General features: G+C 58.0%; 6 protein-coding genes and 1 long non-coding RNA gene across 10 annotated transcripts; 4 read left to right on the top strand and 3 right to left on the bottom strand.

The window, feature by feature from the left end:
• The first annotated feature begins 5,185 nt into the window (after window positions 1-5,185).
• GSE1 (Gse1 coiled-coil protein) lies at window positions 5,186-67,324 on the top strand. Its single transcript, XM_069027208.1, has 16 exons — window positions 5,186-5,250; window positions 51,306-51,524; window positions 54,781-54,980; window positions 56,378-56,559; window positions 56,691-56,888; window positions 57,086-57,277; window positions 57,561-57,865; window positions 58,207-58,531; window positions 60,176-60,756; window positions 61,326-61,438; window positions 61,879-62,149; window positions 62,270-62,377; window positions 62,485-62,853; window positions 64,467-64,748; window positions 65,143-65,246; window positions 66,390-67,324. The coding sequence occupies exons 1-16, from the start codon at window positions 5,211-5,213 to the stop codon at window positions 66,522-66,524; spliced, it is 3,624 nt and encodes a 1,207-aa protein (XP_068883309.1). The 5' UTR covers window positions 5,186-5,210; the 3' UTR covers window positions 66,525-67,324.
• Window positions 67,325-69,423: 2,099 nt separating this feature from the next.
• On the bottom strand, window positions 69,424-73,563 carry GINS2 (GINS complex subunit 2). The gene is made up of 5 exons (XM_069026712.1): window positions 73,396-73,563; window positions 72,461-72,575; window positions 71,673-71,772; window positions 70,487-70,613; window positions 69,424-70,033 (listed from the first exon to the last, which is right to left on the bottom strand). The coding sequence occupies exons 1-5, from the start codon at window positions 73,483-73,485 to the stop codon at window positions 69,908-69,910; spliced, it is 558 nt and encodes a 185-aa protein (XP_068882813.1). The 5' UTR covers window positions 73,486-73,563; the 3' UTR covers window positions 69,424-69,907.
• Window positions 73,564-75,459: 1,896 nt separating this feature from the next.
• On the bottom strand, window positions 75,460-78,842 carry LOC138117011 (uncharacterized). Of its 3 annotated transcripts, none has more exons than XR_011154449.1 (3): window positions 78,674-78,842; window positions 77,205-77,293; window positions 75,460-75,856 (listed from the first exon to the last, which is right to left on the bottom strand). It is a non-coding gene; the product is annotated as an uncharacterized lncRNA (long non-coding RNA). The 3 variants fall into 3 exon arrangements; XR_011154450.1 differs by having other exon boundaries at window positions 77,205-77,328; XR_011154448.1 differs by lacking the exon at window positions 78,674-78,842 and having other exon boundaries at window positions 77,205-77,750.
• Window positions 78,843-85,530: 6,688 nt separating this feature from the next.
• On the bottom strand, window positions 85,531-93,121 carry EMC8 (ER membrane protein complex subunit 8). The gene is made up of 5 exons (XM_069026931.1): window positions 92,840-93,121; window positions 88,677-88,753; window positions 87,176-87,245; window positions 86,621-86,715; window positions 85,531-86,369 (listed from the first exon to the last, which is right to left on the bottom strand). The coding sequence occupies exons 1-5, from the start codon at window positions 93,035-93,037 to the stop codon at window positions 86,210-86,212; spliced, it is 600 nt and encodes a 199-aa protein (XP_068883032.1). The 5' UTR covers window positions 93,038-93,121; the 3' UTR covers window positions 85,531-86,209.
• Window positions 93,122-94,989: 1,868 nt separating this feature from the next.
• On the top strand, window positions 94,990-99,563 carry COX4I1 (cytochrome c oxidase subunit 4I1). Its single transcript, XM_069027019.1, has 5 exons — window positions 94,990-95,091; window positions 95,836-95,915; window positions 96,830-96,997; window positions 98,320-98,451; window positions 99,298-99,563. Exons 2-5 carry the CDS (start codon window positions 95,837-95,839, stop codon window positions 99,432-99,434), a joined length of 516 nt encoding a protein of 171 aa, XP_068883120.1. The 5' UTR covers window positions 94,990-95,091; window position 95,836; the 3' UTR covers window positions 99,435-99,563.
• Window positions 99,564-100,335: 772 nt separating this feature from the next.
• LOC138116919 (dual specificity protein phosphatase 22-A-like) lies at window positions 100,336-113,306 on the top strand. Of its 2 annotated transcripts, XM_069026751.1 has the most exons (8): window positions 100,336-100,379; window positions 100,507-100,582; window positions 101,881-101,914; window positions 102,398-102,480; window positions 104,775-104,824; window positions 107,698-107,772; window positions 108,146-108,317; window positions 112,019-113,306. In XM_069026751.1, the coding sequence occupies exons 2-8, from the start codon at window positions 100,562-100,564 to the stop codon at window positions 112,223-112,225; spliced, it is 642 nt and encodes a 213-aa protein (XP_068882852.1). In that variant the 5' UTR covers window positions 100,336-100,379; window positions 100,507-100,561; the 3' UTR covers window positions 112,226-113,306. The 2 variants fall into 2 exon arrangements, with proteins under 2 accessions (XP_068882852.1, XP_068882851.1); XM_069026750.1 differs by lacking the exons at window positions 100,336-100,379; window positions 100,507-100,582; window positions 101,881-101,914; window positions 102,398-102,480; window positions 104,775-104,824 and adding an exon at window positions 106,399-106,811.
• Window positions 113,307-116,005: 2,699 nt separating this feature from the next.
• On the top strand, window positions 116,006-124,871 carry IRF8 (interferon regulatory factor 8). The gene is made up of 9 exons (XM_069026976.1): window positions 116,006-116,062; window positions 117,712-117,886; window positions 118,990-119,173; window positions 120,129-120,217; window positions 120,622-120,733; window positions 121,015-121,062; window positions 121,719-122,105; window positions 122,680-122,795; window positions 123,694-124,871. Exons 2-9 carry the CDS (start codon window positions 117,713-117,715, stop codon window positions 123,862-123,864), a joined length of 1,281 nt encoding a protein of 426 aa, XP_068883077.1. The 5' UTR covers window positions 116,006-116,062; window position 117,712; the 3' UTR covers window positions 123,865-124,871.
• Window positions 124,872-135,914: the final 11,043 nt, after the last annotated feature.

Here is a 135,914-nt window from a genome sequence, read left to right on the forward strand (position 1 = left end):
TGTCATGCCATGGGGCCATCCCTGCCAGCTCTGGTTGGAGCCTTTTCCCTGTGGTTTTGTCACTTGTGGAGCTGGCCTGCGTGTCAGCTCCATTTTTCCTGCGTTAATAACATCACATAGCGATGCCACATTGCTGTCACCCCCTGCACACCTACCCTTGACCTGGATGTGCTTGAGGCTGTGCCCTGTGTCCCTGATCCCCGTTGTGGATGTCCTGGGAACTGTTTCAGGCTTGTCCATCTGCAGGGTCCTTTGATGCGTGTCACGAGCGGGCCGGCCTCAGCTCAGCGCCATTCAGCAGGCACAGATCCTGGTCCCCTCTCTCCAGCCCTGGAAAGATGTGGGATGAGCATCTCCCAGAGCCAGGAGGAGCCAAGCTTCATCCCAGTGAGATGTGGGGGATCGGCCAGCCCTCCCCTCAAATTTCAGCGCTTGGTGACAGAGCACCCTTCCCTCTCAGCTTCTTCCCAAGCACCTCAGGGTGCTGCTTAGCAAATTAGCACCCAAATCAACCCGCTCGCCTCTAATTGGGGGTGAGTCTTTGAGGACGTGGCTGGGGAGGAGGCCCCCCCTCTGAGGGGCTGCCGCCATGCTTTATCTGGGTGGACAGATCCCTTCTAATTGAGCAGATATTCCGTGTTCGCAAACAGATGGCTCCTTTGCATCAATTATTCCTTATCTGTGTAACCGGGGATGATTTGCTGACAGATAGCGCTGGGTGAAGTTAAAGCAAGGAGGCGGCCGGTGCTCCCTGCGGAGCCTGGGGGTCCCAGGGGACACGGGTGGTGAGGGGAGGTCGGATCCTGGCTGCCCTTGGGCAGGTGGGACCCATCTCTGGTGCCTTTGCATCTCAGCATTGCTTGGCAGGAAAATAGAAGGGATGGGAGCTGCTGGTGCTGCGGGGCTGCTGGGTGGGTTGGGGTGTGGGTCAGAGTCTGGGGGGGCTCCCTGGGGAGCAGGAGGGTGCCAGCCTTGGCCCAGCTGTCAAAATCCACCTTCTCCACCAAGACCCCGGCCTGGTGCTTCCCAGCTGCGTCTTGCCCAATGCTGCTGCGACACGTGATGGGGAGTGATTAATGCTAATTAATGATTAGTTGCTCCGGGTATCAAAGTGCACCCCAGCCTTTTCTCATGCCCACAGGTAGGGGATTGCTGCCTGCTGCTGCCGGTGGCATTGTCCTGGGAGGAGGAGCAGCGGCATGGCCTCCCCCCTGAGACATCCCTGCCACCTCCAGGGATCCCACACCAAGCTGTCAGGGCTGGGGACTGATCCCTGGGCTTATCCCCTGCCTGCTGTGAAAGTCGTCTTCTGTTAATCATTGGGAAGGAGAAGAGCATCCCGCCATCACCGGGGCAGCCGGTGGCACCCCGCCAGTTGGAGCTGGGACGTGGTGGCACCCGAGGACTCACAGGATGTGCCAAGCGCTCGCGGTTGTGAGGCGCTGCCATAAGAATTCCATAAATTAAACCTTTCCAGGAAGAAAATGGTAAATTTATACGTCCACTCGTGTGCGTAGCTCGTTGAGTCTAAGGGCTTCCCAGCAAGGCATCCACCGACCATCCATCTCCATATTTATAGGAGTAATCCCGAGAAATAACAGGATCAACATAAAATCCTTACTGTGGCCCTAATGTCCCCAAATCAGGTGCACGGTGTCCCCGATGGATGTCACCTGTGGCAGGGAGAGGTCACCTGCATCCCACCATGCCCAGGGTGGGCGCAGCATCCTGCGAACCTGGGTTGTCCGTGTGTCTTTCCCAGAGTGGCACAACAGTTCTGGGATGAGCGTGGTGTCACTGGCTGTTGCTTTATTAAAGCTAAACAGGAGCGGTGACAGCCCAGGCTGTGTGCCCAGGCAGGAGGGTGACAGCTACAACAAACCCAGGGCCACAGCAGCGCCCGGGGGTCGAGGAGGGGGACTGTCCCCAAGCAAGGTGCAGCGGGAATGCCATCCCCATCCCAGCAGCACGTTTCCCTCGCCCGCCTGGCAGGGAAGGCGATGGGGGGGTTGTTGATCTCGAGTAAACACTGCCCGGTTGAGTAATCGGGAGCTGCCTAACCGGCCAGCTGCCGCCGGCGGGCGAGGGGACGCCGCTTTGATTCATGTCCTCACCCCCCTGCAGCCTTTCTTGTCTGGCTGTGCTGGGAGCCATCGGCCGGATCCAGCTGTAGCCCCGCGGCGGGGCTGGCGTGCGGCTCCCGCGCTGGCCACGTGCACCGGCCGGCAGGAAAACAAAAGCATCTTGTGTCTGTGCGCCCCGAACCCCCCTGTGCCCCCCACCCGCGCCGGCGCTGCTCTGACAGGGAGAGGCAACGGCGCTGAGTGTCTGTCCTGCTTCTCTTCCAGGCGTCCTCTTCGTCCCTGGAGACAGCCGTCACCAAGCCTGTGGCCGGTGAGCCCCGACACCGGGTGGCCAGCGCTGGGGAGAGCCCGGGAACGGGCAGCACTGCCCCGGACATCGGCCAGCGGACGCCTTTGGATGTGGAGGGTGCGGACGCTGGAGCCACAAGTAGGTGATGGTGGGGGATACCAGAGGGTACAAGGCTGCCATTCCCAAAGGATGCCCCGTCCCACTGTGGGGTGACCATCAGCCCAATGTGCTGCTTGGGGCTCCCGGTGAAGGCTCACGCCCAGCGGCTTGGGGTTGGGATCCAACACCCGCAGCCCCGCTGGGAAGATGACCCCGATAGCTCCACGGTGCCTGCCCGCCATCCCCGGGGCCGTGAGTCAGGCTGTGGGCGCCGGGGAGAGCCACGGTGTTGGGCTGGCTGTGCTGGGGAACCGGGAGACCCCCGGGGCTGGGATGGACCGCGGCTCCAGGGACTCGGCCGCCCCGTCCGTCAGGAGCAGCAGCATTTTTAGGAGAGGTATCATGCGTGCTTCCCGCCTGCCGCCTCCCTGGACCGGCCTGTTTGCCAGCCCTTCCCGGCGGGCGCGCCGGGCCGTGTTGTGCTGGGCCACGCCAGGCTCCTTTGATCCCGTAACAGCCGCCGATGCCGGTTCCTGGCGTTGGGCTGGGAAGAGCCGGGAACCGCAAGGTGCAGCGGGCAGGAAGCCGGGGCAGGCAGGGAGAGCCAGGGGGCAGCCTGAGGGGCCAGGGGGCTGCTTGGTGGTGATTTGTAACCCCTCACATTCCCTAAGAAGGCCACTCCCCAGGATTGCAGTAGTCCATGTCACCCATCAATCAGCCCCACGGGGATCTGGCCGTGGTTTGGGGACCCTGCAAGGCGCTGTGTCCCCCGGGGGGGCCGGGATGCATTTACAAGCTGCTCACAGCCCAGCCGGCAGTGGCGTGGAGGCAAGCTGGGAGCCATGGCCTGGAACGGGCCTGCTGGAGTCAGCCCGGGATTTATTACCCTGCCAGTGGCTGCCGGGCAAAGGTGACAGTGACTAATGGCTTGTTACACGCCTGCCACATCTCATCTGCGCACCGCGTCCGGCTGCTGCGCTCCCAGCCCTGCTGTGCAGGCAGCCTGCGCTGTGTCCCTTCCTGGGGGGGACAAAGGGGTGACCCCCCCTTTGCCCCTGCAGGGGCCTCGGCCAGAGAGAGTGACAATGACAGCTGGACAGCTTGGCATGGAGACCCACACTGTCAGCAGTCCCTATGGCCAGGCAGAGCCAGGCTGACATCCCCGGGAGCACCTCCATATCTTGGGGGTGGTGACACATCCCAGGCTGTCCTGGTGAGCCTCGTGTCACACACAGGACTTCCCGGTGCACAAAACCCCTTTGTGGTTGCCAAACCATGAGCCACTGCTCTGCCAGCACGGTGACAATCCCATGCCAGGGTGGCTGGGCTGGGATGCCGAGGGGATCCTGTGTGCTTGTCCGGATGGATGCTGACGGAACCACAAATGCATTCACCAGGAAAATTAAAAAATTAACAGGCATTGGCTCGCTCTAGATTAGTAAAGGCAGGAGATAAAAGCGGCTCTTTATACCTTGTGAGAATTGCTGATAAGGGCATTTGTTCCTCTGTATTCTTTAAAAAGAATGCAATAAAAATTTAAAATAGAACGGGAAAAGGGAGTTGGAGGGGGGGGGGAAGCACGAGGAGGGTGGGGGGGAAGCATGAGGAGGGCTGGGGGGGGTGGCGGGCAGCAGCGGCACCGCGGCAGCACCGGCGTGGTGGGCACTAGGGCCTGTTGCCCAAGATACAGGACGAGGAGGAGGATGGAGGGGATGCAGAGGTGAGGGTGAGATGGGAAAGGGTTTGGGGCTGTGTGTGTGGTGGTGTGGCAGTTTGTTTGGGGACAGCTGAGTGTCCCTGTCATGGCCTTCATCTCCTCCTGCAGACATGCCAGCTCACAGCTGGCAGTGCCAGGATGAGATTCCTCACTGAAGCCTCCATCTGGCCCGGGGGAGGTGGGGGTCTGGCCTGTCCGAGGCAGCCGAGCCTGTCCGGTGCGTGGAGCCAACCGGCGTGGCCGGTGAATGATGGGCAACTTCCTCTTGTGTGAGTGGGCTGAGCCCCACCCCACTCATGTCACTGGTGTCCCCAAGCCCAGGTGATGGTGGCATGGCACAGGGCTGACCACCACCATCCCCACCTGGGAGGACAGTGCCGTTCTCATTCCCACACCTGGTGCAGGGGGTGCCTGGGGCACTGGGGTGCCCCGAGGGGAATACCCCTTATCTCTGCAGGGTCTGGGCTCAGGACCACCCTGGGTGCTCACTGTGCTGGGCCAGGCTGGCACCCCTGAGCCTCCCAGGGTGTCTTGGAGCAGTTTTGGGGTGGGGGTCAAAGGCCTGGATCCCACCACAACCTCTGGCCCCCATCAGTGCCTGGCACAGGCATCCCCTCATCTCTACATTTGGGGAGAGGTCGCCTGTGGGGTCATCAGGAGTGACACTCCCCTCACCCTAATTCTTGGCATTGCTGCGGAGGGAGGGAGACCCCGCGGGACCCCCCGCATTGGGGGAACCCCCATCCCAGGTGAATTGGGGGGGTGACCCCGGCTGGGAGGGGTCCCGCTCCCTGCCCAGCATCCCCGTTTTCGGAGCCCCCCGTGCCTCGCTGCCGGTGCCCGTCGCCCCCGCCCCCGCCGCCCTGCCCTGCCCGGCCCGGCCCCCGGTGAGTCACGCTCCAGCCGTGCGGCTCCCGGGGCGGCGGGCGGGCGCCGAGGGAAGCAGGAAGCGGCGGGGGAAGGCTCGGCACGGCTCGGGTCGGCACGGCTCCGCTCCGCTCCGCTCCCTCCAGCGCTGCCCATGGAGGAGCGCAGCCCCCGCTGGACGGCGCGGCCCGCGGGTGAGTGACCCCCCCACGGGAACCCCCCAGCAGCGCCGTGGGGAGGGGGCAGCGAGGTCCCCCCCGGGTGGGGGTGGTGCTGGAGGGGTGGGATGGGGTTGGTGTGATCCCGCCGCTCGCAGACCCCCCCCAGCCCATTTGCTGGGGGGTCCGGCGTGGGGGATGGAGGTCACCCTGGGGTCGGGGGACCCTGCGGTGTGGGGGACAGAGGTCACCCTGGGGCTGAGAGAGACTGTGGAGTGGGGGATGGAGGTCACCCTGGGGTTGGGGGAGCTCATGATATAGGGGGTGGAGGTTGCCCTGGGATTTGGGGGCACTGTTGTTTGGTGAATGGAGGTCACCCTGGACTAGGGGGACCCCGTGGTATAAGGGGCAGTGGTCGCCTTGTGTTTGGAGGAACCCATGGTGTGGGGGATGGAGGTCACCCTGGACTGGGGAACCCTGTTGTGAGGGGAACAGAGGTCACCCTGGGTCTGGAGGAACCCATGCTGTGGGAGAGCAAGGTCACCCTGGGGCTGAGAGACCCCATGGTTGCCCTGGGGCTGGGGGTCCCTGTGATGTGGGGGATGGAGGTCACCTTGGATTTGGGGATCCACTGTGTGCGGACTGACATCGCCCCAGAGTTGGGGGACCCCATGACACAGAGGGTGGTGGTCACCCTGAGCTTCAGGGGACACTGTTGTTTGGGGGATGGAGGTCACCCTGAGGCAGGGGGACCCTGTGGCCTGGAAGATGGAGGTCGTCTTGGCTTGGAGGACCCTATTGTGTGGGGAGTGGAGGTCGCCCTGATGGAGAAGCACCCAATCATGGGGGGGACAGAGGTTACCCTGAGCTTCAGGTGCCCTGTGGTGTTGTGGACAGAGGTCACCCTGGCCTTGGGGGACTCCCTGGGTTGGACAATGGAGGTTGCCTTGGAGCTGGGGATCCAGCTGGGGAGTGTTGTAGGGAGATGAGACCCTCTGGGTGCTGTGGCCTCAGGGTCTGGTGCCAGCTGAGGTGCTCAGTCCCTGTGACCCACATTCCAGAAAGACCCTTGGGGTCATTTCCCATAGCTGGCATGGCACTTGGTGGCCCTAACTTTGACCCTTCTCCTTGCCTTGCTGCCTGTCCCTCTCTCGATGCGGGCACACAGGGTGCTGCATGGGGCCGTGCCTCAGTTTACCCACCCGCTGCTGCCGTATATCCATATTTCTGGACACCCAGGGCAGCCAGAGCTGGGGAGGGACCATGTTGCTGATTGAACCTAAAGCGGGGAGCCCGGGCACCGCACCCTGTGCTGGGGTGATGCCACGGCCCCAGCGTCTCTCCTGCCTCCACCTTCATTGCCCTGCTCCATCCTGGCTCTTCCAGCCCTGCCTGTGCCACCTGCCATGCCCTTCGCCCTGGGGCTGCCGGCTCACAGTGCCCTGCTAGCGCCCGCTTTGCATGGTGACACGGGTGCCAGTCCCCAATGGGTGGCATCTGTCAATCGAGTGCCCCATCGGTGGCATCTGTCCCCAAGCCCTGGGCAAGTGCCCACTGCCAGCCCTTGGAGCAGCAGGGCGAGTGCCCCGCTCTCTTCGTCCTCATCCCCATCCTCCTCCCGTGGCCGAGGGCGCGGAGCTGTGTGGTGGGCGCCGCGTGGGTGCCTGCTGGGCCACCAGCGGGATCCAGATCCAGGGAGGGAGTTAATGGAGGGAAAAGGCAGCGGGAAGCCAGCGCCTCTTCCTGCAAGGGTGCGCGTGCGCCGGCGAGCACCGGGGTGAGCCCGTGTGGTTTGTGGGTGTGAGCGAGGGGAGCGTGCGCCCGGCTGCGTGTGCGCTTGGCAGCCTGTGTGTGTAACCTGCCGGGGAGCTGGCGGCTGTGACGGGGCCAGCGGCCTGGCACGGCTGGCCAGCTAAGGCCAGTGGGTCCCACGGGGCTGGGGGGGTCGGTGTGCGGGGGGAGCTGGCTGTGAGCACACGTGTGAGCGTGCGGGAGTGTTGCACAACCGCAGGGTGTCAAGCGCTGCGTGCCGAGTGCTCGCCGGGGGCACACGGGGTGCGTGTCCCTGCACGTCCCGCTGGGCCTGCGCTGCTGTGCGTGCACATGGACGAGGGTGAGGGTGAGGGTGAGCGTGTTGGCTGCCGGGCAGGGAGCTGCAGCGAGGAGATGGTGGCTTTGGCGGGGGGCCAGGCTGCCGGGGGGCGCAGGGGGGGTGCCGAAGGACGCAGGACAGTTTATTCCTTCCTAGCATGCTGGTGGCTGGGACAGGGGAACAGGGTGGGGGGCAGCTTGAGGAGGGGGTGTTAGTTTTAATCGCTGCTCCTCTGTTTGTTCCTCTGGCCCCCAGCCCTCTCTCTGACCCTGGCGTCTGGCCTGTGGGAGGTTGAGGCCTGGAGGGGCTGTTCCTGGGGGGTTTGTGCCTGTGCCAGCCGTGTGGGAGGTGGTGGTGGTGCTCTCCCCCACACCAAGGCACGGTGCCATGGGTCACACCTCCGTCCCAGAGCCCTGGCACTGCTGCCAGCTCCGGGTGTAAGGCCTGGCCTTACCGTGGGCAGCAGCAGATGGCCTCTGCCATCGTGGCCCAATGGGGACACCCAACCCAGACCCCATGTGCTGGCAGTGCTGGGGTGCATCACCCACCTGTGGGGTGCTGGGTGCCCCCGAGGAGCTGTGGGGCAGCCCTGCCAAAGCCCCGGGAAGGAGCAGCCGGGACAGAGCTTGGCCTGTGGTGGCTGCCTGGGCAGGCTGCCAGGGGGATTGCCCTTGAACTGGCCCTTGCCACACCTCGTGCCTCATGCCCTGGCCGCCCCGGCTGCCCCACTTCCCCCCACGTCCCCCCACCCCGGCACCCCGCTGCCCGCTGGCGGTTGCACCGCGGGGCAGGGTGGGAGGAAGCGCCCCAGAGCTCCCGCACCCCTAACGGCGGCCGCCTTATCTCGGGCCCTTCTGGGCCCCCCCACCCTTATCTGCCACGGCCGTTGGCCCTGGCTGGGCTCACAGCCCCCCCTCGGCCCCCCCCAGCCCCCGCAGGGTCAGCCCTTGGGGGCGGCCGCTTGGCAGCCTGCCCCCTCGATCCTTTTTGAAGTTTCAAATCCATTTAAGTCAAGAGGAGGGAAAGTTACTGCCTCTAAAGCCCCTTGCGTTGAGCAGTAAATCCTCTTTGCTGGGCCAGCACCGCCTCCGAGCACCCGCGGGACCGGGGGGTGACTCCCGGGGGAGGGGGTACAGCCTGAATATGTGTGTGTGTCCCCAGCACCCTGCAGGCGGGTGCTTTGTGGCTGGGAGGGAGCGGGGACCCCAAAAGCATGAGGTTGGGGTTCCTTTGAAACCCCCCAGCTGAGCAGGCAGGAGCATCACTGCTGGTTGCTCACCATTTGCTGGCCACCTCCTTGCTCACCCTGATTTGGCCCAGAAAGGGGGTTCCCCTCGTGGCATCAATGCCCTGGTGTCCCCAGCGGTGTGGCACAGCACCCCCACTGCTGCCGTGCACCCACTTTGAGGCCGATGGAGCGGGAGCTGGATGTGCTGCCAGCACACCGGCGTGTTTTATTTGATTTCCCTTCTCCTGAGCTGGCAATATTTAAATATTAATGCCTGCCTCTAATTGCTGGGTCAGAGGAGCGGGGCGGCGCGGGAACGGGTGCAGGGGCGGCTGATTTTGTTGTCTCGGGGAGTGTTTGCCGAGGAAAAATGTTTGTGCACACACACACACATAATTTTACTCCCTTGGGATTTTCTTGGCCTTGGGAGTGATGCGGGGGGGGGGGAGGCTGAGCCGTGATGCCACCGGGCCATCATTTTGCAGCAGGGCACCCACCCCCCGCCTCCGGGGGCCCTTCTCTGGCGCCCGCGGAGGGATTGTTAATGGCAGGGGAGGGGGGTGTTTTATTTTCTCTCCGGGCAGCGCGGCGTCAGATGCTTGCGTGCTCGCTTCCTGTAATAAAGCGACCGCCGGCGCGCTTGTCACCTGCTCTCTGTTGTGCTGCCAAGCGCAGACATGCCGCTTCTTGCTGCGGGCCCTGGCGTGCTCCCCACCGCCGCCGCCGCCGCTGCCGTGCCCGCTCCGGGGCTCGCCCCGTGCCAGCGCGGCGGTAGCAGGTGTTTGGGGAGGGTGCGACGGTGCCTGTTGCCGCACGCCCCGTGCGGGCGGGGGCCGTTTAACTGTTCCTCACCGCGGCCGTGCCCCCTTGGATGCCCTCCCTGCTTGGCACTGGGGTGTCCCGCTCCCCTGCGAGCGTTGGCGCTGCTGTTCCCCGGCGTTTGGGGTGCGCCGTGGCAGAGCCAGCCCAGCTGCAGGCAGGTGGCTCCGGTTGTCCCCAGCTGTGCCGCGCAGTTGGATCGGGGAGGTCCGTGCAAGCGTGTGCCACGCAGGGGCTGTGCAAGCTGCTTGGCACTGCTCTTGCACACCGTGCTGTGCCATACCGTGCCGTGCAGCTGGCTCGGACACCAGGGCACTGCCCGCTGCGCCGTGCTGTCCCTTTGCACTCACGGCCCTGGTGCCAGCACCTTCCCAGTGCTGTTAGGGGAATTTTCGCCATTGGGAAATCCCTCTGCTCCCCCTTGGATCCCTCACTGGTTTGCCAACCCCTGCAGCCGTTGTTCCTTGGCTGTGCAATCTCCTTCCTCCTGCCCGCATGGCACATGAGCCGTCCTGGTTAACTGGTGTTTGCCGGGTCCTGCTCCTGTTAACCCCAGCCAGGGGAGTTCTGTACCCTTGAACCTGGCAGGGAGGCTCCTTGGAAGGGGCTAACACGGGGTCTGCTCCCCCGCGGGCAGCCTGGAGCGTGGTAGATGTGGGGTTTAGGGATGAATTACACCCAAATATCCCCCGTGGAGGAGGCAGGCTGGGTTTTCCTCCTTCTCACCCGCATCCTGCCCCGCTCCAGCCCCAGCTCCCAGCACTGCCTTTGTTTCCGCTGTATAACAAGATGATGGGTTAGGGTCAAGCTGCGGGTTCATAACTTGTTGGAAGACTTTGCCGAACAATAAAGGTGTCTGGCTTTATATCTGCTCGTATTTTATCCGCGCCACGGCCTTTCCCCTGCGCCAGCCGGGATTTACGGCGGGGGATATTTGAACGTGTCGAGGCGAGCTGGGGAAGCCGAGGCCGACCCCCTCCCCACGCCTTTGCATTCAGTGCCTGGGCGCTGAAATATTTACCTTCCAGCTCCTCTGACAGTTCAAGCCGTCTCGTGAAGCAAAGGTTATTGAACTGCGAATGTTATGACATTACATTTTTGTGTCTGCACTTTCTAGATGCGTGATGCAGCCTGAATGATAAGTGATCTCGGGGTTAAGGGTGGGGTTTTTTTTTCCTTTCTGTTCCTTTCCCTCCCTCCCTGCTCTCCTCCCTGAGCTGTCAGCTCTGCTGAGGCTTGATAACGCTCCCTTTTATTGCCCTGCCTTTGCATTCCTGCTGCTGGGCTCCCTGCGGTGAAGGTGGGTGCTGGGAAGGCGGGAGAGGGACATTTCCAGCACAGAAGCTGGCTGCACTGGTGTGTGCCTCAGTTTCCCTAACCCTTGTGCCGTAAGTGGTAACCTATGCCAGCAGCCTGGTTGGTACTCCCCAGTGTAGGGAAATGCTGCATCCTGTATCCCACCAGGACCATAGAATCACAGGATAGTTTGAGCTGGAAGTGACCTCAAAGCTCATTTCATTCCAACCCCCTGCCATAGACAGCGACACCTTCCACTAGGCCAGGTTGCTCCAAGGCTTGTCCAACCTGGCCTTGCCCTGCCATGGGGCAGGAGGTGATGCCCGGTGTCACTGGTGCCAGTCTGTGCCGTGGTGCCCATCTCGCAGCCCCATTAGTGGGATTTTGGGGGTGCTGAGGTGATGCTCTCTGGTACCCCGTCTGTCAGGGCTCTGAGCATCTCTTCAGCTGTCCGCACTTGAGATGCAGCATCCTGGGTGCCCAAGTGGCCGGGGGGACACGTGGGGAGGGGGACAAGTGACAGCAGGCCTGGGCTGTCCCGTACACACTAGAGGGCAGCAATAAACTGGATCAGTGGGCTGTGTTCTGTCCCTGGGGGTGTTGAGGGGTCTGACCCCCCAAATTTGCCCTGGCACAGTGGGTTTGCAACGGGGGCATGCTTATTTTTCAGGGGTGCTTAAACAAACCCATTGCAGCAGGGTGAGGGCCCTCCAACCACTCGGACTCGTGGTGTCACCTCATCCCAGGAGCAAATTAATTAAGTCGTTCCATAAATTTGGCTGTGTTCACTGCTGGTGAATCACATCTGCACCCCCCTTTCTCCCCTGGCTTTTCTCTGGGCTCCCCCTCCCTGCAGGAGTCAAGATCTCACCCCACAGTGCCTGGAGATTTCCATGGGCTCGGAGCTGGCTGAGCATCCCGAGCATCCCGGGTCGGGGCGGCCGCCAGCGCTAACAGAATCCAGCTGTGCTGGCGGGCGGGCAGGGGGGGCTGCGGGGAAAAGGGGGGAAAAAAAAAGAGGTCAGGGCCCGGGAAATTAAATGTTCATAAATGTAGGCCTGAGCGCTTAAAAAGTAGGGCAGTGCCATTAAATCTCATTAAAGTTTAATACCTATCAGTGCCACTTCAGGCAGCCCTTGGACATTGCTTTAATTTGATGGGTGTTAAGGGAGAATTATCAAATAATTGTGCTGGCTGGGGACTTGCTTTTATCATGTTACATGGAAAGCTCTCCCGGCTTTGTGCCGCACATCAAAACAGCGGCGGGTAGGTATTGTTCTGGGGAGGGGATGGGGGCGGCTGCAGGGGGGGTCCCTGCTGTCCCCATGGCCCTCAGCAGTGGCAGGAGGGATGAGGGACACCGGATCAGGTTGTTACAGGGATTAGTTGCCCCAGCAATCAGGTTTTTCTGCCCAAATTTAACCCATCTGCCCCCAGCAGGGGTGTGCTGCCCCAGGCTGGCATCCCTGGGGGTGGCATGGGGACAGGGAGCATCTTGCCATTGTCCCCATGGGTTCTGCTGTCATCCCTGTGGGCCCTGCCAGTGTTCCCATGGGTCCTGCCACCATTCCCATGGGTCTTATTGGTGTCCCCATGGGTCCTACCATCAATCCTGTGGGTCCTGTCATCATCCCCACAGCTCCTGCCATTGTCCCCATGGGTCCTGCCAGTTTCTCCATCACTCCTCCTGGTTTTCCCATGGGTCGTGCTGGTGTCCCCATGTCCCAGCAGGGCTGTGCCACCCTTCCTGCACTCGCTGCCCCAGGATGCCAGTGTGGGGATGTGGGTACTGCTAATTAAGAGTAATTTTTGGAGAGGCTGTGGGGTCTGTGGGGAATTGCAGATGGGAGGAGCTGGGGATGGCTGGCTCTGTGCGGAGGCGAGGACATGGGCCCATGCATTTTTTATAGGGTGCACCCGGGGTTATTTTTATTTCTTTCTATTTCCTTCCTCCTCCCCTCGCTGTAAAAGTCCCTGTTGATAAAGAATTAGTGCCAGGTCGTTAGTCCTGGTTTTTATGAGATAAACCCGGGCGCAAGGTGCTGTCGTGTAAACGCCGGGGCCAGGGGAGCGCGGGGACGGGGAGAGCGGAGCTGCTGCCATGAATTATTCAGCAGCGCCTGATTTCACATTATTCTCACTGATACTTTTACAACCTGTCAGTAAATAAAAAGATTCTACATTATTTATAGAAATGGGCCCGAATTGGGTAGGAGAATTTACTGTTGCTATTATTAGGAGCTGCTCAGCACCGCGTTAATGAGAGCCGGGTGATGGCAAACGCTGCTTCCCGCGGGCACGGTGTCCCTGTGTCCTCCTGGGTGCCACCTTGCTCCCCAAGGATCACTGTGTCCCCCGTCTCTCCCTGCTGGGCCTCCATGCATTTGGGCTGCTTGAAGGGGAATGTCTCCTTCCTAAGGGATGTCATCTTCCCTGGGATGTCTTCTTCCTGGTGGCGCATCCCTGCGGATGACACCTGCCCTGGGACGTCCATGACAGGGATGTCACCTTCCAGGAGATGACATCTTCCCAGGGATGTCTCCTTCCTGGGGACATCTTCCCAAATATGTCTGCTTCTTGGGAACATCTTCTTCCCCGGGACTGTGTCTTCCTGGAGACATCTTCTCAGGCACATCTCCTTCCTGAGTATCACATCTTCCCGGGGACATCCTCTTCCCGACACTTTTCCAGAGACACCTCCCTGTGGATGACACCTTCCCAGGGACATCCTTGTGGGGGATGTCTCCTTCCAGGAGATGCTATCTTCCCAGAGCCATCTTCTTCCCAGGGACAACTCCCTATGGATGACACCTTCCCAGTGATGTCTCCTTGCTGGGGAAATCTCCTTCCAGGGATGTCTTCTTCCTGAGCACATCTCCTTCCCAAGCACAGACATCTGCTTCCTGGGGACATCTCCTTCCCAGGGACCACATTTCCTCAGAGACATCCTCTACCTGGGGATGTGTCCTTTCCTGGGACATCGTATCCCCAGGGACATCTCCTTACCAAAGACATCTGCTTCTTGGGGACATTGGCTTGGGAATGTTTCCTCCCTGGGGACCACGTCTTCAGGAACATCTCCTTCCTGGTGACCACATCTTCCCAGGGATGTCTCCTTCCTAGGGGCCAGCCCTGGGACACAGATCTCTGCAGGAGGAGGATGCTTTCCAGTCACGATGCAGTTGCATTTCTGTCCCCATCCAGTGAATTTTTCCCACCATGCCCGTGCCCTCCTGGCTCTGCATCCCACCCTGTTGCAGGAACTGGAAAGGCTCCATTTCCAGCCTGTCCCCCCCTTCCCATCATTTGCCTGTCGCTGGAACGGGAGCCATCCCACCCACGCACCCGCCAGCCCCCCGGATCCCATCTGGGCTTCCCGCATCCCTGATGTGACAGCTCCAGGGAGGTGGAAAAGCATCACACGGGGTTGGGAAGCCCCGAGGAGGGAGGTGCTGGGCTGTGGGTAAACCAAGGCACGGCGGCAATGGAAAAACCAGGAGGAAACCCAAGCTGTAATGGTTTGTCTGCGGTGTCCTAAGGTGGCTGCTCCCAGCCTGCCGGTGACAGGTTTATTGGCAGGCAGGCCGGGCTGGAAGGATTGTGGGCTATTTACAGTGTTGGGGCCGTGACTTTGCGAGCAGACAGTTAACATAAATTCACATGATGGATCAGTTATCACTTCATTGAACTGGTGGCGGATCCATTGAAGGCTGTGCAGTAACATACTGTTTCCTGGCTCTGCGCAGCGCTGGGATACATTAAATACACTTTATTTATAGCTTACCATTGCTGCACTGTGGGCAGGAGAATGCAGCTTTTGCAACTATCATCTAATTTTATGATGAGCATTAAAGCAAGGCCTATAATTTGCACCTTTTTATTCATTAGACACTGGTGCAGCCATAAGTCAAGAATGCCCAGGGATTTAGATGCTGATCCAGAAGATAAACTATTGACAAGCCAGATGTATTTTTACATTAGTGTGCCTTTACAATAGTTTATGTTGAGAGTGGAATATAAATTGCATTATTAAATACGAACCACTCTTGTAACCGCTGCTCTTCCTGCGTCTGTGCAGGCAGGGTGGGATTCGGAACCGCAGAGCACGGAGGCTTTGCCTAATGGCTCCAGGTTGGGGGGGGATTGTTATTTTGGCTTATTTTACCCGTGGATGTGCTGATGCATCAGAGCAGGGGTCTCTGTCAGCACTGTCTCTAGGAGGAGGCATCCTGAGGGATGAAGAGATGTGGGATGTCAGAGCAAAGCCATCCCAACCACGTGCCCCCAGCAGGGACCTCAGCTCGGCCGCTGCCACCCGGCCAGCATCGAGTTAAATCCTTTTGTTTCTGAGGCAATACAGTTTATATTATGAGCATGAATAAAAGATGGTTGTGCTAGGGGTAGCTGTCAGGATCTTCGCCGCCTATAAAGGCTTCTACTGTAGCTTGACAGTAAAAGACTGTGTTTGGGGACTGATGTGGTTTCTCAAAGGAGCTAAATAAATAAGGGACGCTTATTTTTACACCAGTAAAGGCTGCTGGAAATTTAAAGCCCTGTTTATCTCGCTGAAATCACGGTGTTTATTGTTATCTCGTGGAGGGGGAATTTGCATGTTCGCTAATAATTAACCCAACCCAGCGCTTCTCCCTCTCTTACGTGCGGTGGCCCCGCCGTTATCTGGGGGGAGGAAACGCTTGCAAATCAAATGCAAATATTGACCCTGCCTGGGCCAGGCGCAGTGGTGGCTGGGTGCTCCCTGTACCCATCCCACAGCCGCTGCGGGGGCAGGAGGGCAGGATGGAGGGGCTGGGTGCTGGTGTGGGGGATGAGAGGGCTGATGGGAGCCATCCCCATGGCCACCCCATGCTTATTTCTGCCCTATTCCCACTGACATCCCATCCACACTGATGCCTATCCATATTTCCACCCCGTTCCCATCACCTGTCCCCATTGCCACCCTGTCACCATTACCACTCCATCCTTACTTCCATCCTATTGCCACGGCCCCATTGTCACCCTCTTTGCCACCCCATTCCCACTGTCACCATGTTGCCACCCCATCCTTCTTTTCATCTCATACTTGTCCATGGCCACCCCATCTTCATTGCTACCCAGTACCCATCACCATCCTGTCCCCATTACTTTCCCCAAGCCACCCTGTCCCCATTGCTACCCCATCCATATTTCCACTCCATCTCCATGGCCCCCCCTTCCCCATTGCCACTTCACCCTTATTTCCACCCTGGTCTCATGGTCACCCTGGTTCCATGATCACACCATCCCCATCGCCACCTTATCCCTATTGTCACCTTGTCCCCATTGCCACCCTGTCCTTATTTCCACCCTATTTCCTTTGCCACCCCATCCCCATTGCCACCCCATCCCCACCCCGTGGCCACCCCTTTGTGGCAGGTGCTAACAGGCGTCCCGTCCCGGTTGCCGGTCCCCGCGCCACCAGATGCTGCCGCTCCGTGTCACACCATCATGTCGCTAGCGGAGTGTAACGGGGAGAGCAGTCGGTGCCTTTGTTTCTCCTGCTCTCCGCACAGCTGTCACTTCCAGTGATCAGTAGAAAAATCATCACCCCACCGGATCATACATATGGAACGGTGTCTGTGCGGAATATTTATTGTAACATGTGTCGGGGCTGCGCCGGTCACGAGCCCCGGGCTGGGCTCGCGCCATGCCAGCCCCGGAAGGATGCTCCAATCCCCCTGACTCTGCCCGCTGGGGAGGTGTGGGTGTCCCCCCGGCGGTGTCCCCACAGTGGTTGGGGGACTCGGGGCTAATTGCTCTTGGTGGCCTCCGGCTGTGCAGCATCCTCTGCCTCATGGGGGACTGGGAAAGTGCTCCTTCTCCCAGCCTGTCCCCACCTTGTTCCCAAAGGATGGCTTCAAGCTGGGGGAGCAGCTGAGGTGTGGGGGTGTGCAGAGCTGCAGCTGGTAAAGCTGCAGGGGAACAGAAGCCCGGGGGCTGCCCCTTGCTGAGGTCACCTATGGCGTGGCCTCTGGGGTCTCCAAGGGCAGGAGGTGAATGCGCACGGGCGCCTTGGCCCCGTCAGTGTCTCCAGGAGCTCTCTCCCATCTCGGGAGCTGTCAGCTCGGCACCTTTCATGTATGATGGGTAAACAGCGTGGCGCGCCTGCCGGGGAAGGCTGTTGGATCCCTGCTGGTGCTAAAGCGGTGTCTGGCAGGGACGGGGAACGTGCCGTCGCCTGCGCGAGGCACGGCGGACGTGACGCCCCGCTGAGGCTCCGTGCGGCTTTCCTGGTGGAGAGCAGAGCCCGAGCCGCCCCGGTGTCAGGGTGAGGCTGTGCTGATGGGATCCCTGGTATTCCCTGCAGGTGTGCCACTCCCATCACCAAAAACCAGTTCCCACATCCCCATCCCGTGCGCTGGTGGCTGATGGGGACACAGAGCCCCCCGTGCCCCCTCTCCGTGCGTTCTCCCTCTCCAGGGTGGACAGATGCCGCGCGGGCAGGACGGGGTCACCGGGTCTCCCCAGCACATGGCTGGGGGAAGGTGTTGCCAGCGCCTTTTGGCACCCGCTGCCACACGAGCGCGCTCCTCTGACAGCTTTATCAAGCCTCCAGACTTCCCAATTCCATTGTTCCTGACATCTGTTTCGGTAAGTGATTAATTGCAATTAGTGAACGGTTTGAAAGCCTGTGGAAGAATATTCAGCAGAAAACTCGTCAAGATTAATGAGTGGTGGCAGTTGTCAGAAGGGCTGCTGCCTCGCCGGGATGCGGCGGCGGCGGGGAGGTGCGGGAGGCTGGGCGAGCGGGGTGCCCCCCTCTCCGCGCCCGTGTCCCCCCCCACCGTGTCCCCCCCTCCCGGAGAATAACACGGGCTGATTTTTCATCCGAACGCATGAATTATCCACTAATGCGCTATTAATAAAGCGCTGTGGAGTTTCACCGAGATTAGGTCCTAAATCATGCAGAATGAATTTTAATCAGTCCGAAAGACACCGGTGCTAGCCACTCCCGGGGACCTGCGGGAAACCAGCCTGGATCCAGCCGGGATCTGCTGCCGGAGCAGCCGCGCCTGCACCTTTGCCCCCGTGTCATGCCGTGCTACGTGCGGGTGGTGGCAGAGCCAGGCGCCTTTGTGCGCTGCTGGCAGGGCAGGGGGGTTGCAGGGTATGAGCTCTGTGGGCACAGCCGGATCTCCAAATCCTTGCCAACGGGAACAGGGGGATGGCAACCTGTGAAGTGGCACCCGGCCGGGGTGCCCGGAGCGTCAGGAGGGAGCAGGGATCCTCTGTGTCGCTGTGCCATGCCCAGATTCCCAAAGGCCTCACATTTTGGGGGTGTCACTCCTGCAGCGAGATTCCCAGGCCTCTGCAATGTGCCTTTGCTCCCCGGTTGTGCCCCCAGCTCGGTGCAAGGGGCCACCCCGAGGTGCCGGGGGCTTGTGGGGGTGCCGAGGCCGGGGGGTGACACACCCACAGCCCCGGGGGGGAAGGGAGGGTGCGACATCTGCTCCTGCAAATTGTTTGCCTTGCCGAGGTCAGGGCGGCTCGACAGCCCCAGGTCCTGCGAGCAGATGGCTCCGGCATGTTCCCGGCCGCGCTCCGCTGTGCCGCACCCATGAAATTCCCCATTAACTGGCTGTGACCGGAGGCTGGAGGGGGGAGGAAGCATCCCTCACTCCTCTGCGCTCAGCCTGGGAGCACACACAGCCTGTGTGTGTCCCCAAGGGCAGCAGGGACTTGTTCCCTCCGCCGGGGAGGGGGATGTGCCCCATGCTTTGCACGGCCTCACTAATCCAAGGGGGCTACTCATCATCCAGGCCCATCGTGCAGGGGGTGCACCCACGTGCTGGTGGGGAGGGAGTCCTCATCCCCATCCTCATCCCCATCCCCATCCCTGCCTGCCAGCCTGTCCCCATCCCATTGCTTTGATTTATTGCTCTTTTGGCGGAGGGCAGGGGTGGCGGGGGTCGGCAGGGGCCGGCAGGGGTCGGGAGGTCGCGCCGTCGGCCGCCCTTTGTTGGTGTCCGGCACAATGACCCGGCGCAGGCTGTTTGCTCGGCGCGCTGGGTAATTACCGTGCCGGGGAGGATGAGGAGGTCAGGGCCGATGGAGCCGCCGTGACCCGCCACCGTCGAGCCCTGTGTGGCAGCGGCTTGTCCTTCCCCTGTCACCATCTGCTCGGAGGCGGCCGCTCGGAGCGGCGGGGCTGCGGCGCTCAGACGGACGGACAGATGGTGGTGGGTTTGAAGAGGTAGAGTGTGTACTTTGTTCTGGAGAGCTTGGAGGAAAAAAAAAAAAACATTAGAAGGAGAAAAAGACAGGGAGAGGAGAAGGAGGGGACGTCCTCCTGTGTCCTCACCGCCTGCCACCGTGCCACATGTTGTAGTGGAGATTGTCACCGTGCCACGGATGGGGCTGTGAGTGCTGGCACCGCAGCGTGCTGCAATTGGAATGACAGGGAGGTGGCATGGGTGGTCACTGCCCCTCTGAGTGTCCCCTGTGCCACCACCCCACAGGATGTGGGGGTCCCTGTGGTGCTGTCAGGCTTGCCCTTATCCCCGCTGCGTCTCTCCAGGGCCTGACCCCAGTGTGCTGCCCGCTGGCACTGCACGTCCCCACCTGCCAGCGGTGCCAGCCAGGCCAGGGCTGATGCAAGCGGCATTCCCGGGCAAGCCCGGCCACTTCCCAACCGGCTGGGGCAGCCGGACCGGGGAGGGGGGAGGCGCGGGCGTGGGGTCCCTGCAGCGGTGCTGCGGACGCCGGGCACAGGCAGGGCGACGCGGCGTCTGCCCGGGGCGCTCCTGACCCGCCGGACCCGCTCGGGGAGCGGCGGCGTGGGTTGGCGGCTTTGGCTCCTGTGCAAGAGGTGGGGCTGGCCTCCCCTGCCGCCTCGCCGCCGCCTTTTCCAGCGGCGCCGGCCCTCCGTGTCCCGGCATCGCCTCCGCGCAGCGGGCCGCGCTCGACGCCCATGCAACGGTGCCACGGCGGAGCCTGCCCGGCGCCCGCGGGCAGGGCGGGGGTGCTGGCACCGCGTCCTGGCACCCGGGTGGCTTTGCTGGAGCGCGCCGGTGTTGTGCCATACGGGGGGAATTTGGCGCAAGCAGCTGGCGCTTGAGGCCACGGTGCACAGGCCGATGTCCTGGAGCGGGGATGTGAGTGGGCTCCCTGAGGAGGGATTCCCACGGAAGTCAGAGGCTCCGGGTTTGGGACCCTGCCCGCTGCCCGCCACCGTTGCAATTCTGGCTTTGCTGCCTTTTAATTACCGCCCGCGCCAGGCCTGGCCCCGCGTTCCACTTCATTACGCGATTGCGATCGGGGCCGCTCCTCCCTCCCGGCCGGCTCCGGTGGATAATTAGGTGTGTTTTCTCCCGCGTGCAGACAGACACTTAATACAGCTTTAATCACCTGCTCCAGTGGCTCCCACCCACCGCCCTGTGCCCGCTGCTGCCGCTGCTGCTGCTGCCCGCAGCCCGCCCAGCTGGGTAATGACAGGCTGCGGGTCCCCAGTGGAACGCCCGCTGATAACCCCCGGTGCAAAGGGCCGGTGCAGGTGCCCAGTGCAAACAAACACCCCCTGCAAGTGCCCAGTGAACGTGCCCACTGCGTCAGCCCTGTGCCAACGCCTCGTGAACACCCCTAGTGCAAATCATGGAGTTGTGGAATGGTTTGGGTTGGAAGAGACCTTAAAGATCACCTTGTTTCAACCTCCTGCTCCTGCAGGGACACCTTACGCTAGACCACGTTGCTCTAAGCCCTCTCCAGCCTGGCCTTGAACACTTCCAGGGATGGGGAATGCCCAGTGCCAACGCCCAGTGCCCATCCCTGATGCAAATGCGCCATGCAAACACCTTGTGCAAATGATCAGTGCAAACGCCTGGTGGACATCCCCAGCGCAAATGCCCCGTTCCAATGCCCAATGCCCATCCCTGGTGCTGATGCCCGGTGCATACACCACCCAGGCGGGGACCTGGCGTGTTCTGGGGCGCCGTGGCGCTGGCAGGAGGCACTGCCCAGCTCCCGGCCGGCTTCTCTGGAGCAGGCGGCCGCCGGCTCCTCGCAGGTGTACGCACAGACTCCGCGGCGCCCGAGCTTCTGTGCGGCGGGCGCGTGCCAGCACACTGCTGTGCCTTGCGAAGGTAGCAGCCATCTGCACTGTGATAAAAAGCCCTGAGGATGATAAATAGACAAGTAGCACTTTTATTGGATTGCCGTTCCGAAGCAGCCACTTTGGGTTTGGCACGGCGCTAACGACAGACTCGCCGCACGCTGTGCCCAGCCGCCCCGGCCGGGGGAAAGGGGCTGCCCGGCGGCGATGCCAGCGCCCGCCCGGGCACCAGTGCTCAGCCTGGAGTGCTCCCCCTGCCTCTTCTGCCCTTGGTTTTCAGGTGTGACACAGATCTGGGTGACCCAGGATGTGGCGGATGGGAGGGCAGTGTGGCTGGCTGTGGGGCAGGAGCGGGGCTGTCCAGCTGGCACAGCTCAGCACAGCATGGCACGGTGTCCCAGCTGCTGCGCTGGCCTCAGCATCACCTGCACAAAGCAGCTTGTTTGTCAATAATGGAGCAGGGAAAATTGCACCCGAAATGCCTCTCGGCTCTGCTTTGTGCTGCCTTAATGTGTCCACCCCAGAGGTGCCGGCTTGGCGGCGGCACAAAGGCTGCTGGAAGGGAGGGGAGGAAGGGATGGGGAGCTCAGAGAGGTTCCAGGGGCGATTTACTCCCCACTGCTCTGCACAGACCCCCAGTGCCAGGGTGAGGGGGCAGAGACAGGCTCTGACCCACGTGGTTGGCACCGTCATGTCCCCACAGCTTGGCCATGCCTGATGCCAGGGATGTCATCCCAGTGGGATTGATGTGAGTCTTGGGGGCAGTTTTGGGGGGGCAGCATTGCCCAAAACTCCTGCTGCTGGGAGCGGGGTCCTACCAAACATCCCCATCTCACCGTGCTGGGACATTGCTCTGGCCTCGAGGATGCGTTTTCCAATGAATTCCATGTGAATCGTGGCTGCACTCACCATCCCACACTGCCTGTCCCACTAGAGCCCCGACATGGAGGTGACACCGGATTTTGGGGTGGCGTGGGAAAAGCAGTGACCCCCTGCTTGCTGGTTTGGCTTGGGAGACACTGGCAGCATCCTTGTCCCTGTCTGTGTCCACCTGTGGAGGCAGCTTCTGCAGTGGGAGGGGGCAGCTGGGGACAGCATTTCAGGGGTGAGACAGGACAGACTGGGGACACCGGTTTAGGGATGCTGCAGGACACGACAGCTTGGGGACACTGTTTCAGGGCACAGTCCCCATGCTACAGGGATGACAAGGGGAGGCTGGGCTGGCAGCGCAGGGGCTGGGGGTGCTGACGGGGGGTGTCTGTCCCCACACCCTGCCAGCCCCCCACCTGCAGCTCAGGGGCCGCACGCAGCTGCCTGCCCGGGCGTGCATCCCAGGAATTTGGGAATGCGGGGGGGCCGCCTGCCTCCGTGCCCTCTGACCCCCCGGATGATACAAGCCCTCTTCTGTTTCTCCTCAGCCCGCCGGCGGGGTCAGCCTGACGGCTGGCGATGGCTCCCTCGCCGCGATAAAACAGCTCGTCTGTCACGACACAATAGATCCGTCAGGCTGCTGGCACGGCCCAGGGGACATGGCCCCGGGGCTGGGTGCGTGCTGGGGTGCGCCTGAGAGGCCGCCTCAGCCATGCTGGGGCTCCTCGGGGTGCTCAGGGTCTCAGCAGGGGGGTAGGGCCAGGGACAGGACCCAGGTGTCCCGGCTGATACCCCTGCCAGCCCCTGCTCTGCCGCAGGGAGATACAGCCCCGTGTCCTGGCCCCCTGCCATGCCCGCTGCCCTCACTCCTCGCCATCCAAAAATACCTCGGGAGGCCCCAGCACGCGGTGCCCCTCATGCAGGGGGACGTTCCCGAGGGAACTGCTCACCTTCACCTATCCCAGTCCCACTTTCCTCCTGACTTCAGCGTCTTTTTTATCCAATTTTGCATCAGCTGCTCAATAATTTCTGGCATCTCACTATCCGGGATGCTGATGGGTGTGGACTGGGTGCTGCATCCCCCTGCAGCACCACCTCCTGGCATGGGTGCAGGACCCCCCCGGGACCCCCAGCCCCGACTGGGGTGGTTTTTGAGAACTCAAAAGCATCTCCAATTAGGAGCAGCGGTGCCGTGGCGAGGTGGCGAGGCACTGGGGCTGTCACTGTGCCGCCTTAATTAGCAGCGCCAGGGCAGGGGTCAGCACAGCTCGGCGGTCTTGACAAGGCTGCTATCAAGTGCAAGGAGGGAGGAGGAGGGAAGGGAGGGAAAAGCAAAACTCCCCAACTCAGGACCAGCCTGGGCGGCGGGGAGGGGGAGGATGAGCGCGCCGGAGCCACGCAGGCAGAGTTAGAAGGGAATAAAATGGTCGCTGTCACCCACCAGTGGCTCAGCACCGGGGCTGTGCCTCCCGCTGCCGGGCTGTGGGACCGGTCCTGGGCCCCCCCAGCAGCCTGAGCGCCGGCCTGGGGAGGGGGGCACAGGACCCCTGCCATGCTGGAGATGAAGAGCTGGTCGTCTTTGCTGCAGAGCCTCAGTAAGTGACGGGAGTGGCGAGGCTGGGGGCTGTGGGACGCTCCTCCTGTGGGGCACCCCCTCCTGTGGGGCACCCCTCCTGTGGGGACACCCCACTGCGAGGTCCCCACAAGCCTCCCACTGCCTGGTCCCACCGTGAAAGGGGAAGTGGGTGGGTGGCATGGCCGGGGCGAGGGTCCCGCACCCCGCGGCCCCGCGTGCCGCCCCGTCCCCTCTCCGGCGTCCCCGGCCGCGGGGTCAGCGCCCGGCCGCGGCCAGGCTTAACCTCTGCCCTTACCCTCCCGACCTCCAGCCCTGTTAAAAAGGGTTTAAATGCAAAGTTATTTGATAGCTAATCCCAGCTATCCTGGGGGCAGCCCCGGGCTTTGACGCTGGGAATCGCCCCGAGCCGGGACCCTCAGGTGGCACCGCCGGCACAGCCGGGGTTGCACCGGGGCTGGAGGTCGGGCAAACGCGCCGATTAAAGTCCGGCGGGTGAAAAGAGCTTAAACAAATCCCAAATCCCTCAGATGCCAGATGAGGCTGGTCGAAATTTGCTCGGGAGCCACTGTGGGGAGGGGGAGAAATGCTGAAACTGGCGGGAGCACTGGGGAGGCTGGAGCTGTGTGGGTGCTGGGAGGGCTTGGGGCTGGGCAGGGGGCTTGGTTGGTGTTGTGGGGGCCAGGTCAGTGTTGGGGGACCCTGTGTGACTTCCTGCCCTATATCCCTGTGCTGCTGGGCCAGGAGGGACCAGCATCAGGGAACCCCCCCCCCCGTTTCACCATCACCTCCCCAGTTTAGCACATCTCTCCTCCAAAATGCTGTTTGTGGGGTGCCAAGGGGAGACACAGGTGGGTGTCCCCAATGCTGAGCAGTCACCCAACCAAACTGTTTGCTTGGGAGCAAAAAATCCCCATTTTCCCCCTTCCAGGTGTCATGACATGGAGGTGCTCGCTTATCCCCAGGCCTGTGCCACTAAACAGGTCACAAGTCCCTGGCCTGCTGTGTCCCCTTGCTTTCTCCAAGGGAAAACGTCTCCTTGGGGTGCCAGGCTGCAGCCTCACCCCTAAGTCCAGCAGGATGTAGGGACTGAAGAGTCTGTGGGTAGCCAGATCCCGCCCTCCCGTTGTGATGCCCTTAGGGAAACTGAGGCAGGCACAGCCAGGAGGTGCTGGTGTGGTGGGACCTGCGATCTGGGGTGCAATGGGGGCTGTGGGTGGGAGGCAGCCAAAGGAGGAGGAGCCGGGGGACAATTCCCAGTGACAGCTGTTGGGGCTGGGGTGGCCGGATGGGCTCTGTCCCCTCGGTCCTTACCTGTCGCCCTTGGCAATGAGTCCCCAAAGAACCATCCAGGCCAGCTGAACCCCAGCCCAGGGATGGAGGTCACAGATGCTGCGAGGAGCCACGCAGACCCCCCCAGCCCTCCCTTAATTGGGGAGGATGGATGGGCTGTGGGAAGGGCTGGGGACCCCTTTGCTCCCTGCCCAGTGGTTATGGGATGCCCTGTGCCCCCGTGCCAGCCTCTCCATTGTCACCTTGCAGGCTCCATCATCGTGCCCATTCCATTGTGGTGCACCCTCCTTCACACCCCCTTGTGAGCACCGCTGACAACCCCAAACCAGGCAGCTGGTGGCACGGTGGGCTCTGTGCAGGGACCATCGGCCTCTCCAGCTCTGTCACACCCCACATCCCATATCCCTGCCCACCAAGGGTTAACCCTGCAGAGGCAGGATGCCTGCAAGCCCTCGTGCCAGTTCAGAAATGAATGTTGCCTTTAATATACCATCCTTCAATCCTTATCTCTCCTAATTTATTGGACATAACTGGTTGCGCTGATGGATTCGTGGCTTAGACCTTGGCTTCTAAATTTCAGCATTAATAATCTGCCCCTTCATTCTGCTCTCCAGATGTCTTTCATTTATCTGCTTATTCAGTAGGGGTGCAACCTCGCGTCCTCCATGCCAGTGCTAATGCGGCCCGGTGACAATAAATTTGGACTTGCAATAACGTGGCCAGATGAATGAATTGACCTCTTGGTGACTGTCACTCCCAGCCTCCCCCCTCGTTAGGGACTGCTGGGGACAAGGGGGGCCCCTAACAACGGATGCTGATGTCAACCCCCTCCTCCTCGCTTTTTTTTCCCCAAATTTGGGACAATTTTTAGGGAAGTAGATGAAGGGACTGCTTAATCTTTAATCAGTTCTGGAGCAGGGCGAGGGCAGCCATCCCTGGGGAAATCCTAAAAACAGGGAGCCCTAATAAGGCCCCCCAGGGGCTGTGACCCCTTGCCCAGGTGGGGATGTGTCAGTGCTGCCGGGCTGAACCTGAACCGGGCAGGTTGCACACCTGAGAGCGTGCGGAGGAATGTGTTTGCTTAATTAATTGGCGGCGGGAGCGCGCCGGGGGTGTAAATCTAACGTGGGCCTTGGCAGCCTGCAGTGCTGCGCACACAAGACTAGACTTTAAATAAGGGTGCAATTATTGTTTGAATAATTGACGAACAACGGGCGCGCATCGGCGCTCAGCCTAATGGGCTTTGATCGCTCGCCAGGGCCGCCCGGCGCGCCGGCATCCCGCCCATGAAAGATGTGAGGGGTCCAGCTAGGGGTGCCAGGGGGTCAGCGGGGGAAATCAGGGTGCTGCTCCCCTCCAGGTGGGTTTTGTGGCATAGATGTGGGAAGTGGGGTGTTATTCCCCCCCGCCCCGGCCGACAGCGCGGCGCCGCGGGGTCGGCCGGGGAGGAGGAAGAGGACCCTGCACGTAGCAATTGATTTAAATCATTTTAGAGAGGACCTATGGAAAATAAAAAGCCTTTAATCACATTTGTATCCATTTCCAGCCTCGGTAAATCAATTTGGATTGAGCTGGGTGCCACGGTTACAGCTGATTAGCGCGCGGCGGATGGGGTCAAATTAATGCTAGCTGGGTTCGCGTAATGGGGTCACCGTCGTGAGCATCCCTCCTCTGGGGGGCTGGGGTGGGGAGGAACGTTTTGGTCCTGTCCATACCACGGGCAGCTTTTCCAGCAAGGAAGTGCCAGATGTGAGCTCCATGCTGCTCCGTGCCTCAGTTTCCCCTTGCACCAGCATTAACCATTGCGGAGGAGCCAATGAACAACGCTGGGGATATTTAGGGGGATGTTGGGGTTGTCCCACCTTCATCCCCCGATCCCACTGTGCATCACCCACGTGTCAGAGCCACTCACGTGTCCTCCCCGCTGCCCCACGGAGGAGCCATAAACAGGTCCCTGCACCCCGGTGCCGGTTAATTTGTTTTCAATAGGTTCCAATCAATTAAACGTGGTCCTGGCGAAGGGAAAAGTGCCCCGGTAATTGGTGAGAATAAATCACTCGGCGCGCGGCCCCGGCAGAGCCGCGGTGGTGCCTGGGAGCCTGGGCTGCAGCCGTGTGGCACTGTGGGGATGGGGATGCTGGGGATGGAACCCGCTTAGCCTGGCCAGCATTCCTGTGGGGCTGGCATGGGATCCGCTGGGAATGGCGTGCCTGGAAGCTCCCAGCTTGCTTCCTTCGCCTTCTCCCTGCCTGCCCTGCCAGCTCCTTGCACGCGATGTGTGCCTGCACCCTGGGGCGAGGGCGATGCCTCCCTGCCCGTCCCCACAGTGGGGAGCATCCCCCCATCCCTTCTCCTGCCTCCCCCAGCCCTGCCCCAACCCGGGCTGTAATTACCGCACGCTGTGCTTTGATTGCTCCATTCCAATTAATTAAACCCGGCGGTGACCCAAATTATGATCCCTTGTCTTGTCAAGCGCCGTATTTTTAACCTTAACTGGCTGGGCTGTGTTTAGATTTCCAATCCGGGCAGAAATGTCACCCGGGGAGAGTGACTGGCATTGAACCCAGCCTTCCTGTGACGAACCCCGTAATTAGAAACCCTCGTGTCCCCGAGACGGGTCTTTAAAGCTGTCAGAAGCCAAGATCCAGCCATTTGATACAAGACTATCATTAGCTGCGCCCAACCTATTAGCTGCAGGTAAATAACAGGCTGTACCGGAGCCGGGGAACAGGCGGGCTGGGGAATTGGATGGTTCTTAATTAGGAGAAGCGGTGCGAGGGATGCTTTCCCCTCTAATTGCCTTCGTTAGCAGCCTGGGTATGTGTCCCTGTGCCTGGATCCTCTTTCCTGGCGCGGTGACGGCTCCTGCAGCCCCATCTTCCCATCGTGGTGCCCATGCCACCCACTGGCGCAGCCATGGGATGGGCACCGTGATGGGAAGGCAGGGGCGTGAAGCCATTTCCCAGGGTTGGATAGGGATTGATGGTCTCCAGTCCAAGCGGAGGATAAATCTGGGCTTGCCGCCGCTTTCCGAGGGCTTGTCTGGGTGACATATTCGGTTGGTTTGAATGTCTGGATGGAAAATCAATCACCGGGGCTGTTTCCGTCCCCCCTCTCGTGCTATGTTTTAATTTGCCAGGCTGCGGGGTCCGTACTCCGAGGATCCATCTATATTTGTGTCAAGTGCCGGTGTCTTTGTCTCCCCGGTGCAGAATCGTCCTTCCCAGCTCATCACACTCTGCCCTGGTCATGCTTTTGGGGTGCACGTGGGCACTTGGGGTGTCTCCAACACTCCTGGGGTTTTTCCCGGTGTGGAACTGCCCTCCTTCACCAGATAAAGGGGCACGGAGTGTGGGGAAACTGAGGCAATGCAGTCTGCTCCAGGCTCTGCTTTGCCTGCTGGATGGATGAGGATCCCCATCCTGCTCTGCCCCCCCCGACAGCAGGAGGACCCCCCATATCCAGCATATGGGGGGGTCAGGAGACACCCGGCAGTGCCGCGGCAGCAGAGCCGCCCGCCTGGCCCTCGCCGGCCTGCCCCCGCCTGATCCCGCTCCTGCAGACGCTCTCCCTGACACCGGCTGACAAGAGCCATTTCCAAGATGGATTGATTCAATTTAGCACCGATTTTTTGCCGGGGCCGGTGACGTACGGCTCCCCAGCCGGCGCTGGGCAGCACGTGACTCCCCAGCGCCCGCCGTCATTAGAGCAGCTCAGCACCGGCTGCTGCAGCCTAATCAGCCCCGGCCGGCGCGGGAGGGGGCCGCATCCTGCCCTGGCACCGCATCCTGCCGTGCCGCGGCTCCGCGAGGCTGCCCGCCCCCGGCATTCCCACCAGGATGCGGCCCTGGAAATGTGGGGGTGGTGGGCTACCCAGGATCGTGGCAGCTGGTACCCAGGGTGGTACCCAGGGATGCTGGTGTTGATACCCAGGGATGCTGGCAGTGGTACCCAGGGATGCTGGTATCGATACCCAGGGATGCTGGCAGCAGTACCCAGAGATGCTTGCAGTAATACCCAAGGGTGCTGGCAGTGGTACCCAGGGATGCTGGCAGCACCACCCAGGGATGTTGATGCTGATACCCAGGGATGCTGGCAGTGATATCCAGAGATGCGGGTGGTGGTACCCAGGGATGCTGGCGGTGATACTCAGTGGTGCCAGAGCCGCTGGTGAGGCTGCGCGGGGGTGATTTTGTTTGTTCCCTCGTTTTCTGGGTTTTTCTCCAGGCTTGATGAGTATGTCTGGTTCTTTCTCGCTGTCTGTCTTCTCCTCTCTCCTTCTTTGGAGGCAAATGGCTGACTGATTGCTTTTCATCTCCCGCTCTGAGGAGCTGTAAGAGCTACTTTATACAAACATCAATTACAGGCACGTAATAAATTAAGGCTCCCTTACACCGAACCCATTAGAGTCCACTCTCATATCAAAGCGCTCCCATCACACACGGATTGGGGTGGAGTGGGGGGGAGGAGGGAGAGGGAGGAAAATGTCTTATTAGCCGGCAGATTGTTAGCAGAACACTGATTTAATTGTGTCCCCGCGCCCGAGCGCGGGAGGAGGACGGGGGGTGCAGAGGGGGGGCACCCGGGGCCTGCCAAAAAAGAAATGCCCAGGGATTGTTCCCTTCCCCGAGGTGCTGGGGGGCCACCTCCCTCCCAGGCTTGTTCCCGTGCCAGCTCCGGCTGCCAGCGATTCTCCTGGTAACGGCCGAGGGGGCCGCGTTTCGGAGGTGCCCCCCACCCCGGCGGGCACCGCGCCGAGGAGCAAAGCCCAGGGGTGGGTGCCCACCCTCCTCCTACCCCCACAACCTTTGGGGTGCCACCTCCAGCGCCTTGGCCTGGCTGGGTGATGCTGAGGGCTGCTGGGGTGGGGGGAGCGTGCCAGCTGCCTGGTGTCCCTGTGTGCCAGAGTCCTGCCGTGGCACAGTGGGCATTGGGGCTGGGAGCTCTGGGCTGGGAACTCGCCCAAATGCCTCCCTGCATTTGGATGGTGCGTCGGCGTGTGGAGGTGGAAAAACAGGGGAGATGGGGGGCAGGCAGGAGGCAGGGAGCAAACTTCCCTGTAGGACAAAGGCGACTGCATCCGCCAGCAGCTCCCGCTGCCTCTGCCTGCGAATAAATAGCCTCCAGGCTGTCAGTCTGGCACTACCCCGGGGCTGGAGGCTCTTGGAGAGGAACGGAGCCCGGGAACAGCAGGCATGGCTGGAGCGCTGCCCGCCGGGGCTGTGCAGGCGCTGGCACGCCGCGCTGGCATGCTCTGCCCGGCCGGGGCTGCCTCCCAGCCCAGCCCAGCCCAGCCCAATGTGGTGGCCCAGGGCCTCGCCACACATCCCTCGGGATGGGCACAGCTCCCTGGGAAGCCAGGATGGGGACTGTCATGGGTGCATGGGGGTGCTGAGGTGTGCATGGGGTGGAGTTGTGGGGTTGTACATGGATGTGTGACACATGTCAGGGCACCGAGGTTGCCTGTCCTCCTGCAGAGGTGATGCACGTGCACATCCTGTGCTGTGAAGGGGGTGTTGTGCACAGGGTGTGAGTGCACACACATGAATCCATCCCTCTCTGCTGAGGGGTGTTGTGCACACATGTGAGTGCACACACACATGAATCCATCCCTCTCTGCTGAGGGGTGTTGTGCACAGGGTGTGAGTGCACACACACATGAATCCATCCCTCTCTGCTGAGGGGTGTTGTGCACAGGGTGTGAGTGCACACACACATGAATCCATCCCTCTCTGCTGAGGGGTGTTGTGCACACGTGTTTGTGCTCACGCACACCCATCGCTCTCCTCTGAGACTGTGCATGGTGCACACACACAAACGCACCCCCAAGCTCCTCTCGGCACGCTCCATCCCAGGTGTGCTTCCCCCTTCCTGCACACTCCTGGGTGCGGCCTGGGGGTCTTGCTCGCCCCCCTCCCTTCCAGGGCAGGTTTTATCTCCCGGCCTGCTCCCTGCCTGCCGTTCCCTCACTGCCCTCCGAGCCTGACATTTACATATTAATATTTTCCAGGGAGGCAATGCGTTGCGGTGCAAGTGTCTGCATTGTGGTTGCACATAATGTAAAGTGAGATAAAGCGCCCGGCTCCGCTATGAATAACTGCAAATGAAAACCCATGTGGCCATAAAAGCCTTCACATTTGCCCTGTCAGCATGTGGTACATCGGCTAAACAACTGATTTAGCTTTTCTTTTTTTTTTCCAAGGTTTATCACCACTTACAGAGGACATGCTCTTTGTGTACTGCCTGTCGCTTTCTGCTCAGCTTCCTTGTCACTTCCCCTCGGCGTCCTCCCAGCCGGGCCCCGAAACGATGCTCTGCTCCTCTAAACCGCCCTGACAGCCCCTATTAGCTTCTGGCCGAGTACAGCTTGGCGCTGCTGGGGCTATTTATCTCGCCGGCACAGAGGGCTGTTATCTATCACCCTCGCTCCGTACGGCCCCGCTCCTTCGCTTCTGCTGATGGCAGGGATTTGGGATGGGGTCCTGGTGGGGCCTGGGGGGAGCGAGGGGACCTGGTAGCGCTTATCCCTCCTCCCAAAGGGGCTGGATCAAGCCACCAGGCTTGGCTTTTTCAGCCATGGTGGCTCCTCAACCTGGTGCTGCCAGGCCCTGACCCCCTCTGTGCCAAGGGGATGCAGCCAAAACCGCTCGGGATAACCTGGAGAATTATTCCTGCTCCTACGCGGCGTGGCTGCTGCCATCCCCACGGCGGTGGCCCCGGGCAGGGGTGATGTCCCTGCGGGACCGCTGGCTCCCGAAGGTGCCGGCTTGGGTGCCAGACCTGAAATACCGGGTGGGGAGGGAGCAGGCGGGGTGGTGACGCCGGGGAGCGGGACGAGCAGCTCCGTGCGGTGCCTGCGGCAAGGGGGGAGGACGGCGGTCCCCGTTCCGTGCCCGTGGAGCTGCCTGGCCCTCGGCCAAGGGCGCTGGCACCCAGCCGGCCCCCGGCACTGCCGGTAACCAGAGCTGCCTCCCCTCGCTGTTATTTCAGCAGGTGGGGGCAGATCGGTTTACAAGGCTGGGGAGATGCCTATCAGTCCCCTCCCGCCACTTCGTCCCCACGCCACCTCCGCCACGTCCCCGTTAGCAGGGCTGGACATCACCCGTGATGGCAATTGCCAGCACCAATGGTCGCCTCGCCTGGGCACGCTGCTCTTTGGGGACCCCAGCACTGGCTGGTGCTGGCAGAGGGACTGCAGTGTCACCAGCATGGTGAGCTTTGCCCCTGGCTGCCCTGCGCCACCACCTCGGCTCATCCCCTTGAGTCACGCCGGACGTCATGGCAGGCGCCAGCGAGGTGTTGTCCTGCAGGGCCAGCCCGGGCTGGCGAAAGCTCTGCGTCACCCCACACTCTGCCCGGGGTGCCAGCGTCCCTAAGTACCGGGCAGGGGCTGGGGGGGCCCTGTCCCCCTGTCAGGGCTTGCATCAGAGCACGAAGGGGGTGTTGCACAAGTGTTTTCTGTCTCAACCTGCCCCCAGCCAGTGCTTGGGAAGGGCTGTGGGGGGCCGTGGGTGGGAAGCGGGGGGCCAGGGGGGTTGTTTACAGCCACGGAGCTTGTTTCCTTCCACCTGCCTCGGGGGAAGCAGTTAGCGATTTGTTAGTCAAACCAGATGAGCCTTCCCGGAGCGGCTTCCTGCCAGGCTCAGCACGGCCCGGCTGCCCTGCCAGCGGGGTCCCCCGTGTCCCCCAGCTCTGCCGTGCCCCCCGCCGCAGCCAGAGCCACACGGTGGGTGGGATGTGGGGAGGCTCAGCAGCTCCCAGGCATCGCCCCTTGGTGCGGGCACCCCCGGAGCAGCCTGCGTGGGAACGTGACTGGAAAACCGGGGTGGTGCTTGCTTTGGGGCCTCTCCCCAGATACCTCCAGGGAGGTTGTGCTGGGCATGGCAGAGCCCGTGGTGGCTTGGCGGGGTGGTGAGGTGGAGGGATGCTCTCCAGGGAGATGTTTGGGTGCTTGGGCGATGGGTGGGTGCTGCGTGATGCACTGAGCAGCACTGTGACAAGTGCCAGGTTTGTCACGGCCCATGCACTGACCCCCTGTGCCTCATCCCTGGTGGGCCACGTGTCGTGCGTCGTGTCCCACGTGCCGTGTCACTTGCGGGCACGGTGTGCTGAGCCCCACACGCGACCACGCGGCGCGTGTCAAGCGTCGCGCGCTGAAAACGCTGCGGCGCGCGTCCTGCATCGCGCGCTGAGCACCAGGCGCTGGCCCCCGTGCACCGCACGCCAAGCACCACGCGTCCTACACACCTGTGTGACGTGCCAGGCCCCCTGCACCGAGCACTCTGTGCATCAGGAGCCCCCTGCAGCGAGCCCCATGGTCGGGCACCGTGCCCTGAGCCCCACGTGCCCTGCACCGTGTGCCCGCACCGCGTGCCGCGCACGGCGCATCCCGCACGCATCCAGCGCCGCTGCCCCGACCCTGCGGGACCGGGGCCCACGCAGAGAGCGGGAAGTGCCAGCCCTCGCCCCCTCGCTCACTGAGTGGCGCCGGGTGATAAATAAGGAAGTTAACACCCAACCCGGGCTGCTAATTAGCTTTTAACCTGTACTAGCAGTTAACTACAAAAGGCAGTCATTTGTTCCGGGGAGCTGGTAGCGTAGAAAGAGCGAAACATGGCCAATTTTGTTCAGGATGAATTAAGACTTGCAAATGTAAAATGAGTTCATCTATTTAATTAAGTAGCGGCAATATGGATGTTAAATTAAGTTAATGGCAGGCATGCCAAAACAAGGTTATACAAATCTTGTCCTGGCGGGGTGGGTTCCGGATCCGGCCCTTGGATGTGGGGTGCTGGGGTTCTCGGGGGGGGCCCTGGGGAGAGCTGGTGGCCCTGGGGACACCCCGCTGGCCTCCTCAAGGATGGAGGGAGAGGGAGGTGGAGGTGGAGGGAAGGAAAAACAAGGCAGGAGGAAAGGAAAAGCGTGTCTCACCCAGTGCCGCAATCTTATCAGGGCTGAACTTTACTCTCCCGCTAAAGATATAGGATACTTTAGGGACATCGGAAAGAAATAATAACCCTCTGATTTGTAGCTCTTGGGCTCTGGCAGCCGAGGGGGAAGGAAGACTGTCTTCTGCCATTACCATTTTTTGTATGAACTATTCCCCAAAGAAATCAAACCCTTGTACAAGCCCTCCCGTGCGGCAGCCCCTGCTCCGGCGCTGACCCGAGCCGTACGGATTATCACCGCGCATCGCAGCCGGAGACAGGAACATTCATTAAAATTTGAAACACAAATGGAAAATTGCTACTTGAAGCCTCCTTGCCAGAGAGCCAGCCGCTTGATCAGAGACCTCATTAATGTATCTAATGTGTAAGGAACAATTAGACTTTTCAAAGACATCCTTTTCCCAGCCAGGGGGAAAAAAAACCACCAGAAGCAGCTTGAAACCCCCCCCAGTCCAAAGCAAACCCAAACCTGCCCTGAGGAATTGGGGTGCACAACCCCAGAGGGAGCCTACGAGCCGCCGGAGAGTCTCGGCTCCATCCTGGCACCCGAAATGCCCATTTCTCCTTAAGTTAGATGGGGAGGAAAGTGGGCTGATTAAAAAGCTGATTTCTTTTCCCAGCGACCGGCGGGGTTTTGCCATCCTCCCGTAATTAGCCGGTTACACGGCCGTATGTTTTATTTATGAGCCGAGGGTGGAGGGAAGGGGAAGCGGAGGAACGACCGTGCCCTATATATCTGCAAATAAAACACTTCATTTCCCTCCTGGGGAATGTCACCTCGAGAAACCATCGCTTTCCTGCTCACTGCCCCGTCCAAATCGCAGGCTGTAAATGGCTTTGTGGGCCTGGCTGGCGCTCAGATGGGTTTAAAATATGGATTTATGTCTTTATTCTGCATAGTCAAAGGTCAACAAGAGCAGGAAATCATCGCTGAGCTGCTTATTTACGATGGGAGGCGACCGTTCGCTCCTCTTGATCCTGTGTCCCCTCTGATAGATGCTTCCAGGGGGCCGGGCTGCAGGGAATGTGGTGGAGCCTGTGCCTCAGTTTCCCTAGAGCGGGCATCCCTTGGGGTTGGGCATCCCACGGCGGGGGGGGGGGGACACTGCAGGCTGGATGTCCCCAGCACGGCCGCATCCCACTCCGTGGGGACACCCATGGGGAGGCTGAGCATCCCCAGGGAGGGGTGTCCCGGTGGCGATCCGGGGATGCCCGTGCGGCGTGGCCGGGCCGTGGCGGCGGCGTGGGCAGGGCCGGCCCCGCGAGCTGCGCTCTCATGCTTTGCTAATCCCGCCTGGCACCTGCCCCAGCTCCCGGCGGCTTCGCGCGAGCAAAGGAACCAATTAATCCTCCCGGCGCTCGGGGAAGTGGGTCAGGCTCGTCAGGCTCTCCCGCTAACGAGGGGCGAGGCGCGGCGTGGCCCAGCCCGGCTGCTGGCTGGCTGGCTGGCCGGGCGGGTGTCTCGGCCGGTGCCCGGCGTCCCGGCTCCCCGCGGGGTGGTAAGTGGGTAAACTGAGGCAGGGTGGTCGCCCGCAGAGCGGGGACAACCCAGGAGGGTGGCGGATAATTCGGTTGGGCCGATGTCGCAAAGGACCGGGGTTTCCCAACGGGGTTGCCCGGCCGCTGCGCCTCGGTTTCCCCATCCCGGCCAAGCAACGGGTGCTCCTGGTTTGGGGTGTTGGGGTTTTGGGAGGCAGGGCGGGGAGCGCAGGCAGGGCGCCCCTTTGAAGTGGAGCACAACTTCCAGGAGTGAAGCAATTCTCGTTTGCATAATGAATAAATGGAGCGGAGCGGGGGGGGGGTGGGGATGGGGGGGGTGGTGGTGGGGAAGGGGGGTGAAACCCCAAAACCGGAGCTGGCAGGCAGGTCTGCCCTCTCTCCCCTCCTTGGCCTCCCCTCCCTGCCTGCCCGCTCCCCCAGCCGCCTGTAATTACAGGTTTATTGCCTGCACAGCTATTGTGTAATGACATGTTTGCAAATTAATTTTTACGGCTCCTGCCGTGGGGTGGGGGGGAGCAGGGGAGGGGTCCCCCGGTGCTTGCCTGAACCCAGCAAATCCAGCCCCTCTGCCAGCGAGATGGGAACTGGCTGGGAATTGGGTGACGTGGTGACTCCAAAGCTTTCCCAGCGCGGGGTGGGGGGGTCCCCGTTGCACCCACACTGGGGCGGAGCATTGGGTTTGGGACACCCCCAGGTGTGTCACCCCATAAATGACATTATAGAGTGCACCAGTGAGGTGTGGGGGGGGGTTTGGCCGGGGTGGGGGGACACGGTGGAGCAGCACCCCATGGGTGGGAGCAGCAGCTTCCAGCACCCCACGGAGCACGGTGACACAGGGGAGCTGCCTGGGAGGGAGCGGGACGCGAGCGACGATGACTCAGGGGACGGGCCAGAAATACTCTCAGCGCCGATCTTGACAGATGTAGGTTAGGAAGGAAGAGAAGACATAATAATAATCCCCCGACCTGGAATCGGGAAAGCAATATTTAATGGGGGAGGGGGGGAGGAGGGTGCAGTTTTCACCAGCTCTGTCTGTGCCAAGTGGGTTTTTGGGGAGCACGGCTGGCAGGGTGGGAGTGCGGGGATACCTGTGTGTGTGCACAAGTGGCGTTTGCAGCCAGAGGACCTCTCACAAACCCCCTCCAACATCCATGCCCAGCCGTGGGGGCTGGATAGGTTTGGGGTGACGCTGTGACCCCCGTTTCCCCCTCGTGCCCACGCTCTAGTGGAGGTAGGGCAGGCAGTGGTTTCCTGGGAACGGCTGGATGGATTTGGGGTTGTCCTGTGACCCCCATGCTCCCCCATCCCCACACCCAGTGCAGGCAGTGCTCTCCTGGGAATGGCTGGCTGGATTTGGGGTGACACCGTGACCCCCATGCCCGTCTCTCCCCACGCTCTGGAGCAGGCGGGGGCCACCTGGGAATGGCCGGATGGGTTTGGGGTGACACTGCGACCTGCGTGCCCCCTTTCCCCAGGCTGCGGTGCAGGCAGGGGCAGGCAGCGGGCGCCTGGGAATGGCCTCTGTATCTTTAAGCTGTTTGAAGGGCTGGTCATTATCATACAGGATGTGGCTTCTCTTGCAGGGGCGAGATATCACACGTCGCCCTCGTGAACTTTGGTGTTAAAACCAGTTTGGGAAGAGAAGGACGGAGCTGGGCGGGGGGTGCGGGGGGAAGGAGGGAGGGGGGGGGGGTGAGGCGCGCGCGGAACACTCAGGGGCGCGCTCCCGTGAGAAGCGCGCTCCCGCTGGAAGCGCGTGCCCGCGGAAGCGCGCCCGTGCGTGCCCGGAGCTGGCGACGCTCCCCCCGCCCCCCCTCCCGTCCCCTCCTTTCTCCACCCCGCCTTGGCTGATCGTTTGCTTAAAGCAAATTAAGCCGGGCCCTCGTTACTATGGTGCAGCCAGGATCTCCAGCCTCCCTCGCGCTCCCGTAATAGCATTTATTAGCCCTATTTGCCTGCAAGCATGTCTTCCCGGATCTGCTAATGCATCAGCGGAGAGGGGATGGGGGAGATCCTATCGGGCGGCTCATTACAGCCCCCGACGACCAGCGAGGCCGGCAACGGGGGATTTAGAGGCTCAGAGGGGATTTGGGGGGGCAGCAGGAGCTCACCCCCAGCCCCCCGCGCCAGGGTTGGGGCAGGCGGCTTTGCTCGCCTGCCTTTTGTGAAGCAGCAGGCAGCTCCCGGCAGGCAGGAAAGTTGGGTTATTTATTGTTTTATTTCCTAATTTTCCCTCCTGAAGCGACTGGGGGGACTTGGGTTCCTATTTTTATTTTACATATATCTCTTCACCCCCCCCCCCCCCCCTCCGGCGCCCCCCTCCGCCCGCCGCATCGGCAGCTGTTTGAAAACAGAAAAAGGCAAGAAAGAAAAATTTAAAATTATTCCGTCTGTAGGCGAGGAGGAGGAGCGGGAGGTGAGGGGGAAGGAGGCTGCTCCCCGGGGCGCCCCGGGGGTTCACCCCCTCCCCCGAAAGCGCCGGGGCCAAAGGCTGGAGCCCGGGGGACGCGGGCGGTGGGCGGAGGGTGCTGGGGCGAGCAGCTGCCGGCCGCCCTCCTGCCCGCTCCCCGTCATTAGGGGAGACAAATCTGCTGTCAAGGAGCCAGATTTCCAATTTACCGATAATGATTCTTGCATGAAAATTGATCGAGGGGCAAGTCTGCCGCCTCTCGCCCGCCCGCCTTGGCGCAGCCCGCCGAGACGAGGCTTTCCGGCCGCACGGACGGACGGACGGACACCGGCTCGCTACCCCCGCGTGGGTCACCCGCCCCACGCCCCCAGCACCCTCCGCAGGGTGGGGGGGAACCCCACTGCGCTGATTAGGGGGTGCGTTCCCCGCCGCCGAGGGTCCCACCGCCTCTTCATCCTCCTCCTCCTCCTCCTCCTCGTCGTCGCTGGCTTTTTGTGTGCCTGCGGTTGGCAGCTGGGGGCTCAGCGGCAGGAAAACCCCCGGGAAGGCGTCACGCGTGGCAGCCAGGCTCCTGCCCTGGCCCCGCCGGTGACAGCCGCCACCGCCACCCTCCGCCGGCGCCCTGCGCTCGCTGCTATTTCAATTTTTATTTTTCCTCCTCCCCCCACGCACTTGATTCCCCCCGCTCCTCCTCCTCCTCCTCCTTCTCCTCCTCCTCCTCCTTCTCCTCCTCCCAGCTCCACCGTATTTTTTCGCCTCTGGTTTATTTTTCCAACCCCCTCCGTGTGGCTTGGTGCTAATTTTTGGGGTTTTTTTTCTTTTTTTTCTTTTTTCTGTTTTTTTTTTTTTTTTTCCTTGCTTCCTGACACATCCTCCTCACGTTGGCTCTTTTATTTTTATTTTTAATTTTTTTTTTCCTGGCTGCAATGGAACTGTAACATAAATCATGTTTGGGTTGAAACCACCTCTCTATTACTTACCAGGTAAGGCACCGAGCGATGCTGCCGCCAGCCCTCCGCACTCCCTCTCCCCCCACTCCGGGGTCTCCCCGCGGGGTCCCCCCCAACCCGGGGACTCCCCTTTGTCCGCCCCAGCCAGCGGCAGCCAAGGGCGATTTGGGGGTGAAGTTACTTTCTTCCAGCACCTTATAGAGGTTTTGGGGCTGGGGGAAGGGGGGAGAGAGGGGATCAGAGAGCCCTGGCACGGCACTGCAGTGTTTCGGGGTGCTTGGATTCCCCCTCTCTTCTCCTGCTGCCACTCCCTCACCCTGGGGGTTTCTTCCGCTCCCCGAGGAGCCAGGGGCGTTCTGGCCGAGGTGGGATGGGGAGAAATGCTGGATGCGCTGCGTTTTGGGGTGGGGGTCCCCGCTGGCAGCCCAGTCATTACGAGGGCACGGGGATTTGGGGCACCAAAGTTTGCTGTGCCACCCCAGCCGGCAGCTCCGGCCCCCGCGGCAGCCAGCGACGGAGGAGGATTCCCCTCGGGGGGGTTTGGGGAGCATCCGTGGGGCTGGGGCGCGAGCTTGGGGGGTGCATCCAGGGTGTGTGCTCAGGGTGAGTGTTTTGGGGGGGCTTTGGGGTGCTTAAGGGTGGGAGCTGGAGGTACTCTGGGGGCGCAGGCTCAGGGTACGTGTTTGGGGTGCGTACCCGGGGTGCAGACTCGGCACACTCAGGCTGTGAGCTCAGGGTGTGATCTCGGGGTTCACACTCGGGGTGCAGCCTTGGGCTGGGAGCCCGGCCGTGAACTTGAGGCGCTTTCGGGTGCAGGCTCGGGGTGCAGGCTCAGGGCGCTCTCCCAGAGTTGGGGGGCGGTGGCAGGGCCCCTCTCCGGGGGTCGGTGGCCACGCGTGGCCGTCCCTCCGCGGATGGTTGTTTGTTTCAGGAAATGGCTTTGGCATGTGGCCGTTCTTACCGGTGCGAGCGGCTCTCCCAGCGCGCCTGCGCCAGAGTGCACGAAGGCGAGCCGGGAAGGGCGGCCAAGGGGCACCGGGGTCGAATTGGGGGTCCCCCCCTCTCTGGGAGGGGTTGCGCTGTGACATCCCCTTCCAGTGCTGTGCCATGGTGGGGACATGGGTGACCTGCTTTCCTGTGCCGCCCTGAGCGCTCCCACCCTGCTCCGACCCTGCGCCCTCCTCCGTGCCGGCTGTGGGGGTCCCGCTCCCCCTGTTCCCCCCAAACGCCATCGCCTCGCCCGCTCCTCGCTTTTCTCCGCTGCCTGCAGCAGCCCCGGGCGGTTCCTGCCCAGCCTCGGAGCCGTCCCTTGCGGTGGGGAGCCCTCCGAGGGCTGCAGGTGCAGGGAGACGGGTTTGGGGTTGGCTTTTTTCCCCCCTTAAATTCCATATTTAGCACGCGCCGGTCGAGCCGGGGTTCCCGGCGGCAGCTCCTGTTGCGTGAAACTTCTGGTTTTGCCGTTGTGGCTGATGCGCTAATTCCTGCGCCCTGGAAAACCCTGCCCCGGCCGGCTCCCCAACCGCCTGGGAGGAGGGGGAGTAATAAAATTGGAGGAGAAAAGCAAGACGGAGAGGAACATGGAAGTGTCAGGCTGCGAGATTTAAAGCAATTAGGGGGAATGATGCTGGAGGCGCTGGCACGCAGCGGGATCCCTGGCGGCAGCTGCCGGGCGTTGGGAGATGCCGGTGGGCCAGGTCGGGTGGGAGCAGATGGAGACGGGAACCTTCCCCCCACCCTGGGCTCGCGGGGGTTTCATCAGCGCGGGGCTGGTGGCGGTGACTCAGCGGCGCGAGTCCTGCTGGGGACTGTCACCGCCTCAGGGACTGCCTGGCCGTGGCCCGTGTCACACGCTCCTCCTCGGTGGCTTGTTCCCCGAGCTTGGCTGGCCCGGGATCCAGCCGGCTCCTCTGTGTCCCCTCGGTCCCTCTGGTCACCAATGCTCCTGTCCCCTCTGGTCACTGATGCTCCTGTTCCCTGTATCCCTCTGGTCACCAATGCTGCTGTCCCCTGTATCCCTCTGGTCACTGATGCTTCTGTCTCTCTTGTCACCAATGTTGCTGTCCCCTTTTATGCCTCTGGTCACCTCACCAATGCTCCTGTCACCTCTGTCTCACTGGTCACCGATGCTTCTGTCCCCTTTTATCCCTGTGGTCACCAAAGCCTCTGTCCCCTCTTATCCCTCTGGTCATGAGGCTGGATTTGTGCCATGGGGCTCAGCCGGCTGCAAGGGGACACCGGCCACTATGGGGACCTCCCACCAAGCATCACTGAGAGCTAGAGGACCGGGAAGGGACCCCATTCCCTGCTGGTCCATATGGGAACCATGCTGAGGCTGATCTTCCCCGAGATAACGTGGGCGCGTTTGTCACCCTATGGCCCGTGTCAGCATTCCTCGGGGACACCACCCTCCTTTGGGGACAGCAGCACCCCTTGGGGACACAGAGCATCCCCGCAGGGCCTGGCTGTTTGCTCCAGCAGGCACAAGGGTGGCACCGGGATACACCCGGCCTTTTGGGGACCCCCCCTCCCATGGGTGTCCCCAAATCCGGCAAATCCCCCAGGTGCCGGAGTGGTCCTGGGGCTCCCCAGCGAGTGCCTGCTGTGCCGGGGAGGATGGCGGTGGGTGCCGGCAGCGGATGCTGCTGACTCAGGACCTTCCCAAATGGTTCCTATTTTTATGCCGGGGCCGGGAATATTTAGCCCCTGGATCAAAGCAGATGGAAGGAGCTGGGTGATGCTGCGTAAACACCCGCTCGGCGGGTGCCGCTGGCGCGGGGTGTGAGTCACCGGCGGCTCTCGGCAGCGCTGGGCGGGCACAGTCACCCCCAGGCTGGGTTTGGGGTGCTCGGGGCTCTGCCCCACTCTTGGCATCCCCCTGGCTGGGTCTGGGGTTTGGGGATACCCTTCCTTATCCTCGCCATGTGTGGGGTCGAGGGGTGCACGAGGAGGTGTTCGTGGGGTGCTAAGGGGGGGCTGGGTCATGCCGGAGGGTTCCAAGCCGTTTTGGGGTGCTGGGAAGTCCTCCTGCCTTTCTCCCTTGCCCACCCCACCATCTTCCTCCTCCTCCTCCTCCTCTCGCCAGTCCTAAATTCGGTCGCCATGGCAACCATGTCAACCACTTTCCAGCTTCCCTGTGATGGTTTGAGGAGGGGAGGGGTGGAAGAGGGAAGCCAGGGGAAGGAGGGGACTGGGGGCATTGCTCGGAGCTCAGGGGGATACTTCCCAGATGGTTTTTTCCTGCTGGATCCTGTCTGGCGAGTGGGGCCCGTGCCAGCCCACCTCGTGCCAAGGGGTCAGGGGGTCCTGGCCTGGGGAGGGGGCTCCATCACAGCCCCCCAGCTCTGAGTGGGTGGGTGGGCACCCCCAAAATCCGGTGCCTTTCTGCAGCCATCCTGCTCGTGCCAGGGCCCCGCAGGCACCGGGGACATCAGTAGCTGGGAGGGGGTGAATTATTCCCAGACACCCCCTTTTTTCATCCCTCCTTCCTTTCTCACCCCCCCCCCCCCCCCATAATCTCTTTATTCCCAGGCTAAACCTGGTTCCTGAAGGTTTTACAGGCAGATTTGCCTGTAGCTATGTAGGACAGGGTGCAAAGCCGGCTGTCTGTGTGGGTGGGTGGGTTACACCAGCACTGGCATCACCCCACGGCAGGTGGGCACCCGGCTGCCCCCCGGGAACGGCTGTGCCAGCACGGAGCTACCGGGGGAGAAGTGGAATTACCCCGGTCAGATTTCGGCTGGCGATTCGGGGCCGCCCTGCCACCATCCCCCTCTCCTGGCACCGCCTCACCCCGATCCCCGGGGGTACAGCGGGCACCGCTCACCTCCAAACCTCCCAACGCATCGCGGGGTTTTGAGGGGGAGCAGGTGCTGCCTTTCTTTCTGGCGTGTCCCCCCCTTTTCCCTCGCCTTGGCACCGGCTGTCGGCACCTGCCGGGATGCTCCTTGGCACGGCACCGCGGCACGTGCGTGGGCACCGCCGGCGGCAGCCGCGCTCGAGGCACCGGCGGTGGCAGCCGGGGGTGGCAGGGAGGTGGGGGGGCGGGGGAGAACGGGGCCAGCTCTGCCCCGAGCCTGGCAGCGGGAGCATCCCCTCCCTCTAATTTTATGACTGATTTTTAACTTTTATTTCCCAAACGCTGTGCTTAATTAAACCCAGGCGCCTCTCGCCGCGAGCCCGACGTGGGGGATTTATGACTCCAAACATCGACCCCCGCCGAAAAACCCCGCTCTGACAGATTATTCCCCCCGGATTCAAAGTGGGGGTGATGCTCTGAACACCCCCTCCCTATCCCTTGCAAGATGCTTTGAGGGGGGAAGCCGGCTGTGCTTCAGCATCCCCAAGCTTCCTCCTTCCCCCCCTTCTTTTAATAATAATGCTTTAAAGATGTTTGACATCTGTAACAAACAGCTGGCATCCTGTTATGGAAGAATGTCCTTTTATTTCCGAGCAGGTTGAACTGTCATTAATAGTATAATTAGGTGATTATCGGCGTACAGCAGAAAACTGCTTAATTGCACAGCCAGCTTTCCGAGGATCCCAGCTCCTTTATTGCTGGATTTGTTTTAGCCGCCTGAATTTTTTCGCACTGTTTTGTTGGGTTCGGTTGTTGGTTGTTTTGTTGTTTTTTGGGTGGTTTTTTTTTTTTTTTTTGCCACGTTGATGATTATTATTTTTTAATGCATATGACAGCTGGGGGAATGTGGCAGCACCGGGGGGGGGGGGGACACACACGCCAGCGCTGGCACTGGTCCCCATGTGTGTGTCCCCCCCCCCCCCCCCCTCCTTCCAGGTCCCCAGGGGGTTTAGTTTTAACCCCGTGTGTGCTGGAGTTGGGGGAACGGGCTTACGGGGGGGGTTTGCTGGGTGCAGCACCCGTGGATGGGAGCTGAGAGTCATTTGAGGGAATAAAGGAGGTGCCTTTGTTGGGGAGCAGAGCCGTGGCACCTGCATGGAGGGCACCCCTCACCCTGGGGAGCCTTCACCCACCCCTCCCTGCTGGGACCCTCCTTTTGGGGGCTCCTTGGCAAACAAACGTGGTTCCCCGCGCTGCCGCCGTGGTGTCGCTCCGTCCCCGTCCCCACCCTCATCCCCGTCCCCGGGATGTGTGGGTTTGGGGGCAGAGCAGCTTTTTTGGCGCCTGCCAGACAATAGCGCTTTGTATCTCCCCCCGGTGCCGCCAAACACACTTGTTAGCGCCGCAGCTTTGTGCTGTAAATTTCCATGGAGTAATTACGTCTTAATTTATGATAATCCCGGGCGGGCGGTGGAGGGGGGACAAGCGCCAGTCAAGTTTGGAAGTTGCCCGCCGGGGCCCGGGGGTCCCCCGTGGCTCCTGCCGACCGTGAACTCCTCGCTCGACCATGAACTTCTCCATCCCGGTGGGTGGGGAGAGCATCCCCGAGCATCCCCGGGCCGGGAACGGGGCTGTTCCCGGGGGCGACAGCGAGTTGAGGCCACGTGGGGCTGGGAATTGGTGTCAGTTTGCAGGGCCGGAGTGTCCCCAGCGCCGTGGCTGGTGTGTCCCATCCCACCGCCCATCCAGGAGCTCGGGATCATCCTGGGGTCATCCTGGGGTGAGGCCGGGATGCTGTGTGCGTGTCCCTCCCGGCAAGGAGGGAATCTCTCCCTTCCCCGAGCCCCTGGCACCGCTCCGGCGTGGGGCCGGACCCTTCCCCCTTCCCGGCGCTGAATGGCTCATCCCGCCTTTGTCTGGAGGGCTTATTACCGGCAAAATAGAGGCTCTTTTCCCTCGGCCTTCCCAGCGGGCAAATTAGAAGCTTTGGCAATTTGTGAGGAGGAGGAGGATGGGGAGGGGACGAAGGCTCTCGTCACCCGGAGGGCGACCACAATGCCAGGCAGGGCACTGGCATCTCCAGCATGGGTGTGGGAAAGGGAGAGAGGGGCTCCCCGTGTCCCCTGCAAAGCCACCACAGTGGGAATCCCGTGGGATTTGGGGGAGCCTCCCTCCACAGGGAGGTTTGGGGGGTGCACGCCTGGTGTTGCTGAGCATTGGTGTGGAGCTAGGAGGGTGCTGGCATCCTGGCATCCCACTGCCCTTGCCAGCGGGGCCTGTGGGCACCCTGTCCCCTGCTCCGGGGTGGGATTTATCCCCGGAGAGCGGTGAGAGCCAGGGGCTGCGCCCGCTGCACCTGCAGCCGGGTCCCCGTTGGGAGGCAGCGTGCACCCACTGACATTTGCCAAGCGTAAAAATTCAATTAATTCCAGCAGGCAGATTAAATATAAGTGAATTTTAATAATTTGCTCGAAAGGCTGAGGATTACCGTAGGCGAAAAGGGAAGATGCTGCTCGTGGGGGCACGGGCCGGCCTTCCCAGCACCGGCACATGGGATCACCGCTATTAATCACCCTAAATCCCGGCGTGGGAAGAGAAGAGGATCCTGCTCCCCTTGCTGGGGTTTTGGTTGATCTTCCCTGCGATGAGGAACTTGCTGGATCTGTCCCACCAGTGCTGGCAGCGTGTCCCCATCCCCAGCAGAGTCTGGTTCCAGGGACATCTCTGCTCCTCCAAGCCCTCCTCATTTTTTTGAGGGGCTTCATGAGAAGGGAAACACCCATCAAGGTGGCCCTGGTGACACTTCAGGTGCTCCCAGGCCTGGAGGAATCCAAGGTCTTCCCAAGACCTCCGCAGCATCTCGTAGCTCAGCGCTGGGGGTGTGGGGCACTGATGGGGAGCAGATGGCACTGGTACTGGGGAAGTGAAAATCCACGCGGCAAATTCTCTGTTTGCCAGGGATCATTTTTTATCCCGAGGTAAAACCTTTGCTCTGGCCCGTGCTGGGACCATCTGCACCACCAGAAACCGCGGGGGAAACCTGGGAGTGAAGGGGGGATCCCCATCCTGCCTGGAACCCCCCTATCCTGCCTGGACCCCCCCCATCCTGCCTGGACCCCCCCCATCCTGCCCGGACCCCCGGCTCTGCAGTGGGATTGATGGAGATTGCCCGTGACCTTTGCTGGGACACGAGGAATTACCATTAATACTCCCGTATTTCCGGACTTCGCGCCATCCATAAATCTCATATCAAGCCGGGCGGGCGGCGTAATCTGCCAGGCGGTGTTATTAATGCTCCTTATTAATACTCGTTATTAATGCCCCTTACTAGTACTTGTTATTAATACCTGTTATTAGCACCTGTTATTAATTGCCCCTGGAGCCTGGCGTGAGCTGCCCTGTGGAAGTGGTAAGGGATGGGGGCTGCACTGTGTAACCCCTCTCTGCTTTTTGGGGTGCAGCCAGGGCGGATGCTGGCGAGTCCCAGGTGCCAGCAGAGTCACCCACCAGCAGCGGGGGTTCTCTGTGGGCACCCACCCCCGTGATGGGGGCAGTTTTTGGCTGTGGGCTCAGTGCTGGAGGGGGTTACAGCAGCTGGAAGGCAGTGGGGTGGCAAGAGGCATCCGCTCACCTTGTCCTGGCACTTCCCAGCTGTGTCCTGCAGCCCCTTCCCTTGGCTGAGTCCTGGCAGCCCCCCTGCCCTGTCTCCCCCTGCCCCTGCCCTGCCTGCAGCCCCCTGCCCTGCCCCTGCCCCTCCAGGACCTGCCCCGTGCAAGATCCAGCCTGTGTGAAACTCTAATCTCCAATTTTATTCGCTCGGCTCCAGCCGATTTGCATAATCCACATAATCACCCTGGTTTTAATTGCCTACAACTCTGCAGAAAGATCATGTGGTTAAGTGGTAAATCATAATTAGATAAATAATTGGCTTGGCCGCAGCAAGCTGCTTTGTTATACCTGCCATCTGCTGGGCAAGGGATCCTGCGCCCAAAACAATGCGCCGCTGCCGCACGCCTGCGCCAGCCTGGGGACGTGGGGCACGGGGCTGTGGGCATGGGAGGGCAGCCTGGATGCGCCGGGCATTGCCCACTCTCGTTCCTGGTCGTGCCGTGCAAGGTTTGGCAGCGCCGTGTGGCGCCTGGCTCCGACCCAGGCGTTGCCCAGCGGCTCTGTGGAATGCCCGGTGCCACCGTGCAGTGCCCTGCAGCATCCAGGAATGCCCAGTGCCACCGCCATGGAATGCCCAGTGGCACCGTGGAATGCCCAGTGGCACCATTTAATGCCACTGTGCAGTGCCCGGCAGCACCAAACAATGCCTGGCAGCACCATTAAGTGCCCAGCAGTGCAGCTCCCTCCTAGGTGATGCCCAGCATCCCAGTGCAATGCCCAAATCTCCCGCAGACCGTACCCAGCATCCCAGTGCAATGCCCAGTCTCTCCCAGGCGATGCCTGGCAGCCCCATGGAGTGCCCAGCACCCCGCAAAGCCACTGAGCCCCAGAAGATGCCAGTGCAGAGGGGTGAGGACTGTACCCCACGTGCCCCAAAGCAGAGGGATCCTCAGGAGACATCTGGATCTGGGCATCAGGAGCCGAGAGGAGTTGCCAACCCAGCCCTGGAGCTGCAGAGGGGAGTTCAGGGCCCAGCAGCACCCGTGGGCCACAGGGGCTTGATTTTGCAAGCCCCCAGCATTCAACACAGGACAGAAACAGGGTAGAAAGTTGCTTTGAAGTAAATCTTTTGCTGGCTTGATTTTCCTGAGGGCTGACAAGGCTCCCAGGGCTGCTTGGCTGGGCACGGGAAGGCTGGGAAGGGAGAGAAACCAGCCGGCATCGCTCCATCCCTAGCACTGCACCCTCCAAATGAGCTCTTATTAGTTTGCTTGTTGTCGTTTGCCAGATCAATGGTCCATGGAGGAGTGATCGATGGAGGCCCAGCCAGATAATTGTGCCGGATGCTCGGTGCCGTGCCGGGGCTCCACGGGGAGGCCCAAATCCCATCTTTGGCCACCAAGGTGCTCCTCACCATGGGGGACCCATCCAGGGCCCTCCGAGGGGATGGGGGATGTTCCCAGGATGGGCCCTGGGCTCTGTGCTGAGGCACCCTAAAATTGGACAGAGGTCACGCCTGCATCTCTCAGCGCTTGGGGACATTTGGGGGCACCAAGCCCCGCCACCTCCCTTCGTTTCAGCTGCGTGCTGGGAGGTGGAAAGGAAGGGAGGGCAGGAGCGCGGGCTCTGATCGATCAATTAATTAATTAATGGAGCATGTTGGAGGTGCGGCGGCAGAGCTGCTTTAATGAGGGGTGGAAAACGTGCGGCGGCTCGGCGGGACATCGCCGGGAGAGGAGCTGCTGCCCTCTGCCTGTCCCCTGCCTGTCCCCTGCCCGAGGGGGTGGCGGGGCATGTGACAGGGGGACGATGGGCACACGCTGGCCCTGGCCCCCTGCCCTCCATCCTGGGGCTCTGCCCGCTGCATTCAGGCAGAGGGAAGGGGGAGCTGACAATGCGAGGCCATTAGCATTGAAAATCCATGCGGAGCAGCTGTTCCTGCTTGGAGCGTGCAGCTGGATGCGGCTCCGGAGCGGGAGCAGAGGCGCTGAGAGAGGGGGGAAAGGCTGAGGGGGGACCTCATCACCCCAAATCCCTCGGGAAACCAGCAACAGCGAGCATGGTGGAGCCTTCCAGAGGGCTTGGCCAAGTGGGCTCCGTCCCAGCCGCGGTCCTGCGGGGTGGGTGGGTGCGGATCCATCCCGGGGGAGGAGGAGGAGGATGCAGGATGCTCGTCTCTCCCCACTCCCTCGGCCTCCCGCCGCACTGGGTTTTTTTCCGCTCCATTTGCCAGGGGCTGGAGCTGCTGCCTGATCGTATTTGGTAATAAATTATTAGTTCCAGCACTTGGGAGCCCGGGAGCTCAAAATAGCTGCTGTAAGAGCGGGCGGCTGGTGCAGGTCGAGTTCAATGGCAATCTGCTCCCAAGGGCACTCCACGCTCATTAGAGGCCTTTCAAGGTGCTGGGAAGGGGGCAATCGGCAGCCGAGGTGCTAAACCTGCCCGCTTCCCTTTTCCCGACAGCCGTACCCCGTGCCCAGGGATTTCAGGGCTCTGGGAGCCCATCCCTGCCCCTCGCTGCCCGCTCCTGCCTGCCCGCGGCGGCTGCCAAGGGGTTTTATTTGTCTCCAGCCCCACCAGGCAGCCAGACTGGTTCTGCTCTCGCTGCCGGAGGAGGCTCCTGCTGCCAAAAAACCCGCCAGCATCATCAGGAGCAGATGGAGAGAACATGGCACGCTCCCAGCTCCCGGCTCCCAGCCCTGAGCCAGGGATGCGGGGGTTCGGGGGGGCGGGAGCACCGCTCCAGGAGTCAGGGGTTTGGGGTCCTGTGCCGGCGGAGATGCCAGCCCCATGGCGGGTGCCATGTGTGGCGCTGTGGGAAGGAGTGGCGCAGGGAATGGTGAGGGGAGCGTGGCAGTGACCCTGCCATCCCCTCTCCTCCTCCTGCCGGGCAGGGAGCTGCCTGCTCCCGCGGGCAGGCAGCCAGCGGGCACCGGGAATGCCAGACACTCCCTGTACTGCTGTGCCCGGGCACATGCTGTGGGAGGGACGGGGACAGGGTGACACATCGCCTGCTCCCCGGTCCCCAAGCTCCCTCGTGGCCTCAGCGGGGGACCCAGGTGTCCCGTGGCCCCCCAGCCCCCCTGCCTTGGCGTGGGGAGGGGTACAGGCATCAGTTTCCCAAGGAGGAGTGCATGGGAGTGCCAGCCCTGTACCCGCACAGGGCTGGGGACAGTGGAGGGACAGCCTGTCCCGTTTTGGGCTTCATCTCCCCGCCCTGGTGAGGCAACCGCTGCCATGACCCTGGACTGCTCCAGGCACCAAACTTGACCTGTTTTTCCACACGGATCTGCCTGCTGGGAGAAGCAGCCGGGGAGGGGCAGAGCTGGGGGGGCCCCACCTCACCGTGGGGCGTCACGGCGTCCCCAGCCACCCGCAGGGGTGAGTGGCACCCACGCCGTGCAGGCGACGGGATGCCGGAGGGATGGGGGGGACGCAGCACGGCAGCCTCACATCCCATCCCATCTCCGTGTGGATGCTGCCGCCCCGCCAGCTCTCCGTGCCTCAGTTTCCCCAGCTGGCAGCTGGCCCGTGGAGCAGCCCAGGGACGCCCGGACAGACGGACGCCAGAGCCGGCGGGGCACGGCGGGTGAGCGGCGCTGCTCGGGCCCCAGCCTGGGCGGAGGCGCCGATTTTATCACCGGGAGGGAGCGGCAGAACTGGTTTGGAGCGCGGCTGGGGCAGCGGCACGGCTCAGCCCGGGGGGCACGCCAGCTCCCCGCACGCTGCCCGGCCACTCGCCGGCTCCCGGCCGCCCTGCGCTCGCCTGGCAAATCCCTTCGGGATCATGAGTTGACCGGGAGGCGTTTGGGGCCGCGGGGATCAGCTGAGCATCACACGGATGATGCTCAGCTGCCAGCCCCGTGCCCGTGTACCAGCCTGCTGATCCCACCGGATGGTTGGAAAAGCATCTCCAGACCCGGACTGGGGCTGGAAGACGGGGTTGTACTGGGGTTAATAGGTGGGGAGGAGCTGGGGAGCACTGGGAAGTGCTTGGGCAGGTGCAGGGCTGTGCCTGGAGGATGTGGGGCAGTCCCTGGGGGGATGCAGGATTGTGCCTGGTGGATGTGGGGCAGTGCTGGGGGATGCAGGGCTGTGCCAAGGGGATGCCAGGCAGTGCCTGGAGAATGCAGGATTGTGCCTGGTGGATGTGGGGCAGTGCCCAGGGGGTACAAGGGAGTCACAGGCTGTGCCTGGAGCGCTGCGTCCCCTTTGGATGGTGCGTGGGTGCCTGGTGCTGCAGGCACATCCCGGTGCCCCGCTCTCGGGGGAGCACCGAGCCCTCCCCCGGGGCTGGAGCAGAGCCAGGGGGTGCCAGCGCAGAGCCCGGGGGTGCCGGGGCCAGGCTGGCGTGGCGAGTTGGCTTCCCAGCTGTTCTGGTAATGAATTTACATGAGCCGAGCGTGTCGACAAGGCGGCAGTCAATGGCTGAGAGCAGCGGAGTTAATAAATGCTTGTATAATGAGGGCAGAGGGGAGCGCGCCGCCGCGCCGGCCGCCTCTCCTGGGGCCGGGGGGCAAAGATTAATCAACGCTGAGTGCCCCCCGTGCCCCCCCGGCTCCCGCCGCGCCCGCCGCGCTCCCCGGCCAGCCGCTGCAGCGGGATGCTGCGGGGGCTCCGGGGATGCTCCATCCGCCCTCTGCAGTGGATGCTCCAGGTGCTCCGGCGTCTCAATGCCTCGAGCTGCCTCCAGGCCCGCTGGGAGTTGGGGGCTGCCCCACGACCCTCCCCGTCCTCCTGCCCACCCGGGAGTGGGGCTAATTTTAGGCTGGTGTTAATGAAGCTGCTCGGTGAAGTCTATTTTAAGGGCCCTGACATCAGCAGTTGCTGTTTTGGGAGGTGGAGAGCCCTGGAGCAATTGGTGTGACAGCTGGGGGGGGGCGCGGGGAGGGCTGCACCCTCCTGCTCTGCACCTGAACCTCACTTTTGGGGTCACCGTGCCCTGCAGCACCTCGGTGCTTTGGGGTGCAGTGGTGGGGATTTGGGGCATGAGGATCTGAAGGTGCAATGTGGGGAGCTGGGGATGCAGTGCTGGGGATTTGGGGGTGCAGTGGTGGGGATTTAAGGGTGCAGTTCTGGGGATCCAGGGATGTGTTATTGGGGATTTGGGGGTGCAGTGGTGGGGATTTAAGGGTGCAGTTCTGGGGATCCAGGGATGTGTTATTGGGGATTTGGGGGTGCAGTGGTGGGGATTTAAAGGTGCAGTTCTGGGAATCCAGGGATACACTATTGGGGATTTAGGGGTGCAGTCACTGGGATTTGGGGGTGCAGTGGTGGCAATTAGGGGTGCAGCAGCGATGCCTTGGGTTTTGGCAGCACCATGCGAGTCAGGGGGCTGCACCTCTCCCCATCACCTCCATCAGGATGCTGAAGTCCCTGTGTCCCCCAAAACACCCTGGTCATTCCTGCAGAGCTCCGCTGAGGCCGCCCTGCTCCATTATCCCGGGGTTCAGTGGGTCTGTGGGATGCTGGCATGTGGGACCGCATTCCCCCCATTGCCTGAACTCGGGGTGCATTTCGGGGTGGGATGGCGAACTAGAGGAAAGGTGTTGGTGGTCCCAGCTCCTGGGGGAAATTGAGGATCCTCTCTCCCCATGTCTAACCCGGGCTTTCTCGTTCACAGGCATGAGCCATGAGCCGAAGTCGCCGTCCCTAGGAATGCTCTCCACCGCCACCCGCACCACCGCCACCGTGAGCCCCCTGACCCCGTCCCCCCTGAACGGCTCCATCGTTCCCAATGGCAGCCCCGCCGCCAGCAGCACTTTGTCCGTCCAGGCAGCACCTTCCTCCAGCTTCGCCGCCGCTCTCCGCAAGCTCGCCAAGCAAGCCGAGGAGCCCAGAGGTGGGGACAGGAACAGGGACAGGGACAGGGACAGGGGCAGGGGGGTGACAAACACCGGTGCCTTTCCTGGGAGCTGGAGCCGGTGTTTTCCTGCCATTTCCCAACTAATGCGTTTTCCTGGAGTCGTGTCTCGAGGGGGCAGTTTGGGAATTCAATTCATCCGGAGTAATCCGAGTGCTGTATCACTCACGGTGCCTTGGGAGAGCACAGCATGGCAGGGCCAGCCCTGCTCCCTCCCACCACGCTGCTTTTTCCAGAGGTTCCTCCAATTTGCTACTTCCCCAGCCAAATTTCCCCAACTAAACAGCCCTAGAAGGTCCCCAGCTCTTGTCACCCACATCCTCCACCACACCCCCCTCTCTCTGCTTGGATATGGGATGCTGGGTGTGAACTGCTTCTGGAGCACCCTGTGGGAATTGCTGGGGCTCCCACACCCAGAGGGGGAGGCAGCCAATCCCCAGGCTGGGAAGTGTTTCAGGAGACTGCTGGTATCCTCGATTTGGGATGAAATAGCTTTTATCCCTGCTATTTGCATCGGCGGGTGCTCCCCTTGGATCACTGCCCACTGTCTGGGCACTTTGATCCCTGGAGAAGACACACAAGCCCTTTGCAAGATGTTTTTTTTGCAAGGTCTTTTTGGAAGACCCTGTTTTAAAGGCCCTTTTGGCAAAATCCTTTTTCCAAGACCCCTTTTGCAAGGGTCTTTTTTGGAAAATCCCTTTTGGAAGCACCATCTTCCACAAGACCCTCCTTGCAGCCCTAAAATGTCTGTCATAGCTGTGACCTGAAGCATTGGCTGTTCCCAAGGAAATGTGTGGGGATACCAGGTCCCTGTAACTCTGAGGGAGCCCGGTCTTGGTGATGCTTCATCCTCACTGGAAGCTCCTCGTTTTTCCCAGCTACTTCCTCTGGAACCCATCTGCTTCCTTTGGAGCAAGTGATTGAGTTTGGGGAATTATTTTACTTTTTTTTCCCCTTGCACCCCACATCTTGTGCCCTCCCTGAGCTGCTCAGCCCATCCCAAGGGACATCAGCAGGTTTGGGCATGGATTTTGTGGCACTGGAGAGAAGCAGCCACGCTCCCTTTGGATTTCCCCTTAACACCTGCGTAGTTTGTCTGCAGAAACCCCTCCATTGCCCATTTGGGTGCCTCAAGTGGCCCATCCCAGAGGTTTTTGATCCATGTGGGTTTGGGTGTGTGTTGGGAAGGGGGTTTCTCTCCTTGCTGTGGTTTTTAGCGCCTGGAAGTGAATTGCTTTTCCCTCAAATCCTCACCCACTTCCCACAACGGGAGATGCTCGCCCCCCTTCCCTTCCACCACGGGAGCTGCTCTGCTGTGGCAGATGCTGGATCCATGCAGGATCACTGTATTTTTTCCATCTTTATGGGCTCACAGGTGTGCTGGGACACCCCTAGGGATGTCCTGCTGCTCCACAGCATCCCAAACTGTCAAGGCTCATCCTGACCGACCTCTTCCCAGCAGAGCCCCACAAAGCCACCGCCTGCCCGGGGGCTGCTGCCTCTTGTCCTGCCCGGGGCTGTCCGCAGGGTGGGTTTGATTCCACACCCCCCTTCCCTTCTCTTTCCCCAGTTCTCCGTCAGGGTCTCAGCTGTTAATTACATTTGCCTGTCAGCCCGGGCTGCTAATCTGCTATCGCCGAGCGGGAAGCGGGAGGTCAGAAAACAAAGGTGACACCATCACACTGTGCTTCTTGTCATCTCCAATCCAGATTAGTTTCATTGACTAACTCCTGGCTGAATACCACCAGTTAATTATAACGATCACAAACCCTCCCGTTTAAAGCCACACAGCGAGAATTAAGGTTCTGAAGTAAGACTTTAGCTTCATTAATTGCCGGGCTCATTGTGATGGTATTGATTGTTAACGCTATCGCGTGGTGAGTAATGGCTTCCCAGCTCAGAGGGGATTAGGCTGCTAATTGTTGTTGGCCTTGCGCTGACAAGATAGACTTCAGTGGGTGTCAAATCGGCCTCCTTTGTCGGGGGACAGCCTTTCTCCTTCCCCCAGCCTTGCTGCTCTTCAAATGAAAGCGATTCGGAGCGACTCGGGAATAATTAATCAGGGAGGGCAGCCGGCAGTGGGATGCTCCGCTCGGCCTCTGCTCCGCTCAGCATCCTTCCCATGGAGCATCCTTCCCACCCAGCATCCCTCCCGCTGCCTGGGGGTGCTCCTGCTTCCCCCGGCGTTCCCAGACACCTGGCTCCCTCCTGGTGTTGCGTGGCGTGAGGAGAGGGCGAGGGGACGGAGGTGGGGTGCGGGGTGAGGAGCTGCTGGCATGCTCTGGGAGCTGGCTGGTGTGCCCACAGGACAGGAGCTGGCTGGCACACTCGGGAGTGGCCTTGCACACTTGGAAGATGAGGAGACACCCTGCACACTCGGGGGAGCCAAGGGCCCTCTCTGTGCCCTGCTCACTGCCCTGGAGCATCGCTGTCACCTCATCCTGCTGTGCCCACAGACCACTCCTCACTCTCCAACAGCTGATCCCTGCTGGCATGCTGGAATCTCCCTCTGACGCAGACTCTGGGTTGGAGAAGCAGAGTTTGGGGGGCTTGCAGCCCCCCAGGCTGCCCAGCTGGGTTTGGGGAATGGGAAGTGTCCTGTGGAGCAGACACCCGGCTCCGTGTGCCCTGGTTAATGTGGAATTTGTATTTCTCTGCTTTTCCTGTTCTCCACTTTTGCTCCATTTTTATTTTTCCTTTGGAAATATGGCCAGCATCCCTGGGGTGGGGATAAGCTAAAGTACAGATGTATTATGCAAGTGCAACCAAAGCCTTGCCCAAGGGTTTCAGGGAGTCACTCCTTCATCCCAGTGTCTCCAGAGGCCCTGGCTTTTCCCTGACAACTTCTGCAGCTGGATTAAGGAGTCTCTGGGTTTGCCTTGGGAAGATGTGGCCGTCTGGGGCTGGCATCACATCGGTGTCACTTGTGCCAAGGGCCTTTGTGGCACTGGGGGTTTGGCAGTCCCTGTTCAATGGGAGCAAGAGGCTGCCCTGTCCCACCGTGTTGGGTGGAGCCTTTGGCACCACTGGGAACCTTCCTTCTGGGATAGGAGGATGAGGGTCCAGCTTGGGGGTCTGGCAGGATGCTGACCACCCTGAATGCATCCCAGTGCCCCACCCCTGCTCCCTGCAGCAGGGCATCCTGTCGGGAATGGCTCCCACTCCTCCAGGGGGTGATTTCATCCCGTTACTGCTGTGTTCTCCTAACTTACTTCAATTTTTGATTTAATTCCAGGGTCCTCACTGAGCAGCGAGTCATCCCCGGTGTCCTCACCGGCCACCAACCACAGCTCCCCTGCCAGCACGCCCAAGCGTGGCCCCATGGGCCCCATCATCGTGCCCCCGGGGGGGCACAGCGTGCCCAGCACGCCGCCCGTCGTCACCATCGCCCCCACCAAGACGGTGAACGGGGTCTGGAGGAGCGAGGGCAGACAGGTATGGCTGTGTTTGGGGGGAAGGATGGAGGGTGTGGGGTGCCGTGCATGGCTCCCAAGGGATCACTGGGCTGCCCACATTTGGTCCCTTCCCCAAACTGGTGTGTCCCTGAGCTGCTGTTGTCACTGGGGCTACCAGCATCCCTGGGCTGCCATCGTCCCCTCGCTGCCACCATCCCTGGGCTGCCATCGTCCCCTCGCTGCCACCATCCCTGGGCTGCCATCCGGAGGGGAGCTCGAGGAAGGAGGAGGAGTGGAGGGGGGGGGCGGGTGGAGAGCAGCTAATTAAGAAGCATCGTTAGTGGTTCTCCTCTCCTCCGCATGCTACAAGCAGATTCCCGGGGGGATTATGCCACTTGGAAAGACTAATTAAACCACAAAGCGGAGAGCCGAGGGTAGGGGATGAGAAACGCCGGGGGCGGAACGGGGGAAAATAAATGGAGCCGCGATTCCCGGGAGCTTGGAGGGGTGTGTGGGGTGTCTGGGTGCTCCCCAGCACGGTGTCACCCCCGTGTCACCCCCGGCGTGGGGGTTAACCGAGCCCGGTGATTGTCTGGCAGAGCCGTGCTCGCAGCGTGGTGCCCGGCATGGGAGGTGATTAGAGCAGAGCCTGGCACGCACAGCGAGCTCAGGGGGGACACTGCACCCTTCGTGGTGACCTTGGGGCTGCCCCTGCCCTGGCCCTGCCCTGGGTGGGCTGGGATGGGGTGGGGAGGGATGCACACACGGTGTGGGAGATGCTGTGGGTGCCGCCATCCTCATCCTCCTGAGCTGCTAAATGGAGAAGGCGCAATGAAAAGTGATGATATTTAAACCAAAACGAGCCTTGCTGGGGGTCACCCCACTAATTGTCAGATCCTGTGGGGTCTCCTGTCGCCCCAAGTGGTTCCCCCTTGCCAGGGAGTGACCTTCATCCTGACACCAGGGTTGGAAGCTGATGGAAATCGGCTGAGGCCCTGAGGGCAGCTGCTGATGCCGGGGGGGTGCTGGGGGTTGCAGGCTGACCGCTGGGTTATGGCCCTTATCAAAGGCCAGCTGGATTTCCCCCGGCCGTGTCATTGCTGCCCGGATGATTAATAGCTCTGGAGAACAAAGCGGCCATAAATCTCCGGGCAGGTAATGGGTGTCTTGCCCTCAGCTCTGCCCCGGCTCCAGCACCTCCTTTCCCACTGGGGCCCTGCCGGTGTAGCCTCCCAGACCCTCCCACCCCTCCAGCTGCCCTTCCAAAGCCTGGATGCAGGAGATGCTCTGCTGGATGCGTCCTCTCCTGGGTACTGGTGCCAGGCAGGGCAGGCTGGGGACCTACTGAGGGTCTCGGGGTGAGGACACAGCAGTGATTCCCCATCTCCTGCCATCCCCTAATGCCCATCTTGGCGTTCCTGCCCCTTTGCCTCCCAGCAGGAAGCAGGGTCGCGAGGCAGCAGCAGCAGCGCCGGCCGCGAGCGCCTCATCTCGGAGCCCCCCCTGACGCAGGAGAAAGCGGGGGGTCCCACTGTGCCCTCCCACCTCCTGGGGACACCCTACTCCTTCGGGCTGCCCCCCAGCTCCGTGGTCCAGGACTCCCGCTTCCCGCCTCTCAAGTGAGTCTGCTCGGAATGGACGGGGGGGTTGCAGGATGTGGGTGTGCCCTTTGAGCTCTGGTCCCACCTGGGGGAGGTGACATCTCCCCACGGGGACAGTGAGGGATGGTGACCATCTCCTTGCCCCCCAGCCTGCAGCGGCCCGTGCACCACGTGGTGCCTCCCAGCGCGGTGACCGAGGATTATCTGCGGAGCTTCCGTCCCTACCACACGGCCGAGGATCTCCGCATGTCCTCCCTGCCGCCCCTCGGCCTCGACCCGGCCACCGCCGCCGCCTACTACCACCCCAGCTACCTGACACATCACCCCTTCCCTCATCCTGCCTTCAGGTGGGCACCTCTGAGCCTTGGGATCCCTGGGAGTTGCTGCTGGATGAGCTTTGGGGTCTGGGGAGGTGGGAGCACGAGCCACTGAGGGTGTTTTGGAGCTCTCCATCCCTTTCTCCCAGTGGAAGGCAGTCCCCATCCGGCTCCTGGGAGGGGAACTGGGGGCTTCTTTGCCTGTCTGAGCATCCCTGTTTTCCCAGGATGGATGAGTCGTACTGCCTGTCGGCACTGCGGTCCCCCTTCTACCCGCTGCCAGCGCCGGGCTCGCTGCCCCCCCTGCACCCCTCGGCCATGCACCTGCACCTCTCGGGGGTCCGGTACCCCCCCGAGCTCTCCCACTCCTCCCTCTCTGCCCTGCAGTCCGAGCGCATCTCCAGCCTCGCCGCCGAGAGGTACGGAAGGGCTGATGGATGGTGGGGGGCATGGATGGGGCGCTCCAGGGGATGCTGACAGAGGACCAGGGGTGGTGTTGGGGTGCTCTAGGAATGCTGATAGATGAGTAGGGATTTGGGAGTGCTCCAGAGGATGCTGGCAGGTGCCCAGGAATTGTTTGGGGGTGCTCTGGAAGTTCAGGGGTGTTCCAGGGCATGATGAGAGGCATGCAGGGTTGATTTCAGAGGTGCTCCAAGGGGGATGTTGGGGGTTGGTGCTTTTCTTTTTGGCTTTTCCTCGCAGGCTGCAGATGGACGAGGAGCTGCGGCAGAGGGAGCGGGAGAAGGAGCGGGAGCGAGAAGCCGACCGGGAGCGGGAGAAGGAGCGGGAGCGGGAGCGGGAACGTGAGAAGGAGCTGGAGCGTGAGCGGGAGAAGGAGCGGGAACGGGAGCTGGAGAGGCAGCGGGAGCGTGCCCGGGAGAAGGAGCTGAGCATGGTGAAAGCCATGGAAGGGCCCTTCCTCCCCGTGGCGGAGCTGCACGGGCTGCGGGGGCACCCGGCCGAGGAGCGGGGCAAGCCAGTGGAGCCGCTGGCGCCCGGCAGAGCAGGTAATGCCCACCTTCCACAGCTTGCCTTGGTCCCCTGTCCCCTCCAGATGGCAAAGCCGAGGGGGTTGGTGGCCCTGGGAGGTGGCTGGGGACGGGGACAGGCTGTTCTGGCTGCCAGCTCGCTTTGCCAGGAGCCCAGCTGCGGCGGCTCGGAGCGGCGGCGCGGTGCTGGTGCCATCTGACTCGGGCCGGGGTGGCACCGTGCCCGGTGCATGCCGGGCAGCTGGGCTGGCAGCGAGTGGGCAGCCCCCTGTGCTGAGCTCTGACCAGTGGCTGCCCCAGGGATGCTCACCCCTCCCTCTTCCACACCCTGACTCTCCGTCACCCCTTTCCCAACGCAGACAAACTCAAGGACTCGGTGCTGCCCACGCCGAAGCCCATCCAGCACCCTCTGCACCCGCCACCGGGCTCCCACCACCCCGTGCCCAGCCTCATCCCCAACCACAGCGTGTTCCCGCTGCCCGGGAGCAGCGCGGCCACGGCGCTGCTCATCCACCGCACCAACGAGGAGGAGAAGTGGCTGGCCCGGCAGCGCCGGCTGCGCCAGGAGAAGGAGGATCGGCAATCCCAAGTCTCGGAGTTCCGGCAGCAAGTGCTGGAGCAGCACCTGGACATAGGGCGTGCCCCGAGCCAAGCTGAGCCCGAGCACCGGCCCGAGCACCCCAGGTAGGGATGGTGCCAGCCCTGCTCCGGGGATGGAACTTTCCCCCAAAACAGAGCTGCATTTTCCTGTGTTGCAGCTGTCCTTGCTGGAGTATCTGTAGCTGAAGCTGGAGAGGGACTTTGGACAAGGGAAAGGAGTGATAGGACAGGGGAAGTGTCTTTAAGTGGAAAGAGGGCAGGGTTAGATGGGATATTGGGAAGGAATTGTTCCCTGGGAGGGTGGGGAGGCCCTGCACAGGGTGCCCAGAGAAGCTGTGGCTGCCTCATCCCAGGAAGTGGTCAAAACCAGATTGGACAGGGCTTGGAGCAGCCTGGTCTGGTGGAAACTGTCCCTGCCCATGGCAGGGGGTGGAATGGGGTGACCTCTGAGGTCGCCTCATCCCACACCGTTCCATGATGCCATGATACGATGATCTATAGGATTTTCCCCCCAACCTGTGTCTGTGCCCACCCTGTTACCCAGCTCTGCCCCCCATCAGCTGTCCATCACCCCATGGCCGTGCCCCTCACACATCCCACGAGCCAAAGCTGCGGTGCCCGGCCGGTGCCAGCGGGTTCCTGCCACGCGGTGCCAGCCAGGCCGGCTGTGCTGGCAGCGCCCGGCGTTCCCAGTGCCCGACATCTGCGCGGCGGCAGGCGCCGAGCCCAGGAGGTGGCCGGGGGCCAGCGGCGAGTGGCCAGGTGCTGCCCAGCCACCGGCACTGCTAATTGCAGCTTCCCCCTCCCGGGCAGCGGGGCCGGGCAGTGGTGGATGCCTCGTTTGGGGGGCACCTGCACCGAGCCGGGTGGTTTGGGGGGCAGCGGAGCGTGCCCACACCCCCGGATTGATTGACAGGGGCTTGCTCACCCCCGTGGCTGAGCACTTAAGCAGTGCAGGCTCATCCAGCCAGCTCTGCCGCCTGCTCCCTTTGTTATTTTTGGGTATCCAGGGGATTAGCGCGGCTCATCGAGGATAATAAGGAGCGGATCACGGGGCGGCACAAAGGCGAACGCCCGCCGCAGGCTCCCTTCCCCATCCGCTCCTCCCACCCCAAACCGGAGAGGAGACAGCAAGGTCACCCCGGAACACCTGCAGCCGGGGTTGTTTCATCCCCAGCCTTTTCCAGCATCCAGCGGGGCGGGAGAGGGATGGATCCTGGGGGGCAGGCGGTGCTCCTCGCCGGCGGTGGCACGATGGCGGCGCCGGGCTGAGCTCGCTGCTCTGTGCGCGGAGCTCGGGGGCGCTGGAGTGGAAAAGTGTTAAATGCACAGCTTGGGCACATGAAATATTTATCCTGCTAACGGGCTGGCTCCGGCTCCAGCTGGCAGAGGAGGGCTGCACCGGGGCACTGCCCTCGCCACGGGGCTGTGCCAGGGCTGGTGGCTCTCTTGTCCCCACACGGGGGTCAAGGCTGGGGTCTCCAGCCCCAGTGCTCCTGGGGTGCAGCCACATCTCTGCCCAACCCACACATGCACAGCCTTAACTCTGCCCCCATGCTCAGGCTGGTGGCAGGGAGGGGACAAGCATGGCAGCAGCACGTGCACAAACCCCTCTGGGTGTTTCTGACAGGCGCGTTTCTCCCCAAAATCCCCCGGTGCTGGAGCGCTGCCAGCTCTCCACAGGCAGTGCCAGCTCCTCACCTCTCTGGTGCTCTCCTCTCCCTGCAGGTTGGGATCGAGCCGCCACGAGCCGAGCAGCCGGGAGCCAGGGCAGCACTTTGGCGGGCCCCCACCCCTCATCTCCCCCAAGCCCCAGCACCACCCTGTCACCACGTCCCTCTGGAACCCCGTCTCGCTGATGGAGAGCCCCCCCGACCCTCCCCGGCGCCTCCCTGAGCCCCACGCCCTCCACAGCCACCCGGCACCCTTCGAGCCCAGCCGCCAGGGCATCCCGCTGGTGAAGGTGGAGAGGGTCTTCTGCCCGGAGAAGCTGGAGGAGGGGCCGAGGAAGAGGGATGCTCTGGAGAAATACCCCCCGGGACGGGAGCCCGGCGCCCCGGAGCACGGGGCCTTCACCCACACCCCCTTCCTAGCTGAGCTGGAAAAGTCCACTCAGAGCATCCTGAGCCAGCAGAGAGCCCCGGCCACCCCGTTCCCCGAGGCCACCAAGCCCAGCTCGCCCTACCGGCCCCCCCAGCCCCGCGCCCAGGACCCCATGTACATCTACGACGAGTTCGTGCAGCAGCACCGCAGGCTGGTCAGCAAACTGGACCTGGAGGAGCGCCGGCGGCGGGAGGCCCGTGAGAAAGGTGAGGGAGCGGGGATTTCCCCCCGGCACCGGGACCCGGCCGGGGGTCTCCCGGGAATGCCGACATTCCCACATCCGAGCGGTTCGGTAAACCCTGCACTCCAGACATGCCCCATTAATAAATGATGAACTGGAGCTAATAAGAGGGTTTTAAATATTGATGGGGCTGCTGGAGTGGGGATGAGAACAGCGGTGAGGAGGAGATGGAGAGCTTGGAGGGGGCTGGAATTGCTGTCCCCACTCCTTTGGGATGGGGGCTCAGCCACAGCCTCCCCAGGCTGTGCCCCATGGACCCCCTGCCACCCATGCCACTGCCATGCCAAGAGGATACACGGGGGTGGACGATGCTCTCCGAGGTCCCACAGCTGCTGGAGAAGAGACCGGGCTCTGTTGGGTTGCAGCCCCCATCCTGCTGGGCCCCGCATTGGATCCCCATCTCTCCTCTCTGACATCCCACCCTGAGGCACCCCCATCCCCAGTGGGGTTCTCCTGTGTCCCAGAAGATTCCCAGGGGTCCCAGCAGGTTCCCAAGGTGTCCCCAGCCTCATGCCAGCCTCTCCCCATCCTCAGGGTACTACTATGACCTGGATGACTCCTGTGATGACAGCGACGAGGAGGAGGTGCGGGCCCATCTCCGCTGCGTGGCCGAGCAGCCCCCGCTGAAGCTGGACACGTCCTCTGAGGTACTGATGGCACTCCCTGTCCCCTCCCTGTCCCCTGCTGTCCCCTGGGGGAGCAGCCCCTCCTTTACACCAGTTCCCAGTGCCCAGAGCAGCCACCATCCCCAGACATCTGCAGAGGCACTGGGGGATAAGGGATGGGGATGGCGAGGATGGGGATGGAGATGGGTAATGGAGGTGGGGATGGAAATAGGGATTGGGGTAAGGATGGGGACTGGAATGGGAATGGGAGTGGGATGAGGATGGGGATGGAGATGGGAACAGGAATGAGGATGAGGATGAGGGGAATGGAGATGAGAATGGGGCTGGGAATGGGAATGGAGATGGGTACTGCAACAGGGATGAGGATGGGAACAGGAATGAAGATGAGGATGAGGATGGGAATGGGGATGAGAATGGGGATGGGGGATGACCCTGCTCTGCTCTCCCCATGGTCGCCCCAGAAGCTGGAGTTCCTGCAGCTCTTCGGCCTCACCACGCAGCAGCAGAAGGAGGAACTGCTGAGCCAGAAGCGGCGCAAGCGCCGGCGGATGCTGCGGGAGCGGAGCCCCTCTCCGCCCACGGTGCAGAACAAGCGCCGCACGCCCTCCCCGCGCCTCCCGCTCTCCACCCGCTACAGCCCCGACGAGATGAACAACAGCCCCAACTTCGAGGAGAAGAAGCGCTTCCTCACCATCTTCAACCTCACGCACATCAGCGCCGAGAAGAGGAAAGGTAACAGCCATGGCCCGCGCACGCTCGGCTTTGGGGGTGCCCTGGGGGGGTCCTGCCTGGGGCCCTGAGCTTGCTCTGCTGAGCAGAGGCTACACTAAACCTCAGCTTCCCATGCCGCAGACAAGGAGAAGCTGGTGGAGATGCTCCAGGCCATGAAGCAGAAGACCACGCCGGCCGCCGTGGTGGTGAAGAGCTCCCCGCGGGACAGCCCCGGTGCCCCCAGCACCGGTAAGCGCCCCAGGTCCTTCCCTGGGTCTCGGGATGGGGGGCACGGCTTTGCCTTGAGGGACGCACGGAGTCCTGGCTGTAGCCAACTGCTGCTCCTCTTCCCAAAGAGCCGCCGGTGCCGCCGCTCCTGCTGGACCTGGATAAACCCGTGGGCATCGCCGTGTCCGTGCCAGAGGTGCCGAAGGCGGTGGAAGCCTCCAGGTTAGAGCAGCTGAGAGCCCAGGAGCCACCGAGGCCCAAGGAGTCGGGCACGGTGCCGGAGAAGCCCCGGCTGAGTGATGGGCACCCCGGGAAGAAGGCTCTGAGCATCCTCAGCTACGTCAGGGGTCCCCTCCCCAAGGACATCCCGGTGCCGCTGTCCCACAGCATGAACGGCAAGAGCAAGCCCTGGGAGCCCTTCATTGCCGAGGAGTTTGCCCACCAGTTCCACGAGTCGGTGCTGCAGTCCACGCAGAAGGCGCTGCAGAAGCACAAAGGTAACGGGGATTTGTTGGGAATTCGTGTTTTAAAGTCGCTTTAAGAATCACCAGCAAAAGTATCAGCAAAACCAGGCTTAGAGTAAAACCAGCATCACAACAAAGCTCATCTGCAAGGTTCACTCTCCTGTTTATTAAGTGGTTAAAGCACTCCGAAAAAAGCAAACAGAAATCCAACATCAATAAATAAACCCCAAATAATCCATGTGGGGGCTGGAGGAGGGGGAAACAAAAGGATAGGAAAGGGGGAGGACAAAAAGGAGTATGGTAGATCCTCGTGTTGAGTCACAAGTTCAGAACAGACCCCTGTGCTAAACTGAGCCTGGACTTGAGCAACGGGCTATGTTTGAAGGGCCAACAGCACTTAGAAACAGCACTTAACAGCATTTAAACTTAACCTAAACTTGATTGATAAGTTAAACAATTTAGCAGAGGAGTCATACAGAATTCACACACAACAGTAACTTCCTCCCAGGCCTAATTTAGCAATCTGAGGTACTTTAGAATCCAGGAGAGTAAAATTCCCAGGATATTTGCTATGGCGTGTTCACCCTCACACATGGACAGAAAGAGTCTGTACAAGGTACCTGTGAAAATTCCCCTGGAATTCAGTGAAATGCTTACTTTGGATGCCTTTGCATCTGCTCAGTGAGTGAAGTGTTGAGCTTTGAGTAGTGGGGGATCAGCTCAGGATCTGCTGTGGTTCAGGGATCCTCCAAGTGCAGGAAATGTGAGAATTCCCTGGCTCTGAGAGGGAATTTGCTGGTCCCAGCCCGCTGTGGTCCAGGAGAGCTCCTGGAGTCTCACTCAGGGACTTTGTAGGGCTTTAGTCACAGGAATTTTCCACCCTGGCCCCAGTTCAGGTCAGTGACTCTCTGTGGAAGTTTGATAACAAAATGATGATCCCACTTGGGTTGTTCAGGCCAGGAAGAGAAGTTTCGAAGGCTGTTCGTTACACAGGAGCTCGTTAGACAGCAGCAGTGCCTGGGATAAGCAGACAGGGTTTGTGATAAGCTCCAGAGGAGCTGAGTCTAGGTGCTACTCATCAAGGCCAAGGCCTAACGAGCATTTCCCAGCTCATGCTGTGAGGGGGGACACAGCGCCACAGAAACACAAGTCCCAGAATCCCAGAATCACTGGGGTTGGGAAAGACTTCCAAGGTCGAGTCCAAGCTGTGACCGATCCCCACCTTGTCACGCAGACCAGAGCCACATCCAGCCATTCCTGAACTGGTGAGGACTCCACTGCCTCTCTGGGCAGCCCATTCCAGTGGGCATTGCAGTCAAGAAATTCTCCCTGATGTCCAGAAAAATAAGCAGGGATGCAGGAAGCTGTCTGGATACTGGGGTATTCTCCCACTGGGGTTTGGCACTGGCAACCTCGTCTCTGGAGCACCCCACGAGCTCATTGCTGAAGCTAAAAATTAGGGATAACACAGCTCCAAAGCCTCCAAACCCAGTCAGTGAGTGATTGAGATAGCTAAAACGACTCCAGCGCACAGGGAGTGACAAAAACCCACAGAAGATGCTGTAACCCCCCCAAACATCCATGGAGGGTGGAATTAATGCCTTGAAGGGGCCGTGGGGAGCGGGGCTGACTGTGGCTGCCCACAGGGGGGACGGCGGCGCTGACGGCGGAGCAGAACCACAAACTGGACGCCTCCATCCACTACAACATCCCCGAGCTGCAGGTGTCCACCCGCCTGGCCGGGCCCCCGCACAACGGCACGGCCGAGGGGCCGCTCCGGCCACTGCCCGCCCTGCCCCGGGACTCCGCCTCGGAGGAGGAGGAAGAGGAGGAGGAGGAGGAAGAGGAGGAAGAGGAGGAAGATTACCCCAGGCCCAAGTGGCAAGGGATCGAGGCAATTTTTGCAGCTTACCAGGAACATATAGAAGGTAGGGGGTGCGGGGGGGTTGGGCGGGGAGGGTAAAATGCCACTTTTTGCTTTATTTTCCCTTGGGAGGGTGTCACTGGTTCCTGCTGGGATGGGCTGGGGAAGCGCTGGGGGTTCTCCAGCACTGCAGGAGCAGCATGAAAGCAGCAGGCACTGTTGTTGTTTTTGCAAAAACGGATGCATGCATGAGAAATTGGTGTGCTCAGAGCTGCCCAGCGTCCTCCCAGTGGCACTTGGAGGTTCCTCACAGGCAGTGCCAGGGTTGGGAATGCCCTGGGATGCTGGGGGCAATCACTGCTGGCTGGGCAGAGCCTTGAGCAGGGCTGGCACCCTCTGTGGGTGGCGCAGGGAGCCGGAGGAGCCGGTGCTCAGCCCCTGTCCTTTGGATGTTGCAGAACAAAACCTGGAGCGCCAGGTGCTGCAGACGCAGTGCCGGCGGCTGGAGGCCCAGCACTACACCCTGAGCCTGACGGCCGAGCAGCTGTCACACAGCATGGCGGTGAGTGGGGGGACAGGCACCCACCCCTGGGCACCCCATCCCCTGGGCACCCATCCCCTGGACACCCCATCCCCTGGGCACCCATCCCCTGGACACCCCATCCCCTGGGCACCCACCCCCTGGACACCCAGCCTGTCTGGGATCTGATCTCAAGGCACCCAACCCTCCCAGAGCACACCCATCTGCCTCCATTGCACCCATCCTGTGCAGTGCCCATTCCCTGCAGTGCCCATCCCTGTAGTTCCCTATTCCCTGCCATATCCCAAACCCTGCAGTGCCCATTCCTTGTCTCCCATCCTATTCCCCCACTATTTCCCAGGCACCCAAATCCCTTATGAGAGCATCCAGGCGAGCTCAGCATCCCACAAGGGATCCCATCCCTGCACTGCCCATTCCCGCACTGCCCATTCCCACACTGCCCATTCCCACACTGCCCATCCCTGCACTGCCCATTCCCACACTGCCCATTCCCTGCACTGCCCATCCCTGCACTGCCCATGCTCACACTGCCCATCCCTGCACTGCCCATCCCTGCACTGCCCATTCCCTGCACTGCCCATCCCTGCACTGCCCATTCCCTTTAGTGCCCATCCCTGCACTGCCCATTCCCACACTGCCCATTCCCACACTGCCCATCCCTGCACTGCCCATTCCCACACTGCCCATTCCCTGCACTGCCCATCCCTGCACTGCCCATGCTCACACTGCCCATCCCTGCACTGCCCATCCCTGCACTGCCCATTCCCTGCACTGCCCATCCCTGCACTGCCCATTCCCTTTAGTGCCCATCCCTGCACTGCCCATCCCTGCACTGCCCATTCCCACACTGCCCATCCCTGCACTGCCCATCCCTGCACTGCCCATTCCCGCACTGCCCATCCCTGCACTGCCCATTCCCTTTAGTGCCCATTCCCACACTGCCCATTCCCTGCACTGCCCATCCCTGCACTGCCCATTCCCTTTAGTGCCCATCCCTGCACTGCCCATCCCTGCACTGCCCATTCCCACACTGCCCATTCCCTGCACTGCCCATCCCTGCACTGCCCATCCCCTGCAGCACCCCCACCCTATTCCCCCACTATTGCCCCACTCCACGAGCTGTCTGGTGCCCGCTGACGGTTCCCATTCCCTGGCTGCCCGCAGGAGCTGAGGACCCAGAAGCAGAAGATGGTGTCGGAGCGGGAGCGCCTGCAAGCCGAGCTGGATCACCTGCGGAAGTGCCTTGCCTTGCCTGCAATGCAGTGGTCTAGGGGTTATTTCAAGGGGTATCCCAGGTGACGCTCCTTGGGCCAGGCCGAACATATAGTCTAGAAATAATAATCTATTTTATTACCTTGAATATTTAATATTTTTCACTGGGAGGTTTGAAGCTAAAAAAATAAAATTAAAAAAAAAAAAAACACAAAAAAAACCAAACAAAAACAAACAAAACACCACGACAACAACAATGACAAACCATTAATAATAAAAGGAGGAAAACAAACAAACAAACAAACAAAAGAGAAATAAATAAATGGAGAATGTGCCATGCATGAAGCAAACGGGAGCCGGGAGGAGCCGGGAGCCCATCCCACGGCCAGCAGCCCCTGGCATGTCCCCTCCTGTCCCCTCCTCCGGGGGCCACGGCGCTGAAGCCCCACCCCCCCCTCCACCCACCCACACTTTATAACTCTCATTTTTGTTGGTTCTTTGATTTTTTTTCTAAAAAAAAAAAAAAAAGAAAAAAGACAATGAAAGACTCCACCGACAACACTAAACCCAGGCGGGGCCCCAGGGGCCGGGTGCTGCCGGACCCCGCTCCCGGCACGGCACCCCCAGCCCAGGGCTTCCCCTGGAAATGCACTTGGCTATCAAAAAATAAAGTCAATAAACTGGTTGAAGGTCCCTTTTTGTTCCTGGTCGGCGGGGAAGGGGCAGGGACACGCGTGGGGTCACTTTGTCACCCCGGCTTTGGGACTGAGCAGGCGGGGAAGGAAAAAAAAAAAAAGAAAAAAGGTGCTTCAGCCTTGTACTGTGTATATATATTAAAAAGCAACAAAGTTTTGTATGTTTTTATTGCTTTAATTATTGTTATAAAAAGCTTGCCTTTTTTTTTAAGATGTTTCTGCTTTTTGTTTTTTCCTTTTCCACCCCCCCTGCCCCCCCTTTCTCCCTCCCTGTTTTTATTTCCTTTCCAGTTTGGTTTTTTGGCAAAAGGATGAACTCGCTTTTCGTGTTTGTACTGCTGCTGGTCAGGCCAGAAAAGAGATTGAAGTGTTTTAAAAAGAATCGAAACCCAGGAAACATAAATCCCCTTTTCCACTGGGACAGGCCCTGTCCCACCATCAGTCCCTCGGGAAGCTGAGCCTTTCCACCCTCCTGTGGTTGGTTTTTTTTTTTATTTTTACCCTTTTTCTTTGCTTTCTGGGGCTCTTTCTGCTCCAGCTGGGTCATCGTGGGTGTCATGGTGCTGGGTGGTGTCTGAGCCTTGCCCAGGCTCCATCTGCCAAAGGAAAAATCCCAAAAAATTGCGCTGAGAGGGTGGAGGGTTGGGGGGTGGGTGGCACTGGGGTGTCCTTGTCACCCCCCAAAAAATACCAAGACAATCAGAGCGGCTCTAAGGCAGTTTGGGCACAGGGAGAGGGGGCCCTGTGGGGTCTCCTGTGGCACCTCGGGGACAATCCAGGTGGAGCTGTGCCTGCAGGCGGGCAGGGATGTCCTGGTGCCACCCGGCTGTGGTGACAGGGTCAGGCTCGCTGCCGTTTTCAGCCACTTTCTAAAAAGCCCATCGCATGCCCCACCTCCCCCCTGGGGGAAGGGGGGAGCCTTTTTTTTTTTTTATTGTTATTTTTAAATTATTTATTAGAAATTGTTCTTAATTCACCACGAGACCAGCTCTCATCTCCGGCAAAAGGTGACCTCTGCTTCCTGCTTTAAATTCCCTCGTTGCACAGGCAAAGAAAAGCATTAACCCCCCCTCCCCACGCCCCCCCTTGCTCCCTGCTCTCTCATTGGCTTCACCAAATAAAAAAAAAGAAAAAAAGAAAAAAAAAAAAAAAAAGCTGGGCAAGATTAAAAAGCAAAATGCCCTTGTGACAGAAATTAGTTTAATCTGTTTTAAATCCCCAATTGCCTCGCCAGCCTCTGGCCTCGCCGCTGCCAACTCCGGGCTTCGCAGGGAATTTTAACACGGCAAAACACGCTCGTTGCTCCACTCTGTTCCCTGCCTGTGTGCCGTGGCAGAGGGAGGGGGAAGAAGCCAGGGATGGAAAATCATTGGCAATTTATCCCTCGCCGCGCTGAGGAGCCTGGCTGGGGTGCAGCCTCGCTTTGTAGCAGCTCCTGTGCTGACTTTCCCTCCTCACCAGCCCGGATTCAGGGTTTTTGGACCAATTTTCCCCCCCTCCGGGGTTGTGGTGAGCATTTGTGTCCGTGCACAGCCCGTGCAGAATTGCTGGAGAGGCTGTGCCAGAGCCTGGAAGGGCTGGGAGGAAAGAGAGGAAGGCAGAGCCTGCTGGGGACAGGTTGGATGCTGTGAAAGAAAACAAAACAACCCGAAAAAGGAGAAAAACCCAACCCTAAACATGTTCAAAGTGTACTTGTCAGAATTAACTGTAATGTAATATATTATTTGTTGAATGTAGTAATTAGGTATTTATGAATATATCGCTGTAATTCCTGAAAACATCCCCAAAAAAAACCCAAACCCAAAATAAACTCTTCCACAACGACGGCAAGGAATCCTTTCTCCACCGCTGCTGCCGGCGGCGTTGGGAACGCAGCCCTGCTCCGAGCATCCCCAGCCCTGCTCCGAGCATCCCCAGCCCTGCTCCGAGCATTCCCGGCAGCTCCTTGCCTCATTCCTGCCATCATTCCCGCTGTGCCAGCCCTTCGGGGCGCAGCCCAGGCAGGCAGGGCACAGATGGCAGCGGGAGCCTGGCCCAGATGCTCGGGGAAGGGCAGCGCTGGCAGCCTGGCACCCTCGGGCGCCAGGAATAATTACAGCTGCCATCAGCACAGCCCGGCTCCGGCCAGAGCCCGCCTGGATGCTGCCCTGGATGCCGCCTGGATCCTGCCCCTGCCTGTCGCTCTGCCGCAGGGAAACGGGGCCGGAGCCAAAGGAGAGCCGCAGGATTTTCCAAGCATTGTTTAACCCGTGCCGGTGGCACAGCCCAGGATTAATTCGATGCCGTTCTTCAGCTGCAGTTATTTTTTATTATCGTTATGAATTTTTTTGTTACAGTTTCAGATTGAAACCCCAACTATTACAAAAATAAAGATGGATGATAGGATGGTATTTCCCCACAGCCTGGGATCTGAGGGGGAAAACCATTTTCTTTTGTCCTTCTCCAAAGAGCAGATGGATCTGCCTCCCAGCTGATCTCCCCAGCAGACACCTCATTGCCGGCACATCTTCCCTTTTTTTTTTTTTTTTTTTTCTTTTCCCAAGGCTCTGAGAAAATCCATGGAAGCACCGCCTCGAAATTTATGCCTTTCAAGGCAGCGTGTGGCCTGTGCTGCCCTCAGAAGTTCCCTCGCTGAAGTACAACCCGAGAGATCCGCCCAGCGAGTCACCGCCTGCACCGAGGCTCTGGGGATGCTCGGGAGCAATTCCCACCCGGCCCCGAGGGAATACTGAGAGCTGGGCTGGCCGGGTGAAGCAGCTCCTTCCCAGCTCCCTCTCAGAAATCCTGGGAGTGGGAGCTCTCGCCAGGCTGGAGGTTAGTCCGGAGCTTGTACATGTGATCCAAGGCTTGGGTGAGGAAAGTCCCGGTGGTGTTGATCTCCATCAGGGTTAAGTTATCCAGCTAAAAGGGGAGTAACAGGATCAGGGAAGACAAGGCACTCAGGAAGCAGCTCACAGCCCACAGTTCCCTTTAGTGACATCCCAAAGGACCGACCCAGCTGCCACCCCTGTCAAGAGAAGCACCCAAGCACCATTCCCCACCCCTGGAAGTGCTCAAGGACAAGCTGGATGGGCTTTGGAGCTGCCTGTTCTAGCAGAAGGTGTGGAAGAGGGGCAGAGTGAGACCTTTAAGACCCAACCCAAACCATTCCATGACTCCCTGCTTCCCACAAGGCACAGGGAGCCGCCCCCGGCCCGCAAGGCGCGGGTCCAACCCACGGCTCCAGCACCCCGGTGACGCACCCGCCACCCAGGACAAGCATGCCCCAGAGCCAGCCTCTTCCCAGCAGCTCATTCCTCATCCCTCAGCACCCCCAGGGCAGCTGGATGCCCCTGGGATGAGGTCCTGGCACACCTTGGCGTGAGCCTCCTGCTGCCGCACGAAGCTGTCCGCGGACAGCCGCAGCTTGGCCATGCGCGTGTCCCACGTGTCCTTCACCAGCGTCCGGATCTCGTCCGCCCTGGGGATGTTGTCAGAGGCACTGGGACAGGGAAAGGCAAGGCAGGATCAGAGCAGGCTGTGAGGGATGTGCGGTTATGCCACCGAGTGGTGGTGTCACCGTCTCACCCCCCACCCCGAGGCGCTCGCAGGACAGTTTGCTAAAAACCTGCGACTCTGCATTAAAATCCTCTCTGCTCCTCGTGCTGCTAGGATTTCTGGGATGGCTCCTTTCCCCAGGAATGCTCAGCTCCAACGCAGCAGCTGGTTGTCACTAGAATCCTTCTGCTCTTTAATTGCCCAGCTGGTACGAGGCACACAGAGGGCCCCTAACCCGGCCAAAGTCACGGCCAGCCGGGAATCCAAGAGCTCAGGCACGATGAAATCCCCGGCTCGGGGCTCCCAGGGCTCCATCAGGGAGAATTAAGCTGGAAGGGCTGTGCCACATTGCCCCATTAAGGCCATTCAGCGCTGCCATAAGGACCCTGGGATGTGATCGATGCGCGCGGACAGAGCTGTCAGGGTTGCTGGAGCGTGCTGGGAAGGAGCAGCACGCCAGGAGCCTCCTCTCCAGAGGAAAAGCCAGAGCTGGAATGCCCACCCTGCTTAATCGAGGGCTTAAAGTCAGCAGAGCCCTCACCGAGACAAATACCAGCCAGCACATTTTACAAGTGAAATGCCTCAGCAGGCAGGAGCTCAGGCTCGGAATATCCCCGGCCTCCTGCTTCCCAGGCTGAGGGAAGAGGAGCTTTCCTCCTGAAGGGGAGCCAAGCAAGAAGCCTGCAGGCTTTAGGCTGCTGAACAGATTGCAGCCGTGGAACGTGCTGCGGATCCTCCGGGCCTCCACGCCGAGCTGCTGCTCAATAAAGCGGCACAGCCCCAATTACGAGGCCACGGAACAAGCAACCCCCCCCAAGTTCCTGAAAGGCACAGTTACCACGAGGGAAGCGCTGCTGTGAAATCTTGGCAGGCTGAGGGATAAACCTCCCTTCACTCTCCCTGTCCCCACCACCCTGCAGGGCTGCTGCCAAGCAAAGCCTGAAAAATCGTCCGTGCTCACGAGTAGTGGGGTGGAAAACGGGCCAGCTCAGCTCCTACTCACTAGTTCAGCAGCAGCTTGGTGAGCTCCATGTAGTAAGGGCTGGGCATCGGAGTGAAGGTGTCCTTTTTGCGCTCCTGATCACGGATTTCCTCCAGTTTCCCTAAAATGCAACCAGGGATGCTCAGGTGTTGCCAGGCCTTCAGTGCTCCGGGTGTGTTTTTGGCCCTGCCTGGGAAAACCCATGTTGTTTCTGTAGGATCAGCTCAGCGTCCCAGCCTCAAATGTGAGGGCAGGGAAAGGCTCCTGTGAGGAGGCACACAAGGGACAGGGATGCCTCCAAGGTCTCCCTCCTCACAGAGCGTCATCCAGAGGTTTTCCCAGGGAATTAGGGACAGCATGAGAGGAATGGCCTCAATTTTTGCCAGGGGAGGCTCAAGTTGGACATCAGGGAGAATTTCTGGACTGAAAGGGTAATTAAACATTGGAAGGGGCTGCCCAGGGAGGTTTGGAGTGCCCATCCCAGGAGGTGCGCAAGGAAGGCCTGGACGTGGCACTCAGTGCTCTGGGCTGGGGACAAAGTGGGGATCAGTCACAGGCTGGACTTGATGATCTTGGAGGGCTTTTCCAACCTAAAAAATTCTGGGATTCTGTGAGCCAAGGTCCGCAAAGCTCCCTCTGAACAAGTAAATAAAGCATTCCAGTGGTGGAACGTGAGACCCTCCTCTCTCCCTTGCTTTGTGTTTTCGAGTTAAGCTCCCCACTGACGGTGAAAAACGGATTACATTTAATTTCATGTTTCCACTGCACCCACTGAAGGCCAAAGCTGAAGCCAGAGCCTCCATCCTCACCGACATCCATCCATTCTGGGGGAATGACCCGGCACTTCTGCCTCTGCTTCAGATTAATGGCCAACCACACAGGCACTTCCACCGGCAAACCAGGATTGAAGGGACCCAGATCTCCCTGGAAAACAAATCAAGGATGAGAGGAGGGCAGCAACCAGGGCTCAGACTGCACAGAACTTGTCTGCTAATGTGGTGTGAGTTTCCAGAGGATTTGGAAAAGCCTGAGTCAAACAAATCCTGCATTTCCTCTCTCACTTCCCAGAATTCTTGCTCTCAGACTTCTCCTCATTTCCCTCGAGAAGGAAGAACCAACGTTTCCAGTGCATTTTCTATTTCAAGGTGTTTCACAGCAGTCACAGCCACAAATTCCATCTCCCTGGACGTGCAGTCTCCGGACTCACGCCAAGGGCTCCCAGAGGCTCCCCATGTTCTGGTCAGCACCCAGGACAGCCGGACACTCCTGGCCGGAGTTCAGGGGCCGCACAAATCCCCAAAGATGTGGGGGACAGCCCAGCCCCCTCCCAAACCTCCCGGGGGCTGCAGTGCCTCTTCTCCTAAACCGGTCCCCCCTCTGCTTGTCATCCCCCAACCCCTTAATCCCTCCAACCCCCCATCCCCAAATCCACCCGGATCCTCCCCCATGACCCCCATCTCCTCCCCGTGTTCCCAAACACCCCGGACCCATCCGAATCCCCCCAGCTCCCGCACCTCAGTCCCAATCCCTTTAACCCAATTCTCCACACCGAATCCCCCGTCTTGGCCTCAAGACCCACCCAGACCCTGCCCTGCCTCATAATCCCCCCAAACTTGTCCTGGGTCGCCCCGAGCTGTGTCCCCAAGCCCCCAGGCCACCCCAGCCCCTGTCCCTGCCCAGCCTCTCCCGGAGCCCCCTCAGCCCAGCCCAGCCCAGCCCAGGCCCGGCCCCCGGCCCCGCCAACCCCGATGAGGTGAATCCGGTCGAGGCTGAAGTTGGGCACGATCGTCACCAGCTCCTTCTCGGCCAGGAACTCCACCTCGGCCGGCTCCATGGACCCGGGGGGGACCCAACCGGGATCGAACCGGGACCGAACCGGGATCAGACCGGGATCAGACCGGGATGGGACAGGGCCGGAACCGGGGCGGGGCCAGGGCCGAGCCGGCCGCGCGCCCTCACTCCCTATTGGCTGCGCAGCCCCCAGGCCCCGCCCACCGCGCCCCGCTCCCACTGCCCCGCGCGTTTTCGCGGTCCCCGCGAGGAGGCGGGGCCCGGCGCCGTGCCGCGCGCTCTGATTGGCCGTGCCCTGCTGTTGCTGTGGCGCACGTCTCTCTGATTGGCTGTCCTTTCGCGCGGCGCGCTCCGGCCGCGGCCCCGCGGGGGGAGGTCCGGGTCGGGGCACGGGGACCAATCGCGGCGCTCCCCGCGGGCGCTCGGCCAATCAGCGCTCGGCACTTGTTGCCGGGGCCCCGCGGGAGCGGCGGCGCCCGTCGCTGCTGCCCCCTGGCGGGGACGCGCGCGGGTGGCCCCGGCCGTGCCGGGTGTCCCGGGCCGAGGGCCCCGGGCCGTGCCGGGTGTCCCGGGCCGAGGGTCCCGGGCCGTGCCGGGTGTCCCGGGCCGTATCCAGAGCCCAGCAGCTGCCCTCCCGTGCATGCACCAGCGGCAGCGTCCGTCTGTCTGTTCAGTGGCCCCTGTGCAGACACCCACGCTCGGGCACCTGCCGTCACCCACCTGTCCCTTTCCTCTGTTCCCTACCCATCCATCCATCCATCCATCCGTCCGTCCGTCTGTCCGTCCATCCGTCCATCCTTCAATCTACACATCCACCCACTCAACTATTCACCCACCCATCCGTCTAACCACCTATCCACTCCTCCATCACTCATCCATGCTTTCATCCATCCATCCATCCATCCATCCATCCATCCATCCATCCATCCATCCATCCATCCATCCACCCACTCATCCATCCACCCAGACAGTCATCCTTTCACCCATCCATGCCTCCTTCCACATTTCCACCCCTCCATCCATCCATGCCTCCATCCGTCCAGCCACACCTCCTTCCCTTATCCACACCATCCATCCATCCATCCATCCATCCATCCATCCATCCATCCAACCATCCATCTATCCATCCATCCATCCATCCATCTGTCCATCCATCCGCCCATCATCCATCCATCCATCCATCCATCTGTACATCCATCCGCCCATCATCCATCTGTACATCCATCCGCCCATCATCCATCCATCCATCCATCCATCCATCCATCCATCCATCCATCCATCCATCCATCCATCCATCCCTCCATCCCTCCCTCCCTCCATCCATCCACCTGCCCACACCCAGCCCAGCCAAGTGGCTTCTGGATGATTTGGGGGGGCTGCATCCCATTTGCAAGTCCCCATGGAAACCCCCCCACCAGACAAATCCACCTCTCCCCAGTCCCTCTCCCAAACCACCTCAGGCTCAGCCCTGGCACCATCCATGGAGCAACCACAACGCTTGGGATAAGCGTTACCCCCAGAATGGGTGGGAGCCAAGCCTTGGGGACCCCCAGCCCACCCCCCACCATGGGTGGCATGAGGAGGGTCCCCGAGCCCCCGTTCCCGGAGCAGCCCCCGGTGCCACTGGCACGTGCCGGGCGCTCCAGGAACGTCTCCCCCACGCTGCGCCTCCCCTCGCGTGTCTTTTGCCATCTGCTGCTGTCATTAAAAAATTAAATTTCCATCTGCTTTCACACTCCCGCCTCTCCCGCCGGCTCCGGGTGCTGCCGCTCCCCGGGAAGCATCGCCCCCGGCTCCCTCCCGGGATGCGGTCGATCCGGCGGGATGCAGGTGACGCCGAGTTCATTTTCCCGCTGCTGTTTGCTGAGATGGCTTCTTCAATCCCGGGTGGAGAGTTGGGGGGCCCCCACTTTTGGCCACCCATGGGCACGGTGGCTGCTCCATGAGGGTGATGCTGGCGTGTTTTGGGGGCACAACCCAACCCCCCCGCCCCCCACGCTGACACAAAAACCGGGGGTGCGGAACCCCAGGGGTTTTATTCATCGGGGGGGATCCCCCTCCCTGGAAAAGGGACAAAACGCAGTCCCTGTTGTCCAAACCCACCCGCGTGGGTGCTCCGTGTGTCCCTGCGGAGCTCCCGCGGAGCCGCATCCGGCCCAGCCGCATCCTGCAGGCCGCGGCTCCATCCCGGCCGAGCGGGGACAGGTCCTGCCGGGCTGGCTGTCCCCGTGTCCCCGCTCAGCACTGGCTGCAGGGTGACGGGCCCTCGCCGCGCCGCCCCTCGCGGGACAGCGTGGTCCCCGTGGGCGTGGGCGGCGTGACGATGATGGAGGGCACGTGCAGGCGCTTCTGTCCCGAGGACACCGTCAGGGTCCCGTCGCCGCCGTTCCCGCTGCTCACACACATCTTCAAGCCTGGGGAAATTTGGGGGGTAAAAGGGGGATAAAAAGTCGATGGGGCACCGGGCTGCAGCATCCCCACATCCCCGCCCTCCTCTGTGTCAACCCTCTACGAGCCACTGGAGAATCCACAGCATCCTCACATCTCCTCCCCTGGATCCACCTTGGATTTTGAGGGGTTTCATAGGTGGATTCCCCCCCCGCCTCCCCCGACCACCTGCCCAGCCCACCCCCCTGAGGGGAGCAGATCGCTTTAATCTGCTTTTTTAATCAGGAGAAAAGCCCCGTGCGGCACAGGCAGCATCCAGGGAGGTTTCAGCTCTTCCCAAGCAGGAAAATGCCTGGAGGGGACAGACACTGATATTTTTAATCTCTTTTTAATTAAGGATAAAGCCCTGCCTTATGTAAGGGAGCTGCAAAAGGGGGAGGGTCTTTTCTTTTATTCCAGACTCCAAGACTGTCAGAGGGGTCTGGAGGCATGGGGGAATATTCTGGGGCTCTGTCCTGGGTTTGGGGCAGGATTGGGATTCCCTGGCTGCCTGCTTCCCCTTCTCAGTCGTCCTGTGTTGGACTGGGGGGGTTGTGGGACTTCCAAACACCCCAGACCACCCCACCCCAGCATCCCTGATGCGGAGAGGGGGCAGAGCTCATTTTGGGGTGATGCAGCCAACTCCATGCCCATCACAACCAGAATCCCACATAATTTGGGCTTGGGAAAAGCCAGGGAAGAGGCAGCCCTGCATCTGAGAGAGGGATACTCATTAAGGCCCATCCCTAACGACCCCAAGGGTGATTAGCAGGAGTCAGTGGGATGCAGAGTTAATGGGAGAGGCGATATGCAGCCTTCGCCCTGCGAGGCCAGGAACATTAAAAGCTCCCACTTTCCCCTTGTGCAGACATCCCTGACGCCATTCCTGGCCTAAATCCATTAAGAAAATGAAAGTTGGGGAAGAAGCTCCTGGTTGGAGTATCTCTGGGAAGAATGGAGCAGTGAGGGATGCTCAGGGTCGGCCTGGAGGCCGGGAGCTGGGACCCTGGCTCTGGGCTGGGCCCATGCATCCCATCCATGTGTCCCATCCATGCTGGCCCTTTCCCATTTCCACCTGATTTCTTGAGGGCTGTCATTAATCCATGGATTCTCCAGAGCAAAGGGTGTAGGACAAGCACAGGACTGAGAAAATACGCCTGGGAAAATCCTCTCCAGGTTGATCCAGGTGCAACAGGTCACCTGTGGGACTTCAGAAATTCCACCACATTCCCAAACTCCACCAACCCCGCCCACACCTAAAGCTCCTCCAGGTACAGCCACCCCTCAGGTGCCTTCAGAGAGCAGGAACACCCCAACCCCCCATCCCAAACTCACCTTTCAGGCAGGATAACTTGAGCCCCATGTTTTCATCCTCTCAGCAGGATCCAGCTCTCCAGCTCCGCCGCCGGCCCTCGCCGCTGGCGCTGAGGAAGAGAGGCGAGGGTTGAGGGAAGCGATCCTGGGAAGGAGGAAGGAGCAGGAGCTAAAAGCTCACATCTCTCCGTGCCTGGCTTATCTACAGGAGCCTGGGCACCACAGGAAACGCGGCTGCTCGCTCACAAAACCACGAGTGATGATGTCACGGCGCTTCAGTGACTCAATCTCGTCCCAGGAGGTTCAGGAAGAACTTTTTGGGAGGGTGGAGAAGGAGCCTGTTGCTGGGTGAGGGGTCCCATCCCAGCTTCTCCGCTCCTGGGGTCTGGGCTGAAAGTATTTTGGGATGAGAAGGTCGTGAGCAGGAGGAATTGGGTTGGTTTTAGGTTGGTTCTTGCAGAGAAAGCCCCGAGTCCACAGTCAGGAAATAGAGGGATGCTCCTGGGGCTGCCTCCCTCGGGCTGAGCTGGAGCAGCTGCCGGGATGCACTGCTGGAATTCACATCATCCCGCTCCTCTCGGGCATCCCTGATGTCTTGAGAGCTTTTGGATGGATGATTCCCGCTGTGGGACATCATTTGTTTTAAGATGCTGAAATTTTTTCTGCGAAAAAGGTCCCTGTACTGGGAAATCTTCACCCCTCCTCCCACAGCTGCTGGGAAAAGCTTATTGGGATGAGGGTCAGTGACTCATTTTGGCTCCTCCAAGCTCTGGGCCGCACAGAGAGCCAAGGAAAGCCTCTGCTCCCCCTGCCTGACCTCTGCCTTTCCAAGAAGCCCTGAGGTGGGTCACCAGCCACCAGCAAGGGGAAGTGAAAATTTGCTATTTCTGCTTTGAATTCTGCATTTTTATCAGTTCCTCAGGTGCAGCCTGAGCTGTGACCCTCCCCCAGGGCTGGGGAGTGGAGTCCTCCCCAGGACCTCACTTTGCAGCTCTCCTGAAGGCTGCCCAAATAGCAAGAAATCTGTTTTGAGGCAAATCCTGTGGGTTGGCACCTACTGGTGGCTCACACCACTCAGGGACAGAGGAGGGTCATGCTGGGGACACCCAGCTCCAGACACAGGGGGGTCTCCTCTGGGATCTGATCCTTTGGGATCTGATCCTCTGGGATCAGTCAAACCCTTGTAGGACACAGCAGCCCCCTTTCCGTCGCTGAGGGCCCGGCTCCAGCACCAGAGTTTGGGTAGAGAATTCCCCCTGTGAGCATTCCAGCGGCATTCCTGGTGCTTCCCTCTGGGGCTCCAGCTTCGCTCCCGTGTGCCAGCTACCAGGCCAAAGAAACGTTTGCATCCCGACGAGTTCACGCTCCAAAAACCTCCAGACACTCATCGCAGGCGTCACTGGAGCGGGGACTGAGCTGCCCGGGCAGGGGGGACACTCAGGGAAGGGGAAAAGGGGACAAAGCCCGGGCTCCGACGGGGTGGCACTTACCCGGTGCCCGGAGAGGCGATGCCCGCGGTCGCATCCCACCTCCCACCGCACCCGGCTGCTCCTGGATGCCGGAGGCTGGGAGAAGGGGTCCCTTCAGGAGCAGCCGTGCCCTGCGAGGAGGGCGGGAGGAGGTGGCAGCCGGCCGGCTTTGGCTTTGGCTTTGGCGAGGTCGGTTGGGAAGCTGGTTAATCAGGTTAGCGGAGCCCCGGCTCCTCCCATCCAGCCCCCACTCCAGCCCCATCCATGCCCAGCAAAGCCCTTGGGTGATGAGGAAACGCTGCTTTACTCTCAGCCCGCTGCACAAGCCAGTTGAGAGCTGAGAGAGAGAGAGAGAGGGAGAGGAAGGAGTGCGCTCGGCTGCAGGCAAAGCCCCCGGGCATCCAACATCCCTACAAACAGCCAGAGGGCTACCAAGTGCCCGGAAAGGCAAGTGCCAGTTTGGTATAAGGGTCCACACCCAGCTCTGGCAAAACCCATCGCCATCCCTGAGCTCCTGCTGTCAAGAGCCAACAGGAGGCTGGCTGGGAGCACCTCCACCTTCGCCAGCTGCCAGAGAGGATCTTTTCCCCTTCCCAGCCCCAAAGCCAGCCTGGCAGCGGGAACAGCACCCGGCAGCAGCGGGTTCCTCACCATTCCCAGGATGAGCGCTCCGGGTCGGGTCCCACCCCGCTGGGAGGATGCCCGGGAGGAGGCTGTGCCTCCGGAGCAGCCGCCTTCGCCTGCATTAGCAGCAGCCAGAGGCTTTTCCATGTTCCCCCTCCTCCGCAATTAAGAGGCGAGGCCCCGCGCCGGCTCCTTTTCAGCCGGAGCTGAAAGGCAGCGGTTCAAATGCAGGGCGCCGGCCTGCAGGGAACGCCGGCCGCACATTAAACACCCCCCGGCTGCGGCAGCCAGGGAAGGGGAAGGGAAGCTCGGAACTTCACCCAGGGATCGGGAACGAACTGATCCCAGGAGTTTGGGAGGTCTCCGGTGGGATCAGAGCCCCACCAAGCCTGGCCGGGATGGGCATGAAGGGCAGTAGGGAGTGGAAAAGGGTGGTTTTGCTCCTCTTTCTACTGGTTTGGTCCTGCCACATCTGATGAAAATCACAAATCTGGGAAGAGCTGATTTCCTTCCCGATCTGACTCCTTCGATTTGTCAAACGATGGAGTTACTGCGAAGCTCCAGGAGCGGGGAGGGTGGCACGGGGGCAAGGCTGCAGCTCCAGCTGCAGGCACAGTCCTGGGCAGAGATGTTTGCTACCCACAGCTCCTTTGTTTTCCCCAGAAAACAGACAAATTTACTGCTTTATGTGGATTTTCTCCCTGTTCAACCACAAAGTCCAAGAGTTAAAGGACAAAGTCTGAGGCAGGCCCTGGCAAACCTGATCTTTGAGGATCCCATCCCAAACTCAGAGCACACAGCATCCCATGCAGCCAGGGATCACTCCCGCCTCCACACTGAGCTATTTTACTGCCTGTCTCCAAAACTACCTGTTTGCTGCTGCTGGCTGAGAACAAACAGCCCCAAACCCACGAGGGCTGGAATTAGCCTGGCCTGGAGCAGCAGTTGTTGCTACAACAGTGACAGAAAGAGATTGTCTTGCTGCAGCAGGGGTGGGAAACATAAACAGCAGGCTGCTAAAATACCTGTGGTTAGTTCTGCGGGTGCAGCACAGCTCCAGCTGCTCTGCTGACACTTGATAGGGACAAACACAGCGTCAAACACCCCTTCCTGTCCTCCCCAGGGCTGGGGAGCAAAGCAAAAACCTTTATGGAGGTTTAAAAAGTGGAGGTTGTCCACCTTGAGGTGACTGGAGCCTGTCTGGTGTGGTGCCCTGGTCACTGCTGGGTGACCAGGGCTGGGGAGAGCTGAGTGCCAGGAACAGGAGCAGCCCAGTGGGCTCAACACCCCCTTTCCAGGGTCACTGTGAGACCCCCACATCCCTTCCAGGCGTTCCTGATTCCTGTCACAAGGCTCTGAGCTGGGACTTGCTAAGCGTCACATCAGGGCAAGTGGCCAAAGCCCACCAAGAGCCAGCTGGCCACAGGGAGGAAGAGGATGGGCTCAGGAGATGCGTGGGTATGGAGCAGCCTTCACTCCCTGGGGGAAGAGCTGACCAGCACCTGCCTGTCCCCTGAGGTGGTCACTGACTGGTTTCCAGTCCTGGCTGTGTCCCTTTGGTAGCTGGGCTGCTCCTCTCCCGGTGCTTCCCAATCCTCCAGCTCCATCCTGCTGCGGGGCAGAGGAGGATGGAGGGGCTGAAGCTCTGGTGAGGGGTGAGGATAGAGGGGCTGAAGCTCTGGTGGGGGGTGAGGATGGAGGGCAGCCTCTGAACTTCCATTCGGGGGCAGGGCAGGGAGAGCTGACGCTTCCCAAGTGCCAGAGGAACCGCAGGGACAAGGGATGCGTTGTGCAAACGCTGGCCACAAGAAAAGCTTTGGCTGGAGAGCCTGGGGCAGCTCTGCTGGCTCCCTTCAGGAGCTGTTCCTGCAAACACCAGCTGGGCTCCTTTCAGCAGGGAGGGGGAGGAAGCGGCTTTCTGGGTCACAGAGTCCCCGGGTCTGCCAACGCAGGTGACACGTCACCCTGGCTCCGTGCTAACGGAGCAACGAGGCCACCTGTCCCCTCCTGCCCCCGTCCCTTCTGGCCTGAGCAGGGGAAAGGGCTGCTCCCAGCCTGGCTCTGGAATTGCCCCAGAAAGGATCTGCAGGGTCCTGCCCGGGACTTGCTGGAGCTGGAAGTGGCAACCGGTGCTGGGAGAGCAGAAGAAACTCCCTCCCGGACATCCACCGTCATCCAGGGCTGGCGAGCGGTACCCGGAGGGGATGCCAGGCGTGGGGAGGGAGGAGGATGTCACGAGGAGGCAGCTGAAGGTGCAGGCTCCGGGGAAACTGGAGCAGCTCCAGCATTCCCCAAGCACGGGCTCTTGGCAGGACCGGCAGAGCGAGCAACCGGCAGGAACCGCGTGGGCAGGAAGCACCCCCGGAGAAAATCCGAAAATCCACTGGGATGAGGCGGGAGCTGCCGTGGCAGGGGTCGGGAGCAAAGCAGGAAGCGAGCACGTACCTGAGGCACAGACCTCCTGCATCCAGAACAGAGCACCCCTCTCCCGGCATGGATTCAGCCGGGAGGCCACGGCTGGGAATTGGCTTAGGGATGTGGCCACGGCTGCCGCGCTTCCCGGCTCGCTGAGCTCCAGGGTAGTCTGGGCCCAGCTTTCCCTTTTATCCCCTGCTCCAACCTCGATAAGGTTTTTCAATTAGGTCCATCTTTTAAGCTCCAGGGCGCATTTCTAGGAAGGGCTGCGTCGTTTCCCTCGGCCTTCGCGGGCTGGCTCTGCGCAGAGCGGGCCATGCCTGGCACGGATCCTGCCCGCATCCCGCTAAAGTGCTGCAGCCGGAGCGGCGCTGCCTGGAAGCACTCATGGAGTGACCTCTCATCCCCAGCCCACCTACCGGGTGTTTGTAAGAGCAGAGTTCCCTGCTTCCCTCATCCCAGCTCCGGCAGGCTGGAAGTGCCACACGCAGGAGCGCTGTCCCCCCTGCCAGCCCCCTGCCTCCGTCCTCTCCGAAGCCGCCTCTGCTGCCTTCCACGGAAAACCAAAGGGAAGGGATGCAGCTGGGGTGTACTTCAGGAGGGGAAGGCTGGGTGAAAATGTGGTCTAAAAGCGACAGTGGAAAAAAAAAGGGAAATCGATCAAGTCCTCAGCGGATCCTTGGGCGCACGGAAAGCGCTGCCGGCTGCGGGAGGGCTGGGTCAGGGCGCTGGGGGAAGCAAGGAGGGGGTTGTGGTGCAGGAGTGGGATGCGTTGAGGTGTTTAACTCCAGCTGGGAAGAGCAGAGCCAGGGCAGGATGGCAGGGGAGCAGCCTGGACCAGCCCAACAGGGACCAGCTCGTGTGGGTGCCCCAGCTTGGCTCCAGGAGCTGAATTCCACCCGAAGGAGAAGCAGAGCTCACAAAGAGAGCCCATTTCCCCTCGAGGCCATTTTCCCAGCTGCACTCAGCCGCAAGCCCACCCCACTAACAGCCTCTCCTCCATTAGCATCATCCCGGCTCTCCCGTGGCACTGCCCTCCTCCACCGGCATCTCCAGACGCTTCCCAGCTCGCGGAGTGCAGCGATTAGGCCTGGAGCCAGGGAGCTGAGAGACCTGGGATTGCTTCCCGCATCTGTCACTGTCACCTCTCCTCGTATAAGGAGTTCTTGGGGGCAGGGGGCCGCCTCTCACGGCTGGGGTGGGCTCTGCACATCTGTCTGCTCCCAGCTCCAGCTGTGCCAGGTGAACTCCGAACCGCTCACCTGCTCCCGCATCCACATCAGCTCGAAAAGCAGGAGCTGTTACATCTCTGCTTGCTTTCACAGGGGAGGAGGGAACATCCCAGGAGCAGATGGGAAGAGGGAAAATGCCAGCAGCAAGCTGCTTCACTTGCTGGATGAAGGGAAAACTTCCCCAAACCCTCGTATGCACACACAGAGTGATGAGCTCAGGGAGAATGTGGGACCTGGCATTCCCTGGCAATGAGTACCTCACCCATGAGTGCCCCAGGAACAGCTGGGCAGGCACCCTGTGGCTCCTGTCGCCCGCCTGCTTGTGGGGGTGTTTGTCACTGCTCTGCAAAATCGGGTTCAGAGTGGGGAAAAGAGAATCCCACAGGCTGGGAGAGCTGGGGGTGTTCACCTGGAGGAGAGAAGGCTCCAAGGAGACCTCAGAGCCTCTTCCAGTGCCTGAAGAGGCTCCAAGAAAGCTGGAGAGGGACTGGGGACAAGGGATGGAGGGACAGGACACAGGGAATGGCTTCCCAGTGCTAGAGGGCAGGGATAGATGGGATATCAGGGAAAAATCCTTCCCTGTGAGGCTGGCGAGGCCCTGGCACAGGGTGCTCAGAGAAGCTGTCCCTGGATCCCTGAAGTGTCCAAAGCCAGGTTGGACAGGGTTTGGAGCAGTGTGGGACAGTGGAAGGTGTCCCTGTCCATGGCAGGGGGTGGAATGGGATGGGCTTTAAGAACCCTTCCCACCCAAACCACTCAGGGATTCTACAGTTTCCAAGTGCTTCAGCTCGTGTGGATGAGGTAAAATTTGGGAGTTTAAACATCTGGGCAGGCAAATGCCAAATCTCCAACTTTTGGTGGATAGGGAGAAAAAAAAAAAATTAATGCTGAATGTCACTAACTGCTAACAAACCAAAAAAGACTGGGACACGCATTCCCAGTGCTGCCTTCCCAGGGCTCCAGCGAGAGATGCCTTCCCCAAGACTTCCTCCCCGTGAAGTTTGGAAAGGAATTACCTTGAATTCCTCTGCTGAATCCGACGGATCAACCAGCCAGGAAAGCAGCATCAGCAGGGAAAGGGGAACGCAGCCTTCCCTGAGCCCTGCAGCTTCCTCATTCTTTCAGGAGAGCCACGGTGGCTGCCTGGATTTATGGAATTGCTGCTTTTGTCCAGCCTTCAATGCAAATAGGCCAGGGGAGATAAGGTCTGCGGGTTTGTCCTCTTTGCTTCAAGCCAGCCTGGGCTTCTGCTGGTGGCAAAAAACCCTCAGCTGAGAGCAAAGGGAGGATTAAAAAAGGGGAAGACAAAGCACTAAAAGCTGCTCCCCTTCCAGCAGCGTGTCCCAAGTTAGTGCCAGGGAATATTCCAGCAGGTTACACACTGAGGAGCCACACTCTGCCTTACAGGGGGAGCCGGATTAGCCTGAATTTGCATATTTATGATCAAAGCTTGATTAGGAGATCCTGTCACAAAGAACAAGAAACACATTTCCCGCAGCTCAGGAGACACAGCAGCTCCTTCTGACAACCCCACAAGAGGAATCTCGCTAAGATAATGATCTGCCTCTGGAACAATGCCTTGGATTTCACTGGGAGTTTGTACAAAGTCCCCTTCCTGCACCCTCTGCTCCCAGGATATCTTTTCCTACAGACGTGGAGCGGAGCAGCCACTGGAATGTGTAATCTCGCTGATTTTTGGGAGCTAAATACATGTTTTCAGTCAACAAGTGAAAACATTTCCCTCTCCTGCAAGCCTGACTCAGCCTAGGGAAGGTTCTTGACTCGGTGCCAATCTCTTTTGTAATCACACCTCACTCATGCACGGCAGGGAAGTAAAAAACAAAGTGGCCAAAGCTTCCTCTCCTCCCTCCGACCTCACCTCGTGGCCCTGTGGAATCTCAGCTGGAGGGAACTCCACAGCCTGGAGGCATCCAGGTTCTATTCCCCACTGCAAATGGGATTTTAGCCTTACCCCATCCCTCTCCAAGAGCAGGAGCGAAACTTGGGCTTGTTGAGTCAAAATAAAGAGATTCTGACAATTCCATTGTTTTAAAATAAGCCCAGGTTGGATGGGGCTTGGAACGATCGGGTCTAGGTGTCACTGCCCCCATGGAATGAGATGATCTTTTCCAACCCAAACTTTCCTGTGATTTTAACACCAAGACTGGAGACAGGCTGACATTTTGTGGATATCTGGATCTTCCTTGTGACAACATTTCTGGGCAGGCAGAGAAGGAAATCTGGAGGAATTGTTGCAGCTTGAGGCTGTGTTTAACTACAGCTGGGCAAATGATCACGAGGAGCGAGGCAACGAGGGCTTACAAAGAGCTCTTCTAGGCTGGTATAAAGCTTCATTGTCCAGGGAACTTCTCCTTGGAAATAAATATTAATGGAAAGGCAAGGCAAGCTGAACTAGGCTTCTTGATTCCATGTACTTGGATCACTTGCCTTCAACTCAGGAGGAGAGATTTTGGACGTACTTAAATGGACACCACGTGGAAAATGAGATCTGCTGATTAACCCCCCCCCCAAAATGCAAGAAATTCATCAAATATTTCACTACTGTATGCTCCAAGTGCAGATTCAAACTCAGCAGTGTGCTTCCAGTCCTTTTTAGAAATCATTTACTTTGGGTTTAACACATTCAAGCAGTAACTGTGCTTGCCACGCCCATGGAGAGCAGGAATCACCAGCTTATTTGGGAGCACTGCTTTGAAACTCTCTGTAGCTGTGTCATGCTAAAGCACTGCGAAACAGGTGACACATGAGCATGGAACATCCTCAGCAGTTTGCATTTTACTGTGCCAAGAGAGTTACAATTTCCAACCCCGGCCAGAAGAAAACCGTTCACCTCCCATTTGATCTATTTGCCCTTAAAATCTCTCATCTGAGGACAGGATTGATTTTTTTTGGAAAGGTATTTCCATAAATCGTTAAAAAGGTAACCTCTCTAAAGATTAGAAAAGCTGAAGTCAAAACTTTGGAATAGGAACAGTGGGGCCAAGCAGAAGCAGTTCTGGTTTCCAAGGAATAGCAACATTCACTACAAGTGGGATGGTGTCCACGAGGACAGCTGGAAGTGACAGCTGGTGGCTCTTCCAGGGAATGTCACCGCCAGCATTCCGTGGCTTTACGGACACAGCGCCACGGGACAGGCCACTCCTCTTTAATCAGTCAGCTTTCCACACAAGGTACTGAATATTAATTCTATTTACATTCAAAAATAGCATTTTTCTCTCTTCAGTACAGAGTGGGAATGCCCGTGGATGAGTCAGGAGAATCTCTCCTAGCACAGGTGCAGCACAGCTTTGTTGATCTCCGGGTTTGTCCAGTCGTTCCGGATGTCATCCAGGTGATTATCGAAATCCACCAGTGTCTCGTAGGATTTGCTGTCCAGGAGGGATGCAGCGATTCGCTGGGCTTCGGTCCAATCTTCACAGAAGTCACTAGGGTGGAAAAGAATCCGGAATACATTGGAATCACCAAGAAAAACTCTGGAAAATTAAGCCATGCTGCAGTGTGGACACGGTGGGGATAGCACGGCCTGCCTGCAGGAACCAACTGCTCCCTCTCACTACAAGAAGCAGCTTTAAAATCCCTGCCAGTTACACCCACAGTGTCAGTCAGTCATGAAGTTTTGCCCTCACACAGCCAGCCAGTTTTCCCCCAAACCCCAGTAAATTCCCAGCTCACTCACACGTGTGGGTCCTTGCACCTCCACTTGTTCTCGTGCAGCTCGTACACGTGGATGGCAGGCTCCACACACTCCATGGTGAATTTGGTGTTGTCAACCTGGGGTGGGACACAGAAACACCCCCTCAGTCTCCTCCCCAGCATCCCAAGAGATGAAATAAACCCCGAATCAGTTTGTAAAAACAAGAGAATTTTACACACATCCACTGTTTTACCCTCAAATTGCCGAATTTAAGATGCCAACATTTGTCCCAGCAGTGAGGAGGCAAAGCCCTGCTTTGTGACGTTAAACATAAGAATTTAAGTTGCACTAAGAGGGCTGGAGCCAGAAATTGCTGCCTGAACATGCAGAGAAGGCCCCTATTCCTCTGAGGTGACAGAGAGCTCACCACAGTCTCTCTGTGGATTTACTTTGTACTTCATTGCTTGTTGCATCTCTTCCCCAGAGCATTTTGGACAGGAAGAGAAACGGAATTCCTCACGAAAGGAGCCAGAGAACAGCATTTCCCTGGTCCAGCAGCAGGGTCAGAGCACACAGGGGGGAAGGGAAGGAAGTTACCATGATGAGCGCCGTGTCCGTAAAGCCCTCGGCAATCCGGGAGGCCACTTTCTCTGCAACCTGGTTGGGGCTGGAGCAGAAGGGAAAAGGAACTGAGTGAGGTGAGCCACGAGTTCCAGCTGAAAGCAGCAGGAAATGAGCTCAGAGAGAGGTGAGAGTGACTCTGGGTGCTTGCAAACAGGAACGAGATAAGGAGCTGATGCCACAGCTGATAGAGGGCTCTGCAGCACCCGAAGCTCAGCTCAGCTGTGTTTAGGAAAGGCTTTGGAATGACATGGAATCAACATTTTGTGGCCTCCTATCTTCTTACCCCAGACCAAAGATGTTGCCCTGGCAGGCAATTAAAAGAGAAACTTAGAAACTCAACCAGTTTCTCTACCAAAATCAGATAACCTTTGAAAACCTTTACCACTGTTTCAAAGGTGACAACCTCACTGTGGTGCCACGTAATGTGGTGCCAATGACAATCTCTGTGTGGCACCAGTTATCTTCAGAAATTAAACTGAAGTTTTAAAAAAACACCAAGCTTGTGATGTTCTTTCAAACCTCAAAGAGAACAAACCATACCTTCTCCTTAAAAACGTGTCCAGCAGATTTATAAGGAAAGGACAAATAATGCCTTTATCCCTGTTAGGTACCTTAGAAGTCACAAGTGTTCCTTAAGAAACATAATTGAGTCTGAATATCCATTAACAAATAACTGGGATCAGATCCTCGTGGAATGGTTTGGGTTGGGAGAGACCTTCAAGATCCTCTCATTCCATCCCCTGCCATCGGTGAGACACCTTCCACTATCCCAGGTTGCTCCAAGCCCCATCCAGCCTTGGAAACTTCCAGGGATGGGGCATAATACTTTAAATAAGTTGTTCTAATTAGTCCCAGTCCTGGATTTGTCCAATAGATAGAGGGGAACACATGGAATACACAGATCTAAAATGAAACTGTGGCTCTGCAGGAAGGTCCCTTGTTGTTTAGTGAGTAATCTGAGTCAGCCAGCAGGGAAAAAAAATGACTAATCCTGAGGAAAATGAAGTGCTAAATAAGAGATATCACTGCCTGACTGACATCATCTTCCACTTCTCCACCACGTAAGGAAATTCTTTGAAAAAACTCAGGGGATAATGAAGAAATTTAGAAAGAATTAGGTCACCCCTGACTTTCCATAACATCCTGGGACTCGTCAGACTTTACAAGATCCATACTGCACAAGCAAACGCTCTGCAGATTTTGGCTTTTTCCCTGACAACTGCAATTCAAGAGGCTGGCACTCGTTCAAAGAGTGGCCTTTTATAGCAGCCACGGGCGAGGAGGGATTCTGCAAAGCCTGGACTTTCTGCACCTGACCAAAGGCCACATCCCACAGCCCCACGGAGACAATGTGGAAGCAGCTGACAGTTGTCAGAGGGAATCAACACGCCTGATTTATGGGGATGATTTCTGCTGGCAGAGTCCAAGGTACAAGCTAAAAGAGCAAACAGAAGGAAATATTGGCCCAACACACCTGGCATCTTTCACGCGTTCGTTCGCCTGGTAATATCCAGCTATCACGTAGCTGTTCTCCTTGCACCAGGAATCAATCTGGAAAAGCAATGGGAACAATAAATCCTAGGAAAACCAGCCCCCCACCGCCTCAGGATTAAGGAAATCTCGTGGCTGCCCTGTAAATAAAGCAGCATTGCTCCATCTCTGCTGCTCGGTTCTTTACACGAATTCCTGTCCCTTTCTGCGCCTGCTCGGGCACGGTGGGGCTGATTGAGCTGGGATGGAGAAACCCAACGGAGCAAAAGGAGCTGTCTCAGTCAAAGCCTGGCCTAAATTCGAGTGACAGGACAATTAAACCCTGCCTGGAGAGGGTTTGGGTCTCACCTACCAATGGTTGGGACAATTTTCTGTCAGTGTTCACCTGACAAGGGACTTGAGAGAACGTTCCCCTCGTGGATGTGTGGCTGCCCTGTGCTTGCAGAAGGGTTTTATTGCTAATGGAACATCCCTAGGGGAAAATGCAACCATTTGGGGCCTTCATTAGAAAATAAAAGCTTGAGGTGAAAGGTGAATGTGAGGCAGAAGTTTGTGCCACTTACCAGCTTTTCAACTGGGATGGAATTGTTTCCCTTTGAGAGCTCCTCCTTATTTAACATCTCTACGTAAATACTTCAGCAGATGTATTTTTTTTTTATTAAGTTTCACGATTTTTGATTGACACCAGTCCAAAACTGAGGCACTTTTGTCAGGTGGTGTTTTTTAGTGAAAGGAGTTTCAACCCCACCGTTCTTGCTGCTTTAAACACCATTTTTTGCGGGCCCTCATCAGAAAATAAAAGCTTGAGGTGAAAGGTGAATGTAAGGCAGAAGTTTGTCCCATTTACCAGCTTTTCCACTGGGATAGAATTGTTTCCCTTTGAGAGCTCTTCCCTATTGAACACCTGTATGTAAATACTTTAACAGAAGCATTTTTGGCACATAATTGACACAATTTTTGATTGACATGAGTCCAAAACTGAGGCAGTTTTGTCGGGTGTTGTTTTTTAATGAAAGGAGTTCCAGCACCGCTGTTCTTGCTGCTTTAAACTGGAGCTGAATTCCTCCTGCTGAGTCTGCCTTTGAAAATATCTATCTATAGCTATGATATCTATATATCTATCTATCTATCTATCTATATATCTATATATATGATGTTTTCCATTCGAATTGAGGGTATCAAGTCAGCACAATACCAAGCCCTGAAAGGCAGAAGGGGAGAAAGCAGCTCGAATTTTCCTTTGCAGTCCCTAGAGAGCACGGCCTCAAAAAACCCTCCCCAGCTCTATTAAAAAGGACTCCAAAAATACATCTGGTGCTGACCTGTCGCGTCCTGGGAGTCAAATCAATCTCATTTTCAGCAATAATTATAGTATTAGACTGCAGAACCAAGCCAACAAAACAGCCATGTGAATAATCCAAGGGATGACATGGATTTAAGTGATAAAAAAAAAAAAAGCTGTGCAGCCCTGCAAGAGCTGCTGTTTCCATTCCAAACCCATTTTAAGGGCTTAGGACTCTGGTTTTAATTGTTAGTGGCTTGAAAGCTTGGCATTAGAGCCAGCAGCCCAGACAGTAAAATTATTAATAACAACAACAACAACAATAATAATTATTATTTTAAAAAAAGTCCATCAATTTAAAAATTAGAAACCTCAGTCCTAAATCCATTTTTGTTCTGTACCAAAAATTGCCTCAAAAAGAAGAGAATGATTTAAAGTTCTCGCTTTCCTAACTGGTAACTAAAAATTGCTTCTGCATTTAAAAAAGAAGAAAAGAAAAAAAAAAGAGAAAAAAACCCCAAATCTCATTTTGGAATGCAAGCTTTTCCAGCTGCAATTCCCAGGCCCTGTCACCGCAGGTATCCTACAGCAATTAGCTCCTGGTATTTTTAGTCACGGCCAGCCCTGCCAAGGAAAAATCCGAAGTAGCTTTGCTTTGCTGCAGCCACCAAAGGGGGAGCCTGGGGGTCTGGAAAACCCTGGGAGGAGGAGGAGGAGGAGGAGCAGGAGGAGGAGCTGAGTGCTGCTCCAGGAGAGGGAAGTGCTCCCTGGTTTCTCCTTTTTGGAGCTGTGCTTGTAAAACCACATCAATTAGCTGAGAAATTCAGAGGCTCGAGTGCAACTTAATTCACTTTTTCTTAATGACTCCGGCTTTGAAAGGGATTTCAAAGTGCAAATTAAACCCAGGAGCTTCTGCTCTGCCCTCCGGAGCTGCAAACCTCGGGAAATCAGAGAATCCTCAAATATCCTGAGCTGGGAGGGACCCTTAAGGATCACCAGTCCAACTCCAACACCCCAAAACCCCTCCCTGTGCTTGGGAACGCTGTCCAAACTCTCCTGGAGCTTGGGAATGTGCCCATTCCCTGGGGAATTCAGTGCCCCAGCACCCTCTGGGGGAAAAATATCCCACCCAAACCTCCCTTGCCATGATGTTTTGTTTGGGGTTTGTTGATTCCTTGTACCCCCTGCAAGTTTTAGGGGGCAAAGCTCCAACGTTTGGAAGTCCCTCCTCAACTTCCAGATTAAATCTGGAGACTTTTGCCCCCATTTCACGTTCTGGGATGACTCAGGGCAGGGAAGAGGATGTGAAACTTGTGGGGCTGGTTCTAAAAACCCCCCCACGGAGCCACCCTCGACCAAGAATCAGCAATAATTGAACTGGAAAAGAACCAGATCCCGGGAAATCCTGCCAGAGCTGTGAAATCCTTTAGAAACGAAGCTGCTTTGCTACAAAAATTGAGTTTAAGCACCCTGATCTCCCTGATTTATACCGGATCCACACGCCAGGCTGCACAGAAGATGTGGAATCACCTCTTTTCAACCCTTTTCCATGAGAAAATCCAATTTTCATAGCTGCTCTGAGAGGATTTATTGACACTTTTGCCTTTGTTTAAACCCAGAAGAGCAGCAAAAGGCCCCAGGCTCCTGTAAAATTCCGTGTTTTAAAGGATCTGTGGCTGTGAAGCACACAGAGCTGTAGCAAATCCTACCTGATGTGGGAAACACCAAGAATTTCCAGTCTTTACCTTTTTGTACCAAAAACTGACAGTAAACAAGTAAAATTCTGCCATTGCTTTGGCTCCAGGATAACTTTCTTCCTGTAGATGTTGCAAGAAACAGGATTTATTTCCTAATAATCTGATCCTGCTGCAAGACCTGCACTGAAAAGCTGCACTGAAGGCCTAGAGTTTACCAAAATTCTGTGCTTAAACCCTGTAGAAAGACATTTAATCCCAATTTAATGAAAACACACCGTGCTCTGCTACTCCTACGCTGCTGGAAAGAGATTTAAAATGATCAATTTTGTGTGTTCCACCAGCAAAATGCAATGGTCAGGGCTCAGGCTCAGCTCCTGTCCCTGTGCCTCTGGCTGCATTTCATCATTTCCAGGCTTCACAAAGATGTCAACTTTCCCATGGCATCATCTCAGCTGGAGAAAACTGGGATTTACTCACAAGTGACTGGAATTTACTTACAAATAAAATATATATATATATATATTTTTTTTTTTTTTTTTTGGGGATGAGAAAGACCGAGGGAAACATTAAAGCCAAGGAGTCTGGAGGAATCAGAAATTCGTTACTTTTAATGATCTCAAAAAGGGACGGATCTTCTTTTGCTCACAATCATATAATCATGGAATCATGGAGTGATTGGAGGGGACTTCAAAGCCCATCCAGTTCCAACCCCGACACCTTCCACTACCCCAGGCTGCTCCAGCCTGGCCTTGGGCACTGCCAGGGATCCAGGGGCAGCCCCAGCTGCTCTGGGCACCCTGTGCCAGGGCCTGCCCACCCTCACAGGGAACAATTCCTGCCCAATATCCCATCTATCCCTGGGAAGCCATTCCCTGTGTCCTGTCCCTCCATTCCTTGTCCCCAGTCTCTCTCCAGCTCTCCTGGAGCCCCTTTAGGCCCTGCAAGGGGCTCTGAGCTCTCCCTGGAGCCTTCTCCTCTCCAGGTGAACACCCCCAGCTCTCCCAGCAGAGTTTTCCCAGCCTTTGGAGCACCTCCATGGGCACTCCGGACCGAATCCAGCAGCTCCACATCCTGCAGGGACACCCCCGGCACCGCCTCCCGCCCGTGCCAACACCTCCCTCCACCCCCGAGCACTGCCAGCACCCCATCCCAGCGGGAACACCTCACCAGGGTCAGGGCCACCTCCAGCATGGGAGCGAGCGCCAGCGTCCCGTGGAAGAGCGGGATGCAGTCCACGAACAGCGCGGGCTGCGGCGGCCGCGGGGCGGGCGGGCGCTCGGCCACCAGCAGCCCGTTGACGGCGCAGTGCGGGTACTTGGCGCCGTGCAGGACCATCTTGCAGTACGCCTGGGTGGTCAGCTTCATGGTGCCCTGCGGCGGCCCCGGCCCGGCCCGGCCCCGGTCCCGGTCCCGACCCGGCCCCGGCCCGGCCCGCACGCCGCTCCCCGCCCGCCGCCAAGCGCCGCCGGCTGTCGGGAAGCGCCGCCAAGCGCGGCCGGCTTTACGACAGCGCTTTAGGGTGGATTTGCGGTGGATTTGGGGTGTGGGGAGGGCCGGGAGGGTCCGCGTAAAAATCGATGGTGTTATAAACATATATTGTAATGTTGGCTTCTCGCAAGTGTTAAGGTGGATATTATATAATGTTACAAATGCTTTTGGCTGTGTGGATGTAGTTTTCTTTCTTTTTAGCAAGAATGTTAGCAAGTGTGAGCGTGTTAAGAGAACCAAGCGAACAGAGGATGAGGCCCAAGGAGCTGCTGATCAATGCTTTGTCCAGGGAACAAAGGGGCCCCAAGGCTGCTCTGCCCGGAGAACTGCGGCCAGGAGAGCCCAGAGCTGCTCTCACCGCTCTGCCCGGGGGGCAAAGAGGCCAAAGCTGCCATCAGCCCTGACTGTCTGGAGAATTGAGAGCCCGACTCAACTCAGCTCTCACCTGGCGAGCCCAACCCCAAGAATCAAGAGAAATAAAACCACAAGGCAGAAGAATACGCCTGCTCTAAAAAGGCGGCACCAAGCAGTGGCCATGCAGAACAGCTCCGGGAAAAGTTTGAATATGCACAAAGAACAGACAGTAAAAATGGTATAAAAAGGACTCACCTCTGGCATCAGGTGTGCTCTTGGCAGAGCGCCAAGGCACCCGGCCGTCACCCCTTTGCTTTATTTTATGTGTCTCTTATTGTCTTTATATTAAACCCTTTAAATTCTCCCAGGAGAGTGAACCTCGTTTGTCACAATGGGATGGGGGGTACGGGCTCAGCTGTGTGAGGGTCAGCACCGTGTGCTTTGAGCCACAGGGAATCGCGGGGTGGGTGGGGTTGGAAAAAACCTCTGGGATCATCGGGCTGGAAAAGACCTCTGGGATCATCGGGTCCAAGCTGTGACCAATCAGCTCCATGAATCTCGGTGGAAAGGACTGAAATCTTTGGGTTGGAAAGGACGTTAAAACCCATCCCATCCATGGCAGGGACACCTCCTGCTAGGCCAGGGTGCTCCGAGCCCCATCCAGCCTGGATTTGGACCCTTCCAGGGATGGGCATCCCGAATAATAAAGGACGCTGGGTTTCTGTATAAAGGGTAACACCCAACATAACTTCAGCAATGTCTCAGCCCCGTCCGTCCCCAGCTGCCACACTGACACCCTCCCCTTCCCAACACCTGGATACCCTCTGTGCTTTGTCCATCCTGGATTTTGGCCGCTCCTGGGCTCCAAACCTTGAACCCTGTGTCCAGTTCTGAGCCCCTCACGACAAGACACTGAGAGCCTGGAGTGTGTCCAGGGAAGGGAACAGAGCTGGGAAGGGGCTGGAGAGTTCCTGAGGGAGCTGGGAAGGGGCTGGAGAATTCCTGAGGGAGCTGGGAAGGGGCTGGAGAGTTCCTGAAGGAGCTGGAAAGGGGCTGAGCCTGGAGCAAAGGAGGCTCAGGGGGGACCTTGTGGCTCTGCACAAGTCCCTGACAGGAGGGGGCAGCCGGGGGGGTCGGGCTCTGCTGCCAGGGAACAGGGACAGGAGGAGAGGGAACGGCCTCAGGCTGGGCCAGGGGAGGCTCAGGGTGGACAGCAGCAGGAATTTCCCCATGGAAAGGGTGCTCAGGCCTTGGAAGTGCCCAGGGAGGTTTGGAGTGCCCACCCCTGGAGGTGCCCAAGGAATGACTGAATGTGGCACTCAGCGCTCTGGGCTGGGGAACAAGGTGGGGATCGGGCACAGCTTGGACTTAATGACCTTGGAGGTCTTTTCCACCCTCAAAGATCCTGGGATTCTGGGAATCCGGGATAAACCTCCAGCGGCGGTCCGCCCGCATCCCGTCAGCCCCCGCGCGGGGCCGCTCCGGCCCGGCCGCTCGCTGCGCCGCACTCCCGGCGTGCGCCGCACTTCCGGCCGCGGCTCCTTCCGGTCCCGCCCGCGGTAGAGGACGGTCGCCAGGTCGTGGGGCCGGGACGGGCCGGGTGGAGACCGGGAACGGGCTGGGAAAGGGCTGGGAGGGAGAACGGGAGCTCCTCCCCCATCTCCATCCGCTCCCGGGCTGGCGGGGCAGCGCGGGTTGGGGGGTTGCGGGAAGGGGTGCGAGGGGGGAGCGCTGCGACCCCTCCCGCGGGTCCCAGCGTGCCCGTGTGGGGTTATGTCACCGGTGTCGCGACATGTCGGGCGGGACTGAGGTGACAGTCGGGGAGGGCAAGGTCAGGGGCAGACAGCGGGTCCTCGCGGGAGCTTGAGCGGCTTTGGGCTGAGATGGGGTCACCTGAGGAGCTCGAATGCCGTGTGTGTGGGAATCCCTTGTGTGCGATCCCGCCCTTCCCTGGGATGTGCCCGGATTGCTCCCTGCTCAGGGGCCACTGCAGTGGCTGTGGGATGTGCTTGCGGCTCCTGGGATCTGCCCAGGAATGGCTTATTTTGGAATTGGAGCGTCCCAGAAGGGCGACTGAAATATGGGAATGTCCTTTGCTTCGAGTGCAGGAGGCTCGGGTTAAAAACAGGAAGGGAAAGACCCATCCAGGTCAATATCGTGGGAGACTATCCCTGAAAAGCACAGAGTGATGTGCTGCTGTTTAGAGAAGGAACAGGAAGCCTCTAGACTGGGATTTTTTTTTTTTTTTTTTTAAATATAAACTCGTGGAAAATGTTTTTATTTCACCTTGGGCACTGACCTGTTGCTGCCTGCCCTTGCAGGATGTTGGCTTCCAGAGTGTTCAGCCTCGTCGGGAGGAGATCCATCTCCACCTCCCTGTGCCTGAGGGCACATGGACACGGTGGGTCCCGGCTGCTGGCAGGGAGGGGGTCAGGAAGGGAATAAAACAGGTCCTGGAGGGCAGGAGCACAAAGAGCTGCGCTGGGTGGGGTGTGGGTGAGGGGATGCTTGGGATGGAGGGAGCTTGAGGAGGTGGCAGGAATTGCAGTCATGGAATCATTCAGGTGGGAAAAGAGCTCCAAGGTCACCAAGTCCAAGCTCAATCCCCACCTTGTCTCCAGCCCAGAGCGCTGAGTGCCACATCCAGCCCTTCCTTGGGCACCTCCAGGGATGGGCACTCCAAACCTCCCTGGGCACTTCCAAGGCCTGAGCACACCTTCCATGGGGAAATTCCTGCTGCTGTCCACCCTGAGCCTCCCCTGGCCCAGCCTGAGGCCGTTCCCTCTCCTCCTGTCCCTGTTCCCTGGGAGCAGAGCCCGACCCCCCCGGCTGCCCCCTCCTGTCAGGGACTTGTGCAGAGCCACAAGGTCCCCCCTGAGCCTCCTTTGCTCCAGCCTGAGCCCCTTTCCCAGCTCCCTCAGGAACTCTGCAGCCCCTTCCCAGCTCCCTCAGGAATCCTCCTCAGGTTTATTCCCTCAGGAATCCTCCAGCTCCTTCCCAGCTCCCTCAGCTGCCCCTGCATCCCTGGCAGTGTCCAAGGCCAGGTTGGACGGGGCTTGGAGCACCTTGGGACTGTGGGAAGTGTCCTTGCCCATGGCAGGGAGTGGGATGGGATGAGCTTTAAGGTCCTTCCCAATCCAACCCAAACCATCCTGGGATTCCATTTTTTATCCTCTTAGAACAGCACTTACTCTGAATGCTTCACCTTTTCCCTCCTGCATTCCTGCGCTTTCGGAGCCGTTGGCTTTTGTGTCGTGACCGGTCAGAGATGTTTGTGCAGGACCTTGACTGGTGTCCCTGTGTGTCCCCCCCCAGCTGGCGTTGTCAAGGCAGAGGATTACACCCTGCCAGGCTACGTGGACCGGCGGGACGTGCCTCTGCCCGAGGTGGCCTTCGTGAGGGACCTCTCTGCGCAGCAGAAGGCGCTCAAGGAGAAGGAGAAGGCGTCGTGGAGCGCTCTGTCCGTGGATGAGAAAGTGGAATGTAGGTTCTGGGGGGCTTCGAGTGACCCCACAGGCAGCAGCAACACAATTTCCATGTTCGGTGTTGTGGGATGGGTTGGGTGGGGAGGGGTCTTGAAGATCATCTCATTCCATTATCCCAGGGTGCTCCAAGCTTCATCCAGCCTGGCCTTGGACACTGCCAGGGAGCCAGGGGCAGCCCCAGCTGCTCTGGGCACCCTGTGCCAGGGCCTGCCCACCTTCCCAGGGAACAATTCCTTTCCAATATCTCATCTGAACCCACTCAGCTCAAAGCCATTCCCCTCATCCTATCACTCCAGGCCCTTACTAAAAGTCTTTTGACAGATTTTTGTTCTTAATCCAGGTTTTTCCCAGTGGCTCTATGAGCAGAGCTGATGCATGAAGGAATTTTCTTAATCATGATGGAGCTCCTTGTGTGCACACACCCATGGTTTTTATTCCCAAGATCTTTGGAGCTGTTACAGAACATGAAATGCCCCTGCTCCATATCTGAGGTCACATTCAGCCACTCCTTCCTCTTCCAGAAACATAATAATAATAACAATAATAACAATAATAGAATAATAATAATAATAATAATAATAATAATAATAATAATAATAATAATAATAATAATATTTATTTCTTGGTTCCTTGCTTCCAACAAGCCACGAAAAAAAATCTCCTCAACACAACAACGTGCCATTGTTAGTCCAGCTGAGTGAAATGAGCCCCAAACACAAACGTGGATTTGAATGTTAATGAGCACTGACCTTGGCATGAACCAAATTCCAGCTGGTGAAAGCTCCCCGTGGGTGTTTTGACTTGCAAATAAAACTGCCTCATCTTTTCCAGCTGCTCTCGTGGTATGAGGGGAGAACGTGGGCTGGGAAAGGTTTAAACCTCTTTGGGGAATTGCTCACGTCTTCCTGAGTACTCTCCAAATTTTCTGTTGCTTTGGATTTGAAATTCCTGTGGATTTCAGTGGCAGAGCTGAGAAGCTTTTTGAGCTCGGAGCATTCCTGTTGGAATTATTTGTGCTAGGAAGCTTTGGGGTCAAAAACCACACTGGGAATTGGAGGGGAGGAAGGAAATCTCCCATTTTTCCTTCTTTCAGGTCTATACTGCAACTTTTGCCCAACTTTAGCATAATCTGTAAAATGGAGACTAAAATTGATGTGGGGATGAAACAACTGATGGCTTTGGTGTGTGCCAAACCTAATTTAACATCCATCCCCTTTTTGGGCAGCCTCAGGCTTCATTCACCTCCCTCTGCAGAGTTCCTGGTCACCTGCAGTTCCCAGGGAAAGTTAAAAGAGAGGATTTGATGCTTTTTTTCCCCAGTGTATCGGATAAAATTCAACGAGACCTACGCAGAGATGAACAAAGGGACAAACGAGTGGAAAACCATCCTGGGGGGAGTGTTGTTCTTCCTTGGTCTCACTGGAGTCATCCTCATCTGGCAGAAGCACTTCAGTAAGTAGCTCTTCCATGGAGAGCTGGGATCAGGTGATGCCTGACGGGAATTCTCTGTGGGGTCAGGATGATTTCATGGAACAGCTGTAACGGGGACTTCCCAGCAGGAGCTGTTTGTTAGTCCCTGGAAATTCCATCCTGGAGTTGGAACTTGTGGGGATGTAGCAGAAATGGTCAGGAAGCTGACTCACAGAAAGGTGGTGGAGCTCTGGGAGGACAGGAAATGGAGGGGAATGAGTGATGATATTCCTGATCCCAGAGCTTCCCCTCTGTGCTGCTGGAAAAGCTTTTGCTGCCTTGGTAGTGAACATTTGGGTTTCTGCCATGTTTAGCTGCTTTCCCAGCTAAGGATTTGACCTCCAGGGAGCCTCCAGGTGCTGGGAGGCAGAGCAGCAGTTAAAGGAGCTGCTCCCTGCCTTGAGGCTCCCCAAAAAAGGAAAGCAGGGAGCTGTTATCTTGGTGATGGAGGAAACCAAGAGAATCCATGTGGGAATGTGGTCTGAGCTGGATGCTGCAGAAACTGGATGCAGGGAGTGGAGGTTGTAACAGATCACAGAACCACAGGCTGGGCTGGGCTGGGTGGGGTTGGAAGGGATCTTGAAGGTTATCCCATTCCACCCCTGCTGTGGGCAGGGACACCTTCCACTATCCCAGGTTTCTCCAAGCCCCATCCAACCTGGCCTTGGACACTTCCAGGGATGGGGCAGCCACAGCTTCTCTGAGCAACCTGCTCCAATGGGATGACTTCAGGGGGAGAAAAACCCTTTTAATAGTGAAACTTAGCCCAGAATTCCCTGCTTGCTGATGTGAGGACATAATTCCATAATGGCCATTCCCACCCCGCAGTGTACGGCGCCATCCCGCACACCTTCTCCGAGGAGTGGCTGTCGGCTCAGACCAAGAGGATGTTGGACATGAGGGTTAACCCCGTGGAGGGCATCTCAGCCCAGTGGGATTTTGACAAGAACGAATGGAAGAAATAAAGCAACTCAGTGGAACCTGCTCTGCTTGAATATGAAATGATTCCATCACCTGTGTGTGACCTCGTTGCTTGTTGTACTGGAACACCCTCTCCACCTCCAGAAATGCTAATAAATGTCTGGTTAACTTGAGAGGTGCCTGTTGCTGGTCTCTGGATGTGTTTGTTGGGGTGGGACATGGTGGTTCCTGAACAAGATTTGCTTCCTGGCTTAATGTTTTCAAGGGCTAAGAAAGCTGCTGCCAAATTTCTCCCTCCAACTAAGCTGGTGTCCCCTGAACTCTGCAAGGTTTTGGTGTAAAAACGTAAAAATGCTGCTCTGAAGACTAAACCAAGCTTGGACTTCAGTTTGCCCTTTTCCTGATGGGACAGGAAACCATCAGGAAACTTGATGTTGTGGTTTAGGAGCTGTGGTGGGATCTCAGCCACTTGCTGGCTCCTCTTTCCCTTCCACTCAGAAATTTGGGAAGGTTTCTAAGGTGAGGTAATCTGGTGGGAATGAAGCAATGAGCTCCCCTTCCTGCATCTCAAAAACCCCCTAAGTGATAAATTGTCTGGGGTGCTGAGAAGGATGAGGGTGACAATCCCAGGCTGGTGATGGCTGGAATTCTGCTTTCCCCTGCTCTTTGCACAGCTCCTGCCTCTGGCAGCCTGGTGGCACCTGCCTGGCTGAGGGACACGGAGCTGCCAGGGGTTTGTGCCTGGAAAATTGCAGGAAATGCTGGTGTTTCACTGCTGCTGTACCTGGGTAGCACTGCTGGGATAAGGGAGTCCTTCCTCCCGGGACTGTCCTTCCCAAAAGGCTGTGGAACCCCAGGGAGGCTGGGAGAGAAACCTGAGCCTTGCCACAATCCCAGATCCTTATTTCATCCTCCCCTTCCCGGCACCAGCCACTCTCTGTTCCCTTTCCCTCCGGAGCAGCAGCAGGACCCGCCGGAGCAGCCTGCAGGTGAGCTGAGTTTGCCAGGGCTCTGCTTGCTCCCCTCCTGGCGTGTTTCCCTTCCTCCTGCTCTTGGCAGAAGGATGAGCTCTTGGAGGGGGTCAGATCTCACCGTCCTCTCGGTGTTTATTTGCAGGTAGCCTTGGAGGCGGAGAAACCACTGGAATCCTGATCCTGGGGAGAGAAAATCCATGGGGAGTGGAATGAGCAAGGTACAGGGGGACAGTGGGATGGTGGCCAGCACGTCCTCTTCTTCTGCAGCCCATGGAGGCACTTCCCAGGCCTCCACAATTCCCTAAATACAGCTATCTGCCTCTCCCCTTTCCCACGGCCTTTTGGAATTCCAAGCTCTTCAAGAGAATTAAGAAAACAAGCAGGGATTTATATCCAAGGTTTAGATCTGAGGGGAGGAGCTTGGTGTCTGCAGGTGTCAGAAAAGTGACAGCTGGCCTTAAATGCTCATCCCTGGGGGGGTAAAGCCTTGGCATTGTCGTCCTTAGGGGTCCCTGCAGGGAAATTCTCCCCTTTCCACCCTCAGGATGTGCCCCAGCAATGGGGGAAGTGGGATTTCAGTGCTGCTTTTTCCTCCAGGGCTGGAGGAGGGGATCAATTTCTGTCAGTGTCCTTAAATAACCACTTGGAACGTGAGCCCTCCAGTTTAAAATTAGAGCCTGGGACAACAACAGAGAGATCAGATCAGGGCAAACTGGCTCTGCATGGCTCTGATGTGGTTTAACACCGGGGTTTCACCCCCTGTCAACTCAGCCTGACAGGCAAAGTGGCTTTTACAGCCCCCCACTGCCACCAAACCCTTTCGGGGAGCCCAGGCTGCTGTTGCCCAGGCTTGGGTTGGTGCAGACTCTTTTGTAGGGTCCGATTTTGGTCTCCATAAGATGCAGGGCTCTGCATTCTCCTTCACACTTTGTGCTGACTCCAGGTGTTTGCACCCAGGAAAGGGCTGGGGTTCAGCTGGATGTGACCCAGTGCTGTTGGAAACCCTTCTTCAAACTCCTCAAACCAGGGCTCTTGTGCCACATGGGCACCAGCTGATAATCAGCTCTTCTCTTCTGTGCCCCTGGGAAATGCTCTGGAGGGTTCTTACCCGCCTTAAACACCCTGAGCTGTCCCTTTTCTCCTTCATAACCCTGCAGCAGCGAGTTGGAGACCGAATTTGCAGCCTTGACGTCTCTTAACTGCAATAAATATAAATTCTGCTATAAATAGTGCCCATCCATGCCCAGCTGGCAGATGCAACCTTTGAAACTCCACAGGATCACATCCAAACCCCTCCCGTTTCTGTGCTGAGTTTTCCTGAGCTCTGTTCTCCTGAGAGGCTGGGGATGATGGTTTGAGTGGGTTCAGCCTTTCCTGGTCCATGGATTTGGGTCCTTGGCTTGTCAAGTGTCCTGATCCTGTTGGACCCAGACCTGGAGCTTGATGTTCCCAGCACGTCGGATGCGCCTTGTTCCCGGTGCCATCTGAATTCTCTCTCCTTTTTGTCACCTCTCAGATTGTCAGCGGCCTCTACCTGGGGAATATCCGTGGTAAGTGTCTTTCCCTGCCCCTCCATGGTGCTGTGGGATCCCTGGGTGGCTGGCAAGGCTGGAGGATTCCCTCTCCTTGGGAGCTCCATGTGCTCCCAGCTGGGAATCTCAGTGTCTTCCAGAGATCCAGAGCTGCCTCAAATCCCCACGCCAATTGCCAGTGATCCCACTCCAGCCCAGGAAAGGGATGTTCACTGTGAGCTGTGGTCATCAGCCATGCTGGAACACATGTCTGGAAACCTCCTCAACAGCGAGGACACCACAGCCTTTTCTGAGTTATTGGGATCATTTCTGATTTTGGGGATGGCTTCAGGAACCTGCTGAGTACCCAGCGCATCCGAGGGGGATTTTGCTTGGAAGGAGGTGGCCAACCTAATTCCCTGCACCGTGTGGGAGGAGAGGCAGCAGGAAGGGCTGGAATGGGGCTCAGGGGGTGGGGGGGTCCCAGGAGACAGGTAATTCCCACATGGCTCCCATTTCCAGACTCCGAGGACCATGAGAACCTGCTGAGGAAGGGGGTGACCCACATCCTGTCCGTCCACAACCGCGCCAAGCCCGTGCTGGAGGTGCGTGCCCGGGTGGGGGGGCCTGGGGGACCACCCCGGGGCAGCAGGGACTGGGAAGGTGCAGATGGGACACGCAGGAACTTCCCCTGGCCTGGGGAGAGGCAATGCGGGATTCGCACCGATTCTCACCGACTCGCAGCGCCGGCTTTGGGGAGGGGGCAGCGGGCTGTTTATGGGGTCACGGGCATCGCTGGGTGGTTTTTGGGGGGCAGCGCTGCGGGGCCGGGCCGGGCGGGTGCCCGGTGCTGCCGAGGGGTCCCCACGAGAGGGCGGCGGCGCCCCGCGAATGGAGCCCCGGCGGGGAGGGGACACGGCGGGAGCCGCTCCCGGAGCTGGCACTGCCCGCTCGGTGCCCCCGCTTCTCCCGCCTCGCTGATCCCGGAGCGCTGCGGGATCCTCGGGATGCCGGTGCGGAAACTGAGGCAGGAGGGAGCGGCCCCGGGGATGATGCCAGAGGTGTCGGACAGGGCGCTCCCGCACAAATCCTGCCCGGATGGTTCCGTGAGCCGGGAGCAGCTGCAGGTTCGGCTCCCGGGATGTGTGAGGAGTGAGGGGCACGGCCGTGGGGTGCTGGATACCTGATGGGGCCACAGGGACAGCTTCCACTATCCCAGGTTGCTCCAAGCCCTGTCCAGCCTGGACTTGGACACTGCAGGGATCCAGGGACAGCTTCTCTGGGCACCCTGTGCCAGGGCATCCCCACCCTCACAGCCAGGAATTCCTTCCCAATATCCCATCTAAATCCACTCTCTGCCAGTGGGAAGCCATTCCCTGTGCCCTGTTCCTCCATCCCTTGTCCCCAGTCCCTCTCCAGCTCTCCTGGAGCCCCTTTAGGCCCTGGAGGGGGCTCTGAGCTCTCCCTGGAGCCTTCTCCTCTCCAGGTGAACACCCCCAGCTCTCCCAGCCTGGCTCCAGAGCAGAGTTTTCCCAGCTTTTGGAGCATTTCCCTGGCTCCTCTGCAATTGCTCCAGCAGCTCCACATCCTTCTCGTGCCGGGGCTGCTTCACCCCAATGTTGGGATGCTGCAGAAGGGGTACGGGACCCCCTCAACCTTTCGGGGCCACCACGGGGAGGGAACCCCAACAAAACCCCAGCTGGATCCTTTTCCCTCCTGAGGCGTTGAGTAACGTGGAGAGGGGAGGGAAAGAAGGGAAGGACAAACGGCTCCGGGCCGGGCCGGGTCAGCCGCTGGGGCCGGCGAGCGCGGGGCTCGGCCCGACGGGGAGCAAACCGCACGGAGCGCTTACAACACGGAGCAAAGCCGCACCGAGGGGAAGCGGAAAGGCTCGGGGGGGTGGTGAGGGGATGGGGGGTTGAGCAACGTGTCAATCACGGCGACCGCAAAGCCCAGCACCGCTGCCACGCGTGGCCCCGCTCCGCCCCGCGGGATGGGGACGCCCGGCCCCGCGGGGAACGGGGAGCCGCTGGATTCATGCGGGACTGAGGGGGTGTGGGTCGGGGTTTGGGGTGAGTTGAGGTCGTTTTGGTTGCTCCACGGTGGGTTTGATGGCGTGGTGGCTCTTGCCGGTGTGGCGAGGTCGGGGTGGCAGCCGACATGGATGGAGCTGTGGATGGGATGTGGGAAATCCACGCTCATCCTTGCAGCACGGGTCATTCCAGCGCAGAATTATCCCTTTTCCCACCCTTCTCCGCCCCTTCCCTCCTTAAATAATCTGCTTTTCCCAGCCTCCTGGGCTGGAGGGTGGTCCATGGGGTCGAGCTGCCTGCGCCAGGAGGGACCTGATGGAGATGGGGCAATCCCTGGCGCTCTGGCTGCGGGGTTTTCCCCCCGTTTTGCTAAGAAAGGATTAAAAAAAAAAAAACAACCCAACCCCCAGATAAAAAGGATCTAAATTTAGCTGTGAACAGGGAGGATCGAGGAAGCGATGTTTTAAGGAGAGGAAAGTAATCTGACCTAGGCCAGCAGGCAGCAGATGATTTATGGGGTATTAAAAGCACGGGGAGGAAATAACTCATTGATGAGAGTGGCTTTGTCAGAGCGTGGTCACACACGTCTTCCTGGTGGAGTTTGGGGCCTGGAAAAGGGCTGGCTCTGGGTTTGGGGGTTCCTGAGCATTGTAGTTGTCCCCACAGCCTGGCCTGTCCCCTGGGACTGAGAGGAAATCGCCTGGGATGGGATGGATGCAGCCATCCATCAGAGTGGAGCAAACCCCAAAGTGGTTTCCAGCTTTCTTCTCCCCTCAGGGTCAGCTGAGGAAGGGGAAAAAAAAAAGAGAAATGGAGATTTAATGCTTCTTGGAGGTATTTTATTGCTATTTAATTCTGTATTACAGGACATGACCTATCTCTGTATCTCGGCCTCGGATTCATCCAGTGAAAACCTGTAAGTGATTTCCCATCCTTTTTTCCTGTTGGTCAATAAAAGCTCAGGTTCTGCAGGATGAAGGTTTAGTCCATCCATGCTATGAAATTTCTGAGCTTCCCAGAAGCTGGGGTTCATTTTTTATGTGGTCAATAACATTTTAGGGCTTAAATCCATTTTTAATGTGTGTTTGCAATCAGGAAATTTGATTTTTCGTCACATTTCAGAATTATTCACTGGGCAGGGTTGAAAATTGGAGTGTTGGAAAGACAATTTGTGTCAGGCTTTTTTTTTTTGGAAAGAGAAATACAGCATTTATTAAAACACACATTTTTTTCCCCACCATCTAAAGCACAGATGCTCCTAAGTCTTGGAATGATCTTTTGGAGATGAAGCTGCTGAGAGGAGCTGGGAGGAATTCCCAGGATTTTGTGGGATGCTGCTGCTTTGGGTGCTGGGCATCCAATAAATCATCCATTTGCACCAGAAAATTGGCAAATCCACGGGATTTTTCTCTCTAATCAAACCCTAAAAAGCATCAAAACTTAATTCCCAGGGCCCAGACTGAGCCCTGCCTGTGGAGGTGCTGGTTTTTCCAGCATCCTCGGGAGCAGCCATGCCTGGGGGTGGAATTCTGCTTGCTCATGCTGCTGCTGAGCGGAAAGAGAAGCTTTACAAGAAAACCCTGCCTCAGCAAGAACTGGGATTTTTCGCTGTTAATTTTTTTTTTTCCCCTTAGCTCATTTCTTTGCGTTTGTGGTGTCTCTACGAAAGGGAAAAAAAAATAAAGGGAAAAAAAAAAAAAAAGATAAGGCTGCCTGCAGGAAGGAAGGGTTATTCAAGAAACTATTTTCTGCTTGTCAGTTTGTGCCTTGGATTTCACAATCCTGGTGAACTGTGTGTCCTGCTTGTGATTCGGGCTCTCAGTGCTGCCATTCCACTCCCCGATCCCACGCTTTGAGGCTGGAAAAGCACAGGCAGAGCTTTCCCACTGGGAAAAACACCCCTGGAGTGGGTGAGGATGGATGGGGAGCTAAAATCCTTTGGGATGGGTTGGGAGAGGGATGCAGGCTGGAGGCACGAGCATCGTGTCCTTGTGGCATGGGGCATTCCTGCTGCTCCTACCGAGGGGCTGGAGGGCGGGATCGGGATCTGGGGAGCTCGGAGCTGTGTGGGCAGCACCTGCAGGCCTGGGAGGATGCTGTCAGCTCCGTGAAGATCAGCAGGGCCAGCAGGGAAATCCCCTGGGACAGGCTTTAGGCAGGGGAAATCCTCCCAAAGGGTGATGCTCTGTTTGCTGTGGTGCTGGAGGAGCCTTGCACTGACAGCTCCTTCCAGGAATGAGAGGCTCAGTATTTTTAGCCTGACTGCAGTGTCAGAGACTCCCTCATCTCTCCTGCTCTTCCTGGGAAGCAGAACCCGCTCCTATTCCTGAATAAATTCATCCTTGTTTGCCTCCCTGGAAGGTGCCGAGCCCAGCGCTCCCAGGGAACCCTTCTCCATGGGCTAGCAGGGATGGAGGAGATTCTGGAGGGTTCCCAGAGGGACACCAGCTCCCTTGGCAAGGGGCACAGTGGGAATAACCGTGGGAGGTCATGCCTTGGCTTCTGAGAAATCCGGAAGGCTGCGTGGGCGCACGCCCACCCCGTCACGTGGAGGCAGAGGAAGTCTGGCGCCGGAGCAGAGGTGCTGCCAAAGGGACCCTCTTCTCCTCCTGGAAAACCCAGGCTTGGGTGCTCAGGGAGGCCACCAGCAGCACAAGTGACCAGAATCAGGTTTTCTGCCTCAAAACTGCCCCAGGGCTCGGCGTGATGCTGGCAGCAGGGAGGGATGGGCAGGTTTCATTGGAAGGAGAGGAATACCTGGCTCAGCGTGGGATCTTAGCGGGACAACAGCTCCTGGAATCCCAGCCAGGGATGAGCTGGAGGGATGTGTCTCACCAGAGCCTGCCACAAACACCCAGCTCTGCCCACTCAGTACACACGGAATTAGTTATCCTGTTTTCCAGGTGTGGAAGCCCTGGCTCCCACCTGCCCCGTTTTGCTGCAAAATGCTCCCTTTCCCATTCTCCCTTTCCCATTTTCCCTTTCCCATTTTCCCTTTCCCATTTTCCCTTTCCCATTTTCCCTTTCCTTTCCTTTCCTTTCCTTTCCTTTCCTTTCCTTTCCTTTCCTTTCCTTTCCTTTCCTTTCCTTTCCTTTCCTTTCCTTTCCTTTCCTTTCCTTTCCTTTCCTTTCCTTTCCTTTCCTTTCCTTTCCTTTCCTTTCCTTTCCTTTCCTTTCCTTTCCTTTCCTTTCCTTTCCTTTCCTTTCCTTTCCTTTCCTTTCCTTTCCTTTCCTTTCCTTTCCTTTCCTTTCCTTTCCTTTCCTTTCCTTTCCTTTCCTTTCCTTTCCTTTCCTTTCCTTTCCTTTCCTCCCTTTCCCATTCTCCCTTTCCCATTCTCCCTTTCCCTTCCTCCCTTTCCTTTCCTCCCTTTTCCATTCTCCCTTTCCCATCCTCCCTTTCTTTCTCACTGGCATCTCTCCATCTTTCCCTGGGAGGGAAGCAGGTGTTTTTGGCACTGTCTGGGAGTGAGGGGTGAGGCAGGATAACTGGGAGAGTGCGTGTCCCTTGGGCACGAGGTGACACCTTCCCTGCTGGCTGTGCCCCTGGGGCTGAGCTGGTGGCATCACCCTCATTCCTTGATCCCTCAGGAAGCAGGAAATCCCCCGGGAAATCTCCCAGGTCATTTCCTTCACTTGGCAGCGGCAGGATCTCTGCTCCCACCCCACGCTGGTAGCCCCAGGGTGGTGGGAAGTCCTTGGGAGTGACGCTGGTGCTGTTTCCAGGGTGTCCCAGTGCCCTGCAGGGACGGGCAGCCCTTCCCTCCTCACCTCCCGCCCCTCTCCCCACAGGCTGCAGCATTTCAAGGAGTGCATCCAGTTCATCCACGAGTGCCGGCTCAGAGGGGGAGGCTGCCTGGTGCACTGGTGAGAGCTGCTGTGACCCCCTCAGGCCCCATCCATCCCCTGGGAGCTGGGGGTGGGCTCCCAGAAAGTGTCCTTGGTGTGGGACGTCACTGGGGAAGGGCAGGAAGGAGAGGAGGAGGCACGGAACAGCAGGAGTGCCGTGGGAAGGTGCCCACCTCTGGCTCCACAGGGATGGGTGGTCCTTGCACTGACCACCTGAGCATCCAAGACGTGGGACAGGCTTGAGGAGGGGACAGGGGGGTCACAGCAGTGGTGAGAGAGCTCCTTACCCCCTCCCAATCCATGCCTGCCAGCGCCCCAGCGAGGGAACCTGCGTCCCACGGGTGATCCCCGCGGGATCCTCTCCCTGACGCGGCTCCCTGGGCTATTCCAGCCTGGCCGGGGTGTCCCGCAGCACCACCATCCTGGTGGCCTACCTGATGACAGTGACAGAGCTGGGCTGGCAGAGCTGCCTGGCTGCCACCAAGGCCGTGCGCTCCTACGTCAGCCCCAACGCCGGGTTCCAGCAGCAGCTGCAGGAATACGAGAGGACCCTGCTCCAGGAGGTAAAGTCCCCTTGGATACATTTTGGAGGGGTTTGCAACCAGGTGCAGCTCCTTTGCATGCAGCTCTCTGTTTGTCCCAGCTGGATTTTGGCAATGTCATTGGTTACCTGGGGATTTGGGGGTTTGCACACAAAAAAAAAAAAGGAAAATAAAATTTTAAGAAGTGCCTCGATATTATGTGAGTGCACTTCAAAAAGCTCTGGAAAACCCTAAACCAGAAAACCCTAAACTTGTTTTCATGAGTTAGGACACAGCGGGAGGGATGGGAGAGCAGTTTGTCCCTTGGGAACCTTAGGAAGGAGCTGGGCCAATTTCCAGGAATGCAGCACGGCGGGAGCTGGAGGCGAAGAGGGGGAGTGGAGAGGGAGGAAGGCTCTTGTGAGGAGTTTCGGGATGTCTGGGCACGCTTGGATGTGCCAGGGCTCCCTGTGCCAGCCTGCAGAGGCAGGTGACAGGTGGGAGCAAGTGTGGGTGGAGAAATCTCCAATCTTTCCTCCCCAAAATGAGGTGGAGCAGCAGATTTTGGGAGAGCAGAAGCTCGGGCTGGATGGGTTCCCATCCGTGCAGGGGAGGGAGGATGGAGCAGAGCCCAGCAGGATTCCAGCAGCTGGGATGACAGTGGCACGTTCAACTGGGAGCAGAGATCAGAGCTGCACTTTTGACCTGGAAAGCCTCCGAAAGCAGAGGGAAAGGCCTTGAAAGGCAAAGGGAAAGGCCTTAAAAGGCAAAGGGAAAGGCCTTAAAAAGCAAAGGAAAAGGCCTTTAAAATCACAGCTCCCACCTGGCTCTCCGACTGCCTCCCACTCTGGACTCTGCTCCTTCACCCATCCCTGGGGTCCCAAACTTCACCTGGGACACAGCTGGACCTCTGCAAGGAAAGGGGAACAGTGGAAAAGAGGTGTGCCAGGGATGTCACCGCCCATGTCACCCCTGGACTCGGCGCCATCCCTGGAGGCAGAGCCCCCCACCCTCTGCAGCCCCGGGCATTGTGCGATGGCCCCATGACAGACAGGACCCTGAGGTCCCTCCGGCCCTGCCGAGCCCTTGCAGGGGATTCCTGTCCTCCCAGGAGGGAGCAGGGACAGCACTCAGCACTGGCCCAGAGGCCAGCCCCTTCCCCAGCCCCAAGTTCCCTTCCCCGGCTGCGGCGGGCGCCGTCACATGAGGGATGTGGCTGTGCCCCGTTATCACCAGCTTGCAGAAACGCCCATGGAGGGGGGTGGAAAATGCTCCACGGGATTACAAAACACCCCAGGGGCTGGAGATTCCCTGTGGGGCTTCCCCTGGCTGGGCCAGCTCTCCCTGGCCCTTCCCACACTCTGGCTGCGTCCCAGCACAGACCCTGCTCTGGGGTTTGCTCATCCCAGTTATTCCTCCTGCTCCCAACATCCAGACTGGGCTCAATGGTCACCACGCTTTCCTCCCTTTCCCTTGGAATCTGCTTTTCCATCACCTCCCAAGTTTTGCCAGTGGCTTTGCAACGCTTTCCCTGAAATACCCGAGGCACAGCCAAGGGTGGAGGCACTTGGATGTGTTTTCCTGACTGTGGGATTTAGCAAGAGCTGCCTTTTCCTTGAAACTCCCACTCCGTGATGACAGCACTGGGGAGGGAATGGCTCTTGGGGGTGGAAAAGCCTCAAACCTTGCTGGTTGAAACCTGTGAGGAAGTAGGTTGGTCCTTCTGGGCACCTCCTCGGGCTGTGGTGCCTCAGTTTCCTTCATCCCAGGGAGCTCAGATGGGAGCATGAGAGGAAGGAATGGGGAAGATGCTCCCTAGGACTGCCCAGCCTTGCTGCTGGAGTGTGCAGCTGTGGTTTCAAGCTGGCAAATGGGGCTTCTCTGGGCTGGAGGGATAAAGAAGGAAGGAAGGGACCAAGAGCAGCAGCAGGAGGATGGGTAAGGTTAGAAAAGGAAGTCAGCAGGCACAGACAAGACAGCATGGATGTGACAGAGGGCACACATGGGCACTCTGGTGACAGATCCATCCCCTGGGGTGCTGGTACAACATAGCCAGGCTGCCTTTCTCCCCCTGGTGCCATCCTAGATGGGCTGGGTGCTCCTGGCCTGGGAGAGAGGAGGAGGGCAGTGGGTTGGTGGTCTGCGCTGGAGGAAACGGGCTGGAACCACTTCTTGTTCTGGATTTAAAAGGAAATGCCTGGCAGCTTCCCCCATCTCCCACCCACTCCTTCCCTCCTCCCTGGGTGGTGGGATCCAGCTCCGAGCCTGGGTGCTGAGCCTTGGTGGGTGCCAGGCAGCTCTTCCCATGGAGCTTCGTGGTTTCCATGGAAGGGATGCTCCCCCCAGGAGATCCTGGTGTGGATTCTTGTCCCAAATCCTGTCCCAAATCCTTTGGGTCTCACTTCCCAGGGGTTGTTTCCTAGCAAGGAGTACAGGTCTGGCTCTGGGGTAGTGCCCTGAGCACGGGATCTTCCTGCTGGCAGGTGGCAGTTGTGTAACAGCCGTGGCGAGTCCTGCTGTGGGATGGAGTGGATTTGGGAAATCCAGACATTCCCACTGGAAATCCCCCCTGCCCCAGCTGATTTTCCCTGGCTGCAGGAGAGGGGGATACCACCAGGGTCAGTCTCAGGCTTTTTTCCCCTTGGGGCTCATCCAGTGCTGAGCTGCCAATCCTGCTGTCCTGCATCCCGAACTTTTCCTGGGAACTCAGTGGGTAGTGCCCATTTGGGAAGCCGAATCCACAGCAAAGGCACCTCACCCAAGGGGTGCCAAGCTCATGGGAGCTGCTTCCCTCTCCCTCTGGATCCCCTAGCTGAATCCCATCCTGTCCCTGTGCCACCCCATCCCAGGGCTCCCATGCTCGGTCCCTCTCTGCACCCTTTGCACCCATGGGTGGCCTCCATCCTTTTCCCGAGGTGTTTGCTGTTGCTAGGTGTGCTCCTACCACTCATCCCAGTAATTCCTAGCTGGAGCAGCAGGTTCCCAGCTCCTCAGGGAACTGGCAGAGCTCTGGTTGTTCCCTACAAGCCCTGGGCAGCCGGAATGGTGAATCCTGGCACAGCTGCCCCTTCCTGCCCACGCTCCTCGGTGCTGCAATTTGGGACTGTCTGGCTCTTTCCTCATCCCAGCAGTAACGGGAACAGTTTCTCTGGACCATTCCTTCCTTCCCAGCCACCTCCAGGCCTCAGCCTGCTGCCAGCTGGCCCCTGGCCACCGGGATACTCCTCCCTCGGGAGCAGTTGGGATGAGGGGGATGAGAAGTTCCCCACAACCTCCCGGTGGTGAGCGAGGTGCTCTGACAACAAAGCTGCCCCACCTTGCAAGGGCCAGCTCGGAGGGGGGAAGCTTCGGGAAGCATTCCTTACGGGAATTCAGGCACACGAGGAACAGCAGCAGCTTCTTGGCAAGCAGAAATAAATAAAGCTGCTGTCCCAGCTGCAGCCACTGTGGGAAGCTGAGGGTGCTGCCAGCTCTGTGCTGGGCTGGGAATGTGGGGAGTGCTGGGATGGGGGGGATCCACAGCATCCGTGGTGAGATGAGTGTGAGCTCCTGTGGGATTGGGACCTTCCTGCGTGCTGGATGTGCCTGGGGATCCCCCGGCCTCGCCTGAGGCTGCGGAGGGCTGGGAATGCAGCAGCAATTGCTTGGCTCGCTGCTTTCCATTGGAGCTGTAGCAGCCTTGCTCTCTCTCCGGGGGTCTCTCAGCCTTTTCAGGTGACCCTGACAACCTCTTTTCCTGGCAGTACCGCGCCTGGATCCGCCGGGATTACGGCAGGAACCCCTTCCAGGACCAGGAGGAGCTGCAGCGCTTGCTGGGCCAGCAGAACGAGGGGCAGAAGGAGCAGCAGCTGGGGAGCAGGGATTGCTCCTGGCTCCGCTCCCCAGCTCCCACCTTCCCTCCTCCCTGCCACGCAGGTGGCACCGGTGGCAGCAGATGGATGAACAGATAAGCAGCCGGCTGTTCCCCGGCAGGCGCTGGCCCTGGGGCTTGGAAAACTCAGTTTTCCCTTTGCCAAGCACCCCCAGGGATTCATGTCTAGGGCAGAAATCCGCCAGCACCAGCGTGGGCTCCAGGCTTGGAGCAGGGGGGGGGCAGGACTCACGGAGCTCCCCATCAGCTGCCAGCTCCAGTTAGTGGGTGACAGTGTCCTGCTCTGACCCATTCCCCCATTCCCAATGGATTAGAGCTGCTTTTCCACCCTCGGAGCAGCAGCCAGCCCCGTCCCTCTCTCCTCATTGCAATACCTGGGCGCTCCTCTGGCAGGGCACTGGAATGGTGCTGTCAACCTTGGAAATCCACGGTGGGAGGAGATGGAGAGAGGCTGCCTTGTCCTCTGCTTCCCTGAGGAAGGAGGGATGAATGCCAGGATGTAGGGGTGCTGCTGAGCCTTGGCCAGCACCCAGTGGGATGGGGAGAGGGGCTGGAGGCTCTTTGGGGCTGCCCCTTGCTGTGCATGGAGTTTCCCAGTCCAGCCTGTCCTAGGCAGGTGAATATCTGGAATTTTCCTTATCCCAACCCCAGGGAGGGGGAAAATCCAGTGGTGCCTGTCCCACCGCCTCCATCCCTGGAGCCAGAGTGGTTTTGGGTTTTCCCTGAGCCCCATCTGAATGTCCCCACTTGCCAAAGATGCCAAAAGCTTGGTTGGACTCACTTAGCCTGCGGACCAATTTAACTCTGTCCCTCTCCAAAAACCTTTTTAATATCTAAAATCTGTAATACCACACCCAGCTTTTCATCCCAAGCTCGTGCTGTGCTTTTCCAGAGCTTCCTTTGGCAGGAATCCCCCCATCTGCCTTACAAGGAGGGTCCCATGCCATGGATTCAGCCCTTCTGCACAGAAACCTTCAACCCTTCCGTGCCATCTCGGCCTTTCTCCATAAATACCTTGTTTGTCCACTCAGAAACATCTGTTCTGCAATTCCTTCTAAGAAAAAAGGGATTCAAAACATTTCTAGGAATTCCCTCAATGAAGATTTCTGGGTACTCATCATGTGACGGCACCAGGGGTGACTGGCCCAGCTCCTAATAAAGAAGAGAGTGACTAAAATCACGAGGGTGCCTGGACTTGATTTGTTCCTGGTGGGAATACAGAGATGGACTGAAATGACCACCCTGCTTCCCATTTTCTTGGTGAGAACCACCAGCAAACCAAAAAGATTTCAATATTCGGTGTTTATCCATGACGTGTAGAATTCCAGGGGGAAAAAAAACGGGGGCTTTTCCCATTTTTTAGGTGGAGAAAAGGGTCTCTGTGGCTGTTACTCCACATGGAAGTAATGCCCTGCGTGGGAAAGCAGTGAATGGGATCAAGGCTGTTGGTGGAGTGGGCTGAGTGAGCGAAGGGGATCAATGCTGGGTTTAAAGCCCCCGCTATCATTTTAGGAAGCAGAAAAATGGAACTCGCACGCAGGAAGAGAAAAGAGAAGAAAGTGGGAGTTAATAGGAAGTCATTGGAGATGGGTGATAAGCAGAGATTAGCTTTGCACGAGGTGTGATAACCTCCACAGCCCAGCGGGCCCTGCCCCTCCCGGGGTTCAGACATTCCCCAGGGAACCACAGCACCAAAGCAAAACCTGGGAAAATCCCCCAAATTTGGGGAATCACAGGGAATGCTTCCCCGGAGCGGCAGCACCCTCCATGCACCAGCACCACCACTGACATCAGTGCCCAAAAAGCTCCCCCCATCCCAAATTTCCCTGGATTTGCGGGCTGCCCCAGGTGAATAAACCTATTTTTCCACTCTATTTCTCCATCAGTGGTGGCTTTAGGAATTCTGGGAGCCGGAAGGCAAACCCTGAACAGGTAAAACCGGGCTGATTTCAACTTCTTCCTGCATTGCCAAGAGCACCTCACGCTTGGCTGCTCGGCTCTGCTGTCCCACATCGGCCTTCCCGAAATCCTGGTGCCTCTGGCAACGGGGAAACGGCTCTGCTGAAGCCCGGCTGAGCTTCCCAGGGTGCTGCTAACACAGGGAAATCCTTCACAACAAATTCCTGGCCCTGCTGGCATCCTCATCTTCCCTTCCCAGCAGCAAGAAGGGCTGTAAGGCATCTCCCAGCCTACTCCAAGTGCCTGAAACCCCATTTTAAGTGGTTGAATATTTTATCCTCGCCCCAGGGAATTTAGATTTACCTTTCCATGCTGCCTATGAAGCTGCAGAGCTGAAATGAAGCTTGGAATGATGAAGTCACCCCTCTCCATCGCAATGAATCTCCAGGTCTCTGGTCTCCAAAGGAGATGGAGTTTGGTTGTGTGAAGACCCTTTAAAATATCACAAATTTTCCAGGGTTTTAACAAAATTAAGAGCTTTTTACAGGAGGGTCTCTATCTAGCAGGGGTAGGGGGTGATGCAAACCCCTTGCGAAGTTTAAAATTGTATTTTTGGTCAAAAAAGAGAATTAATCCTCCTGACCGTATTGCAGAAGATGGTTTTGGCTCACCCCAAATCTCCTGGGGGGGAATCCAAGGAGGATCAGTGGGGGTGTTTAAAAACAAGGGCCATTACAGCCGTTCTTTATTAGAAATGACAAGCGAGGTTGTGCACCTCGGGGCGTTATTTTTATTAAACCATCTGCGCAGTTCCATACATTTCCCATTTCTCTGTATTACCCATGTGGGAGTAATTATGGTTTTCTTCCAAGAAATGTGTGTGTAATCTGGTAATCCCAAAAAAACCCCCGCTGAAGTCAGGCTGCAGATGGTCCTTTATGCTCTGGTGGCCCTGGCTGGGTTTGGGGTGCTGGGCATGGTCAGGACACCAAATCCAGCATGGGAACAGTGGGAACTGCTGGGGCAGGGAGGGAGGGAATGATCCAGGAGTGGGGTTGATCCAGAAAGGAACTGGGGACTGCCTGGGGATGGACCAGTCTGGGACTGGGGAGACTGGGACTGGGGATGGACCAATCTGGGACAGGGGAGATTGGACTGGGACTAGGGAGGGACTGATCTGGAACTGTGGGTGGATGAATCTGGGATTGGGGAAAGTGGTCTGGGACTGGGCATGGATTGAGCTGGGACTGGGGACTCTGGTCCGAGACTGGGAAGGGTGGTTTGGGATTGGGGATAGAAAGATCTGGGACTGGAGAGGGACCAGTCTGGGACTGGGGAAACTGATCTGGGATTGGGGAGGCTGGACTGAGACTGGAAAGACTGGTATGGGACTAAATTAATCTGGACCTGAGGAGACTGGTCTGGAACTGGGGAGGTTGATTCGGGGATATACTGATCATGGGCTGAGGATGGATTGATCTGGGACGGGGGCTATTGGTCTGAGACTGGGGATGGACTGATCTGGGACTGGTAATGCACCAGTCTGGCTCTGGGAAGACTGCTCTGGGACTGGGGAAACTGGGTTGGAATTTGGGATGGATTAATTTGAGATTGGCAACCATGGGGGCGAACCGGCCCGGGAGAGACCCGGTTCAGAGGCGGCTTGGCCCCGCCCCCTCCGCCGAGGCCCCGCCCCCTCCGCCGAGGCCCCGCCCCCTCCGCCGAGGCCCCGCCCCTCCCGCTCAGCTGATTTCGGGGAAAGCCGCGCTTTAAGAGAAACTGCGGCGCGTGCCCCGCCGGGACGCTCCTCATTGGCCGGCTCCGCAGGGCGCTGTCTCCTCATTGGGTGCAGCGCCAGGAGGAAAACGCTGGTGATTGGTGGAGAGCGGAGGGGGCGTGATTGTAGGCGTGGCCTCATAAGCGCTGCTATATAAGGGGAGCGCAGCGAGCGGCGCGGGCGCGGCGCCGGGAGCGGGAGCGCGGGGAGGGGACCTGCGCCGGGACCGGCCGGGAACAGGTACCGGCATTCCCCGTGGGTGGGCAGGGACAGGCACAGGGACAGGTACCGGCATTCCCCGTGGGTGGCCAGGGACAGGCTGAGGGGCAGGTACCGGCATTTCCCGTGGATGGGCAGGGACAGGCTGACGGACAGGTACCGGCATTTCCCGTGGGTGGGCAGGGACAGGTACCGGCATTTCCCGTGGATGGGCAGGGACAGGCTGAGGGACAGGTACCGGCAGGTCCCGACGCCTTCCCCGATTATGCGGGGAAGGGCAGGAAGTTTGCGGGACCGTAGGGGTGCGGGATGTCCCCAGCCCGGTGCTCGTGGTCCCCTGCGCAAGGATCGAGCGCTCCCGGTGCTGCCCCCGGTGCTCCGCGGCAGAGCCCGGGCTGAGCGGGTTGGAGCTGCGGGGTGACGGTGCGGGGCTGCCGCCTCCAGCCCGCTTGGGAGGGCTCCTTGACATCGTCCCGAGCGTGTGACTCCCTCTCGGGGAGGGGAGATGGAGCTCCGGCCTCTGGCTGCGATGGGAAGCAGCTTTCTAGAAAACGGGGTGGTTTAGGAGCGTCCTATTTCTGCGGGATTTCTGAGGTTTTTCCCTTTGGCATGACTCGGGTTGGGTGCAGGAGCTCCCAGAGAGGCTGCGTGTGCCCCTGTTCCTCCAGGGATGAGCTGTGGCGTGTTTTTTGGGACATCCAGAGCTGTGCCCTCTCTGGTGTTTGGGCTGGTGGTGTTGGTGCTCACCAATCCTAAAAAACAGGGGCTGTGCTCTGAATAGCCAGGGCTATCTCTGTGTCCTGCTGGGCAGTGCAGAAGGGATGGAATTTGGTGGCACTGAGCTGGTGGGATCCCGTGGCAGAGCAGGGACCACTGGGTCTCAGACTGTGCTGGGAGCATCCTTGTTTTCCCCCCCAAAATCTTCCACTGGGGCAGTAAATAACACACGAACGAGGGAGAGGCAGTCCAGTAAAATTTGGAGCCCAAAATGCCTGGAAAGTCGATTCAGGGGCTGCTGGTCACTTCTGCCAGGCCACCAGCTCCTGTCGTGACAGGGAGGGTTGAGCCTTGTGTGTCCCTTATCCCTGTGAGGATTTGGGATGCAGTTTGGAGCTGGCATCTGCTCCCCGGATGGTGCCTGGTGAGAGGAGCTGCTGTTCCCTCTGGGACAGGTCCTTGTGCCAAGACAGCCAGGGACAGCTCTGGCACCCCGGGATGGCCTGCCCAGTGTCACTTGCTCAGGTGACAGCACAGCTGGGGGCTTTAATCCCCATCCATCTGCTTATCCCACAGCAAAATAGGAATAAGCAGAGCACTGAGTCAGCTGGTTCTGGGAGCGGAACTTTGGTAGAGCTGGAGGAAGAATTTGTAGCAACTCAGAAGGAAATAGCCTTGATTCTTTTCTCATTTTAAAAGAAGCAGGAGGTGGGCTGGGGGGTATTTTAATCCTAGAATTATAGGATTGGGGATTCCCAGAAGGCTTTGGGTTGGAAGGGATGTTAAATTCCATCTCATTCCACAGGCAGACGTTGGCATGTGGGGCTTCCAAAAGCTCCAGGTGGTGCCACTGCCAGCTGAGCCTGGGGCAAACCAGCCCTATCCCTGCTCCCCAGCTGTGCTGGGATGGAACTGGGAGAGCTGACGGGGCCTGGCCCCCTCTGTCCCTGCAGGATGTGTGACCGGAACGGCGGCAGGCGGCTGCGGCAGTGGCTGATCGAGCAGATCGACAGCGAGCTGTACCCCGGCCTCATCTGGGAGAACGAGGAGAAATCCATGTTCCGCATCCCGTGGAAGCACGCCGGGAAGCAGGACTACAACCAGGAGGTGGATGCTTCTATTTTCAAGGTAGGCACAGGTGGTTGATGCTTTTTCTTGGTGCCTCCTGGGCTCTGTGGTGCTGCTTTTGTCTCTTGGTGGGACGTGGCCACGCTGTCTCTGGGTTTTACATCTTTAACCCTTGCAGGAGATGCTGTGATTGGTCTCCTAGGATTTTTCTTTTCTTTTTTTGGGATGATTTATTCCTTTTTTATCAAAAGTTAGTACCAGTTTTAGGTTTGCTTTCAGCAGGTTTGAATCCAGCTCTGACATGAGAAGGAGCTTTTGACCGGCACAAAACTTCTCATCAGCTTCTCTTGATAAAATGCTGGATTTGTATTAAAAAAAACAAAACACCCTAAAAAGGCTTTGAAGTTGGAAGGAAGGATTTTACTGAAAGGGGAGATTTCCAGTTTGGGGGAAAAACGGGAAAATTCTATCCTGAAGCAAAAAGTTCCCCAGGAATTCCCTTCCCTCTGACCTCACTTCCAAGTATCTGGTGAGCGAGTTTATTTTCAGTGACAACTGGGTTGGGAGCACTGAGTTATGAGGATGGCCTTGAACTCAGCCATCTGAAAATACAGAAATAACTATAAAAGAAATAAATACATATATTTAAAAAATATGTAGTATTTTGCAATCTCCCTTCAGGGGTAAAATATATTCTCCTGCCTTATATTCCCTTATCATTTTTCTTACTGAAAGCACAAATTTTGTTCTGATCTTAGAGAAACCAATTTATTTATTTATTTATTCCTTTCTTACTCAGGAGCTGGAAAATGAGGTTCATTTTGATTTTTAATTGAGCAGCAATTCCTCGTGTTCCCGGCAGCTCGAGGTGCAGAGGTGAAAGCCACACATGATGATTTTGACCTCTGCTTTTTGAAATCCTGGGTTTTAAAAGACTTTTCTGCGTTTTTGGGGTACATGGTGCTGCTCTGCACCCCAAAAGCCCCCCAGGTGTGGTGGCTGTGCAGTCTAGGAGTGAAACAGCGAATCCCCAGGGGATGCTTGAGAAGGGTGCAAGATGCAAAATGCTCTCTGCAACCCCAGCTCTTCCTCCCTGAGAGGCTTTGTAGAGCTCGCAGGGAGGATTTTCTTAGGGTTTTTTTTTTTTGCATTCTTTGCTTTAGGCCTGGGCTGTTTTCAAAGGCAAGTTCAAGGAAGGTGACAAAGCAGAGCCAGCCACGTGGAAGACGCGGCTTCGCTGCGCTCTGAACAAGAGCCCTGACTTTGAGGAGGTGACAGACAGGTCCCAGCTGGACATCTCTGAGCCCTACAAGGTCTACAGGATCGTGCCAGAGGAGGAGCAGAAATGTGAGTTCCCCAGCAAAGGAGTGACCCCCGCTGCGGGTCCATCCTGTTAGCACAGACCTGCACCCGAGCAGAGCTTCCTGGCCAGACCCTGCTCTGTGCTCTGGCTCCCTGCTTGTCCTGCTTTGCAGATGTCCCCCTGTGGTGACAGGGAGGGGAGGAGAAAGGCCAGCCTTGTTTTTTTTTTTTCTTTTAACCCCTTGAACCCTTAGGAAATAGGGGACAGCTGCAGCCTCGTGGGAGCTCCCATTCCCTAAGGATGTTGTAGGGGAGGGACATGAGCCTCAACCTTTTTTCCTCCTAACCCCTACCCGGTGAGGATGATGAGGAGCTGCAGTAAATCCCTTTTCTTGCAATGATTTTGCAGAGAGCTGCTCTGCTGTCCGGTGTGGTTCAGGTCACACTAACTATAACCCTGTTTGTGGTTAGGGGAGCGTGTGTGCTTTGTCTTTTTTTTTTTTTTTAATGTTAAAAATGTGCAAAAAAGAGAATGATTTTGCTGTCAGGAAATCTGCCTTTAGCATCTCTGTCCCCTCCAGCTCTTTCACACAGGGGCTGTGCTGCCCCTATGCAAATGGCACTGCAGGTTCCCACCAGCAGCACCCCTGCACTGGGGTGGCTGGTGGAAAAAGGAGAAGCAGCAGCCCCAGTCTCTGGGGTGCTCAAAAAAACCCCAGACCCTCTCCTCTGCTCCAGCTCTGTGTTACCAGCCAGACTTTTGATTTTTCTTGCTGCTGGTTGCTGTGCAGGGGGGAAATGGGTTGTAAAGTGGTTTTTTTTGTCCCCAAAAAGCAGCTCTGGAAGGGCTGCGAGCTTCTCCAAGGTGCTGTTATGTGGCTCTGCTGTGGTTCTTGGTTTCATAACTTTCACTGGCTGAAAGGTTTCTAAAACCCCTCAAGATGAGCTGTGCTTGGGATGTGTGTGGGTGTTCTCACTGCATCCCCACCTGTCCTTCCAGGCAAAGCAGGGATTGCCAGCGGGAGCAGCCTGAACGATGTCACGGACATGGACTGCAGCTCCTCTGCCATCGATGACCTCATCAAAGAGGTGAGGCCTCACCTTGGCTGCAGGAGGAGTGCTGGGTCAGGCTGCCTGATAAAAATTCCTTGCCTTCCAAGAATTCCGTCTGTGGAGCTGGATTTGCAGCTCATTCCTGGGAGCCAGCACCAGGACACGGCTCTGGTGTTGGCTCCTGCTTTCCATGTGCATTCAGCTGGGAGAGAATTCACTGGGGGATGGAGTCTGTCCCAGCTCTGTGCCCCTTCTTGGCCTTGCCACACCTGCCTGCTTTCCCTCAGTAGCTCTTGAGGGTTTTATTCAAATGTACAACCTGGGCAATGCCAAACTTGATCTTTCCAACCCCAAAAATTGGTTGGTGTTGCCTTTTGGACCCTCTCCAAGTGCTGCAAGGCATCCAACATGCTCTGATCCTGGTTTCTGGTATCCCACAGCCCTCCTGTGTGGATGAATACCTGGGGATCATCAAGAGGAGCCCCTCACCCCCCCAGGAGACCTGCAGGAACCCCCCAATACCCGACTGGTGGGTGCAGCAGCCCAGCCCTGGTACGTAGCTGACAGCTTGTGTGAGTTTTGGGAGATTATTGGGGCAGGAAAAAATCTTCCTTGTGCAGGGATGTGGAGTGGGGAGCAGTTTATTTTATTTTCCTTATTAAGGATGTTTAAAGTGCTCATTAAGAAATCCACCTGGGAGCTTTTGCTGGCATCTCCCATGTGGGAGCTGGGAATACTGGGACAGAAAATGAGGGGGCTGGTTGAGGGGGAGCTGGGGGCTTGGGATTTGGGAGCTGGGAATGGAGGCTCAGCTCAGCTTTGTGTGCCCACAGCGTTGCCCCTGATGAATGGATACTCCAGCTACGAGCAGTACCACTCAGGTAAGGCACCTCACCTGGCCAGCAGGTGCCCCTCTCTGTGCGTGGTGGCAGGAGGTGGCTCTGACTCTGTCCCCCACCTTGAGGGAGGCTTTGCTTTGGGTTGTGGAGGTGCTGCACCCTCCTGATTGCCCACATTTCCATGCAGGGATGGATCCTGCCTGCTGTCATGGGGCAGAGAGCAGTTGCTTGGGATGCTGGGATCAGCCAGCCTTTGGAATGGGGGGCTCTGCCCATGGCATGGGGAGAGTGTGGAGCAAAGGCAGGAGGAATGGGTTCCATGTGTTTCATGGCCATAAACTAAACCACAAGAAGTTCCACCTCAGTGTGAGGAAGAACTTCCCATGGAGCTTGGCAGAGCACTGGAACAGCTGCCCAGGGAGTTTTGGAGTTTCCCACTCTGGAGACATCCCAGCCCCACCTGGATTTGTCCCTGTGTCACCTGCTCCAGGTGCCCCTGCCTGGGCAGAGGGGTTGGACTAGGTGATCTCCAGAGGTCACCATTCCATGGTTCTGTGATATTGGGAGCTCTCACTCGCTGCTCAGCCCTGTACCAGGCTGAGGGAGATGTCCCTCCCAGGAAATCTGGGATTTGGGCACGGCAGTGAGGAGCAGGTTTGTCCTTTCCTGATGAGATGTGCGTGTCCATCACCTCCCAGGTTATTCCCAGATGGTGATCAGCTTCTACTACAGCGGGAGGCTGGTGGGCCACGTCAGCACCTCGTGCTCTGAGGGCTGCAGGATCTCCCTGGGCCAGCCCTCGGGCCACGGGGAGAAGCTCTACGCCCCGGACGCCCTGGAGCACGTCCGGTTCCCCTCGGCCGACGCCATCCAGAACGACCGCCAGAAGCAGATCACCAAGAAGCTCTTTGGGCACCTGGAGAGGGGTGTCCTCCTGCACAGCAACAAGCAGGGCATCTTCATCAAGAGGCTGTGCCAGGGCAGGGTCTTCTGGAGCGGGAACACCATGGCCTACAAGGACAGGCCCAACAAACTCGACCGGGATGAGGTGGTGAAGATCTTTGACACCAACTTGTTCTTCCGAGGTTTGTAGGAGCCTCCTGCTTTTTGATGTGAGGAGTTCTGCTCTTTCCTGTGGGAAATTAACCCCTGGATTGGTTGATTTGAGTTGATCAGCCAGCAGATGTGGTGAACAACCCTGGCTGGCAGCAGTTTGGGGTTGGGAAACCTTCAGGAGGGTGGAGGAGGGGATGGGATACCAGGGATAGCCCCTGTGGCTCTGACCAGAGACTGCTCCCTGGAAAAGCAGAGGCAATTCTGGGATCCCAAAGCCCTGGGACAACGCACAGGGAGTTTCTGGAGCTTGCACCCAGTGGGGGACCCCCTTGGGCCCTGTGGTGGGGTTGAAAAGGTGGAGCCCTTTTTTCCTGGACCACTTTGAAGCCATCGCTGCTGGCTTCCCAAGCGCTCCGGATGAGCAGGTGACACGCCCAGACCTAGGAAGGAATAATGTGGTGTTTTGGCTCACGTGGCAAATTCCAAAGTTGGAGGCTTTGCATGAGCCCACAGCTTCTTTGCAGGGTGTTTGATCCCAGGGGCGTGTAGCAAAGGCTGGCAGCCTCTGGAGGGCAAATTCCAGGTTTTCCTCTGTCCTTGCAGAGCTGCAGCAGTACTACAACAACCAGGGCCGCTTCCCAGACAGCAGAGTCATGCTGTGCTTCGGGGAGGAATTTCCGGATGCTGTGCCGCTGAGGTGCAAACTCATCCTCGTCCAGGTACGGAGAGCTGAGAGAAAAAGGGATCCAGACGAGGTGGGAATTCTGCCAGCAGAGCTCCACCCCCTGGAGCCACGGGGCATTTGGGTGGCTGGATTGGGGGGGGGGGGAAGTTCGGTGCTTTTCCACAGCCTCCTGATTGGTGCTTGGGCTGTTGCTCATCACATTCCTGGATCTGGGTTTGCCAGGGAAGCTCCCTAAGGGCACAAGTTCTGTGAGCTGCAGGGAAGTCTCTGCTTTTCCTCCTGATCCTGCATTGGCACTGGGACTTCAGCTTTTTCCTGTGGGAATGGGGGAGTAAATCCCTGGGCTGGTGGATTTAAGATCAGTGATGTGGTGAAACAGCTGTGCTTGGCAGCAGTGGGGTTGGGAAACCTTAGGAGGGTGGAGGATGGGGTGGGATATGGGGTCAGTCCTCGTGGCTCTGGTCAGAAACTTCTCCCTGGAGAAGCTGCAGCAGTTCTGGGATTGAAAAGCCTCAGGATGGGGATTTTGGAGCGTCTTGGGCCAAGCAGGGTATGGCATTCCCTCTTGAGCAAGCAGAGATCCGCCAGGTCTGTGAGGTCCTGGGGGGGGATTTTACAAGGTCAGACTGGTCCTGTGCCTCCTGCATAGCTCTGACCTGGTCACCTCTCCTTGCTGTGGGTGTCTGCCCCAGAGGATCACTGAGGATGTGCTGGGACATCCCCAGCCTGTTCTTACACCTCAGTATCCCTGCTGGGAGGAGCTCCTGGGGCTGCTCCTTCATTCCTGGAGGTGCCTGTGGAGTCAGACCTGCTGTCCTGGCAGGACCTTGGCCGCCTGTGCTCTGCTGTGTGTCCCCCAGCTCCTGGATGGGACATGTCCAAAGAGCTCCCTCTTCACTCAGCATCCTCCTGACCTTTTTCCTTTGTCCCAGGTGGAGCAGCTGTACCTCAGGCAGGTGGTGGACGAGGCTGGGAAGACCTGCAGCTCCAGCCCCATGCTCCCCATGGCTGATGAGCCCCAGCACGACCAGGGCTACCGGATCTTCCAGGACATCTGCGCCACACGGCCGCTCTTCCGGGAGAACCAGCAGATCGCAGTCTGAGCCCCCCTGCTCCCCTCCCAGCCTGCTGGGCTGGGCTCATCCACACCCAGATTAGTCCCATGAGTGCCTAAAATGTTTTTTTTTTGTTGTTTTTTTTTTTTTTTGGAAAGTTGGGTTTTGTTTCTTTGCTGTTTCCAGTGCAGAGTCTGTATAAATCCAGTGGTGGAAATTGCTGTGAGCAAATAGGTTGGATGTTCAGCACCTGCAAACAATCTATGATAAAAATGACTTTTCTAGTCCCAGGACTGTCTGTAGCTCACAGCTGGGGGATGAGGGAGCATCCAAGCTATGCAGGGAGGTCAGGGCTGGCTTTGCTTTGTGTTACCTTTGTTAATGGCCAGTCGAGCAGAACCAAAAATCAGCAGCTCTAAGCACCTGCCCCAACAATCTGCAACTCAGACCTTGCTGAGAGCAGCAACTTGATAGGAGGTGACTCTTGAAAAGCCTTAGAATGCTCAAATTTAGGAAATTCCATCCAGGAGTCAGCTTTCCCCCTTCAAAGAGTCCTGCTGGTGGAAGGCAGGGTGTGCCTCCCAAAGAGAACTCCTGAGATTCCTCTTTATTTTTGCTGTGAGATTTATGCGTTTCTCTTTCGTGCCAAAGTGGATTGCAATTTGGAAACTGATGCAGAGGTTCTATGTGTAAATACTGACTATGAGAACTTAGGAATCTTCATTTTTCCTGACCAGAGCCAGAGTTTATATAAACACAGAGAATTTTAATTTTTCAAGATTGCAGCGTAGTGTGAATAGCTTGGCTTCACCCTCCCCAACACACGTGTGGGGCTCTCCCAAGCGTGTCCAGGCAGCGTCATCCATGTGTAAATCCTCGTTTTCACAGCCTCTGAGTGTGCCCCCAGCTCTGGGGAGCTGCTGGTGCCTCCCAAAGCGGGGCTGCACATGTGTGCGTGCCACCAAAGCTGCCTATTTATTGTATGCCTGAGGTTTATTAATTTTTTGGGGGGTAAGTTTTTATATCTCCCTGCAATTAAAGTGCTATATTTTGTATTTCTCTTGTGATGTGGTTTTTGGGTGCGTTGAGTGGGGTCTCAAAGCTGGTGGGGTGAGTCTGGGATCTCTGACTTTCCCTAATTTGGTTTTACCTGTGGTGGCGTCTGTGTTAAGCCTCTGTCACCTCCTTCCTCTTCCACAACTTCCTGGATTCATCCCCAGGCAGGAAAGAAGAGTCAAAATGTGGTAATGTGATGGAGGGAGGGAAATGGGATCACTTGGAGATCCTTCATTCCAGTGAGGAGGAAGATGTGTCCCTGCTCTTCTGCTGCAGCACTGAGCTGGGTGTGAAGCTTCAAGGTTATGGGATTGGGGCAGTTTTTTGTGGTTGTGCCCAAAGGCTTCCTCTTTTCCCATGGGAAATGGGAACGTTTCCCCTGTGTCCTCTCGTGGTGCAATCGCAGCTGGCAGCCAGGTGCCTCCCTCATTCCCTGTTACCCCTTCATGGGCAGCAGAACTGGAAAGAAAAGGTAAACCTTGTGGGTTGAGAGCAGTTTAATAAGAGTTGGATGAAATTCTTTGGGAAGAAATTCTTCCCTGTGAGGGTGCTGAAGCCCAGGCACAGCTGTAGCTGCCCCGTCCCTGGAAATATTCAAGGCAAGGTTTGGTGGTGCTTGGAGCAACCTGGGATAGTGGAAGGTGTCCCTGCCCATGGCAGGGGGTGGGATGAGATCCCTTTGAGGTCCCTTCCAACCCAAACCATTCCAGGATTCTAATTACAAAAAAAAAAAAAAGTAAAATATAGTAATTGCAGTGAAAAGGAAAGGGGAATAAGCCAAGGGAAGCAAGCAATGCACAATGCCATTGCTCGTCCCTACTGAGAAGAACATGACCTCTATCCCAGCAGAAACCAGGACATTTCTCCATCCAGGGAGATTGTCTAGGGGGAGATGGGAGAGCCAGCTTGAACTTTGTGATCAAACATGAGGATTAAGAGAATTCCTGAATCCATGCCCCAGCCCTGCTGCTGTGATGCTCGTGCCCTTGTGTGCATCCTCTGCAGGTGTTACAGCACCTGGACTTGGTGCTTGTGACAGGAGCTGGCTGCAGACCAAGGTTTTTTAGGATGCACAAGGATCCTAAAGGCAAAGGAGACCCCAACTCTTGTACCTCCCGTGGGATGCTGTCACTGAGGTGGGGATGGCACCTCTGGGTGCACTGCGAGCACTGCTCAGCCTTTCTCTGCTTTTCCTGAGGAGCCCACGGGCTTTAACCCTGCTCTGGCCCTCGCTGCTCCCTCAGAGAGTGGGGAAGCCTCACCTCCCGTGGTGCCTGGCAGGGCAGAGGTGGGAGTGATGCCTTCTTGGGATGACCTGAAAACAGAGGCCAGACAAAATTAAGAGAATGAGAACCGGTTATATTTATTGAAGGACCTTCAGGTACATTCAGGGCAGCTGAAGCCCCCCTCATGCCAGAGGCTACACCCAAAAATGGACAATGGCTCTCTGGTTTTCATACTTTTATAAGTTTGGTCCGTTTGCATATTGGGGGTTCATCCTCCAATTACAGCTCCAGGTAATGAAGTGATTCACCCCAAATTTGCTTCCCTCCCCAACTCCCTTTTGTTTACATTTCTCGGGGCCTGAGGCAGTGAGCTGTCCTTGATTTGCAGGCCTGGAGAGGAATTGTTTTGTCTGGCCGAGATGGGAGACCAGCAGCTCACACTGTAGATGGAGTTTAGAGTAAAGTTTGGAATAAAGAATTGTAGATGGAGTTTGGAGTAAAGAATTGCAGGATCACAAATATATGAAAAATAGAAAAGCCGAAACCCTGAAGTGTCAGGAGCGAGGCACCTGCTGTGGGCTGTGCTGGAACAACACGTGAAACCCACCATGGCCTGGGGCCTGGGACACCAGAAACCCCACTCGTGGTTTCCCCAGATGTGCAGGGCCAAGTCCTTCCTCGGAAACCACCACCTTGTGCTCGCCTGGAGCCACCTGCTCCTACCCAGGGCTCTTTCAATTTCCACCCCAGACCGCGGAAGAGCCGCGGGCAGCTGAGGTGCCTTTTATTGCACTGGTTATTTTTAGTGTTGTCTTTGTGTGTCAGAGCTCAGGGCTCGGTTTGGGACCTTAACCAGCAGCATGGATTCCATCCCAAACAGATTCCAGGGGGACATACCTGGTGGGTGAGGAGGGACTGGGAAGGAGGCAGTGGGATGCAAGAAGGATAATGGGGTGGGCATATGGCGGTGGGCAGGGGACCCCTTTTTGCTCAGGAAGGGCTTGCAGAAGTGTTGGGCTTAGGTTCAATGCCCGGTCTAAGCTGGATTTCCCCATCCTGAAATCCATCACGAGGCATCCTCCGAGGCTGACGTTCCAGAGCAGATTTCAAGGTGAGCGCATTGATTTCACACAAGGGAGCTCTGGCCCAGAGTCACGGTGGCCTTTGTGAAATTCCAGCAGGAATTCCTGCACACCTCTCACTTTTCCTGTGAGCCAGGCAGGAACAGAGCTGCCATCCCCATCTGGGAAGCTCGTGGTGTCTGGAAGTGCCCCAATCCAGAGGCAGTGCCCGCATTCTGGGCACCCAACCCTGCGCCTCGCCCGGCCTTTGGCAGCTCCAGGGAGCTGCTGGTGCAGCTGTGCCCTGTCTCGGTGGTTTTGGGCGACTGGTGACTCAAATACTTTCGTTGGTTTCTGTTCACTTGGGTTCCTCTCTGTTACCTCCCCGAAGTGAAACCTCAGTGCCGGTGTCGGCGCCTCTCCGTCAGTGCCTCGTCCGCTGCCAAGTCCCAAAAGTGGCCCAAGTTTTTGTCTGAGGACCCTGTCCCCCAAACCCTGGGCATGATTTATCCCCTGCATCCCCTCCACTGAATGATCCTTGTGGTGTAGCGGGATCGTGGAGCATAAAGGAGAAGCTCTGTCTGCCCTCCCCAAAATTCTTGCTGCTTGTTTTGGTGGTTTCCCACACTTTGAGTCAGAGCAGCTTGATGTCAAGATATTTCCTTGCTTCCCAGGAAGGCCAAACCAGGTACCGGGTCCTGCTGTTCCTCTGGAGAGGGCTGCAATCCTGTGGGAATGGGACAGGAATTTCTGGGAGATGCCCAGGCTGACTCCTGCCTTTAGGAGCAGAAGGTTCCACATGGGAAGGAGAGCGGAGCTTGATTTCCATGCAGGAAACCTTCACTTGCAGGAGATACAGGGTTCCCTCAAGAATATTTGGGAAGGAGCCCTGTGCTTACCAAATCCTCCTAACATCTGCCAGAGAAGGGTGGACCAGGGCAGGCAATTTGGGGGAATTTTCTACTATTTTCCAACATAAAGACACCTACTCCATGGTGGACATGGGAACACTTTGATTTCCGGGTGCTGTGAAGGATTTGACCAACGCTTCAGCCCCTCGATGTTTCGTTCCCTGACTTGGGGATGCTATTTGGGTTCAAAGCCAACCTTTCTCCTGAGATTTGTGGTTGGGCCTCTGGGAAGCGTTTTCCTTGGGAGAAAATGAGCTGGGTTGTATTTGTTTCGTTTATCCCATGTTTCTGGAGTTTCCCAGGAAATGCTGCTCACCAAACACGAGAAGCACCACTGCAGGTGGCTTCAGAAGAAGAATTCAGTGTCCATGAGGACAACCCAACCCTCCCATGTGACTGAAACCCAGTGTGAGAAGTTTCCTAGTGCCAAATCTGTGTGGAGAACAGGTTTGATGGGCTGGGGAGGAGGAAGACGAGGTTTGTTCCAGATAAATCCTGAGATTTAGCCCAACTCAGCCTGGAGAAAGAGGAAAAGCTCTGCAGGCACCTCCATCCACTGCTCTGCAACCACAAGTCCGTGGCAGGTCCCGGCTCACAGTTGAACTGCTCGGGAATCCAAGACCCAGCAGCTCCAGCTGCTTCCTCCAACCTGCCCCCGCTTGGCACCGGCCCCCCCAGGCGCCTCTCGAGGCGTTAGAAAGCAAACAGTCACTTTTTATTTCTAGCCACCAGGCTTTCCAACTGGTTTGATTGCTCAATGCCCCCGTTTCAGCACAGCAGCCTGTCCACGACGAGCATCTCTGGGCTCTTCCTGCCAGCGTGTTGTAATACGGGAGCAGCCCCTTCCACATGGGCCCTGGCAGCAGGATATCTCCTTGGGAAGGCAGGAAAAGAAGGATTTCTATCCCTTTGGGTGGTTTTATGGCCAAGGATGATGTCTTGTTATCAGGAAAACCCACCCAGAGCTGACTTTAGTGGATCTCAAGGGGCTTGCCCCATTTTGTGGCTGTTTTTTGACACAGTGTTATGTGGCACTTTTCAATTGTCTCTTGGTTTGGGTGGAAGGTCGGACCTGGCTCAAGGGCCAAACCATGAGGTCAGATCTGTGGAAGCAACAGGAGGAGAGGCATGGGCCAAAGGCAGCTCCTCAGCTCTGGGCATCTCAGCTCCATCAAAAGGAGGAAGAGGAGGTGGTGGGAAGAGCTGAGGGTGAGGAGGCTGAAGCTGCAGGATTTCCTCAAGCTGAACTTGGCTGCAGGAAGGTCTCGTGCAGAGGAAAGGAGATCCCAAACCCCAGAAAACGTGACACTTAATTTTCAGACCCAGCTTTTGCCAGATGAGCTCTCCCTCTGCAGGTCTTTGCTGTAGCACCAGGCACCAGGCTGTGAAAACGGGCTCCACCCAAGCCACAGAGGCACAAACAACACAGGGGCGAGGAGAAACACGATGATACTCATTCAGAACTTTGTGTTCATCACGAGACCGAGCCTGAAACCAAGTCCAGCCTGAAATCCCCTCCCTTCCCCCTCAGTTTGCATGTGCTCAGGGGCTGGGTCCTGCTCTGACATATTTTTATTGCAGGTGATTTGTTTGCAGTAACGAAACACCCGGATGCACTGAGGAGCCATAAAAATCAGTGGGAGCTTTTTGTGTGGGTCTGTGTGACCCAGAGCCACCAGGCAACCTGGGCCTCTGCTGCTCTTCCTTAGGGCAGCACGGAGGAGCTTGGACTCAGCCCTAAAATGGAAATGGGAAGAAGGAAAAGGGCATTTCAGGCCATTGCACAAGGAGGTCTTGGCAATGTGATGGTTAAAAAAATTCTACAAGCTGGAGAAATGTTCCTTTTCCCTCCTTTTCCCCACATTGTGTGAGGGTAGCTGGGGGTTCAGTAGAGTTGCTCCAGCTCTTGCTGAGAGAATAATTCACGTGGGTTATGTAAAACCTCCTTTGTCTGTGCTGGGTATTTACAGAGAGATGCAAATCATGGAAACATGAGGCTGGAATACCTCCCACTAGGCCAGGCTGTTCAAAACCCCAAAAGTATAACAGGATTTTGAAATTTTGGAGCAATTAATTTCAATAATTCCAGCATCCTATGGTTCCTGCTTCTTCTTCTTCTGTTGGGCTTCAGAGGGAGGACTGAGGGATGTGGAAGCAGCAGTGGTTTGAAACAAGTGATTCCCTGCCTGTGTCTTTCTGTTCTGTATTCCTCTTGAGAAGTAACCACTTCTCCCTGAGATAAATCCGGCTCACGGACAGGTCTGCAGGGTGCAGAAGGCAGGTTGGTCTTCTCAGGGATCATGGCTAGAAAATAGCAAGAGGGATCATTTTGGGGAATGTTTTTACACCTCTGCCCCAGAAATACAGTCTGGTTTTGATTTGGAGGAGGGTCTGGACACTTCTCTTGTAAAAATCCCAAATATTTCAAATTTGCTGATTTGCTTTGCTGCTTCAACCCAAGTTTCTTTATTTGCTCCTAAGTGCTCACAGCCACTGTGACCTCCAGTCCTTCCTCAGGCAGCTGGTGAGGTCTGGAGGAGACCTGATCCGTGGAGAGATGGGAAGAGCCTTTCAGCTCTAGGTGGAGGAGGGAAGGGACCACTTGGTTGCATTTAAGGCAAGGAAGGAAAAATCAGCGGGAAATGTTTGCTTGTGGTGTCAGCAGCAAGGGCAAGGAGAGCCTGGAGGAAGGAGAGGAAGGAGGCTCGTGGTTGGGCAGGTGGGGAAGGTGGTCTGTGGTGTTCACCACCAAGCAGGAGATGGAAAAGGTGGGGAAAAGTGAGAGATGGTGATGGCTGGGGGGAGGTTCATGGCTGATGCAGCTCAGGAAGTCGATGGAGAAGGGAGAACCTCTGCCCTGCCAAATGTCCAGCCCTGCACAACATCATCCAACACATCCCTGAGAGGGGAAGGAGCAAGCGTGGCTGAGCTGAACCCCAAAACCAGTGGCTGAGGGAAGCCTGGACCATGGGTTGTGGCTGCAACGTGGAGAGTCACCGGCCCCAGCCCAGCCCTTCTCCATGGACGTCTGTAATGCCCTCACCCTGCTCATGGCTGTGGGGACCGGGCCCCGTGGAGCGACGGCCAAGAGCTGGGTGATGTGGGGATGGGATGGGAAAGGAGAGAGGGGTTCAACCCCATTGGTCAGGATACAGCAGCAGGCTCTCCTGGAAGAGGGAGAGGCTCCTGGGCTCCTCCTGAGGAGCACCTCTGGTGCACAGCATCTGCTCGGTTCCTCTTTCCTGCCCACAGCCAGTGACGCTGCTGGGTCTCCTTTTGTGGGGCTGAGATGAGGCAGGAGACCAACACCAGGCTGAATGGTGGGGAAAACAAACCCCCTGTGCTCGGGGTGGATGTGGGAAACTCTCAGTCTCTACAAGAGCCTGGAAATTCTGGGGTAATTTTAACCTTGCCGTGGGTTGTGAGAAACTGAGGGGTTTTACAGCTTTGCTGTGCCAGGCAGTGAAGTCACAGGGTGCAACTCTCCCAGGAGAAACCTCGAGTCCCAGCTGGAGCGGGGCAGGATTGTGACGCCCTGGAATGTCCTTTCCCATCTTCTCAGGCTGAGGGGTGTGCCCTCTGATGAAATGCAAAGCAGTGATGGCTCAGGGGAAATCGGTTTGCAAGGAGGGCATTGGTTTGGGGTGTTTGGAAAAAGCACAAGTTCTTAATTTTCCCCCATCAGATTTTCTAGGTGAAGCTTCTCACCTTCAGGATGAGTCATGAAGCCAAGAGATGTCATTGCAGGAGGGTTTTGAGTACCAGGGAGGATTTTGAGATGCAGGCAGGTGTCTGGCCAGGCTGGCTGCCAGCACCCATCCCATTTGGATGGCCTTTGGGCCATCTAGTTTGGACTAGATGACCTTTAATAGATTTTCCATCCCCAGTTATTTTACCCAGCCTGGAACTCTTCCTGCCGTGAGTTTGAAACTGCAGAGGTCTTGGTGTGAAAGCAAAACCTGGCCTTGGTTTTGCCTTGTGGAGAAATTATGCCATATTTCTGGTAAAGAGGCGTCATCTTTTCGAGCTGCTGTAGGAAAAGGGGTCACTGTGTCTTTTCTGGCCCTCTCTCCTAATTTTGGTTCTCCACAGAATCACAGAAACCCAGAATGGTTTGGGTTGGAAGGGATTTTAAAGCTCTTCTTGTTCCACCCCCTGCCCTGGGCAGGGACACCTTCCACTGTCCCAGGTTGCTCCAAGTCCCATCCAACCTGGCCTTGAACACTTCCAAGGATCCAGGGGCAGCCACAGCTTGAATACTTTAAACACTTAAGCACAACAGTGGAAAACTGGGGATTCCACCCTAACTTTTCTGAAACTGGTGGAGTTTGTAGCGGCCTCTTTCTAAAATGAGAAATGACAGGAAGGCAATAAACGGTGCCTGGAACCTCTGGAACATTTTTGCATAGGAGCAGCAACCCCAGGTGCAGGAAAAACTTTGCCTGTCCATGAAGGTTTATCTTCCAAAAGCTGAATCCCCCAGGGCCGGTTCTCACCTTGCCCCACGGTGAATTCATTCATCTCCAAACAAGCAGGAGCCATTCAGGAGGAGCTGATTCATCACAACGCAGTCCTTGGGACATCCTGCTCCTTATCACCCCTGCAGGGCTCTCGGGAGAGGTGAGGCTGGAAAGGAGCCCGGTGAATTTAATAATTCACTCTTGATTTGTGTGGCTGTCAGCGATGGACGCTGAGGTGCTGCCAGAGATGGGATCTGATTTCAGGGAAGGGCCAGATCTTAAAATAGGAGGATGGGAATAAATGGTAACGTCTGTTTTCCCTTTTATTGGAGTAAAGGTTCACCTCCAGCCTGAGCTGTCAGTTGGGCACGATGTGGTAGGCCTGGCTTTCTGGGAATCGTGCTGGGGTGGCCCGTGGACCTGTGACCCCAGGGTGAGCTGACTTTAGCACACCTTTACTTTCCCTTGAGATAAGAAATAGTGATGAGTTGATCATATCTCTCCTGTTCCTTAATTTTCTGCTGGTTTAGCTGTTTTATGAGGGTTTTCTTGGTGCAAGTGGAGGCTGGCAGAGTCAGAGCTGCTGTCTTGTACATTCAATCAGCTTTTCTCAGGCTGGATTTGGGACAGACCCAATTTTCCCCAAAACCAGCACCTTTCCATCACATGCTTCAGCTTCGGAGTCTGCAGGTGTGACCATCTCATCTGGCTCTGAGGGAGCCCCTCTGCCTACAAAAGGCAAGTGCTTAAGCTTTGGAAATTCACAGAGCTGCAAAGAAATTTCCCCAACTCCGTTCCCCCAACACCAAGAGCTGCTCTCAGTTTTGTACAGGCACAACCTGGAGTTTCACTGACACGAGCTGAAAAAAGTCCTCCCCATCCCGTAACCCCTCTCCTTTTGCAGGTCTTTATTGTGTGGTCGTGTCACAGCCTCCTCCTGAATCTGGAATTTGAGAGGAATTCTGGCTTGAGACCAAATTTTGAAAAGCAAGTAGAAAAAAAAAATTCAACCAATGAGCTGCAGTGCAGAAAACCAGTGCGCAGAGAAAACCAAAATTCACTACATAAATATTTATTCTACTCGACTGAAGCTTCCTAAATAGTCGGGAACGACTTTTCCTGCTGGGATGAGCCAGGATGAGGTCTATTCCCTCTGACAAAATGAGCCTTGAGCTTGGACTTTGGCCTCTGCCGGGAATTAATTAATCCACAGCGTGCTGCTTTTAGCGAGATCTCAGCTCTCGGGTTTCCCACCGTGGGACGCTGAGCCCGGGGGTGCCCCTGCTTTAAAAATCAGAATTTCCTCGCAGAAATTCTGGCAGAAAAAGTGATGAGTGCCGGGCTGGGTGCAGGAGTGGCCTCGGGGCTCATTTACATCTCGGCGGGTGAGAAGTCGGGCGTGAGCCGCTTTCCTGTCAGCGCCAGGCTCTGCCCTAAAACCCCCCCGGGCTGGTTTCATCTGTGTCAGGGCTGGAGCAAGATCGTGGAGGGCGAAAAGCCCTGAGAGCTGCCAAACCTCTTTTCCTTCCTTCTCTGGTGTCCTGTAATGGGGTCGGGCCTCTCCTTTGTCACCTCTATTCGAGGTGGCCTTGGCTAGTTTAATGTCAGGACTTGATGACCTCAGAGATCTTTTCTGACCTAAATGATTTTATTGTTGTATTTGCTCCTCCCAGGAGGTTTGCCCCATTCTTGGAAGTGCTGGATGGAGCTTGGAGCAAACAAAATTCCTCAAGAAAAATTCCCCGAGGTATTTTGTCCAAGTGCTCATCTTTGCACCTGAAGGAAATAGAAGCGCTTTGTGGAGGGGAGCTGGTGTTCCAGCCGTGCTGGGAGATGGATTCCCGTGGTCTGACCCTGGAATGCTGCAGGATTCCATGTCCCTGAAGCCCCAACTTGCTGGGCATGGGTGCAGCAGCTGAGCTTGGGGACATCCACGTGGAAAGGGACACATTTAATAGAGTCAGTCCTTAATGAAGGAGCTTTTGTGACATCCCACTCATTCCTTATCCAATAAATGCAGGGTCAGACGAGCTGCAGGGCTGGGCAGGAGGGTTTATTCTGCCACATTGAAGGAGAGAGATGTATTTCCTTTTTCCTGCTGTTATTGATGGACTCCTTGTCCCTTTTTCCCCACCATTTTTGGTGCAGGAGGTCGCAGGGTGAGATGGGACATCAGTCCTTGTTCTCCTTCCACATCCTTGTAGCTACACCAAGGTGGAAGACAGAACTGAGCATCCCTTTAGGGCAAAAGGGTATTTTATAGGAATAAACAATAAAAAGAGAGAGAAAACCAGGTCAGAGATGAATCCAGGCCTCAGGGGGTTTGCAAAAGAGCTGGAAATCTCACAAGGCCGAGTTGCGCCTCATGAGATTTCTGACACTTCCCACTTCTGGCTGGGCCAGAAATACCACAAGAACAACGCTGCATCATCATTCTCAGCTCTGGCTCTGCTCTTCCCACACTCCCAGCAGGGATCAGCCTCCCAAACGTCCTCCAGGCTGAGGATCCGCTGGCACCGCGTGCGGCATCGCCGAGCAGCGCCCGGCGCAGACGGCATCCGGCTTTTCCTCTCAGCCCCATGTGTTGAGGAGGGAGATATTTTTGGTCGAGAAATCAAATGACTCATTTTGTGGATCCCAAGAACTATTCTGGGACGGGGCGTGCGCCTCCCCCGGCGCTCTCCCCTGGTGATGCTGCCCGGGGACCTTCAGCCACCCGGGGCAGGTGGGTGCACAAGGGACACGGCACCCCCAGCCTCCAGATCCCGGTGGATCGCAGAGCCGGGAGGCTGCCGGGGGCCAGGGATGTTGTGCAATCCTGCTGTTCACGTTTCAGCTCAGTCCTTACCCTTTCCGCCCTCCGGCCGGGTTTGTTATGCAGAGGAAGCTTCTTAAGGAGCCCCGACAAACAGACAGGAAACCGAGTCTTTCACTGCACGGACACATTGTCTGCCCGGAGCTAAATTTGAACATAAAAAGACCTTATTTATTTATTTTATTTATGAATCCTGAGCCCTGTGCTTTGAAGATGAGCCCTGGTTGGGAAGGGTGCAGGAGAGGGCGAAGGGAAGGGCAGCCAGCGCGACGTGGACCAAAGTCCGGCTCTGGTGTGTGGGTGGGATCAGGGCAGGCTTGGATGCTCTGTGCCATGGCCTGATGTCCAGCTGGAAATGGCTAGTTGAGGTGGTGGGGCTTGAATGGGACAGCTCTGTGTGACCAGTTTTGGGGTGGAGACTCCACCCAGGAGCTCATGGGCATCCCCTGTGTCGATGATGGTGAGGGTGGTGCTGGGATCCAACGCACAGTGCCCGGCTGAGGCTGAAATCCTGCGTGGCTCCATGTCCCTGCAGAGGTTGGGTGATGAGGGATTAACATCCAGGACTG

This window comes from Aphelocoma coerulescens, chromosome 11 (assembly GCF_041296385.1).
Source record: "Aphelocoma coerulescens isolate FSJ_1873_10779 chromosome 11, UR_Acoe_1.0, whole genome shotgun sequence".
NCBI classification, from domain to species: domain Eukaryota; kingdom Metazoa; phylum Chordata; class Aves; order Passeriformes; family Corvidae; genus Aphelocoma; species Aphelocoma coerulescens.

What these genes read in the sequence shown, in the direction of transcription:
- GSE1 (XM_069027208.1), top strand. Translation starts at nt 5,211, where the DNA reads ATGGAGGAGCGCAGCCCCCGCTGGACGGCGCGGCCCGCGG. An exon ending in GCAAGCCGAGGAGCCCAGAG is followed by an intron (nt 51,525 to 54,780) that starts GTGGGGACAGGA and finishes ATTTAATTCCAG; the next exon opens with GGTCCTCACTGAGCAGCGAG. An exon ending in TTCCCTCATCCTGCCTTCAG is followed by an intron (nt 56,889 to 57,085) that starts GTGGGCACCTCT and finishes CTGTTTTCCCAG; the next exon opens with GATGGATGAGTCGTACTGCC.
- GINS2 (XM_069026712.1), bottom strand. Translation starts at nt 73,485, where the DNA reads ATGGAGCCGGCCGAGGTGGAGTTCCTGGCCGAGAAGGAGCTGGTGACG. An exon ending in CCCAGAATGGATGGATGTCG is followed by an intron (nt 71,773 to 72,460) that starts GTGAGGATGGAG and finishes GTTGCATTTTAG; the next exon opens with GGAAACTGGAGGAAATCCGT. An exon ending in AGCAGGAGGCTCACGCCAAG is followed by an intron (nt 70,034 to 70,486) that starts GTGTGCCAGGAC and finishes CTCCCCTTTTAG; the next exon opens with CTGGATAACTTAACCCTGAT.
- EMC8 (XM_069026931.1), bottom strand. Translation starts at nt 93,037, where the DNA reads ATGAAGCTGACCACCCAGGCGTACTGCAAGATGGTCCTGCACGGCGCC. An exon ending in GAACGCGTGAAAGATGCCAG is followed by an intron (nt 87,246 to 88,676) that starts GTGTGTTGGGCC and finishes CTTCTGCTCCAG; the next exon opens with CCCCAACCAGGTTGCAGAGA. An exon ending in AGGTGCAAGGACCCACACGT is followed by an intron (nt 86,370 to 86,620) that starts GTGAGTGAGCTG and finishes TTTCCACCCTAG; the next exon opens with TGACTTCTGTGAAGATTGGA.
- COX4I1 (XM_069027019.1), top strand. Translation starts at nt 95,837, where the DNA reads ATGTTGGCTTCCAGAGTGTTCAGCCTCGTCGGGAGGAGATCCATCTCC. An exon ending in CCTGAGGGCACATGGACACG is followed by an intron (nt 95,916 to 96,829) that starts GTGGGTCCCGGC and finishes GTCCCCCCCCAG; the next exon opens with CTGGCGTTGTCAAGGCAGAG. An exon ending in CGTGGATGAGAAAGTGGAAT is followed by an intron (nt 96,998 to 98,319) that starts GTAGGTTCTGGG and finishes TTTTTTCCCCAG; the next exon opens with TGTATCGGATAAAATTCAAC.
- LOC138116919 (XM_069026750.1), top strand. Translation starts at nt 106,399, where the DNA reads ATGCCTTGGCTTCTGAGAAATCCGGAAGGCTGCGTGGGCGCACGCCCA. An exon ending in TTAGTTATCCTGTTTTCCAG is followed by an intron (nt 106,812 to 107,697) that starts GTGTGGAAGCCC and finishes CTCTCCCCACAG; the next exon opens with GCTGCAGCATTTCAAGGAGT. An exon ending in AGAGGACCCTGCTCCAGGAG is followed by an intron (nt 108,318 to 112,018) that starts GTAAAGTCCCCT and finishes TTTTCCTGGCAG; the next exon opens with TACCGCGCCTGGATCCGCCG.
- IRF8 (XM_069026976.1), top strand. Translation starts at nt 117,713, where the DNA reads ATGTGTGACCGGAACGGCGGCAGGCGGCTGCGGCAGTGGCTGATCGAG. An exon ending in TCGATGACCTCATCAAAGAG is followed by an intron (nt 120,218 to 120,621) that starts GTGAGGCCTCAC and finishes GGTATCCCACAG; the next exon opens with CCCTCCTGTGTGGATGAATA. An exon ending in GGTGCAGCAGCCCAGCCCTG is followed by an intron (nt 120,734 to 121,014) that starts GTACGTAGCTGA and finishes GTGTGCCCACAG; the next exon opens with CGTTGCCCCTGATGAATGGA.